Source organism: Rattus norvegicus, chromosome 5 (assembly GCF_036323735.1).
Source record: "Rattus norvegicus strain BN/NHsdMcwi chromosome 5, GRCr8, whole genome shotgun sequence".
In the NCBI taxonomy this organism is placed as follows: Eukaryota; Metazoa; Chordata; class Mammalia; order Rodentia; family Muridae; genus Rattus; species Rattus norvegicus.
Genome location: NC_086023.1, coordinates 49852670 through 49996848, shown reverse-complemented (window position 1 = coordinate 49996848; position 144179 = coordinate 49852670).

Genomic DNA, 144179 nt, shown 5'->3' with positions numbered 1-144179 from the left:
TGATTTGTTTGTTTGTTTTTATTGCTATCACACAGTGATTTGAATAAGAATGGGTCTAGTCAACTATCAACAGGCAAGGGCACTATTTAAAAGGATTAGAAGTTGTGACCTTCTCAGAGCAAGTGTGTCAAGGAGGGTCCAAAAGTCCAAGCCAGGTCCTAGTTTCTCCCTTCTCCTATTGTCTGTGGATCTAGATGTAGAAATTCCAGTGACTACTCCAGCACCATGTGTGCCTGAATGCAGCTATTCTTCCTACCTAATGATAATAGACTAAACCTCTTAAATTCTAAGCCATTCCCATTTAAATGCTTTCCTTTATTAAAGTTGCTTTGGTCATGGTGTCTAGTTAAAGTAATATAACACTGACTAAGACAGACACAGTCTCTGATAATAAAGGCGAAATGTTTCAGATGTTCAAGTCCACAACTAGCAGGCTCTTGTGGGTTTAGATCATAGCAGAACATAAACATGACAAGAGGAAGAACACAGTAGAGCAAAGCTGTTTTACTTCTGCAGCTTGAAACTAAAAAAGACAGAAAGGGACTAAGGGTCAAAACGTCATCTCAAAGACGCTTGTCTGAAGACCAATTTTCTGTAATCCCCACTTCCTGATACCCTATTCAACTAATGATTAGCTACCTGATGAGGCTGTCATCCTGATGTTTTAATCACATCTCAATACCACTAAGAACTGGAGATTAATCAATCATTCAGTGTATGAGCCTTTAACGTTTGTTTGCAACTTCAGATTACTCACAGGAGAATAAAACTAAAATACATACTTTTGTCTTTTACAAAATATCTGAAGACAAAAAAATGTAACAAATTTTTCTGGAAATTTTGAATTTTACATAGTATGTATGCAAATATGAATTAAAGAACCTCCCCCCCCCCCGAGAAAAGAAAATAGACTGCTGTTTTCACTACAAGGATAGCCATGTTTAATGATACTCTCAGATGTTTCTTTAAATAAATTCAAGAGGGATCATTCACTGTGCAGGTAATGGTAAGAATGTAGTTGAGAGTACATATTGCTATACCTCACAAGAACATAAAAAAAAATATGTGTAACCTGGGTATATCAAACTAATTTCAGGACAGGCCCCAAGCTCAGAAGCAGTGAACCAGCCCTAATAATGATTTTAGATCCCTTCCTTTCTTCTTTCTTTGTTTCTCTGTTTCTTTTTTTTTTTTTTTTGTTTCTTGCTTGCTTTCCTTCTTTATTTTCTTCTTGCTAACTTTGGATATAAGAACATGATGTTGGGTGGGGGAGAGGAATTGGGAAGGTTATCGTAAAAATGTACAATGTAAAATTATCAAAGAATGAATAAATAAAGGAAGGAAGGAAGGAAGGAAAGAAGAAAGGAAGGAAGGAAACTAAATGGGCCATGGGAAGGCAGCCAGTAGACAGTGCTCCTCCATGGCCTCTGCTTCAATTCCTGCCTCCATGTTAATACCTTGAGTTCATGCCTTCGTAATGGGTTTTAAACTATCTTCTAAAATTAATACTTTCATCTTCAAGTTGCTTTTTCTCAGGTCTTTATGAAGTAAAACACAAGCCATCAGTTTGGCTATTCGTACACGATAGGGCAATCTTCTTACAATTAATCTCCATAAATTGTCTTATGTGCTGAGTTTTCATAACAAAATGTTCCACTCATGAAATACCAGATATTTTGTTGTCAATTACATTGTACATTGACCAACCTTTGATTAAGAATGGTCTTGCAGTAAGGGTAGATATCCATAGTCTTAGAAAAATGAGACAGGATGATTCCTGGAACCTAGGAATTCAAGACCAGCTGAAATAAGACACAGTCATGAATAATAACCATAGGCCATCAGAACTGCAGTTTGCCCCTTTGAAACCACAGACTGACTGCCTGGCTTCAACACTACTGTTAGCAATATTTCCAAACTGTATTCACCACTGAGTTTTACAATTTTCCTATTCTCCAAAAATAGTTCTTTTTTTGGAATTCTGTATGTATAATCTTTGCCTTATTGTAGCTTCTGTAGAAAGAGTAGAGCATGTTTTGCCAAACATAAACTAGCAGAAGTTTTATTCAGTTCACTTTATAATGAAGAAATTATATGTCTTGATGCTTTGGATTGAACTAGACAGTCCCAAATTTTGGACCTCTCACAACCAATCATTTTACTTGGAGGTAGAGGGTCTTATGGAAGCAAAAAAGAATTCCCTGAGGTGCTTGGGACTGACTCCCAGAAAGGTTAAGTTTTCTACCACTGAATTAAGTCCCATGTCTTGGAGTACAAGTGAGGCCATGTGAGCAGATCCCTGATCTACAGGAATTAGAATCTTTATACAAAAAAGCAGAGATGAAGCACTACTGTCCTCTCTTTTTGATACCCAGGGACACAAAAAGAAGGTGGGCTTCCACAAACCAGAGGGCAAGCCTTCGATAGACTCAGAATCTGCTGGCATCTTTAAGAATTGGGACTTTTAGCTTCCAGAACTTTACAAAAATAAGTATCAGATGTTTAAACCACTCAGTGTATAGCCAAAGCTATTACACCTGGATCTATTATAAAACAAACAGCCAAAAGAGTAAATAAGAGAATATTATAGATAAATATAGATTCAACTGTTACATAAGTCAAATAATGTTTGGTACAAAAATTCATACAATTTTATGTCACATTTGTAATCAGGTATTTTACCTCATATTAGGACAACTGAGAATTTTCATTTACCTCTCATTTTGAATGAAACTGGAGTCATCTGAAGATTGAGTATCATTGAAATGGCTGAACGTGTTAGTTGTGAGAACAATTCACCATGTGACCACATCTAACACGTTCTGGCTTCTGGATGCTTGGCAAGTCTATAAAAATTTTATGTAGGAACTTTCTTCAACTGTCATATTTTTACTGCCAGATATATTAATTTTCAATAGTCTTTCAATGGAGTATTAGTGATAACCAGTTAAATAAATCTGAGGTCCAAGTGGATATAAAACTTCATACTTCAAGGTAATGCAAAGTCTGTGCTTATTGTTCAGGAATTCACTTATTTTCTTACTTTATGGATGCTGTGATGCCTCATAAAATTTCATATTAGCAGTGTCTCCTGCTAGGAAGATAATGTGACAGTTTAGTTAATTTGCATTTCTCTACGGTCTATATTCAACTTCATATATTTGTGTCACTATGTATATTTTCATTTGTTTTATAGAACATCCTCATGGACAGTAATGAGTTGGAGTGGAGAATCAGGTTGTGACCTGATATTTAAATATGATTTGCATAATGTTACAGAAAGTGAAGGGAATTTAGGACTCTTTTAGAAGTATTAAGAACAGAGCTGTGGTACAAGGCATGGCAGTTACATAGAGGAACTTGAACTGCTATTTTTCTTTCTGGCCTCCATGACCAGAGCTACCAAGGAGCCTGAACTCAGTGCTCAGGAGAGAGCATTATAGGAACCTGACCTTGTGTGTGCTTGGATCTGTAAGATGTATGAGAGAAAAATATCTTGTTGGTTTTATTTAACTCAGTATCTAACACACATTTTAACAATCATAAAAAGTATTTGTTAACTCATTAACTAGAATAAAATGCAATGCTTTTTCTACTGTTTTAGGAAACAGAGAGAATGGGAATAAATTGCCTTTTTTTTTTTTGAGAATTTTGCCTTCCCTAGTTCAGCTCTGTTCATACTTGGAAAAATCCTCAAAAAGGTATCATACATGACAGCCACCCTTGGTGGGCTTAGATACGTAAAAGATCATGTGCATTTGTGCCACACCATGGCACTGTGTGGCAAAGAGAAGGGCTGGAGAGGAAAGTCTATATGGATATGACATTTAGACACTCTTCGAAGGGATGCAGTGAGGCTTAGAACTAGAGAACAGACTGTGTCTGTGGGCTGCATGTCCAGGTAGTGACAACAATTTCAGGAATATGAAAAATTTAAAAAGGGGCAATTTACATGGCATGCTAGATTTGGTCATTCCATTGTCCTCTTGTCAGAGATGTCATAGCGATGATAATAAGAATCCCTATGGTATTGTCAGAATTTTCATGTTGGATGGGTTTTAGGTCCATCAATCTGAACAGATGGGGAACTTAAAGCTATATTTAAATAGTAGTAATAATAAAATAATAATAAACAATGCTGACTCGCATTTTACTAGTGTAGTTTATACTCATTAGCATGTGGGTATATGTTATGTAGAATTTCCCTTGATATAAAACCTCAGTCTTGAAGGGAAGCCTATTTAGACACAGGATATTCTAAAAGGAAATAAAATACCCCATCCTTCTGAAGAGATCTTAAGCTGCTGAAGTAAACTCAAAGTTTTCAGTCAAAGTGACAAGATATACTATGTATCGCATTCTAAAAGTTTATATAATCTGGAAGTATTGCTCAGACACATAGACCAGCCAAGTGATTAGATCATCTGAGAAACTTAAAAGTCTCAGACCAGCAAAGTTGACTGGAAAGAGCTCAGACCACCAGACACCCCCCAACCTACATAGATTATTTCAGGGTGCTTAATGCTTTCACGACCTATTACCCCTGGGGTAGACTTTTGGCACTGCAGCTCTCTTTTAGCTATTTCTTCTCCTTTAAGCAACCCTTTGCTCATACTTTTATAAATTACCCCAATAAAATTCAATTCGTTAGACTTCAGTGATATTCTAAGTCTGGCATGTTTCTGGTTTCCCATATGCAATGAAAATGGTTGTTTGAATCTCCTCAAGAACAGAGTGACAGAACAATGTGTGTGACCATAATGTGTCCATATGGATGTCAGAGCAGAATGGCTGGGAGTTTTCTCTGTCACTTTCCATGTTATTGCCTGGTGAAGTAGTCTCTTACTGAAATAGCAGCTTGCCATGTCAGCTAGTCTGACTGTCCAACAAGATTTTGGGATTTTTGCCTGCCCCTGTCCACCATTGCTATAGTATAGGCACATGCAGCTATGCTTAGCTTTGTTAATGCATGCTGGAGTACGAACTTTGATAGTCTTGAAGAGCAAATGTTATTGCTCGCTGACCTATCTCCCTACCAATTATGGTATAGAAAATTTTTCCTTAAAGATAACTTTAGAACCTACTTTGTTATGACTATTTATTTCTTTGCCATGGATTGAGAAGGCACTGCTGCTGATCCTGTAATTGAAAATGGTGACTCCCCCTGCATCAGGAGATTAATGACAATTATGGAAAGACTTGAGGCTGGAAGCCCAACTTTCTTTTCCTTCTCTCTATGCAGTACCTTTTTTTCAGTGTTATGAGGCATTGAGAAGAAGTCCAGCAGGTATAACTCTATCCTCATGGGCACCCTGGTCTCCAAAATTAAAATAAATGCATCTCTCTTCTTTGTGAACTGATTCCACAGTGAGTGATATCATACTATAGAAGCCCAAGGTGAACAAGACAATGTCATAAACGCCAGGGGTGAATATGAGAAAGTCATTTAGATTGCACACAGCTTCCCCAGGAATTGTTCACTGGGTGTACTAAGTTATAAAGACAAAAATATAATTTTACAATGCCACTCTCTTTGGATACTTTATAAATTGTGTCTTGTTGGTGGCCAATGTGTATATATTTGTTGATTTCAATCATTCCCCTCTCTCCTTAAAACATACTGATCATATCTGTCTATCAGCATTTTTAAGAAAGGAATTTTCTCCTTGAAAACCTTTATTTCTCTTCTTTGACACGGAGCAAATACGTTTTTGGAATTTTAGACAAAAATCAATGTTAATATACTTAGAGAAATTTATTTTTACCTAAATTTATCTAGACCGATGGAGATATGAAGGTATATATTTCAATCATCATTCTTTTGCCAGTTAACGTTATTCTAAAGTACTAATATTATTGATTACATTTAGCTAAATGTTTAAAATCTGAATTCTGAACTTGTGCCAACATTTCTTAATGATCCTTAATGATATTACTGTGACTCTTGTGTATCATGATCTTAAAAAGCTCTACTAAATGATAAAATCAAGGACTTATCTTAGATTGCCTGATCTTTGTGCAGCTACTAAAATAGCAAATGGAAACATACCTCTGGCTCTCACATTCCGTTCTATTTTGGACTGGCAACAATTTTAAATTCTGCAAGGGCAGGCTAAGTTTAGGAGAAAGAGGGTGTTGTAATCAGAAGAGACTTACTGCATGAGAAAGCACTGAATATTTATAGTGTTGTAAAGCATGATGCTGCTGGAACACAGAGGGCAGTAACAGCACCCTGTTGTTGGCTAGACGCTAGAGATCTGGGTTATACAGAATAAAGAAACCAGGGTCTTACTCTATGGCAAAAGTATTCTTATTGTAGGGGTGCTGTGAGACTTGCATGTTAGTGAGGTCAGTCTCTGCCAGAATAGATCCCAAGCTGGTATACGAAAGCAAATCCTGTAAGTAATTATGACAAAGTGGTTGTGTCTGACTAGGCAACGCATAAGACTAAGTGATGAACAAGAAAGGAAATTTGAAAACTGTTTACTGAACAACAAAGAAAAGCCCCTATGGATCTAACTGGGGAGATCAGCAGTCATATGTTGTATTCAGAAAGCTGGGAATTCAAAGAGAATAGCTGTCTTTCCAGAGGGAGAATGGAAAAATTATGAGTTCAATGCCATGTTGACTTTTGTAGTACAAGTGGAGCGCTCTATTGCAGAGGATGCATGTCCATTTGGTGGCATACTAAAGGGATTTGTGGTCTAGAAATAGTGGACCATTCAAATATTAAAGAGAATTTTAAACTGCAGTAGGAAGAGGGATGGTGAAATGGATTAACATAAAAGACAATAAAGTTAGAGTTAGTAATATAATCCCTAATCAACTTCATATAAAGTCATTATTCTTAATAAGCTCAAAAGTAACTGCTTCTAAAACTGTGTGTAAGTGTGTGTGTGTGTGTGTGTGTGTGTGTGTGTGTGTGTGTGCTCTAACTTTTAAATGGAATGTAATTAAAATTTAATATTATGGAGTATATTTCTCTATTGGGCAGTTTACTGTAAATTACAGATGAAGGCATTAGTTATTTTTATTATTCAAAGTACTGAATATTATGTATGTGTCAGCACTTGTTCCTTATGTTGGAATATCTGTGTTGCAACTGTCATGTTATCACATATGTCTTCATCAAACATTTGCTTATTATGACTGTTGAAGATATGTATATTTTCAAATATCCACAGCATTCTTTTCTGTTATAAAGACAAAGATGAATAAGATGACACTTGCTAAGGAAGAGGAAACATAAGGTAAAATAGAACCACAGACGAGGAATATATTACCCACATGAATGTTTAGGGTTGAGTTCCAATAGATGATGACTTTGAAAATTCAAAGGTTAAGCAAAGGCTATGAAGCCAAAAACACTGCTGAACAGTGGAGATCAGCATCATGCCATGTTGACTTCATACAAGTAAGACAGAAGTCCTGGGGTAACTGGAAATTTGAAGAGATGGTGAAAATTGGTTAGGTACGGAAAAGAGAACAAGTGGGAGCAACATGTCTCTATGCCATATTTTGAGATGTGAGGAGAAATATAGGAGGAAATGTCAGGTTTCAGTAGCCTATGAATTCACCAAGAGGAATATTATGATGGAGATGTGTAATAGGATGTATCAACTAATGTGAAACCTAAGCCATTCACATTGCTTAACAGATTGCAAGTTTGAGTTTCCATTGACACCAGAAATCAATAATTAACATGTGATGAAGACCTATGTTTAATGCAAACATTCAAGGACCATAGGTCTATCTGTTACATGTCTCTTTCTTCTGAATTATTTTAAGATTCCCCCTCCCCTGGGCGTGGTGGATAAGCAAAGAGAGGGAGGATAGAGCTAATAGATCTATCTAATGAGAGGATGAAGAGACAGTGTATGTATAGGGCAGACCTAATAGAAGTTTATATTACAGCACCTTACTTCCTGCTGGACACATGGCAGGCATGACTCTGAAGCAACATGGAAATTTAGAATTCCTAAGTGTCCCTCGAGGAAAAGGGAAAGGGAGTTAGTAAACAACTTTCTGTCTGCAAAATAAAGAAGTACACATAAATGCAAAGTGCTATGTTTGCAAAGCATCAAAAGTCTTAAGTGTTATGAATGAATATATTTAAAAATTTAAATAAAGGAAATCTCTAAAATGATGAATGACAATTCTGAACTTCAGAATTTCAAGGCAATAATAATAATAATAATAATAATAATAATAATAATAATAATTGATGTAGAGTGGGTGCCAGATGCACACTTCAATAATCATTTAATAGAAATGGCCAGAAAAGAAGAAGGGAGACAATGAAAGACTATGTCATAGACAAGAAATAAAATAGTGGACAAACTCAGTATATACTCCAAAGGAATGGTCTGGGAAAGAAATCACTATCTGATTTCTAAGGCTTTACTTTGTAACTCATTCATCTGGCTGTGTCCCTGTAGCAAGGGACTGTGATTGTATCTAGAATGATAAATTGGCCTTATTCAAGTTTTAAGATTCATTTTAACTGATTTTAGACTTTAATATTATAAGATCTATATAACCTAATTGCCAGATTTCAAATTAGCTTTATCAAAATTCTTTTAATGTATATTGGGAGTTACTTTTGTTAGATAAATTTTGTGGGCAATATTTTACCCCAAAGATAAAAAAATCAATAAAAAGCATTCTAATTCAGCTTGACTTTCATGTTTACACTCTCTGTTAAATACATTATTCAAATAGCAGCTCCCTTGTGTCTCTAGAATGTATTGTAAAATACATTTGCATATGTACTTTATATATGCCTAACTACATCTCTCCTTGTGGAGTTGTATAATTAACTTCAAGATAGTGACAATAAATGCATCTTGTAAAAATGTTTTGGGGAATCCCTCAAAACTGTATTTACAATAATGAAAATCATTGGGTGTCACCAAGTAGAAATTTTGTTATTTAAGAGAGTGAAAAAATATAGACAGAAGATGGATTCATTGTATGTTTTGATGCAATACATATTGAAAGCTTAGCAGTAAGCTACTTGACATTAAAAATACTGGATCAAATTAGTTCTGAGAAATTGTTAGTCCTTGATCTTTTTCAGCAAAAGAAAAAAAGTATGATGGTAAGAAAAACAAAACAGAAAAAATAAACAACAAAAAATATCCATGGTGCCAGGAAACCCACGGGTGTGAAGGAGGAAAGGCCGAAAGTAAAAAATAAGACATTGAAGAGAGCTGAAATGTCGCAAACAATGCAGCTGGTGTAGGCAGGTGCTTTATGTAGCCGTGGTGCACCAGGCATTCCCAAGACCTGGAAACAGCTTGAGTGAAAACCTTCGGCATAGGCATGGGTTCCAATGCAAGAGTATTCATTCAAAATACCTTAGTTACCTGAGAGCTGGATCACTGCTGGGCACTACTTACAGTGTGTGTGTGTGTGTGTGTGTGTGTGTGTGTGTGTGTGTGTGTGTGTGTGTGTGTGCGTGTATACATGTATGTACACACATATACATATATATATGTCTATATAAAATCTTATAAAATGTCTTCTAGAAAGAAAATTTGATCCTCATAGAAGACCTGTGAGTACATGAAAAGAATGGCAAAGACACATTGCATTGGTCAGAGTTCTCTAGAGGAACAGAACTGATAATACACACACCCAGGCACACAGACACACATTTGGAATTTATACAGCTAGTCTAAACAATGGCTGTCTATGAATGGAAAGTACAAGAACCCAGTGGTGCTTCAGTGCAGAAGGCTGGATACCTCAGTTGGTCTTCAGCATATGCCAGAAACCTGAGGAAGTAGGCACTAACTTCTGTAAAGGGATGGGCTTTCCAGCAAGACTGACTCCAAGCAAGCATAGAGTAAAAACTTTCTTCTTCTATGTACTTTATTTAGGATACCATCAAAACTTGTGCCTCAGGTAAAAGGTGGGTCTTTCAACTTCAAAAGATCTAGATTAAAAGTGGGTCTTCCTACTTCAAATGATTTGATTAAGAAAAAAAGAAAAGAAAATCTTCATGGGTATACCCAGATGCTTGGGTTGCAGTTAATTCCAGAGGAAGTCAGGTTGACACCAAGACTAGCCATCCCACATGTCATTCTTAAGCAGTGGTTCTCAATCTTCCTAATGCCATGGCTCTTTAATTCAGTCTCTCATGCTGTGGTGATTCCAGTCATAAAATCGTTTTCATTGCTATTTCATAACTGTAAATTTGTTAGTGTTATGAATTATAATGTATATATTTTTGAAGATAGAGGTTTGCTAAAAGGGTCACAACCTACAGGTTGAGAACTGCTGTCCTAATGCAACACAGAAATGGATTTCTAAGCCTGACTGAGAGGCCAAGACCTTTCCTGTCTGAAAGGTACTTTAGCTAGCTTAGTGCTATGCCATCAATGCATATGTAGGCAGATTAAACTTCTACAATAGTCATCAGAAATGACATACAATTAACAAAGTAAGCAAACCTAAAATTGCATACACTAATCTTTCAGTGTATATAAGATATTCCACTACATGGCTCACTTAGAGTTTAAGATATATATATATCTTAAACTCTATAAAATATATATATATATATATTTTACTTTTTTTTTTGGTTCTTTTTTTCGGAGCTGGGGTCCGAACCCAGGGCCTTGCGCTTCCTAGGTAAGCGCTCTACCACTGAGCTAAATCCCCAGCCCCAACACATATATATATTTTAAATATATATATATATATTATACATATATAATATACATATATATTTTAAATATATATATACATATATATATACACCTTGATTTCTAACCTTGACACCTTAACCATACTTTATAAGAAGTATAGAAGGAGATTAAACCTGTTAAGCATCTTGTCCAATTCCGTAAATCTACTATTGTGGTAAAGCAAGAGCATAGGCTTTGAAAGCTATTTTGCAGTAATTTCCTCCAAAATAAACTATTTCATCCAGCAGGGAATTTCCTTAAGCACAAAATCCTCAGAAAGACTCTGAAACTTAGCAGATTACACCAGTCTCCTCCTTCCACAAGACAATATAAAGAGTAAAAATGTCTGGGGGGACACTTTAAGACAAGGTGAGCTGCCTAGAAGAGGGTCATACCAACTGCCTACCAGAAAAAGACACTCACTCACCAACCTGCTGAGCTGCCTGCACTATGTGAAGTTTGCCTTAGGTTTCCAGAAGAGACCCTCGACCCCTATTTGCCTCACTAAACTAGGTACAAAAATAATTGCAGGCTATTCAATTTCTAGAAAGGTCTGTCTTTTTTCAGTACCCTTGAATACATCTCCTCTTGTCCACTAAAGAAAGTTTCCATAATGGCCTTCTTAACATTACAACTGTCACGGAGGGTTTTTTTTTAAATTTTTTTCTCTTTTGAATCATTGCTAGATTATAGATGCCTTTTCCATTCATAAATTTTTATCTCATTATGATATTTTCTGACAACTGCATGATCATATTATCTGTCTCATTGTTTTCCTTGGTTACTCCTTCTCTCATTGATACCCATCCTCCCCCTAAGCAGTCTTCAATTTTTTCAGGGCATATATGTGTACATATGTGTATGTGTGTATATACAGCATTTCCATATATGAGAGATAACATACTATATTAATATTCTGTTCATTATCCTTTTTTATTTCTTCTTCCTTCCTTTATTAAACCTATTTCTCCTTCACATAGTGTTCATATAGTTTAATATATTCTAGATCTTCAAAAGTCAAATATATATATATATGTATGTATATAGTCTTTAAAATGTTTTATATTACAACTAGAAAAAGGCATACAATTGATAGGTATTTATGCTCATACACATATTTAAAAACTTAATATGCATAATGAAATATGGTCCTATAACTTATTTCTTGTGAAACTTCTCCCACATACCCCAACACTTCCCACTTGTATATGTTTTTCCATCTCTTCTTTTTCCTTCCTCTTTCCCCCATTCCTCTACCTTCTTCTTTTTCCTCCCCCTTCTGCCTACCACCTACTCCCTTCTTCCCTTTTTTCATCTTCTTCTATATTTCATTATGTAATTAATTCTGTCTATATATGCATAAATGTCTAACTAGCTCCAGGAATATGTGAAACCTACAAGAAGGCATATCCTCAGAGAAGAATGATTCTTCCTTCCTCAGAGGTGTCGACTTCTAATGCTCCCTCAATACAGGCTCCTCCTCCCACTGATATTTTTCCCCTAAGTGGTCCCCATTTTTCATAGCATATATATGTACATATGATATGAATATATACATATGTAAATATAAATTACATATGAAAGATAACATGTTACATTAATCTTTCCTTCATTCTCTTCTCCTACTTTTCCTTATTTCTTTTTAAATATACTCATCTGTCATATACTCTTACTATGTTTTAGAACATCATTTTTTTAAAGTCAAGAATAAAATAGTTTCTAAATTGTTTTTAATATTTTTTATATATTTTTATAAAGTTTTATAAACATTTTATAAAATGTTGTAGAGAAATTTTAACCAGTAACATGGCTGCTCTGGCAAGAGATTCAAACACCTTCTAGGTCTATATCATTCTGGCTGAAATACAAACATACCCTTAATTCATATCTTTATTTCCAAACAATATAGGTAAAGTTACTTTGTAGAATTAAGTAGCCATGTTAGATAGCCTGTAGCACAAGACAGGACCAGCCAGAGAATGAGAAGCAGCCAGAAGTTTAGAAAAAATTGCCAGAGTTAATTTGAGATCAAGCAAATCAATTCATTAAGAAGGTGATAGAAGCCAGATTGAATCATTCAGCTTAGAGAGGACTATGAGTCAGAGAGCAGAGTTGAACCAGCCAGTCACAGTTCAGAAAAAGCTAGAAAGAATGAACTTATTCAGTAGAAAGCCTCCAAGATGGCATTTACTTCAGGCAAATAAAAGTTACTTTTACACAATGTATATTTTGATATTTTTATAATATAACAATAAATATATTTACTTATACATAATTATATATTTATAACATTGAAAACATTTTTAATGCCACTTGGTGGCCATCTTGCCCAACTATGTTGGAATTTTGGCTAGCTTATTTGTATAGCACTTGTGTCGATATAACAGCCAGTTTATGTCCTGAAGACAAGAGTTGTCAAAATGTCTCCTCAGCCTCTGGCTCTTGTATCATTTCTGCATCCTTCAGTGAAATGTTTCCTATTCGTATGATAACTAAAATTACTAAAAATTATAAAAAAATAATTAATACATCTCAGAATCTTAAAATAATGTAAACTCAAAGTAAAAAATATGTAGTAGTGATATTTATATTAATGTTGAAATGAAGCATAGATTTATTAACATCAAACAATATATCAATTGTTATTTTGAACACCAAAGGAATTAATGCTGTTGTAGAAGAATAAAGAGAATTGCAATAGGAGCAGAAAGAAAACTGTTTCACAATCAACTTAAGTGAAGCAGGGTAATGGGCACTCACCTCTGAGTTAGATGACATTGTGTTATGTCCTATATATTTGGATATCCATAAAATATCCCTTAATGCAAAAGTAATGTTAAAAATAAAAATAAGAAACCCTATGTTGACTTCATAATTCTCTTTTTAAAATAAATTATACTTTATTTAATTATTTTATTTATTAATTTGTAAATAGAAGATAAAGAATAAACTTTGAAGGTCAAGCCTAAATTACTACCATCGGGCTCTAGGAAACAACAGGCTCTAGCAGGTCTTTTGGCCTAATTTCTTTTCACATGAAGATATCTTGTTGTGTTCTCTCTCTTGCATTTTAAATACCAAACCAATTCTTACATTCATATCACCACAAAACACTCCAGAAACAATCAATACTCTTTTATTCCTCTTGATTGGAGAGAATTTTCTTTAATTCTACTTGAGAAACAACTTGTCAAAGTCCTTAAAATTCTTTCCTTGATAGAACCAATCCTGAAACTTGAGTATATATGCCACTGCTTCTTCAAGCTCTACTCAACAGGGATGATCACTTTATTTTGGATACATCTCTTCTTGGCTACTAAAACTACGAACCTACTGGCTGTCTTCAATATCTGCAACTCCCATGACTTTGTCTCCTTTCTGCCTTCTGTTATCACTGAAGGCTTTGGAGATTCACATAAAGCATCATCTCTTCTCTCTCTATTACCCTTTATGGATTTTGTTGAGTATTATGCCTTCTGAATGCTACTTTATGTGTTTAACCAGAGTTTGCCCTAACTTTTGTGTCTAATTGCCCTCTTCTATCTCAAAAAAAAAACTCTAATAAAGGTTTCTTATATGCAAAGCTGTTTATTAATTTCCATTTTGCTATATTACAAACTCAGTTTTCTTTCAATAAAGGTCATTATTACATTTATTGACTCCAGAACAGCTCGAAAGAAAACTAAATGAAAAAATAATCTTCAAAAGCATGTTCTTGATATCTTGTATTACTTCCTTTACTCCAACAAGCTCCTCAGTAAATTCTACAATCTAGTTTTAAACTACATAGAATCAGTCCTTCTCAGCACCTCTAGGGCCAGTGCTCTTCCTCCAAATCACCATCTTTATCTCATCTGAGCTGTTTAGTCATCTCTCAGTCAGCCTTACTGTATCCTTTAAGTGACAGACAAAAATAAATTATCTCAAAAAGCATAATCAGACCATCTCTTGCTCTCTGACACAGCATTTTTATCTATTTTCCAATGTTTCTTATCTACTACTCAAAGCATGGTCTGGGAGACTGTATAGCCATCTCCAATTCCACTTTACCAGAATCTGTTCTTTAGCAGAAGGCAGGAGTCACCAGGATATTAAAGAACCGTGATGGACAAGCACTTATAGAGTTCCTCTCCAACATTCACACTGAGTGCACACTCAACGGGTATACACACTTATGCTCTCCCCTAGAGTCTGAGGTAGAGCAGCTGTTCCTCTTGTTCATAATCCCTACTTGCTCTTTCTTCAGCCCGGCAGCTCTTTCTAGACATATGTTTGCTTGGTCACTTTCTCAGTGTTTCTTGACTCTACTCTCTCATCTTCCTCAGCTTTTCCACTTTTTGACAACTTGGCCCTCTCATAACTATGGTATTAAGCATTCCTTTTCACAGTACATATTCTATTTAGGTACCATTTTTTTGCCACACCTTTTATATATAATCTATTCCTCCAAGATCTGACATTAAAATGAAACTTTCAAAACCTTTATAAATTCAAATACATGAATAGTTCACTCTGTTTTAAATAGCCCATCTCATTTATATATCCCAAATCTCTTCAAAATGTTCAAAATCTTTCAGTTGTAGACTAGTGTAAAAAATGAAAACTAAGTTAATTTTATTTTTTGAAAAAGTAGAACAAGAGCACAATCATGTGTGGAACAAAGTAAAACCAAGTGTCTTTATTCTCCAAGAAAAAAATTCTGTAGTCATTCTGAAAAGAAAGCAGGGAAGAAAATCAGCAGTGGGAATTTAGAATTTTGCAGTTCTCTACATAATATAAAATTTTAGTTTCTTAGTTTATAAAGTAACAACATTATGATGAATAATTCATGTTCTAAGATAAATCTTTAAGATCCTCAATGCTTGAGAAATATATATTTTAAAAGAATATTGAACTTCTTGGATGTATATGATTGACACATTCCATTATTTTAAAGAATAGTAAAAGTTCATGCTCAAGGTATGATTTAAATTAACATTATGCCATTCATAAGTTAGGCTAAGAATATATATTTGAGCTTTAAAATGTTGTAATTCCTTCCCTTTCAAGTCAAAACTCTATAAAACTTTTTATTTAAGTACATTGATTGTAAATAATTCACTAAACATTAATCACTATTATAACAATACAAATAAGGTAAAATCACATTTTTAATGGTAATGGGACTTCACGTACAGAAGCACCATGAGGCACCATGAAGAAACTGATTATTTCATTGGTATAGTTACTCCGTTACTAATGACACAGCTAGCCCACATGCAAGCTGAGATTTAGTGAACTATTCCATGACCAGGATAGTTCTCCCTCCACTAACAGAGAAGCCTCTTCAAGCACCTCCAGCCAGGTAAAGCAAGGGTAAAATAACCATACAAAGCTAAAGAGTTCCCACTTAATGTTGTTTCTAACTACTTGTGTTAAGTTCTCTCAGACCAACCAAGAAAAATGCTATTGTGCCTCTTTGCATTTAAATCCACAAAGTCTAGGGCAAGAGAGGTGATGCAGTGGTTAAGAACACTGGCTTTTCTTCCAGAGCGCCAGGGTTTGATTCCCAGTTCCCAGACATCTGTGGCTCCAGTTCCAGGGTATGTAACTACTGCTTCTGACATCCTCAGGCACTGCGCATATGTGGTACACACATAGAATCCATATAAAACACTGAAAATGTAAATTTATAAAATAATTTTTAAATATGTAAAACTAAATTCCCTAATGTCTGAACCCAAAGGAATCGTGAGTCACTTCACATTTCTGCAAGATCACTAGTCCAAGGAATGGATTCTTACTGCTTCAGGTGGAGTCATATACTGACTCCTTTGAGAATAATCACCATGGGCCTCTCCTCCTATTGATGTCTGACAAGGCCATCCTCTGCTACATATGCAGCTGGAGCCATGGGTCCCTCCATATGTATTCTTTGGTCGGTGGTTTAGTCCCTGGGAGCTCTTGGGCTGTCTGGTTGGTTGATATTGTCGTTCTTCCTATGGGTTGCAAACCCCTTCAGCTCTTTCAGTCCTTTCTTTAACTCCTCCATTGTGGAGAGCCCTTGGACTGAAGGCTCAATGCCCAATATAAGGGAATGCCAGGGCTGGGAGGCAGGAATGGGTGGGTTGTTGGGAGAGCACCCTCAAAGAAGCAGGGGGAGGGGTATAGGTTAGGGGGTTTCCAGAGAGGAAACTTGGAAAGGGTATAACATCTGAAATGTAAATAAACAAAATATCAATAAAAAAGGGGGTTTGGAAAGAAAAAGAATGAATTAGTTCCAAGGAATAAATTTGTTGCAATAATAATAATAATCACCATGAATAGAACATCCAAATGGACAGAGTTTCCAAAAAGAGAGAAAATTCGCCTCTACTCATACGGCTAATATTGAAGCAAGGAAACTGTTAGGATAAATTTGGTGAAATATAGACCACAACAGATGTTCAAATAATTTTTTTTAAGATATACCTAACTGGAGACTATTGCCCTAGGAGTTTCATTGTACTTTATTTCTTTAGCAAAAGGTAACCATAATTTTATGGTGATAAATAAAACAGTTGATTACTAAAAGGTCATGGAAAGAAAAATAATACTTGATTAGGCTCTTAGAGCATGCCATTTCTTGAAGTGACTTAATAAGGTTATAAATCTTTCTAAAGACATATACATTTGTGATGGTGTGTGGTAGAATTAACATGCATACATTTCTGTTGGGATGTTCTTATTCACTTTAAGAAAAATTCTGCCATGCAATGTACTGTAAGTAAGTAAGTAGACAAGTCTCTAAAGTTGTTTCCAGGAAGCTGTGTACTCTCCTTTCTGCCAGGAAGATAGGGAAAGCGCTCACTTTTCAACAATTAAGATTCTGTGAATGAGGTCTGCAGAGTCCTTGATGTCCAGGTAGGAATGTCCAGAAATAATAAACCAAATTATGAAACCGACGAATTTAATTAACAAATCAGAAGACTCCTGTTTCCTGACAAAGTTTTGAAAATTGTTCTGCCCCTTGCTCATTTAGCATAGATTCTTCTAATCATGTCATTAATAATTAATTTTGTTCAAAGGACACGTGTGCAGAGTGGTGCAGGTGCTGCCACTGATGTGTATGTAGCCAGTGACCACTAAGGGGACCCATGACATTGTAAGCTGCACAGCAGGAAGACTTTATATTGGTTCGGGTCACTACTTGTCCTTGACAGTAAAGGGAAGCTTTGTTCACAAATAAAAAACAGTGGATATTTTAAAATAAATGACCTAATTATTGACATATTGCAATTATGGAGTATTATCTTTTGACCAGTATTAAAATATGCCCATTATCCCTCCATTTAAATGTGGTTGAATCCAGCTCACACTAACATATGATAATGAAAGTGAAAGGAGTTGAGACACGGTCTCTTTTGATCTTACTTCCATGTACTATTTCTAAAAAATCATGGTACAAAACTAGCCACAATGTGATTTTTAAAAATGGGGAGAATTTTGTATTTTTCTATCATCAAAACAGCAAGTTATACAGGTAAAAATCTCATAGAAAATTCTTAATGTTTAGTGTTGGAGAGTTTGTATTTCTTCCTTAGAGAAACAATAAACCAGATCATCACAAAAGTGTGCTGATTTAATTCCCAAGCAGGATGAGGCTCCATGTCGGGGGAATTGTTGGGAAGCAGGCATCATTGTACACAGTCTTTGCAGGTAATCATAAAAAACTGCTTTTGGCCATGATTGCTGCTCCTTCCTGAGTCCTGACATTTAAGCACATCTCCAGAGACTGCATGGCCAAGTCATGAGCATTCTGAATGCAGCTGGTTAAACACCTAGATGACCCTGAGTGAAGATGACACCCTTTTAATTCTGTGTGTGTGTGTCTGTGTGTGTGTGTATCTGTGTGTGTGTGTATGTGTGTGTGTATCTGTGTGTGTGTATCTGTGTGTGTGTATCTGTGTGTGTGTGTATGTGTCTGTGTGTGTGTGTATCTCTGTGTGTATGTGTGTGTGTATGTGTGTGTATCTGTGTGTGTGTATCTGTGTGTATCTGTGTGTGTGTATCTGTGTGTGTGTGTCTATGTGTGTATGTGTGTCTGTGTGTGTGTGTATCTGTGTGTGTGTGTATGTGTGTGTGTATCTGTGTGTGTGTATCTGTGTGTGTGTATCTGTGTGTGTGTGTATGTGTCTGTGTGTGTGTGTATCTCTGTGTGTATGTGTGTGTGTATGTGTGTGTATCTGTGTGTGTGTATCTGTGTGTATCTGTGTGTGTGTATCTGTGTGTGTGTGTCTATGTGTGTATGTGTCTCTGTGTGTGTATCTGTGTGTGTCTGTGTGTGTGTGTCTGTGTGTGTGTCTGTGTGTGTGTCTGTGTGTGTGTCTGTGTGTGTGACTGTGTGTGTGTCTGTGTGTGTGTCTGTGTGTGTGTGTGTTGCTTACATCTAAGAAGCCGTATGAGGCTATTTTGGAGTACAGAAAGGATGGCACCATATTAAAAATGGGCTGGTGTCCTTGCCAGAGAGAACTTCCACGGGAAGACAATCTCGGAGCACCTGTGAGGCTTGGCAGCACATCTGTTTGGCTGCTTTCTTGTAAAGAGGCTCCACGTGTCATTATGACTCATTGCTTTGATGCAGGAGTACAATGTCAGAAGACTCAGTGCCAGCATTTCTGAATGGAGCTTTACCTAACAGCAGGGAACAGGAAGCTATGAGAGCCAAAGATGGAAATCATTCTTCAATGTTGAAACAGAATATGGTCTCCTTTAGCAAACATTACACAAGCAAAATCTAAGTGTTTGATAGCTTAATTTGGGGGAAGCAGTTTTACCTTTTATCCTTTCTTTTCTTTCCTCTTTCCAAGATGTATACTTTGGAAATACAGGTCAATAAAAATCCCCCCAAAGACTACCTGATAAATATGTACGCTAGGGGAAATAAGAGTCACAATTAAGAAAATTCCTTGAATTTCAAACACTGCTAAAAACAAAACAAACAACCCATTGCTCCAACTGTCAAGACAGTAACTCACAAATACCACAGTCACTTTACCAATACAATAAACTCTGAACACTAGCTCCAAATCCAAGCACAGTAAGCCATGAGCATCACAACCTACAATGATATCCCAGTTACCAGCATAGTATATCACAACCCACTTACCAACACAACTAGCCATGATTATTATAACGTGATTACCAGCACAATGAGCCACGTGCTATTAACACAACCTAGCTTTAGACAATAAACCATGAATACCACAATCAAGTTACCAGTTTTGAACTCTGACAACTACAGGAAATACACAAATAACACCAAGAATCTTGTCTCCAAGTTTGTTCTGAGTACACACTGATGGGTATACAAAACCTCCTGTGCAGAACAACCCACAAACTAGTGTGAAGCAAGTCTATGCTGAACATTAATTCTGCTCAGTTTAAACATAAAATCAGGATTTGAATCATTTCTTGAATGTTATCATTGCTGTCACCAAAAGCATCACTGTGGGAGACTTTGGCATAAGTGAAGTCAGGACAGTAGATTTGGACTGGGAAAATCTTGTGGCAAGGCATTTGCAGAGCGTTACTTGACAGTGCAGATATACCTGTGTGGTTGCTAATCTTAGCTATCAGCTGCTAAAAACAAAACCAAAACAAAACAAAAAACCAGACAACTAGCTAAGTGTTCTTTCTGTGGCTGTCCCTCTCTAACTCCTCCTGAAATTGGGATGCCCTTTACCTTTTACCCTTGGACACCACAGCTTTAAGCTTATGACTTTTGTTTCTGTCTTAAATCAAATTTAGACCTGAGGTTGAGGGTTACAGTATCTTCTTCCCTGCTTTGGTTAGATTTGAATTCGTCTGTGTGACAATCATTCTTGGGTTTCTGCATTTTTGAAGATACATTACTGAACGCCTCACCATTCATAATTACATAAAAGCCAATTGTCCTATACAATTCCCTTTTTATTTATAATCAATCTACTTTTTTCTGTCATCTATCAAGTATATATTTATTATCTATCTACCTCCAATGCCATGATGCAGTTTGCCTGATCTATGAAGTAAAATTTTTTTCTCCCTTATGTTGATTTTTAAACAATATTTTATCAAAGTAATAATAAAACAGAACAACAGAAAATTTGTAACTTCCCTTCTTGGCTGACTACTTTCAAATGACTATCTTTCCAGACCTTTGGCTTCTTCCAGAAATCTAATTTTTCATTTCCACAGAGACAAGCAAGATTTCTCTTCACATGTGAGATATATATATATTTCTGTACCTCTGTAGATTGCAGGTGGCCTTGATTTCTCCTTTGCAGATGAAAGTTACATTAAGTTTTACTACAAACCTCCAAAGTAACTCTTATCTGTAGACCTAGTCCTTCTTCTTTCCCTTCAATTGATTGACAGTAAAAATGACTGAAGTCTCATGGAGGTAGACATACACAATCTTCTATAGTAATGATAACAGCAAAGGGAGACCACATCACTCACACACCAGTATCCTGAGGAGCCTGAGGATATGTGTACCACATTAGTCTCATCATACTGGGATGGGTATAGTAAAAAAAGTCCTGAACATTGTCTTTATATTCTAAATATTTGATGTAGGCATTTACTGGTGCCCTAATTAATCCACTGACCTTCTCTCAGTCTTTCTGAATATTCTCATCTATTGCTAAAGCTCCAAAATTATGTTTGATACATTTCTTGAATCTATCTCCCACAGCCCATAGCTGCATATTTAATGTCATGTTGGAAACGTGGGTTGTCCACAGAAATGAAAGTTTAATGAGCCTAAAGCTTAATCTCTTGTTACTCAAACATTTCTTTCTCTTCTGGCATGAGGATGAATGGCTGACAGACAACTTTGTGTAACCCCTCAAATTCAAGCAAAAGGTTATGGGTCTCCTATGCCTTACAAAAATTCCACAACCCACCACATTTCCCTTTATACTTTTTAGCCAAATTTTAGGTACTATCTTTGTCCTTGGTATTGATCTATTCTGCACAACTGGCATGCACTTTTTGGGACATACTTATGAGGACTTAAAGGTTTCCCCCCCCCCCCTCTAGTGTTCCTCAGCAGAACTGAGCTATCTTAACAGTGCTCTGGAAGGTGTGTCCTTGACTTCCTTGCCAGTGCCACTTGTTCTTGTTCACATTGCAACTCTGCAACCTTCTAAGATTCAACAGTTTTAAGACTTTTCTTTTTTGTAAGCACACTTTTAAATGATGCTTTCTTTTCTTAAAAAAATGAAAAAGATGGTTCCTTCATCAATCAGCTAAGGCCTCCTCTGTCGAGTCCTAATATAGGAGCCATTTCTCCTAGGGATTCTTCATTAACTTTTGCTAATAAGGGCTGGCTATTCCTCTTACCTGAGAAATGCTCCCGGGATTATGAACTACACTATTCCTTGACTGTTCCATCTCATTGGATAGGAGCAGGTTTTTCCTGGTTTGCCCTCATGTGCCTTGTAATAAGCAATTTAATGTTTGGTATCATTACAACACAAAACAGGAGTTCAAGGAAGCCATATATAGTCAAAAGAAATTGTACAAATAATTTTTCTTGAATTAGTTGTAACCCATTTCGTTTGTAATTTCTCACAATATTCAGTAATTATCATAAGTATCTTTGGACCCCCAAATATAAAATGATGTCTTTTCTCATGGATCTGTATGAATTTCCAATTGTATTTGTATTTGCTTATAATCTCTACCCCAATAATGAATAATAGTATGCTCACGGCTTACCTCACTTTGCTTTTAGGGACTGGTTTTATTTCTATGAATGTAGAAATTAGCAAGAAAGTACTGAAGGCTTTCAAATGCCTATGCTTAAAGAGCAAAAATAAAAAATAAATAGGAAATATAAAGACAGCAAGGAAAATTTTAAGAAGTTGATATTTTATCTTAAAGGTGTATTAATTTGAAATCCTTTCATTTTTCAATGGATCCATAAAATATTATGAAAATACTACAGTTTCATTTACACATCACTCAGCTTCCCAACTGTTAGCATTTTGTAAAAATAAAGCATATGACCAAAGCAAGAATGAATTACCTTTTATTCATTTCACTCATGGAAATTGTTCATGTCTATAAATGAGTCTGAAACTTTTAGTATGTGAAACTGCCTGAACTCAAAAGTTAACTGAATTCCATTATTTGGAAGAGCTGCTAATATCTGTCATAGAGTGTGGTCAGTATGTAAACGTTTTCGGATCAAACCACTGCAGGTTGACAGACAGTGAAACTGAGGCACCATATATAATCTGATCTTTTTACTAAAGACCGCATAGAAATACCAGGTTCTGGCTTAAGGCCGACGACCTCAGCCACACCAGTCAGATGCTGGCTGGAATGCCTCCAAAGTGCCTTCATCTCTGGAAGAGTTAAGAATTGATTGACTGTCTCCCAGGAATTAGATTAAATTGCCTGCACGCTTCCTTGCATTCTTTTAAAACCTATCATCTAAAATCAACTCCCCTGAGGAAGAGAGACAAGTCAAGAAAGAAAGATGATTCTGTTTAACAAGCTGAGTGGAAGGTCAAGAACATCAAGCAGAAAAGGCAGTACAAGTTGAGATGTTTTTCTATGGTGCCTAAGAATGATCCCAAGTGGAGACAAGACAGTGGTAGGGTTCCAATGGCTAACAACAAATGATTCAAAATATTTTGCCAGGCAGGTTTAGGATCCAGGTGAGATCCCGAGATTGTCACCGTGCTTTTATGAATTGTAATGTTACCTAATCATAGGATCCAGACTCAAAGCATCTGGGAGCATCTAGTCAGCAACTTCGGGTTTCACGTATCAATTGTAATTCTGCTTAAACAGAAAATATAAACATTCTGGAGAGTTCTGTGTTATACAACTTATTGTCACATCTTAGTTTTTACATAGGGTTATTTCATAGGGAATCTAACCAACTCTTTATCTGTCTATCTGTCTGTTTATCTATCTATCTATCTATCTATCTATCTATCTATCTATCTATCTATCTATCTATCTATCATCGATCTATCTAGTTACCTAAAGGCCAGATTGTTTAGTCTAAGTTGATATTTTTTCTAAACCTAGCAATAACTTAACAATATTTTTTTTCTGCAAAAACAAATCAAACAAATACCCTTGAAAGGCTAAAACTGGTTTCTGTACTAGGATTCAAATTGTCAAACAGGTGAGATTTCCTCAAATACCTTCTCTCCAGAGCACTTTTATGGCAAAGAGAAAGACGTTGCTTCCTTTCTAGGATGGGGCATAGTACACACAAGACACTCTTGCTTCATGGCTTTTTGGCTGATGTTTTAATAACTCTTTCCCTCACATTAATGAAAGGCTAGACTACACCCAACTCTGTAAAACATCCTCACGAAAGTTAAGCACCTCTAGGCAGTTGCAAAGCTGGAATGGCATTTACCAAACAAAGCAGGAAGGAGCCATAGGCGTGCCTAATAAAGACATTAATTCTATCTGCTGAATGCTTTCTCTTATACAGCTTTATGTTCAGTCTTTGTCTTAAGGGTACTAAACCCACTCAAATGCTCTATTTTCTTCAAATTGGTTTTCTGCCACTGGCTTACTATCAGGCTTTACACACACACACACACACACACACACACACACACACACACACACACCACTTCCCCCTCCCCCTGCTTTTGGTATTTACCTTTTTCCCAGAATGTCCATCTGTTTCAGGATGGAGGAAAGTCAGGATCCCTAAAAATGCTGGCAGAAATATGCTTATCTGAACCCTCTTGAAATATTTATAAGCCCTGTCAGTTTTGCCTTCTCTTTTCTTTGTGTTCCGCGATATTCAGCACTTTCTACAAAGAATGTAATGAGAAAATGGGCAGGGGGAGAGGGAAGAAGATCAAAGGAGGTGCTTATCTCCAGTGACATGTCCAAACAGGCACTTGCCCCTCTCTAATATGTTCATCTCATTTGCTCAGGAGCCCCAGCCTGGAAGAAAAGCATCTTGAGGAAGTTTCTTTCCATGGGCTGAGCCATCTGCTAATGCAAGCCTGTACCAGTAATTTACAAGTAATGGTTTACAGCTGTGAACCTTGGCTTCTGCTCTGTTTTGGTCATTTAGTAATTACAACAGTTTCATTAACATTTAAAGGGAATAGTCTGTTCAATATCAATTAGGGGCTATCTGCAACTGCGTAGCTCCGTTTTCATATTTGCATGTGACATTTAATATTCTGTACATAAATTCTTGGTCCTGGAAATGCATTGCCACAGAAGGTCAAAATTAATCCAGAGCTGATTTCTACCTGACTGTACTAAGCTTTGGGAAATATTTCTGCAGAGAACAGGAATGTAAAAGGTTATTTTGGGGCATTTTTACACATCTGAACATTTAAGGACTTTTTCTTAGCACTAAAGTTAAGGTTAAAGAGTTTTCCCAGTGCTCCCGTGTTCTGTTCTTGTGCTGTGTTCCAGGGCAGTCTTGATCTTGTCTCATTCAGATCTGCATATCTTAAGTAGAAAGATGACATACATTACTTGCAAATGTTACACACCCACAGTGTGTAATATTAACTTTAATATTTAAGAGTGCAAGTGAGCTGTGGATTTCAACAATTAAATAAAAATAGCATGGTGGGTAAAGGCATTCTAGAACAGTTTGCATCTGAAAGTAAAGCTGGTTCTCAACTTAAATGTTTGGGCAAAAGTTAGTATCCCTGTTTTAACAAAGTCTTTGCTGTTCACCTGAACTTCATGGTATGAGAATTTTTCAAGCATTGCTGGGAAACTTTGGTAAAGAACAAAGAAAGGTGCGGTCAGTTGCATTATCATGGGGTTAGGAATTCACAAGCTCTTCTCAGGAGGGAAGACAGATTCAGTATTAGTGGGGCAAGTTGTCAATATGCCAGTAAGTGACTTGAGGACAATGATCTGAATCAGAAGAGAGAGAGCAACTTCTCACTACTGATCCTCAGGAACTGGCTGTGCTCGGTGCTGAGTTATATACCATGCATCCTTATCCTGAAGGGGCAAGGACACGAAGTGAAGAAAGAGTGAAGAGGATGATAAAAGGGATAACCTTAGGCCAGTATAACTGGATTGAATGAAGATAATGAAGCCCTGGTGTGCCTGCTGTGGCAGAGTCCACACAGTGAGTTGTTTTCACTGGTATTTTGTTTGAAACCAGGCACAACGGTGTGCTGTTAAAGCAGTTGGGAACTTGACTTGTACAGATAAAGTAAAAATTAGAGAGAAATTCTGCTTGTCTTAGGACTTCAATATCTGAAATATATATATATATATATATATATATGCATGTACACATACACACACACACACATACATGTTCATACACACACCCATAGGTGAGGGGAGGGGAGGGGAGGGAAATGTTATCTATAAGGGAACAAGTGGTACCATGGCACATAGAACTCTATATAGCTGTATGTCTGTAGGTTTGGTGTACCCGGTACATTCGAAAAGAACGCCTGTCTGAAAACTAGCTCCTGAAACATGCACAGTGTCTAGCTTTTGAGTTATTCTGTCTGATAAGCTATCCAATAAAGGAATGTTCTGAGCAGATCAATCTTATTTTATTTGATAATGTATATGTCATCTATTAGAAACAGTTGTGCTTTATAAAAAAATCTTTCAAGATTAGTTTCCTTCGGTAAGCATAAATGACATTATAGCAAAGTTTTTGGCCCATCCAAAACTTGCAATCATTTTCTTTTTTTTCCATTTTATTTATTTATTTTTTTATTAACTTGAGTATTTCTTATATACATTTCTAGTGTTATTCCCTTTCCCGGTATCTGGGCAAACATCCCCCTCACCCCTCCTCTTCCTTATGGGTGTTCCCCTCCCAAACCTCCCCCCAATGCCGCCCTCCCCCCACCAGTCTAGTTCACTGGGGGTTCAGTTTTAGCAGGACCAAGGGCTTCCCCTTCCACTGGTGCTCTTACTAGGATATTCATTGCTACCTATGAGGTCAGAGTCCAGGGTCAGTCCATGTATAGTCTTTAGGTAGTGGCTTAGTCCCTGGAAGATCTGGTTGCTTGGCATTGTTGTACATATGGGGTCATGAGCCCCTTCAAGCTCTTCCAGTTCTTTCTCTGATTCCTTCAACGGGGGTCCTATTCTCAGTTCAGTGGTTTGCTGCTGGCATTCGCCTCTGTATTTGCTGTATTCTGGCTGTGTCTCTCAGGAGCAATCTACATCCGGCTCCTGTCGGTCTGCACTTCTTTGCATCATCCATCTTGTCTAATTGGGTGGCTGTATATGTATGGGCCACATGTGGGGCAGGCTCTGAATGGGTGTTCCTTCAGTCTCTGTTTTAATCTTTGCCTCTCTCTTCCCTGCCAAGGGTATTCTTGTTCCCCTTTTAAAGAAGGAGTGAAGCATTCACATTTTGATCATCCGTCTTAATTTTCATTTGTTCTAGGGATCTAGGGTAATTCAAGCATTTGGGCTAATAGCCACTTATCAATGAGTGCATACCATGTATGTCTTTCTGTGATTAGGTTAGCTCACTCAGGATGATGTTTTCCAGTTCCAACCATTTGCCTACGAATTTCATAAAGTCATTGTTTTTGATAGCTGAGTAATATTCCATTGTGTTGATGTACCACATTTTCTGTATCCATTCCTCTGTTGAAGGGCATCTGGGTTCTTTCCAGCTTCTGGCTATTATAAATAAGGCTGCAATGAACATAGTGGAGCACGTGTCTTTTTTATATGTTGGGGCATCTTTTGGGTATATGCCCAAGAGAGGTATAGCTGGATCCTCAGGCAGTTCAATGTCCAATTTTCTGAGGATCCTCCAGACTGATTTCCAGAATGGTTGTACCAGTCTGCAATCCCACCAATAATGGAGGAGTGTTCCTCTTTCTCCCCATCCTCGCCAGCATCTGCTGTCACCTGAGTTTTTGATCTTAGCCATTCTCACTGGTGTGAGGTGAAATCTCAGGGTTGTTTTGATTTGCATTTCCCTTATGACTAAAGATGTTGAACATTTCTTTAGGTGTTTCTCAGCCATTCGGCATTCCTCAGCTGTGAATTGTTTGTTTAGCTCTGAACCCCATTTTTTAATAGGGTTATTTGTCTCCCTGCGGTCTAACTTCTTGAGTTCTTTGTATATTTTGGATATAAGGCCTCTATCTGTTGTAGGATTGGTAAAGATCTTTTCCCAATCTGTTGGTTGCCGTTTTGTTTTAACCACAGTGTCTTTGCCTTACAGAAGCTTTGCAGTTTTATGAGATCCCATTTGTCGATTCTTGATCTTAGAGCATAAGCCATTGGTGTTTTGTTTAGGAAGTTTTTTCCAGTGCCCATGTGTTCCAGATGCTTCCCTAGTTTTTCTTCTATTAGTTTGAGTGTGTCTGGCTTGATGTGGTGGTCCTTGATCCACTTGGACTTAAGCTTTGTACAGGGTGATAAGCATGGATCGATCTGCATTCTTCTACATGTTGACCTCCAGTTGAACCAGCACCATTTGCTGAAAATGCTACCTTTTTTCCATTGGGTGGTTTTGGCTCCTTTGTCAAAAATCAAGTGACCATAGGTATGTGGGTTCCTTTCTGGGTCTTCGATTCTATTCCATTGGTCTATCTGTCTGTCTCTGTACCAATACCATGCCGTTTTTATCATTATTGCTCTGTAATACTGCTTGAGTTCAGGGATAGTGATTCCCCCTGAAGTCCTTTTATTGTTGAGGATAGCTTTAGCTATCCTGGGTTTTTTGTTATACCAGATGAATTTGTAAATTGTTCTGTCTAACTCTTTGAAGAATTGGATTGGTATTTTGATGGGGATTGCATTGAATCTGTAGATTGCTTTTGGTAAAATGGCCATTTTTACTATATTAATCCTGCCAATCCATGAGCATGGGAGATCTTTCCATCTTCTGAGGTCTTCTTCAATTTCCTTCTTCAGTGTCTTGAAGTTGTTATTGTACAGATCTTTTACTTGCTTGGTTGAAGTCACACCGAGGTACTTTATATTATTTGGGTCTATTATGAAGGGTGTCGTTTCCCTAATTTCTTTCTCAGCTTGTTTCTCTTTTGTATAGAGGAAGGCAACTGATTTATTTGAGTTAATTTTATACCCAGCCACTTTGCTGAAGTTGTTTATCAGCTTTAGTAGTTCTCTGGTGGAACTTTTGGGATCACTTAAATATTCTATCATATCATGGGCAAATAGTGATATTTTGACTTCTTCTTTTCCGATCTGTATCCCCTTGACCTCCTTTTGTTGTCTGATTGCTCTTGCTAGAACTTCAAGAACTATATTGAATAAGTAGGGAGAGAGTGGGCAGCCTTGTCTAGTCCCTGATTTTAGTGGGATTGCTTCAAGTTTCTCTCCATTTAGTTTAATGTTAGCAACTGGTTTGCTGTATATGGCTTTTACTATGTTCAGGTATGGGCCTTGAATTCCTATTCTTTCCAGGACTTTTATCATGAAGGGGTGTTGAATTTTGTCAAATGCTTTCTCAGCATCTAATGAAATGATCATGTGGTTTTGTTCTTTCAGTTTGTTTATATAATGGATCACGTTGATGGTTTTCCGTATATTAAACCATCCCTGCATGCCTGGGATGAAGCCTACTTGGTCATGGTGGATGATTGTTTTGATGTGCTCTTGGATTCAGTTTGCCAGAATTTTGTTGAGTATTTTTGCGTCGATATTCATAAGGGAAATTGGTCTGAAGTTCTCTTTCTTTGTTGTATCTTTGTGTGGTTTAGGTATAAGTGTAATTGTGGCTTCATAGAAGGTATTCGGTAGTGATCCATCTGTTTCAATTTTGTGGAATAGTTTGGATAATATTGGTACGAGGTCTTCTATGAAGGTCTGGTAGAATTCTGCACTAAACCCGTCTGGACCTGGGCTCTTTTTGGTTGGGAGACCTTTAATGACTGCTTCTATTTCCTTAGGAGTTATGGGGTTGTTTAACTGGTTTATCTGTTCCTGATTTAACTTCGGTACCTGGTATCTGTCTAGGAAATTGTCCATTTCCTGTAGATTTTCAAGTTTTGTTGAATATAGGTTTTTATAGTAAGATCTGATGATTTTTTGAATTTCCTCTGAATCTGTTGTTATGTCTCCCTTTTCATTTCTGATTTTGTTAATTTGGACGCACTCTCTGTGTCCTCTCCTTAGTCTGGCTAAGGGTTTATCTATCTTGTTGATTTTCACAAAGAACCAACTTTTGGTTCTGTTGATTCTTTCTATGGTCCTTTTTGTTTCTACTTGGTTGATTTCAGCTCTGAGTTTGATTATTTCCTGCCTTCTACTACTCCTGGGTGTATTTGCTTCTTTTTGTTCTAGAGCTTTTAGGTGTGCTGTCAAGCTGCTGACATATGCTCTTTCCTGTTTCTTTCTGCAGGCACTCAGCGCTATGAGTTTTCCTCTTAGCACAGCTTTCATTGTGTCCCATAATTTTGGGTATGTTGTACCTTCATTTTCATTAAATTCTAAAAAGTTTTTAATTTCTTTCTTTATTTCTTCCTTGACCAGGTTATCATTGAGTAGAGCATTGTTCAATTTCCAAGTATATGTGGGCATTCTTCCTTGATTGTTATTGAAGACCAGTTTTAGGCCGTGGTGGTCCGATAGCACGCATGGGATTATTTCTATTTTTCTGTACCTGTTGAGGCCCGTTTTTTGACCAATTATATGGTCAATTTTGGAGAAAGTACCATGAGGAGCTGAGAAGAAGGAATATCCTTTTGCTTTAGGATAGAATGTTCTATAAATATCCGTTAAGTCCATTTGGCTCATGACTTCTCTTAGTCTGTCTACATCTCTGTTTAATTTCTGTTTCCATGATCTGTCCATTGATGAGAGTGGGGTGTTGAAATCTCCCACTATTATTGTGTGAGGTGCAATGTGTGTTTTGAGCTTTAGTAAGGTTTCTTTTACATATGTAGGTGCCCTTGTATTTGGGGCATAGATATTTAGGATTGAGAGTTCATCTTGGTGGATTTTTCCTTTGATGAATATGAAGTGTCCTTCCCTATCTTTTTTGATGACTTTTAGTTGAAAATTGATTTTATTTGATATTAGAATGGCTACTCCAGCTTGCTTCTTCTGACCATTTGCTTGGAAAGTTGTTTTCCAGTCTTTCACTCAGAGGTTATGTCTGTCTTTGTCTCTGAGGTGTGTTTCCTGTAGGCAGCAGAATGCAGGGTCCTCGTTGCGTATCCAGTTTGTTAATCTATTTCTTTTTATTGGGGAGTTGAGGTCATTGATGTTGAGAGATATTAAGGAATAGTGATTATTGCTTCCCGTTATATTCATATTTGGATGTGAGGTTATGTTTGTGTGCTTTCATTCTCTTTCTTTTGTTGCCAAGACGATTAGTTTCTTGCTTCTTCTAGGGTATAGCTTGCCTCCTTATGTTGGGCTTTACCATTTATTATCTTTGTAGTGCTGGATTTGTAGAAAGATATTGTGTAAATTTGGTTTTGTCATGGAATATCTTGGTTTCTCCATCTATGTTAATTGAGAGTTTTGCAGGATACAGTAACCTGGGCTGGCATTTGTGTTCTCTTAGGGTCTGTATGACATCTGTCCAGGATCTTCTGGCCTTCATAGTTTCTGGCGAGAAGTCTGGTGTGATTCTGATAGGTCTGCCTTTATATGTTACTTGACCTTTTTCCCTTACTGCTTTTAATATTCTTTCTTTATTTTGTGCGTTTGGTGTTTTGACTATTATGTGACGGGAGGTGTTTCTTTTCTGGTCTAATCTATTTGGAGTTCTGTAGGGTTCTTGTATGCCTATGGGTATCTCATTTTTTAGGTTAGGGAAGTTTTCTTCTATGATTTTGTTGAAGATATTTACTGGTCCTTTGAGCTGGGAGTCTTCACTCTCTTCTATACCTATTATCTTTAGGTTTGATCTTCTCATTGAGTCCTGGATTTCCTGTATGTTTTGGACCAGTAGCTTTTTCCGCTTTACATTATCTTTGACAGTTGAGTCAATGATTTCTATGGAATCTTCTGCTCCTGAGATTCTCTCTTCCATCTCTTGTATTCTGTTGGTGAAGCTTGTATCTACAGCTCCTTGTCTCTTCTTTTGGTTGTCTATATCCAGGGTTGTTTCCATGTGTTCTTTCTTGATTGCTTCTATTTCCATTTTGATTGTGTTTTCCTGGAATTCTTTCAGGGATTTTTGCAATTCCTCTCTGTAGGCTTCTACTTGTTTATTAATGTTTTCCTGTGTTTCTCTAAGGGAGTACTTCACATCTTTCTTGAAGTCCTCCAGCATCATGATCAAATATGATTTTGAAACTAGATCTTGCTTTTCTGGTGTCTTTGGATATTCCATGTTTGTTTTGGTGGGAGAATTGGGCTCCGATGATGCCATGTAGTCTTGGATTCTGTTGCTTGGATTCCTGTGCTTGCCTCTCGCCATCAGATTATCTCTAGTGTTACTTTGTTCTGCTATTCTGACAGTGGCTAGACTGTCCTATAAGCTTGTGTGTCAGGAGTGCTGTAGACCTGTTTTCCTCTCTTTCAGTCAGTTATGGGGACAGAGTGTTCTGCTTTCGGGCATGTAGTTTTTCCTCTCTACAGGTCTTCAGCTGTTCCTGTGGGCCTGTGTCTTGAGTTCACCAGGCAGCTTTCTTGCAGCAGAAAAGTTGGTCTTACCTGTGGTCCCGAGGCTCAAGTTCGCTCGTGGGGTGCTGCCCACGGGCTCTCTGCAGCGGCAGCAACCTTGAAGATATGCGCCGCCCCTTCCGGGAGCTTCAGTGCACCAGGGTTCCAGATGGCCTTTGGTGTTTTCCTCTGGCGTCCGAGATGTGTGTGCAGAGAGCAGTCTCTTCTGGTTTCCCAGGCTTGTCTGCCTCTCTGAAGTTTTAGCTCTCCCTCCCATGGATATTGGGTGCAGAAAACTGTTTATCCGGTCTGTTTCCTTCAGGTTCCGGCGGTGTCTCAGGCAGGGGTCCTGCCGCTCCTGGGCCCTCCCCCACGGGAGCCCAGAGGCCTTATACAGTTTCCTCTTGGGCCAGGGATGTGTGCAGGGGTGGGCAGTGTTGGTGGTCTCTTCCGCTCTGCAGCCTCAGGAGTGCCCACCTGTCCAGGCGGTGAGGTCTCTTTCCCACGGGGTCTGGGAGCACAGAGCTGCTGCGGGCCGGGATCCGCGGGTGTGGGACTTCCGGTAAACACAGTATGTGCCGGTCCTAGAGGAATTCTGCCTCTGTGTGTCCCGATTTCACCAGGCAGCTTTCTTGCAGCAGACAAGTTGGTCTTACCTGTGGTCCCGAGGCTCAAGTTTGCTCTCGGGGTGCTGCCCACGGGCTCTCTGCGGCGGCAGCAACCAGGAAGCGCAATCATTTTCAATTTGCTTAGCAGACCTATATGAAGGCCTTTGCTGGTTCTTGCTTCTGGAACGTGTTCTGTGTGTCCATTTGGACTCTAAGCATTTGTGTGTTCAGTTGGTAGTAGGAACAGAACTATGGCCTGTAGAACATGATATTTCTAAGTCATGAGATTCAAAGGCAAGTGGGTAAGCAAAATCACATAGAAGTATTTGATCCTTGATATAATGCAGGCTATCAATAAACGCTGTAATTTTGCCAGTAAAGAAAGTACAGGAAACAGGCTAATTTTTAGTGGGAGTTTATTGTGAAATGTCCTTAGTGGTTACTTAGGGTATAACTCAGAATCTTGAGTACTGATTGGCACTTTTGCTCCTTAAAGAAGCAGAAAACTAGGAGGAATTCTGTGATAAATGGAAGATCTCCCCTAGGAAGACAGTGGCTACTGTTCCTCCTGATCTAAGTTCCCATTGTTGCAGTTTGTCAAATGGTCATGAGCAAAGAGCAAAGAGGACAAAGTTGGAGATATCCTGAAGGTGAAGACTGGATTTATATCAAAGAGCCCACTATCTCTAACCAGCAGGAAGTGCTACTCTACTTTGTTGGCTTAATGAAATCAATGCCCCTCACCTTCTTCTTTCCTACCTAGTATCAGGAAGTCGGAAGAAATTGGGGTAGAAAAAGGGTTGGAAGAGGGAGTGGGATATAAGAACCAAATAAAATAGTAAAACAAACATACCCACATAGGTTTGGGCTCTCCTTATCCTGTCACTAAATAAATGGTCATAGCTCTCAACTGTGCTTCAGTGGGGACAAATTCTTTACTATACGAACATTTGGTGACATATTAGGTAAAGAAAAAAAGAAAGAAAGAGAGAGAGAGAGAGAAAGAGAGAGAAAATGAACAATGGTGATACTTTCTTTTATAGTTTATTTTCTAACATACAGTAACTCTGATTCACTATATTCTTGCCTAATAGCCCAACTCCAGTTTACCCAATAATAATTTACTCCACAGAAAGAGCAATGTTTGATTCTCCTCTGGGAAGATACAAATGTAATACCTTTATTGGTTTGAGAAGTGATTTATTTGGTTTTAGTTGCAAATTCCATAATACTTCAGAATAGGCAAGTTTTAAAGAAAGGATTGCTTATGCTTTGCAGTTCTGGTGGTCAAGGTCAAGGTACCCTGTGGTGATAGCATCATCTGGCAAGAGGCAAGGTGTGTGCATGTGGCTCCTCTGCTCTTTCATGAAATATAACTCACATTACTTACATGACATATATTAGTTTATTCTGAGAATAATGCTCTAAATGACCTAAGACCCAGACAGCTGGCTATAGCTTTTAAAGAATCATACTATTACAAGACACTAGAAACCTCGGTCCCAGCACATCAAACCCTAGTGGACAAAGCACATCTAAACTGTAGCAAAGTATTTGCTGTTTTTATATTGTATGGAATCAATTATAACAAATGACTAACTAGTAATATGTAATATTTGTGCTATTAATAAATTGGGTAAGATGGGTTTGTTGTAGTTGTGACAATTCTACAAATATCAGGGACATAAGAAATGAAGCTGCTTTGTTTGCTCATAAGCCCTCTGTGAGTCCTGGGCAGCCACTTTCGATTGTTACTGGAGAATCAGTAATGACTTTCTCCCTATATCTCAACTTAGGGTCTTTCCATAGTCAACAAAGAGGGGAAAGAAATAGCCAGAGTTTCAACACTTACTGCTAAATACTTTAGATCCAAGTATTATCTTTTGTTAATATCATAACCAGAGACCACCAATGACCAAGCTTGAGAGGTGTTGCATTAAATACTAAAAAAGGGAATACCATCCCATGCTAGCACAGGCTACTCTCTGGCCTCTCTGCCTCCATGGCTAGCCGCAAGTAGAGACTGCCCATCTCCTGACTCTCTTGCTGCAGACTCTGCTCACATTCCCAGCCATCCACCCCCTGTTGTTAGAGTCATAATTCCCAGTCACCCAGTAAAATCAAAACTCTCAATCAGATTTATATCAGTAAATTCTCACCTCACATAATGTCCAAACATTAAAGTCAGAGCCAATTGATATTGGTATAAACTGCCCTTCTAGATAAGCCAAATTGTCCCGTAATTATCCATGCCTTATAAGATATATTCGTAGGTACCTGTGGTTATTTAAAGCCACACAGATCTGGATCATCCTTTTCTTCCTCCATCTTCCTTTCTTCTCACCTCCTATCTCTCCTGCCTCTCAACAGCTCTGAGCCTGCCCTCCTTTTCTACCGTCCAATCACATGCTCTAGCCTTGTCTTTCACCTGCCCTCAACTGTTTGCAGACAGCAGTCTACAGAGATGTACTGTATCTCCAAATGGATTGTTCACTTTCAAATTCACCTCAAGAATTTCAGAGCTCTGCAAATATTAGCAAGTAGTTGCAATGCTGACTGAAGCTTGCTGTCCATGTTTGTGTATATGAACTGTCAGACAAGCCGTACAGTAAGACCCCACCACAGAGATGTCTATTCAACTCCACGTGTCTTACTTTTCTTTTTTTTACTAAAGTCTAGAAATTCTCATGGAAACAGGAAGTTTTGATTTTACTATTTCAACCTAGAAGACACAGGCATTTTTTTTTAAACAGAAGGAATTTTAGAATGAAATGAATACTTGATCTAGTTCTCACAATACTGATGAGGGTTCTGAGTACTCACTTGATATGATAATAGGTAGCCGTCACTTTTGTCTTGATGCAAATCAATTTTGATTGCACTTGAAGCAAATGTTTCATTAAATAGAGTCAATAAGAATGATACAGATCTATATAAAAAGAGGAAGAGAAGACAAGTACTGTTGTATATTGTTTTGAGTCTATAATACTGATAAACATTACTTATAATTGTTAATTACTTATAATTATAATTATACTTATAATTATAAATTACTTATAATTTATAATTATAAATACAATAATTGTGAGAAAACAGGTAATCAAAATGGCAAGAAATAGCAACAACTTTAAAAAAGTTCCTTCAAGGGTGAAAGCTATTCTTACTGAATCTTCTGCTTACAGTTCCTTATTGTCCTTGGGTTCTCAGAGTCTTTGAGGACAGCATCTTCTGATGATTTATCCAGCTCAGCCCTGACTTGTCCCTCGAGTTGTTGAATGAGCTGAACTCAACCAGAATGTCTTGAAAATATAAACACAGTGTGGCACTTGGATTTGAAAGTCTGGTAAAGCATCCCAGATGGGAGGAATGCAGCAGATGTGTAATGGGATCAACAAGAGGACGTGGTTAGAAGACTGAGGAGAAAGAAGAAAATGCCAGTGATTGAAGCAAGCCACAGTGTAGGCACAGCTCACTAATCCAGAGCATCTCCTTGGGGGTGGAGGGTAACTTTTCACTCTTTACAGATCAAGATACATTCAATACCTCATGCTGTAAATACTTTGTGGACAGGCATGCCTTTGTCTAAAAGAAACATAATAATAAGTTTGTTTAGACATGTATTGGGCCCTAGTGATGTAATATGTGAGCAATCAGTAAAATAAATAAATAGATACATAAACAAATAAATCTTGTGCACCATCTCTTGAATTACATCTCTTAAAATTATGGGATGTGGGCTGGAGAGATGGCTCAATGGTTAAGAGTACTGACCATTCTTCCAAATAGTCCTGAGTTCATTTCGCAGCAACCACATGGTGTCTCACAAACTTCTGTAATGGGATCTGATGCCTTCTCCTGGTGTGTCTGAAGACAGCAACACTATACTCATATAAATAAAAATAAATCTTAAAAAGTAAAATATTTTTAAAAGTTATGGGATGTATAGCTCTATCATGCACAGATCATTTAAAGTTATGTAACAACCCGTTATCACTTAGGCTAACTCTACCTCACGCCCACCCCTGAGAATCAACTTCTTCCCTGTATGAACTCCGGATTCCACATTCACATGTTGCCTCCTGCCTGCGCATATTCTGGGGAATTTACTCTGCATTCCTCTTACTTTTAATAGATCCATACTTTTATTTCTGTTCTAGAAATCGTGTCACAGAGGAACCCCAACAGCAGCTAACGGAGGGACGTGGGCACGATAGTCCCTGCAGTGTGTGTAATGGTTGAATTTACTAAGCCATGGAAATATGTTTCATGGTAATTTTGGGTTTCAATACTTGTGAGAATTACAAAAATGCCTTTTATTTAACTAATATTAATGGATTTCTACTGTATCGTTATTAGATTTTAGTGATTTGTTGCACATCATGTGACACCATGTTCAAATTGAAGATCAGTTAGCATACACCATCTTATGGCAACTGTGCTAAAACCTGCTTATAAAAACATCATTATTAATAGCCTTATATTTACACACGTCTTGTTGAAATATAGTCACTCTTGGGTGACTGGAAGGTACCATGTGCCTAATGACAACTGTATTAATGATAACAGACAAAGATGTATTAAGCACTTACTGTAAGAGCTTGAGGGCTGGAGAGATGGCTCAGTGGTTAAGAGCACTGACTGTTGTTCCAGAGGCCCTGAGTTCAATTCCCAGCAACCACATGGTGGCTCATAATCATCTATGACAGATTCTGGTGTATCTGAAGACAGCTACAATGTACTCATATATACTAAATAAATGAAATATTTTTAAAAAAGAGCTTGAAGTGTTATTTGAACTATCTCATTTGATGTTTTCCCAAATTTGAGAAGAAACTAGTTTCAGTATCATCTTTGACGACAGAATTGCGGCACAGAGAGAATGCAAGCATGCATATGCTCCTGCAGTTTCCATGTCGTGGGAGTAAGAATTGAAAACATAAACTGAGGCACAGCTGAATCATTAGACAAGAAGAACTCGCTCTGAAGTGGTAGCCTGCAAATCGCTTCTGCTTTTTCAGCTTCATGCTATTTCTGGAGCTGTACTGGAAAACACTGTGTGTGTGTGTGTGTGTGTGTGTGTGTGTGTGAATTATATTATTTGTCTGCCACTGAATTATGACATTCATTCTTATATTTTATTACTGTAACTGACTTGTGAAAAGAAGATTTCAACAATGACCATATAATAGCTTTCTAATTAAGCAATTCAATGTGGATTGGCTGCATACCATATAGTTTTATGCGCACAACTTTGAATTGTGCTTATTATATGGAGAAATAACAAATTGTATTATCTAGTAAATATTTTAAACTATCAATTAAGAATGAATTCTTTAAGTATCACCTTTAAACATATGCTTGGGTGTCACACCTCCTAAGAATACTATCAAGAAAGGACAACTCCCTTAGAATGAAGATCAGGGCATGGATAAGGCTTGCCTGCTTCTCCTCTAGGCTAATTAGGCTTGAAAGTTACAAAAAAACAATGGAAGCAGGAAAAAGGATGGGGTTGAAAGGCATTTCCATAAAGTTCCTTTTTATTTCTTTGATATTTTGTTCACAACAATCCTTTCTGTAATATTGAGAGTGTGTTGTTAGGATTAAAGCTTTGTGATTTAAAGGCTCCCATCTCTAAAGAGACGCTGTGATCAGACTCATCCTATTCGATGAAGCAGCTGTAAGTGTGAGTTACCTTCTCACTGCTACCATGAACTATTCGATGTAGTTACGTTATGGAAAGACACATTGATCATTGGCACAGGGAACAGGGATTTCTAGTCAAAGACCATAGGCTTCTTGATACAAGCAGCTGGGCAGAGTGGGAAGGTGTGATACAGCAAATGCTTCACCCTTTGCTGGGAAACAGAGGCTGAGGGGAGAAGGCTAGGCTTCATGATATGTGTGAAGAGAATTCCTCGGGTAACTAAGGACTTCACATAAGGACAAACAGTAAAGGCTCTCACTGTCTCCAAAGTGCCTTCTGCCCCATAAACTGTGGCTGTCCAAGTATCTGTGTGGGACACGGCCTATTTTCAAACCAAATCACTCTGCCATGACTTCTAAAGCTTACTCATATTTCTTAATGCAGAAAACATTCATTCTTTCCCTGAAAGTCTCCAAAAACTTTACTGTTCCAACATGTCTCAAATATCCAAGTCCGACATCTCCTCTGACACTAGCATGCAACTCATAAAGCCCTGAGAAGAAAGTGAGAAAGAAGTAAGCTATTTCCTAGATACAATGCCAATGAAGGCATGAGATGTACATTCCTACCCCAAGACAAAGAGATAAGAAAATAGAAAAGAAGTTAAGCACAAAGCAAGACAAAAAATTGGGACGACCCAGAAATACTAAAGTTTCTTGTAGCACATGAGGGACACTGTGACAGAAGCCTGTGACTTCCATGTAATTCAAGTACAGCCCACCACTGTCTGGGCAGTCTTTGTTACATAATATGTTACAGATCTTAATTTTTTCACTGTAGCTTTGGCTAAACACCCAGAGCTCTGGTGTGTTTAACACTCTGGAAAACAACTTGCACAGACTTATGTCTGTACAACATATGTCAAACCTACTAGGTTTTTATTTGTCTAGGTTTTTTTTTTTCATTTGTTTGTTTTTGAAATTACAGTGAATGGTGCTAGGGCCCTGTGGTTTTTGTATTCTGCATTACTGTACAACAATCATCACATGGAATCCAAAATCTACCATTGATGTGAGACACTTGGATTTGGCTGGAAACATCTTTACAGAGGCCTCGGAATGCCCTGTTGCTCACAAGGAGGAACAAAGTAACACCATCCTGAATACAGGGCATTGCTTTTTTGAACAAACTATTCATTTCCTGAAAAGTTTAGCAACAAATTTATGTTCTTTTACCTTTGATCAAATAATGGGGGTGGGATGACCGTAAAAGTTTCCAAGATGCCCATGCGATATCTTTACTATTTTCACAATTGCAAAGCTTTTTGTCTGCATTGTATTGGCAAACGCCAGCCACATTTTCTAGCCAAGATGCAGTTTTCCCAAATAATTTATTCCACTGTCCAGTGAATTTTTATGGAAGTATGGCTAACAGAAGCCCATGGTACCCAAACTGCATCCTGTGTGTTCTATAGCTTTTAAAGTCTCCTCTGAGAGATAAGCGTCTACCCATTTATTCTTTGCTTCCTGCATGGAGTATCAAGGCACATAAGGCACATGCATTCTTTACGGTGACTGAAAGAAGATGATCATTCTTCAGTTCCTATTAAAATTTTAATAAAATCCTTTGCTGCCCCTATTTCTAGGAACTTGCTTGTCTTCTTACCTCCCACCAGAGTGATCTATTTATCTTCCTGGTAACACTTTAGGCTACCTTCAGTTTGTTCCTCCAAACACCCCAAGTCCTTCTGTAAACTAACTTTAAAGGCCCCTCCATACTCTCAGGAACACGTCTATATAATAACCCTCTTTGGTGGCAAGCTTGCCTGTTTGTTTTCTTTCCCTACAATAACTACATGAAACCGTTCACATATAAGCAAAAAAGATTTATTTTCGTTCCTGCTTCTGGGAATTTCAGTCTACGATTGAGTCATCTTACTGCTCTTGGGGTCTGCTCAGGGTGACACGTCATGGCAGGAACATTTAAGAGAGGAAATCTGTTACCTGCTGGAGTGAATGGAAGAGACAGGATTCACAATTTCCAATTCACAAGGACGCATTCCCAGGGAGGAGTGCCCAGAAGGCCCCATCCACCTCCTAAGACCCGCAACACTTCTCAATAGTACTGCCCTGGCCAACAGATCTTTAATGACCAGCCTTTGGGGGACACTGTCCACATTTAAGCCATATCCCTGTGAGGAATGAAGCTGCTCTCACCTGTTTCCCACTTGGATAGGAGGAAATATATAAAACTGGGTTGAAAGGAATTAACTTCAGGATGTGCTGTTTGCTCTGTATACCCAGGTGTTTCTGTACAATTCAATAGACTAGAGAGCACCGGGCACTGAGCTCCTCCGCCTAGCACAGATCATTATTTGAATCAACCTAAGAAGTATAGTACGTCAGAGTCCGATATGAGTTACAGATGAACACAAAGCCATGACTGTATGTTTCAGAATGGATTCCATGGCATGGTGTGAGGTAGCAGAGGAAGCTAGTCTTGAGAGCGTTAAGGATGCGGCGGGGGAGACTATCTGTCTCCGCTTACGTAGAGCTGTCTGTGGCTGAGTGCCTTGGGATGCCTAAGAACGCTTCCCTGGACAAAATGACACAAAGAAGTGAGAATGATCTGCTGAACCTAGAGACAGTTGTGTTACTTACCTGTTGACTGAGAACCAAGGACAAATAGATCGCAGGCAGTAAGAAAAGACATGCACTTGGGAGCACCAGCGAAATTTCGAGAGTTGAAACAGAGTCTCTGAAGCTCTATCACGCGACCTGGAATTAGAGACCCAGTGACTCTCATCTTTAACTTGGGAAGCTATCAGGCATCAGTCATTTTTCAGGGCTCCTGTAAGGTGGAGAAATAACATTTGGACAGTCCTTGTGGTTAATAGGTATTATATTCACACAGCTGACATGCTACAAAAGACAGGTTGCTTCCGTAGTTCTGTTGTGGTCTAATTCGAAGTAATCTCCGCTCCTCCCCGTCTCAGTTGTCTTTTCATAACCAACTGCTATTCCCTTTACAAGCGCTCAAAGTGAGTTTTAAAAAGACTGCCTGGTACGATGCTCTACATAACGCTCACGAGATAGTTCTGCTAATTCTCTTTGTAAGGCTGAAACCCTGTAGTACTTTCTCTTCGGTTATATTAATGCCGTGTAGCCACGTGGCAGATACTTTAGCCAAGAATAATACCTGGATTCCAAAATTTGAGCAGCAATTATCAGGAGGTTCCAAGCACTGATTTATCTGAGTCCCTGCTCTCCCCCAAGCTGTACACAGGGCCCTAATGATGAGCAATTGAGCAGCAGCGTCTTTCTTGTGTTCATTACTCTCCAACAAGATCTTAACTTGATAAGGCCACCGTGAAAAGGCTAGATCAGCTTCAGACAGGGTAGCAGGTGCATTTATCAACTGCTTCTGTCTGCTGAGTCAGGGGCTTCTGTTCCTTTTAACTTCTTTTTCTTCTAGTAAAGGAATTACTTTTTATTTATCTATTTTTTTTAATATTTAGGGGTGGCTCTGTGTTCCTGAAGAGTGTTTTCCATTACGGTTCCTGAAGAAAGGGTTCAACATTGTCTCCCATTCTAGTATCATGCCTTTTCAAAGAATTGTGGTGTGTGATACAACAAAATGCTGGAGACTTGTGGTATCATTTCTCCCTTCGAAATACAAGCATTTGCCTAGTTAATACGGGGATATTTCACGAATCTTAGGTACCAAGGAAAAACCATGCAACTGGGGACAACTATAGAAATATCAGTCAGATGCTGGTGCCTGTCATTTAAGTAGAACACAATTCTCTCAAGAATTACATCAGCTGCTGCCTTCAGAAACATTAACTCTTTGTGCCTGCAATTCTCAGAATAAATGAATTCTAGTTCATACAGATTGTTGTTGTTCCTAGCCTGAGGGAGGGTGGTTTTATTCTCATAATGTCTTGCAAGTCAAAAGAGTAACATAAAGGAAAGGAAATACTAGGGGGGAAAAATCAATGCAAAGTCCTGATTTGGCAGCACTCATTTTGGCTAATTATAGGGCACAGGTAGGAAATATGGCTAATGGGGTTTAGGAACAGATGTGGAGCCAGCACAAAGCTCTAGATTCTTCCTCTGCCTCAGCTGTGACTTCCTGCAGTGTTGAACAAGTCATTCAAACCTGTTTTTGATTCAGTTCTTTCACTAAATTATGGATACTAATGCCTACTAGCTATGTCATACATTGTTGAGAAGAATGCCTCATAGGAAGATCACAATACCCGTTCAAAGAGTTGAACAGCTCTCTGGGCACAGTCTCTGCTGAATCAAACTGAACAGGAGGAGAGGCCCTTTCAGTCGGGGCTTCTGTTCTCCATTTAAAACCGAAATGAATGCAAATCTGAAAGTGACTTTGCACTTGCCATGCTCTCCTCTGCCTCTCAGGCATTCTCTCACTAGCTGATCTATGCAAATGATAGCTAGCCTATGTGAGGCACACACCCGGGCCATTTGTATTGCAACACTAACAATAAAAAGCTTGGTGAATCCAAGGCTGATTGGCAGTTCCAAACTTATTGGTGACCTAATTTGTGGTCAGGAAGCATAGGCAGATTTGGATAAGAGTAAAGCCAGTAACAGTGGCAGGCTTTGCATGAGATTTTAAAAGGCAAGAAAGTTTGTTGTTAAGGTTTATAACAACAACATCATCATCAACGACAACAAAGGTCTGCACACGGAATCTCAATTGGAAGGATATAGTCACCAAGAATTTTGAAATTCCACAGTTTCATAGAGCAACAGTAATCCCAGATATAGAATGGGGACAATTTCTGCAGTGAAGAGCAGGAATGGAACGGTTTCTCAATAGACAGAAATGACCGCATACAGCAGGATGGGGTGTGTGTGTGTGTGTGTTTGTGTGTGTGTGTGTCTGTGTGTGCTTTTCCATTGTTAACAAGAAAGGGAGCTAGCTGGTTTCTATGGCAAAAAGAAGCAATAGATTTCCCAGGGCTTCAGGCACTTATCCTGATACTCTACACCAGCATATAAATGAACCAAAAGCTGGATAAGCCAGGAATGAGAAAGTGTTCCGAGAAGGAAACTAGCATGGGTTGCTTGGTTGGTTGGCAACACAATACAAAGTGTACTTTTGAGAGACAGAGGTCAAGTGCCTTGCCCAAGTTCACTGACCTGGTAGGTGGTAGAGCCTTGTGAATAAACACACAGCCCTGGCCTTTTTTATTTTTTTCTTTTACACTTCTAGTTGCCTTTAGGACATGTCTGAATCTATATACCAACTGCAGAGAGAGAGAGAGGACTGCCGGACTTGTGGAGTACCCCAGGCCATAGTACAAGGGGAAATCCTTCAGTTGACTTGCCCAGCTTCCTGCTGTTTGTAACTCAGCCAATTTGCCTCGTGGAAAGCTCTGTTGTCTCCCTACCTCTGAGAGGCCTCTCCTCTGACTGGCTCCTGCAGGCCCTGCCTGTTTGCTGTTCCCACTTCCTAGTGATCAACAGCTGTTTTATGCTTTCCCATTGTGCTTCACTGCACCTTTGTAGCCCTTCTGCCCACCTACACGCCGCTCACCTTCATGTATTGAAGGGCAGTTGTGTTTGTGGCCTGTTATTATGTTCCCGCGCAGCCCTATGAAGTGGAACTTAAAGGGGCTGAGTTGGAGCGGAACTTCCGTTACTACCACTTCTCTTCATTTCTCACTGTCACTAGGGCCTTTATGATTGTCGCAGATAGGGAAGCTCAAAACTGAACCGGACTTTACTCTGTTTTGATTTTTTTCCCCCTCAGGTCACATTAATCATTTACCATGAACAAAGAGCTGTAGCAAATAAGTTATAAGAGAATTAGGTCGTTTAAATAATAAAACAATTACATGGTTTAAGCCTCACAATGGTTCGGTGAGGTCAGTTTTGGAGCTTGATGCCCTTCTATGGGTCAAGACAATGAGCTTTGTGATTGGAGACTTGTCTGCTGAGCTCGCCATGCTAGTAACCTATAGAGCCAATGATGAGTCTCTGGCTTATAGCAAAGTCCAAGTTCATCCGGATCCTTAGCCCAGAAGACTCTTACCTCCATACATTTAAAATGTGTCTTTGTATTAATATAATTCCTAGACCCTGGCCTGTATCATCTCTACACCTATTCTGCAGTATAATATTCGCTATGGATTTGGCTTAAATTAGCATATTCATATTATAATAAAATGAAAATCAAGATGAAAAGTATGCACTCACCATAGCAAATCTGATATTCCTCTGTTAGACTCATAAAATATGGATCAAATTCTATTTATTCTCTGTTGGAATATTACTAAGTTTTTTTTTTGTTTGTAATTAGAACTAAGTTCTATTACACGATAGAGTCAAATTCTTGCTTTACAAACATAGTTCTGATTCACACAGTGGTATCTTGCGTCTACAAAGGAATACTGCACTGAAACTAACATGTGAATCAGACTGTTTTTGCGAGGCTGAGCCTTCAGATTACAAAAAAAAAAATGCATCCAGATGCATGATTTGGACAGCTTCAAAGTTGCTCCCACGGGTTGCCTAGTATTATATTAGAGCCCCTCACAATGACATTTATATCAGCTGGAAGACACTTGAATGTTTTATACAGTAAGACCTGTGAGTTTCTACTCAGGACTGACTGTGTTCAAGACAAACCTTCCTTGCCTAATTATTCAGTATTAACATTTATTATTATTATTATTATTATAATTATTATTTTATAAGCTCAACATCTAAAAATGTGTTATTACCTTTGAGTAAAATCTTTCTTGGTAATTACATAAATGTAGTGAGCAGTTTTTCACTGACTTTGATAATTTAAATAAAGTTGGATCTTATAGGAACATCTAAGTTCAAGCAACTATCTATGCATTGCTGTGAACATTGCTGAATAATGTTCTGTATCTTCCCAACATATCTTATTGTCTTGAGTCATTAAATGCTGATGTACTAGTTGCCTGCAGCATGCTTAAGCAATAAGCCATGGCAAGGGACTCTACCATTCTGTTATGCCTGGGGAATGTTGTTTGAAAGATTTTTTCTATTTATTCTAAAAGGAGAAATCCCCTCCATACATTGCACAAACTTGGTGTTCAGTTTCTACATTATAATAATCACATAGGTTATCCATTGTATATCTGTTTAAAATTTCACTATGTATCTTAAGGCAAGCAAAACCACATCAAATATTTGCAGCCCTGAACAATTAATACCAAGCATAAGGACTGTGATGTCTGTGTTCTGCTTTGAGTATTTCAAGCCTTTCTCCTTTCTTGCCCCATTATTTCATAGTGTGAGATCCGTCCCTCCGGGGATGGTGCCCATCCTGTATGAAGTTTTTTTTTCTCTTGTGTAATAGCACTCTCTTCTTTTATTTTAGATTCTTAAAAAGCTATCTCAGGAATTCTGGTGCACCTCCTGATTCAGCGGTATTGATGGTAATTGAGAGGGGAATACAGACTGAGCTGAAGTGCAACTCTACTTAAATTTACTTCCCCTGAGAGAAGAATTTCCAACACAGAGAGTCCAAAGATTCTGTAAAATTTGTGTTTGTAAGAGCAGCCCTTCATTATATTTTATTCTTTTTGAAATGATCTAGAGAGCTATGAAAATTATCACAGCTTCCAAGGGGGGTAGGAGAAGTTTGTCTGTGTTTAAAGGAAACCCATGGGTGTAGACAATTTCTATTTTATTTAAAAAATAAATCCAGATATATCAGAATGAAATACTGTGACAACCGTGAATAGACTTTCTCACGGGAACAGTTTTCTGTCCTGAGACTTGTCTGAAGGTCATTGCTTTTGGATTTCAAGATGAGGGATAGTTCCTGTTACTTTTATATCTTTATCTTAAGATCCAGATGTATCTATTTTGGTTCTGTAAATAATGCAACATGTTTACATCACCATGTATAGGTGTGAGTAAGTTCAGCAAAACATGAGGTGGGGTTATCTAGCTAGCATCTTATGTCATCTTTTGGATAGGGTTTATTCATCATCACATTGAAAGTACATGTCCTTTTAAATAATAAACTGAATGATTCCTACCAGTTTCTATTCTTATTAGACCACAGCAATCAAGTAGCTGTAGCTGAACACTTGGCTAATTTTTTGGTTCATTTTCCTTCCACCTTTTCAACCCTTGACACTAGATAGGAGATTTAAAAGAATCGAGGAGAAAGGGGGCATCGGTATCACTAGATTCCTGCTGATTGGAGCAGTGACTTCCTTGGGCCCAGTTTGATCTTTGCCAGCAGGATATCTGATTTCTTCTTGCTGTATGCAACTATTTAACAAAGCATCCAAGGAACAGTCAACAAACCACGAAACACAAACTCTCAGTTTTCTAGCATGTGTACACTCTGAACATTTCCCAGAATTCGAAACATCAAACACATAGAGAAACTATCTGCAGCTGGCAAAATCGTACCTCTGCTAGAGCGTGAGCAGATTCTCGTCAGCTGTTAGGGACAATCTAAAGCAGCCCTGTATCCCACACCTGGGATTAAAGTGAAAAAAAATCCTCATAATATTTCTGGTATTTTAAAAATACAAACCAAAATTCTCACTGCAGCCTGCAAACATTGTAGAGTTGGTAGCTGGGTGAGATGTGGGGCATAAGTTTGATATAAACCAGGACATATAATTCAATAAGACTTGTGTATAGAACAATGGCGGCAGAACAGAGTGAGTTGTGTTTGCATGTTTAGATTAGTTTGAAAGAAAGGGAGACATCATGCTGGAAGTGACATTTGAGTAATGATTCAGATAGAAGGGAGAATGTAGTTGAAAACTGCTGGGCTATTCGCATATGTGATTGCCTAAAGGCCAAAATTTAAAAAAAACATTATGTAGAAATTTAATAGACATATGTACGTCTTAAAATGCTAAGTTTTTAGTGAAAATATTAGTTACAATCTTAATTGGCTTCCTGATGTCATTGATGATGAATAACATCAATGTGAAGCAAGGTAAATTGTGGGGGATTGGAATTCTCTTTGAGGTAAATGGTATGTACTATTATTACTGAGCCCCAAGTAGCAAAGTTAAATCAATCTGTCTCTGTGTATGCATGCCTATATGTGTGTTACACCCATTTGAGTGTGCAAACGGGCATGCCAAAGCTTACAGGGAGAGCGAACGGGATATTCAGTTTTTTTCTATTGTTCTCCACCACCTTGTCATGAGACTGCATTGTTTGCCAAAGCGGAAGAGTACCATTTCAGCTTGGGATCTTTGCTAGATACAAGCATATCTAGACTTGCAAGTTTTTTACTTGTGTGCCAAACACTTACAACCAGATTCTCATGCTTGCAGAGCAAGTATTCTCACCCACTGAGCCATTTCCATAGTCCCTTTTCCATGTTTAATAAAAATAGCTTGATCCTTCTTGTCTCTGCTTTCTGAGAATGGTCTGTCTAAATGACTTAGCACTTATTGAACATTTGTTCCAACACTGTTTTCTCTTCATTTTAGTAAAGCATAAACCTCTTCATTATAGATTATTGTTTGACTTTTTCTTCAATCATTACTTTATTAGGTCATCTTCCCTCACTTACAACCCATATCCGAGATTTTTAACAGCCCACAAATTCTAGAAGAAATACTATTAAGTGATATAGAATTTTTACCTACAAAATACTCTTCTTATATTTTAAAATGTTTATAAAATAGTAGGGTTCCATGTTGTTTCCATCTTCTTTCTTTTTTCACAAAGTAAATTTAATGTTAAAATTCTTTATTGTAAACAAAGTAATTAAAAGTCTATTAATAAAGTATCATTTTTTATATGGTTAAAAAGTATTGGATTTACCTCTGCCCTTTAGAAATTTGTTTGTTTTGAAATTATATCTCCTCATTTTTATTGTAGAAAGTAGAGGTTATAAAAACAATTTCTGTTCCTAGACAATAGTATTTCTTCCTTCTTTATATTTCCTGTACTTAGTTAGGGATATGAATAGTTTAGATTGATTTTTTGGAGGGGTCAGGACAAAAGAGACCCTTATTCTCTTACTAGGTGATATTTCCCAATGTTCATGATATTTGTGAGGAGAGGTGAGTAAGCCCAGCAAATTAGGATATCACAGAAAAGAATTAAGAAGAAACTTAAGACAGAGTCAACACCAGATCAAAGAGATACAAGAGAGTGATGTTTCAAGTAGTCCAACCAAGGAATGAAATGAGGTGGTGGTGCGATATGACCCCTTGATCCACTTTAAGACTATGACAGTCATTCCTCAGGTGTCTGAAAGGGCTGGCTGCCAATAACAAGACACTAAACTCTTCTCTTATATATTAAGACATCAAACTCTTTTCTTTGGTAAAATACATGTAAATAAATAATGTCCTTGCCTCAGTTTATGCTCTTATTGGAACAAGCATCTCTCATTCAATTTCTAGTGTCTCAGAGTTTATTTTCTATGCTCGTGAACCTTGCCTGACATGTATGTTACTAAAGGAGGAAGTGATAATACATTACATGTGTGAAACAGAATTTAAAGAGTAGACCCATACAATATATTAGTCTTCAAGATATTGAACCTGAACCTGAAACAGCTATGTTCCTGACTATTATTATATTGGAAAGCACTATTATCATATCAACCCTGATTAACACCATATCTTTAATGTTCAGATAAGGCAAAGGATGTCTTTTTTAAGTCATAGCCCAAATCCAAACACAGTTCTCCTGGACCAAATTTGTTGCCATCTTTCCAGAGTGCAAGCCAAACTCATTGAAAGCAACATATTCCAGAGAAGGTAACAAAAAGTTCTTGGTCTAGAGTAGTGAATTAATGACTTCAGAAAGCCACTCATCATAGTTAGTCTTACTGGAGGAAGAAGCATCCTCTTTAAAGATTCCTGAGTAATTACCTCACAAAACCTTGAGATAAGCTCAAAACAATAACAATACTTAGCAGAACTGTTAGGTGGTAATGTAGCTCCTTCTGAATTAGGTTTTAAAGGATTAGATTAGCTTTTACTATTCATAGAAATGTATATTAATCATCTCTCCTCTGTCTCTTATCTTTGTAGACGCCATTGCTATATTAATCTGCAACAGTGACTTGAGACAGACATGATATTATTCCAGTGAACAAGGTCTGGACACAGAAATAGAAAATGTTAACTAGTACTTTTAAGGGTATGACTCAAAGGTTTGCCTATAAAAAAACATGAATTATTTCTGAAATCATTAACACAATCTATACCTGAATAGCAATGATTTTTACTAGTGAAGACAAATTCCTAAAAGAAGCATTGTGTCAAACCTTAACTTTTCCAATAAAAATACATTTTCAAAAATGCTATAAACTAAATATCAAAGTCTCTGTGTTAATGAAATTTATGAATTGTCAAAGCTCTGATTTTAATTCAGGACATAGGATAATGTTGATATCTGGCTTTGTTTGGCATCTGGGAGACTATCTTTTGTATTTAGATATTTGCTGATCATGGAAGTAATTTTATAATTGGAGCAAATGACCACTGAGACAGCAGCTATCAGCTGCTGTCTGTGTTGAGCTACTTTAAATAAATTCAAGTCATCCTATGAAATGATAAAAAGGAGTTTAGAACAAAGAAAACATTCTTTGTCTTAGTCAATTTTAATGAGATGTAATAAAATAGTATATAATTTGGGAAATCTGTTTGGTTGCAGGTGAGGAAAGATGGCCCAGGATAGTCTAAGAACAAGTTCTGAACACAAAGGAGATTTATTTACCCCAGAGGGAGGAACAGAGGAACGTCAGGGAAAAAGAAAAAAGACAGGAGATACAGGATGAGGGAGAAAGGGAAAGGGAAGAGGTAGAGGGAGGAGGGGTACTTGCTCCAAGAATAACAGATGATTGCCTCTGGATAGCGCCCAGATAGTCTTGTCTCATAGGTAAATGACAGTTTCTAAATAGAAGGGGGAAACCTTGCATTAGGATGAGTTGATTAATTTTGATTGGGCATGTTAATTAGGGTAAAAAAGAGGGCTTTTGATTGCTGGACCTCAATTCTTTGAGAGTTGGATTTTGGTAGTCAGCCTCAGGAGGAGGAAGTGGTCAAATGAGGGAAATAAGCCTTGTTTGCTAACTATTGGAATATAATCTAACCATTTAGCAAGGTGGAGAGAATGGGGCAGTAAGGTAAAAGATAAATCCTGTTGGCAACTTGTTTGCCATGACTAGTCATGCTTAGAACACTTCAGTAGGTACAAAAGTTGAATATAATTATATCAAAGGCCTAACAATTCCCTATAGCAATGCCTAAGTCCATGCAGAAAATGATGCGAGGGAACATGTTTAAATTGGCATTATTTGTAGTGACCTAAAACCTTAAAAAACCCTCATGTCCTCGTAACTTTCATAAATAAATTAACAACAGTGATGAAGCACAATTCAGTAATAAAAATGAATGAAAAATGTTGCTACACAGTAAACTTGGGCAAATTTTACAAAAAAAAAAATAGTGGTACATAAGAAACCCAGAAATGGACATAATTAACCCAGATGGAATTGAATTCCAATGAGTAAGTCACTTGGACAGAAGTTTGGAAGTTATAAGACAAAGAGAAAAACAGTGTTCTGCGTTGCAATTAACAAAGGATGTATTTTTAATACTTTCCTGAGGAAGAAGAAGAAATTTGGAGAAGTAGAAGAGGAACAATGAAACCCACTGCCCTTTCTTTCCCAAGTTGATCACAACACTGATGGCTCCCTGAACAGTGTTAAAAAAAAAAGTCTGTTAAAAAAGAGCACCAGCCCTTTATGCTTTATTGTAGGTAGGCGTGGTTCTCATTACATGATATAAATAAATAATCATCAATAAAACCTTTGGCTTACTTTTGCATCATAAAGATTTGAGTATGGGAAACATATTAAGCAGCTCACACGAGTCTAAACACACCGGGATGATTCCTGGAGTAAGCCTTCACTGTAGACCCTGTACCTTAGAGGAAGCTGTGTAACTGGGAATCATTTATTTTTGCTTTTTGACATGGAATGTGATGAACTTTAAGGTAATAGAAAAATGGATAAAGTCAAGACTCAAAGACTTAAGAGAATACAAATTGTACTTCTGGGTTGCCATTATAGTTATGATGAAAATCAGTCAATAAATCAGATATATCAAGTCCTATTAGATCATCACACATTGATTTAGAAACATTGTCGTATGCTTGATGTATATTTTGTCAGCAAATATTTCTGATTCAAGAAAGTATTGAAGGATGGAGAAATACTAGATCAATCTTGAGGATAGTGACATTTGCACAGAGTGATTGGCCTTTGAACATTATTTTATATACCAGAAGAAACATTTTACTTATAACTAAGAGTTGGACAGAAATAAATTTATATAAAAACAATTCTCATGAAAGAAAATCCACAAAAATTTCAGACAAGATCCCAAGAGCATATGAAACGAATAGAAAACTGGGGAAGTGCAATTACACCAATCTAAAAAAGTTATTATGTTCCAAAATAAGTAATAACCAGAGTGAAGACAACAGTGTAGAAGAAAATATTTGCAAGTTGAACATTTGGCATGAAGTTAATATCTAGAATATAAAGAATGCAGTAGTGAAAGAAAAAAATTCAAATAAAAAGTGGGCAATGGACTTGAACATACGTTTCCTAAATGAACACATACTTGTAGCAAACAGATCTTTAAAAATTCTCAGCATCACTCAAGAAAATCATCATAAAATAGTGTGTCACTCAAGTAAAAATGACTTATGTTTGAAAAGTGGCATATTATGTATAATATGTGCATGCTAGCTATTATTTTCTTTTTATAAACATTAATTCGAAATGCATGGTTCATTGGAAATCAATTTGGCAAAAGTCACATGAACCCTAGAACTCTCATATTGAAAACTATTTGTTTGATTTCAAGTTCATTCCTTTCCATTGATTAAAAGTTTCCCTTGCAAATAAATAACAATAATACCTATACGGTTCATGAATGCGAACATGTTATTTCTGTTTCTTTTCTCCTGAAAGAAATGGCAATACCTAGCATGACATGAATCTATTAGAATGGTTGAGTCCTCTGTTCAGATGTTTTAATAAAAGAATCCGGGGCTGGGGATTTAACTCAGTGGTAGAGCGCTTACCTAGAAAGTGCAAGGCCCTGGGTTCGGTCCCCAGCTCTGAAAAGAAAGAACCAAAAAAAAAAAAAAGAAAAAAGAAAAAGAATCCAGGAATCTCACTGAGTAAATTTTAAGAGACGTGGAGTAGTTGTGTAGCTTTTGCTTAATCAAAAGGAAACTAATCTAGAGTAAAGGGTATCAGAAAATAATGCCTACAATATTATGTCATAATTGATTTTAATTTTGAACATCACTGAGTAGTCATATCTTTGAAAATAAAGTTAAGCATAAAATTCTCTTGCCATTTTCAATGTCAAATTTAGAGTTGATTTTAAGAATATATGGGGATATATAATTCTCCTAGTGATTAAAGATCTTTCCAAACAAATATACAGTTGTTGGCTTGAACCACAGTTCAGACTCATACATTGATGCTGATTTAATACAATGTTACTTTCCATCATAGAAGAAAAATTTCAGCAATTCATTACTAATTTCCAAAGTCAATGCTTAGAAGTTTCAATACACATAAAGTCAACACAATATCTTATATATTTTCTTCTATCTACTGCTTAGATGATTATTGTCTAATTACTTTTGCCTAACAGATGTGAATGAACGCCTTCAAAGGAGAAATTCGCAGAAAATGAGTACTTGAGAGAAAATTCTACATTGTCACATTTGCCCTGGTCTTCCCATAGAGCATATCTTGATTTTTCCCTGCTTGTATTCAGAGACTTCCTCTTTGAGGTGGCCATGAGATAACAGCATAGGTAAGTTGAGCAGGTAGTCACATGTGATTCTAGAACATTGCAGAGTAGTTGACACTAGTCCGGAGGGTCGATTCAGTTCTCCTCTATTAGTTCTACAGGTAGACCGCCACAGCTGGGCCACATTGCTGCCAGTTTAATTCACGTGTTGTTGAGCTCATCATGAGGGCACCTTTGGATTGCTTTGATCTCTATTCCTTGTGGCCAACTTTGCATTTTTTTCCTAACTTTAATTTTGTTCTTTTCCCTTTTGAATGGGGTAAGTGGTAAACTCTTTTGTTCTGTTTTCCTTTCTTTCTCCTTTCTTTATTTTGACTCCAAACTTAGCCACTTAGCATTTCTAATTCAAGACTACAATTTTCAATTTAAATTAATTATATTTTGTTTTTATATTCCAGACATGTTTGGAATACCTCTGCAGACCTACGAATGGTTGGCATTCACTGTGTTACAGCTCCTGCCACATTCCCAAGTGATACACCATGGTCCCTCCAATCTCCTCTCCCTTGCCTCCTCTAGAAGATGTAAGTCTCAGGATAGACAAAATCGCTTTCAAAACAGTGTTGTTATTATAAAAATGAATGCTTGGATCTTTTAGTAATTAGCACATTTCATTTAAAATATACATATTAACCAAGGAGATGATTTGTTGTACATTTCTAAATAACAATTTTCATTTAAAAGTGAAGATTCACTATCTCTTTTCTGATACAGTTGGAAACTGTAGAAGACAAAAAATTATTCTGTTTCTTTTGACTTAAACCTCATCCTGTTTATAGATGACACTCTTTGACAGTCCTTTTTATATCATTTGTTCCTTATCTTTTTCTTTGTCTTTCTATACTGTCCTCTTTTTCTTTCTCTTCTTATTCCATGCTTCTCATTATTAAGATCTTTCTATGTAGGCCATTTGTGCCTTAAATTCACATGCCTCTTGTTTCAGCCCCTCTACTTCTAATTACTGGCTTGTGCCTCAGTGCTAGTGTAATTCACCCACCTTATCAGCCCATCTTGTTGTAGCTTTTACAGTTTCCCAGGAATTAACAGTTAAGATTTACAGATTCCATTTTCAAAGGATTGATTGACTCTAATCTTTTAACTTTTAATTATAAAATAATTTCCTTAACGTTAATTTTGAAGCTTTCCTGTTGTCTATGCTGTCTGAATTCTATTATTTTGTTTTTCAATTTTCAACACAAGCCAGGAATTGTGATATCTTTGGGAGGACTTTCAAAATTTAAATTTAGTCTTGTTTCAAACAAACTGCCCATCTCCTGGCCACTTGAGCGCTATTGGAGATCAATCAGAAGCTTTTGACTCATCTTAACCATTAGTTGGGATGCTGCGATGCTGCTTGTTGCTGCTCTGAAGCCTTTCCTGTTGGAAAGTAAGCACCAGGGAGCAGGTGTTTTATTTCTTATTATACTACTTCTTCAATACCTGCTTTAATTACTATTGGTTGGAAGAAATGAGTCTCAACACCTGAAAATAGCATTTGAATACACACACACACACACACACACACACACACAGAGAGAGAGAGAGAGAGAGAGAGAGAGAGAGAGAGAGAGAAAGTCAGAGACAGAGACACAGAGACAGACAGAGACACAGAGAACATATATACCTTTCCTCATGCTCAATTTGCTATTGAGAAAAATAACAAATATAAAAAAATTGTAGTATATATATTTCTGGTTACTTGGTGGGTTACAGTTTTAAAATTTCCATATTACAGTAAACTCTCCTTTCTTGTAAATGCTCAAGAACCAAGCTTACCTGTTACAGAAAGCTTTCAATTTTGGTTGAATACTTTGTAACACCATTCTATGCATCTTTTCACTACTCACTTGCGATGGAATGTTTTCAAAAGCAATACTCACTTATGTTTAATAGTTACTATTTTAAAAATGTTTTATGTGCATAAATGTGCCCTACTAGGTGAGGAGATTTAAAAGAGCTAGATTCATGGTCTATAAATATGTGTGTTGTGGGAATAGACTAGGTCAAATGTTTGGGTGCAGTGTTAAATGTGATTTTTGAAACAGCCTGATCACCTTTTAAGTCTGAGTTCAGGCTGCTAGACGGAAATTTGGCTATTGTACCAGCTCTGCAATAACTGTGCAAACAATATACATTCCAACATCTTCATTTTAAAACATAAAGAATTTTAGCTGAAATACACAAGAAAGGGGAGAGAGAACCTGTAGAGATCAGATCCACGGGCTGGGCACAGCCCCTGGTTGAGGGATGGAGCAACCCACACTTCACAGAATTTTAACCCAGAAATGCTCCTGTCTAAAGGAAATACAAGGACAAAGATTGGAGCAGAGACTGAAGGAAAGGCCATCCAGAGACTGCCGTACCTGGGGATCTATCTTATATGTGACCACCAAACCCAGTCATTTGCTGATGCCAGTCATTTGCTGACAGGAGCCTGATGTGGATGCCTCCTGAGAGGCATCCTGTATCAGAGCCTTATTGCTACGGATGAGGATGCTTGTAGGTAACCATTAAATTGAGCAGAGGAACCCCAATCGAGGAGTTAGGGGAAGGACTGAAGGAGCTGAAGGGGTTTGCAACCCCATAGGAAGAACAACCAGTATCAACCAACCAGAAGCCCCAGAGATCCCAGGGTCTAAACCACCAACCAAAGAATACACATGGAGGGACCCATGGCTCCAGCAGCATATGTAGCAGAGGATGGCCTTGTCTGGCATCAATTGGGAAGAGAGGCCCTGGGTCCGGTGAAGGTTTGATGTCCCAGTGTAGGAGAATTCCAGGGTGTAGAAATGATAGAGTGGGTGGGAGAGCATCCTCATAGAGGCAGGGGGGGGAGGGAGTGGAATGGGGGGTATTTTGGAGGGGAAACAAGGAAGGGGGATAACATTTGAAATATAAGTAAACAAAATAATCAATTTTTAAAAAAAGACATAATGATTTAAAATTAATTTTATCTGAAAAAACACACATTCATTCTAATGACACACATACATACAAAATATACACAAGAGAAAACAGGAGTTGACAAGAATTTAGAGATAGAAACCAAAACCTGTCCTGTAGGAAGGATGTAACTGCAGTGTTAATGTGAAAACAATATAGTGTTCTCTTAGTTTTCTTTTTGTTGGCTTTTCATTTGCTTTGTTTTTTTTTTTTTTTTTAGAGTTATATGCTACAGACATTCCCTTAAAGAATCCTTAAAGAAATAAAATGGAGGTCTCAAAGGGATACTTGTAGTTTCTTCCCTCATCAAAGATAGAAACAATCCAAGTGCCTAGCACCAGCTAAACTTTCGTATATTTATTATATACCTCAACAAGAAAGGGCACTGTGACTCTAGCCACACTGCGAATGAATGTTCAGTACATCTTATCAAGAAACATAAGGTAACCAAACAGGAAGGAACAAAAAGGTAGTATAATTCATAGTCAGAGAATAGAGTGGTGGCTACTCAGCCCTTGACAAAGGGGGAAGGAAAGACTGCAAGATAAAGGAGATCACAAGAGAAATGTGACTCTTGTACATGGATGCATAGTAACTCAGAACTGTATACTTAGCGATGGGTAATATCACACATTTTGGAAACAGTTTAGAAATCTGTTGTGAAGATCTCATTTTTCTAGAATATTTTTGCAAGTCTAAAAGCCACTAGTTTCCTTCAGGATCTTGCTCAGCCGAGTAATCTTTCTCCTGTGGGGACAGTTTAGCTCTCGGCAGTTTCTCACCCTTCATTATCTATGTCCTCTACTTCGTAGATCCAATGGATACAAGTGATTAAAATTGTTCATGAATGAACGGTTACTTCCGCTTTTGCGGTTGAGTCTTGGTTTCCTTTTTCCACTTTGACACATTTCCTGCCCCTCAGCCTGATTACCAACTGTAGCTACGGTCCTGGCAGTTAAGGCATTGTATAGCATGAGACTAGTGTGTTCTTTTGTTCCTCTCGCACATACAGTTCCCCTGCGCTGTGTTCGGCTGTCAGCCTCAGCACTGAGCAGCAGCTATTCCCCATGCTATTAGGAAGCCCCTGGAGCATCTGTCCAGCACTCACATTGACAGTTGAACTCACAGGAGCAGCTGGCTCAGTGGGGGAAAGAGACCTCAGGGAGAGCAATTCACTGCAGTGTGTTTATAACTTGGCCCCTGAAAGCAGGGGTGGCAGTATTCAAATAGGAGAGGGTGAAAAGACACTTTATCCTAATTAAAAAGGTAATTAAGCAGCACACCAAAGAATTTAAATCAGCGCTCTTAGCTTTTATGACAGGTATGATGATTTAACTACCCAAAAACCTTTATGGAACAACAAATACTGCTTCTTTGCTCTGAGAATGGCCATGACAATTGTCAGGGGGCTCTTTAAAAAGAGTGCCTGCCACTAGTAAAGATCTCATTCAAAGGAAAAATATACATAGGCATACAGTCTTGACCATCCAGGTTCAAACTGTGTCAGAACACTGGTGCCAATATTCCTCATGTGTAGTCTTGATACAGACTGACCATTCTGACCTGAGCCTCACCTGGACTCCAATTGTGAATTTTAACTTCTAATCTATCTTGGTTTTCAGTAGTCCTTTTTCTCCAAATTTATTGTAATTTTATTAAAATTTATGTATGTAATATTTTTTTCCACAGGTGGATATAAAAATATAGAGGCAACATGTATGTAAATTGTTAGCTCATGGATGTAATGTGTTAAGAACAGACCTCATCCCAATAAAATAAATAAAATAAGGAATCTGAATAAACCAATCCATCTCTGTCTCAATGTCTCACTATCTCTCTGTGTGTTTCTTCCTGAATCTTCCTCTCCCTCTCTTTCTTCTTCTTCTTCTTCTTCTTCTTCTTCTTCTTCTTCTTCTTCTTCTTCTTCTTCTTCTTCTTCTTCTTTTTTTTCTTTTCTTTTTTTTTTTTGGTTCTTTTTTTTCGGAGCTGGGGACCGAACCCAGGGCCTTGCGCTTCCTAGGTAAGCACTCTAACCACTGAGCTAAATCCCCAGCCCCCACTTCTTCTTCTTCTTCTTCTTCTTCTTCTTCTTCTTCTTCTTCTTCTTCTTCTTCTTCTTCTTCTTCTTCCTCTTCTTCCCCCTCTTCTTCTTCTTCCTCCCCCTCCTTCTCCTCTCTCTCTCTCTCTCTCTCTCTCTCTCTCTCTCTCTCCCTCGTCCTTTTTCTCTCTCCCACAGCTCAAGGTCCTGTCAAGCTGCTTTTGGTGTGATCATTTCTATTATAAAACAATGACTTCATTAAATTCATAAGAAAATGGGTGGAACTAGAAAATACCATCCTGGGTGAGATAATCCAATCACAAAAAAACACACATGGTGTGCACTCACTGATAAGTGGATATTAGCCCCAAAGCTCAGATTACCCAAGATACAAACCACAGACCACATGAAGCTCAAGAAGAAGGACCTCAAAAGTGCAGATGCTTCAGTCCTTCTTAGAAGGGGGAACAAAAATATTCATAGGAGGAAATATAGAGACACAGTTTGGAGCAGAGACTGAAGGAAAGGCCATTCAGAGCCTGCCCGACCTGGGGACCCAGCCCACATATACGCAGCCCCCAAACCCCAACAATATTGCTGATGCCAAGAAGTACATGCTGACTGGAGCCTGTCTCCTGAGAGACTCTGCAAAAGCCTGGCAAATACAGAGGTGGATGCTCACAGGCAACCATTGGACTGACCACAGAGCCCACAATGGAGCAGTTAGAGAAAGGATTGAAGGATCTGAAGAGGCTTGCAACCCAATAAGAACAACAATATCAACTAACTAGAACTCCCAGGGACTTAACTACTACCCAAAGAGTAAACATGGACAAACCCATGGCTCCAGCTACATATACAGCAGAGTATGGCCTTCCTGGGCACCAATGGAAGAAGATGCCCTTGCTCCTGCCAAGGCTGGAAACCCCAGTGTAGAAGAATGTCAGGGTGGGGATGCAGGAAGGGGTAGGTTTTTGTGGAGGAGGAACACCCTTATAGAAGAAGGAGGAGCGGGGATGGAATAGGGGAAATGGACAGGAAACCAGCAAATGGGATAATATTTGAAATGTAAATAAATAAAATATCCAATAAATGCAAAACAAAACGAACAAAAAACAAACAAAAAGAATACTTGATGATTTTAGTACCATTTAATAAGCTGTTTGGAGTTGGAAACTCACTAGAAACAAAAATTTACATAAATTATTCTATTAAATGAATAAATGAGAGGATAAAAGTTGTTAGGACTTTTAATTTCCAACTTGACACAATGTAGAATTATCTGGGAATAGAATCTCAATGAAGGATTTTCTAGAACCAGGGTGTGCTAGTACAAATATATCTTGATACTTTGTGGTAGAAAGACAGTTCTATTGTGGATGGAACAATTCTCTATGCAGAGGATACTATACATGGCTGAGGATATCAACTTGTTTCAAATTCCTGCCACAATGACTTTCCTTATCTAATAGACTATAATCTGGGATGGTGAGCTAAAATCAATCTTTTTATTCTCAAATTGCTTTGTTTAGTGTATTTTATCTCAGGGAGAATAAACTAAGACTTTTGTGTTTAATGTGACAATTCAAATCAGAGGCCAGTTAGTTGCCCTGATCAACTTCCTTTGGGATCATATTCATAGAGTATTTTTTTTTATTTGTTGCTTTGTATATAGAGAAAAATAACAGTAAACATGACATGAGCTAATTCTGAAGCTAAAAATAAACTGTAGAATTTGAATGTGTGGATCCTATTAAATGTGGAGGTCATCAATACATTCTATCCAGTTCCTAGAAAACTTAAAAAATTACCATAGTAATCATGGTTTTGTTAGTGTAGTAGCTTCTTTTGCTGATCTGTTTACAATTGTTTTGACTTTATTATGACATAATTAACATGATAAAAGATAGAGAGTAATAGTGTTTAATAAAGATTATTCATCTTTCTAAGAATGGAGGTTTCTTGATATGAAACAATGAATTAATTCCCGGTTATTTGCAAAAGATTTTATTGTGTTTCATTTTAATGTTAGTTAAAAGTTCTGAAAAATGCAAATTGGTCTCCTTTTTTTACTTTTTAAAACATTTTACAATCTTTTGTTTGTTGTTTGTGTGTATTTATTTCTAGAGCTGGGTTTAAAAGTTTGCACCACCACCCCTGAACTTTACAAGTGTGCTGTGACAACAGTTTGGTCATCATGTTTGTACAGTAGAAGTTTGGACCTAGCTTCTCTTCCTAGACCAAAAATTCTCATTTTTGCTATAGAAGTAAGTGTCTGAGTGGTGTCAGTTGCTGCCACCCCATAACCACTTTGTCCTTTGCGTAGCCAGACCCATTGTACACCAAGCCGGACTGGAAGGAGGGAAACGTAACCTAGTTCAGTGGTGCAGTGTGGGATCTCAGTAGGTGATGAGCAAAGAGCACACATGGAAACAGTTTTGGAGAACAGGTTTGTTTATTGGAAGATGGAAGAAAAAGGTGAATTTATGACCCTGTGAAAGTGGCCAGTGGCTCTTGGGCAAAGTAGGTATGGTCAGGTACCATTGTCCATGAAAGGAGATTGGAAGATATTTTATCTACAGGCTCAAGAGTTCGAGGGTCGTGGGAGGAAACCTTATAAGGTCAAACAAGGCGTGACTCCTGATAATGGTCAAGGTAAGAAATTCCTGCTAGGGTAGATGGTAGGAAAAGCCAAATTTCTAACATAATTGGAACGGGAGAGGTAGCCAACTCCTGCCATCCTCACGTTTGAGAAGGGTTGAAACTTTCTTTATCCTTCTTCCATTATTCTGGGCCATTTTAGTCCCACAGTGACACTATTGGATATGGCGTTCATATAGAGTCGGAAGGAAGAAGTTCTTCAGATCTTTAAAATGAGCAACCTTACCAAATGGTCACACTTAATAGTAAATCTCTTATATTTGCAAAGAGAAATTAACAATATTTTGTCAAATGCTTCGAGAAATTGGAATAAATCTGAAATTATAGGAGATGGATAATTTGAATGATGGTGTTAATGATTGGTGATTGTTATAGAGTTTCTATGTAAGTAGACATCACAGGAAAAGATTTAAATATTTCATACATACAAGATTGAACCATGTATCTAACTGCATTCAAAATGTATGTTTCTATAGAAAATTTGTATCATGAAATATACTTCTGATTTTTCCCAAACCTAGCAGCAGTTAAATCAGTTTTTATACCCACTGTAGGATGCCCAGCCTCATTTGACACATCCACAAACTCTATACTTGGGGAAGAGGAAACACTCCTGAAGCGGAGTTGTTTGAATAATTTGGCCCCCGTAAGCCTATAGCAAATGGCACTATTAGGAGGTATGGACTTGGAGTAGATACGGCTTCGTGAGGAGAAATTGTGCCTCTAGACTTTGAGATCTCAGACCAAGCCTGACCAGTAACTCTCACCTACTTCTCCAGCACCATGTCTGTCTGCTTGATGCAGTGGTTCCCACAATAGTGATAATGAACTAAACTAGTGAGTGTGTAAGCGGACGTGAAATAAATGCTTCTTTTTTATAAGAATTGCCATGGTCATTGTGTCTCTTCACAGCAATAGAAACGCTAAATAAGACACAAGTTGACACTTGTGGAAACTTGTGGTCTTTCTGTGACAAGCCTGTCCATATTTTGTTTAGAGGAATGTAAACTTTTTACTTTGGATTAGAAAATCAGTTAACTGTTGTAAATGGGGCTTTATGAGCCATCCATGTGGCTTTGTTCAAGGAATTGTGTCACTAGGGGTTGGGCTTTGAGGTCTTAGAAATGCTGCCTGCTGATGTTGTTCTTCCTATGGGGTTGTAATCCCCTTCAGTCCCTCCAGTTTTCCTGCCAGCTCCCCACCAGCAACCCTGAGCTCGGTCTGAAGGTTTCCTCCAAGCATTCACATCTGCATTGGTCAGTTGTTGGCTGAACCTCCCAGGGAGCAGCCACACCAGTTTCCTGTCAGTAAGTGCCTCTTGGCAACAGCAACAGTGTCGGTATAGTGTCTGCAGACAGGATGTGTCCCCACCCACTGCTCCCAGTGGAGTGTACAGGGAGGAACTCATAGCTCCAGATACATAAGTAGCAGAGGATGGCCTTGTCTGACATCAATGGGAGCAGAGGCCCTTGGTCCTGTTGAGGTTTGATGCCCCAGTGTAGGGGGCTGCTGAAGGGGTGGGACAGAACAGAGTGGGTCAGGGAGCACCCTCATAGAGGCAACGGGAGAAAGGAGAGAGATGTTGTGGGATGGAGGATTGTGGAGGGTTCTGGGACGTGGGATATTATTTGAGATGTAAATGAATGGAATGATTAACAAAAAAAAGTGCAGTCTGACCAGTAACTCTCAGCTACCTCTCCAACAACATGGGTGCCTATTTGATGCCGTTTCATGCCATGCTTCCCACCGTGATAATAACGGAGTAAACCCCAGAAACAGTAATCCCATCCCAATAAAATGTTCTCCTTTATTCTTGTTGCTGTGGTCCTGGTGTCTCTTCACAGAAATAAAACTCCAACTAAGATAGGCTGTTAGAGGCAGAGTACCACCATCCATGGTGCTGCCTCAAGAAAGTAAGTTTATTTATGTCTATTCAAGGAAACTGACTCCAGAAAAATCTCACAATATGCGGACCTAAACAATACATGAAAAACAGCAACATCAGATGACATGCTAATATGAATGGAGGACATCTCACAAGCTCTGCCCCAGATGAACAGTTACCGACAACTAATGGTGTCTGAGAGAGGGAGAGTTAGCTTTTTCCACATAATGAACACCCTAATAACTTATCCGGCACCAGATGGTTATTTCTAAACAAATACATACATGGAAATCACTAAAGGGACAGATTTTATATATATATATATATATATATATATATATATATATATATATATATACACACATACACACACACTATATATACGTGTGCAGATCTGTGTATGTGTAATAAAGAGTAAAAGGCCATGCATTTCAGAGCAAGTAAGGAGAATTAGAGGATTGGGAGGGAGGAGAGATACTGGGGAAACTATTTGAATACTATAGGCATATATAAAGTTCTAAAGAATTAAGTAAAATAAAAATTTACTTTAGTTAGAAGATTCTTGTTAAATTGTTCAGTTGCCTATTTTCACTTAAAATTGTTTAAATTTTCTTGAAACTTAGTTCACAAATGACATTAATAGTTTAACAGAAACAAAGAGCTGTACTTCCATTTGGAATATTTCTCCCTTTTGTGTACTAGATTTCATAACAAAGAGCAGAGGGGAGGGGAGGCATACACAGAGGGGGGAGAGAGAGAGAGAGAGAGAGAGAGAGAGAGAGAGAGAGAGAGAGAGAGAGAGAGAGAGAGAAGGGGGAGAGGGTCTTGAGGGCTTTGCTGTTGTTCTTTCTTTCTTTCTTCCTCTCTCTCTCATGAGTTCTTCTAATTGAGCATGTCCAAGGGAGGCTGGTGAGCTGTTCTCAGATGCTCGGGCGTTCTGTGCATTGGGCAGATGGAAAATCATCATTAATAAAGAACCTGAAATCCTCGAAGCAGAGCGATCAAACAAATACGATGCTTCAACGACCTGTATAATGTAGAATGCCAGAGACTTCCAACTGCTAACAGATCCAAGTTTTCAGATGCAACATTAGTGAGTGCTTAAATACAGCAAAATGTCAAGCTGGTCTATGGACGTACCCTCGCCTTCCCACTGTGGATTTTGGAGACGAATAAATGATGAGCAAAGCCGCACAGCATGCAGCATCGCACAGTCAGGAAACACACAGCACCAGTGTTACCAGAGACTTAATAGGGAGAAAGGAACAAATTTAGACACAGATGTGCAGGAGGACTCAAGCAGAGATTGTGGAGAGGGGTAAAAATGTATCACACCATAGTCTTCCATAGGAAAGAAAATAAAATCCTCAACAGTCTCAAAAGAGTCAGCCCGGGACCATAATTGGAATGCTATTGTCCAGTCCAACTCGCAGCTGACCTCCTTATAGCCGAGCACTGTCCTGGGACTGCCTGGCTGCCAGAGATTCACTTTCTTCATCCGCACACCCAGGGACTCTGGGTCTGTCTGTCCCTTCCTCATGAAGAAAAAGAAAGTGCATTCAACTTTTCCAAGGATCTCTGTGGAATTCACAGGCAGCTTTCATATTCTGGAGCCAATGCTTCTATATATCAGTTGAATGTGTTTTTTTTCTTTTTTATTAAGAAATCAGAATGATATTTATTAGAATTTACATCTATTTCTATTTTTGCTTCATGCTCCACTTTCAGCATAAAAATACTGAACACTTACAAACGTTATTTGTGCTTTCCTTTGATACACCTTTCTTGTGAAAAATTTTCTGAACTGTGAGACAGGCACAATGATTAATAAAGCCTCTGGCAAGTTTTATAATATTATACTGCTCTATTATCCTCTTTGAAGAAAAACCTATGTTTACCTGTTATTTATCATTGGATAAATATTTACCAAGTGCCTATTTGACATTAGATGATATGAATGTGATTTGTAAATTATTCATAGTAAACATTTTTATAGGCTATAAAAAGCCATAAAATAACTACTGTTCACACAAACGTTTATCTTCTTTTGGAAAATCAAATTACTACCCAGCAAAGTCAGTGAGGCTTTCGCATATAATTGCTGTGTGTAATGCTTCCTAAAGTGGGATGGTATGTTTTCTAGAAACATGATCTTTTTTTTTCCGCTTTTCTTTCTCTCCTTACTTTTCTTTGTGATCTGTAGTGACTTTTCATGCTAATGTAAACACGTATTTATAAACACATTTCTATGTTTTCCTGAGATTATAAGGATTTGCTTTGTATTTGTAATTTGATTTGTTTTTTATTTTTACTTTTATCCATATGTATATTTCAATGTACTCATTATTCAAATTCAACTAAATGAACATTGAAAAGCCATACAGTTCAAAGTCCACAATAAACTCTACATAGACTTTGCTAAATTAGGACACTGTATCTTATTATACCATGTGTAGTCACTGAAACCATTAAATATCCACTTTATATTTACAGAGAATAATTAATTGGCTAAGTAACATATAGATTGTTCCATACACTTAAATCTTAAAGGCAGCTTAAAATGACTAATAGCTAAAATAAATGGTCCTATTTTGTGTTTGATGAGTAAAAATAAGTTCATATTTTCCTCATCATTTTTAGTAAACAATTACAAGCAAGAACATTTTTATTGGATATTTTACTTATTTATATTTCAAGTGTTATCTCCTTTCCTGGTTTCCCCTACCCAAACCTCCTTTCCCATTTCTCCTCCCCCTGCTTCTAAAAAGGTGCTCTCCCACCCACCCACAACAATGTTGTTTTTTTTAGTTAGTGAAGCACACCTACTTAGATTATGGTTTGGGGAGACTTCAGGATGAATTGTCATGGATTACGTTTTTCTTCTCCTTGTTATCTTATCTCTAAATGGAATCTAAACTTATTAAAATAAGATTTTACTTTCATAATCTCTAAAGAAATAGAAACAGTCATTAAAAATCTCTCAAAATACCAAATGCACAAAACAAAGAAAAAATATTTAAAACAGTAAGGGAAAAAGGTCAAGTAACATATAACGTCAGACTTCTCACCAGAGACTATGAAAGCCAGAAGATCCTGGGCAGATGTCATAAGACACTAAGAGAACACAAATGTCAGCCCAGGTTACTGTATCCAGCAAAACTCTCAATTAACATAGATGGAGAAAACAAGATATTCCATGACAAAACCACATTTACACATTATCTCTACAAAGCCAGCCCTACAAAGTATAATACATGGAAAATTCCAACACAAGGGAGGAAACTACACCCAAGAAAAAGCAAGAAAGTAATCTCTTTGCAACAAAACCAAAAGAAGAAAGACACACAGACATAATTCTACCTCTAACAACAAAAATAACAGGAAATATCAATCAATATTCCTTAATACCTCTGAACATCAATATAATCAATTCCCCAATAAAAAGACACAAACTAACAGACTGGATATGTAAGAGGATCCAGCCTTTTGCTGCATGCAGGACCTCAGAGACAAAGACAAATGCTACCTTACAGTAAAAGGCTGAAACAACTTCCCAAGCAGTCTGAAGAAACAAGCTTGAGTAGCCATTCTAATATCGAATAAAATCTACTTCAACCAAGTTATCAAAAAGGGATAAGGAAGGACACTTCATATTCACCAAAGGAAAAATCCACCAAGATGAACTCCCAATCCTAAATATCTATACTCCAAATGCAAGGGCACCTACATACATAAAGAAACCTTACTAAAGCTCAAAGCACACATTACACCTCACACAAAAAATAGTAGTATATTTTGACACCCCACTCTCATCAATGGACAGATCATAGAAATAGAAATTAAACAGAGATGTAGAGAAACTAGCAGAAGTAATGAACCAAAGGAATTTAACAGATACTTATAGGACATTTCATGCTAAAACCAAAGAATATACCTTCTTCTCAGCACCTCACAATACCTTCTCCAAAATTGACCAGATAATCAGTGACAAAACAGGCCCTCAACATATACAAGGAGTTTGAAATAATCCCATGCATTATATATCACTTTTGTTTTCCAATGAACATGGACAAATTGAGTTAGTACCCAAATAGAATTGATTAGCATTGATTAACATTGATGGTGCTGGAGGAGAGAAGTAATTGTTAATATCAGCAAGCTATGAACTTTGTGATATACACTGGAGACCTGCTCACAGAGTGTACTACTGTATTATTGGCACAGATAATATGGGAGTTACCAAGCACTTCTAAATGGATTTAATGATTATTACATGAAATGGAACACATGCTGGTACTGTACAAGACTCTAGAATTAGAAAATACACGTATATTATTCCCCTGTACAAACATAAAAATAACACAATCCCTAATGACATATTGCTAACATATAGACCAATGCATCACACAATCCTTAAACAAGTTGCTTCTTCTTGGAGTAGATGATAGTTAAAACAGATGCACACAGCTGAATAATGTTTGGAAAGTGAACGACTTTAGACAATTCACCTCTAAATAGAATTCCTTTTATCATACATATTGTCTCAAGGTTCAGAGATCTACTCAGAACATGAGTGGGAACTAATTTAAGAAATAGAGGTTATGGATAATTTCCTGGAAACAATGTCTTCCATACAGATGAGAGCTGATGCACACAAGTGTTCACAGAGTCTGTTGAATCCTTCATGAAATCTAAATAGGTTTAAAGCACACACAATCCCAGCATGAAGAAGTAGAAGCAAACAGAATAAAACAAAAAACAAAAACAAACACCCAAACAAACAATAACTTTAACCAGGAAACTACTTGCAATCCAAACTTGCTGGAAAATCAAATAGCATGCGTTTTTTTTCTCAATGGAGTGAATGACAGTGGATATACAGATCACATTTCAGAACAGGCTCATGCCCAGTAGCAGTTGGCTATCAGAAAATGAACTCCATAGTTTTATATTCTTTGTTTCTTTGTTTCTTTTTGCTATCTTTTGTTTATTTTCATGTTTGCTTTCTGAGAGGGGGTGCAGATCATGAAGTGGATTGGGTAGGCAGGTTAGGAGGATATCTGATATTTTGGTGGAGAGGAAAAATATAGTAAAAAAAAACTGTGAAATATTAAGCCCGTAATGCAAAAAAAAAATGTATCAGAGGCATAGCATCTTATAGTGAAAAGAAACTGTTTTATTGTCTTTGTTGGCATAGCTATGCTATTTGCTAAAAGAAACGTGAACCACTGTGTATGCCAGGGTTTTTTTGTTTACATTTGGTAATGACATGGACAATTATTCTTCATGCCTATCTCCTGTGGACTACATCTGCTTTTTTGATCCCAAAGACCAAGACAGTGTTACTTCTTTTTTTCTTACATTGTCCTGCTTATATATTGATAAGTCTAATGATATCATTTTATTTTATAACTTAGACATTTCCGTATCTGCCCCCTTGAAATCTCTATTGCCCTATTTTACAGTGATGAGTGCAACTGTCCAGTCATGTCCAGAAGAGATTGTTTTACTCTGGTAATTCCTCAGATTTGGCTATTATATTCTTCTCACACCCCTACAGTTATGACTTTGGACCTTCAAGAAGGGGTTGTAGTCTCTTTGGTGGCTGCATATCTCACAATTACTTAATCATTGTATAAATATTTACCAAGTGCCTATCTGACATAAGTAAAGAGTTTCTGCATTAACAACTATTTACTATTGAAACAAATGCTCTTATGACTTGTAAGAGCTATACTAAGTTATGGGTAGAAGGATACAAATTTAAAGGCTAGTTTGATATTTTGTTCATTGAGCAAAATAGTCATACTCTCAGCTACTATTGTGGGGCTATCATCTCTTCAACCATGCTCTATTGGGCAGACGTAGTATGAAGGATGTGTTTCCTTTTATATATCTAGTTTTTAATCTAGCCAGAAAGAATTTGCTACTCTCACAACATCTGTGTCACAATTATACTCAAGGACATATCTTGCCATACTATTCATTACTATGTGTTCACAAAAGTGAAAGCTGTTGGTGACCTTTTTACTTGTGTTTTCAGTTCTTTGGTATCTAGGTAGAAGAGGGAAGGTTTCTGGTCATTACCAATGTGATATCTTCATATTCTGTGCCCAATACATGTGTGTTCTCCATAAATAAGGTCTTATCCTCACATTCTGGTGGGCAACTAAGAACGATAGAAAGAGGAGATACGATTTTGGGGACATCCAGAAAGCTTATTAACAACAACTCAAAGGAAAGGCTTGGTTTGAATGAGAATGGCTGCTATAGTAATATATATGTATATATGTATATGTATATGTATATGTATATGTATATGTATATGTATATATATATATATATATATATATATCCAGTCCTCAATTAGTGCAAGTGTTTTGGAAGGACTTGGAGGTATAGTCTTGTTGGAGAATGTATGCTAATTGAGGAAGACTTTGGAGTGCCAAAACACACATCATTCTTTCTCTGCCTCACGGTTGTGTCTCAAGACGTGAGCTCTCAGTTACTGCTCTAGTACCATGTTTGCTTGTCTTCTTGTTGTAAAGGTACCTTTCAAAATTTCCATGAATTATAACCCTCTGAAATTGTAAATCACAAACAATCCCTCCTTCTCCATTATGGTATCTTAAATAGTAATAGAAAAGTAACTAAGACAGAAGTTAGTCCTATGAGTGGGCCATGACAGTGTCAGACTTGGCCATACTGTTTTTCAAAGTAATGTGAAAGTGGGGCTGTAAAGTGTAGAAAAGTGGTTGAATTGTGTAAGCAAGAGTTAAAAGAGCATCTGAATTGAAACTTGGAATATAATTATTCTAAAAAGAACATGGACTCTAGAGAGCACAGCTTAATACATTTCAAAAAGAAATAGTATTAACAACAGGGCTAGAAAAAATTCTTGGGATATTTTGACAAAGACTGTGGCTGCCTTTTGTCCATGTTTAAGGAATCTGCCTGAAGCTGCATTGAAAAGTAATGAATTAATTTCATTGGCAGAGGAGATTTCAAGATACCATAATATTGAATTTGTCATATAGTTATTAGTAATCACTTTTATGCAGGTCCAAAATGTAAAAGGACAGTAGGGCACATATAAATAGGGAATATACCATTTGAAATAAAATTACTACGAGAAAATTTAATATTTGAGTCAAGGGTTGTACTGAAAGACATGAGATTTTTAAAAAGACCTGTTATGAAGGGAGGGAGAGATGCTTTCACTGGAAGAACCCACGGTGCTGAACTTCCCACTTAATAAATTAAAGACTCAAAGGACTTTCTGCTTCTACAAGACAACAAAGGAAAACATATACAAGTATAATTTAATGGAACCAGTGTATAGCACTATACATAACTAGGAGAATGGAGTCAACCAAACCTTCTCACATGAGTCAAACACAAAGTTTGAATTGCCCTACTGGCCTTCAGTCTTGATTTAGTCCAGCATTTTCTCAGTATGTACCCATTTATTGCTTTTGTGATGGTAACGTGTATTCTGGGAGGATATAGACTGGAAGTATGCATTCAAGTTTACAGAAAGTACAGCTAAAAGATGATCTCAAGTCTCAGGTGAAACTTTGAACTCATAAACTGTGCTGAAACGGAAATTCTGTGAGGACATTTTCTTTCTTTTTTTTTTCTGAGTTTATAGTTTACAACTTTTTTCATTTCTCCTCCTCTCTTCAAACCCTCTCATATAGGCATCCCTATATAATTCCTGTGCATATGTATATATAATTTATAAATACAACTTATTCCATTCCTATAATTCAACTGTATGTATGTTTTCAGGACTGACAATTCGGCAACAGACAACCTACTAGCCTACTCATATGCTCTTTTCCGGGGAAGGCTACTTCGCCCACTATTAGTTTTTTAACCCTATCCATATAGATCTTTATGTAGGTTTACAGCCTACTGGTTTTTTTCTGGATCCAGTTTATCATATTCATTTGTATCACCTTCATTCAGTTCATATTTAGGCAATCAGATTAGCAAAAGTGAAGCTCTGATATTCCTAGGATACGTCACAGGAAATTTTCCGATCCCCTTGCTCTTACAATTTTCCATCACTTCTTCCACAAATTTTCATTAATCTTATGTACAACAATGTTTTGTAGCTATAAATACTTGTATTAGTCTTCACAAGTCTGCATCAGAAATCATACTATTTACTAGAAAAAACTATAGTAGATATACTTCTGTACATTTTTTTTAATGATTTTTCTCATCTGGGTTGATGGTACTCTCTCCAATAGCCAAAAACCACCTAAAAAATCCCAATACCAGAGAGAAGAAACCTTCTTTTGAGTTTTTGTACAGGACTGTCCAAGATATTCCTAAAACATGCAGCTCTTTGAAGTTGCTCTTGGTTATCCCAGAGGTGAAGAGTCAATCCAGTTGCTAATGACACAATATACTTCAAAAACAGGGCCCAAAGTCCTCTGAGCTGGAACTAAATGTCTTCTCCAAGAAAATTAAGTGTAATGGTATCAGAATGTACCATGCGAGCTTATGAAATCTCCCTATCAGCTATGAAGCCTTTGAACCACATCATTAATAAGCATGTCATGAGCAATCTAAGGGTACATTAGTGTCACAAATACCTTGCTAGTGACCAACAACTCTCTATTCAGACTTAAGGCCAGTTCAAACAGAGAGATTCCATGTTGCTAGGAAAACACCAAACTATTCAATGCCAATGAAATCACAGTTATTAAAAGAGAATCTATTACTACTAATTACTAAACCAGCATTATCCCTACAACAATGGAGGAACATTTGTTCTTATACCCACCAATTAGTATAGTCTTAAACATTTATCAAGGAAACTTCTCTTTACAAGACATTAGGGAATTTTGAAGTTGGACTAAATGTAGCTTGAATTATGATATGGCTACAAGCCTCTAATCCATGAGTCAGAATGTGGTGATTTGAACGTGAATGAGCCCATAGTCTCCTATGTTTGATGGCTTGGTTCCTGTTTGGTGGAACTATTTGAGAAGTACTAAGAAGTGTAGATTTGTTGAATGAGGTATGTCTTGTAGGGTGCACCTTAATGTTTTAAAAGACTCAGGCCATTCTTTCTGTCTCTGTCTCTGTCTCTCTGTCTTTGTCTCTTTCTATCTCTCTCTCTGTCTTTCTCTGTCTCTCTCTCTCTGTGTCTGTCTCTGTCTCTGTCTCTGTCTCTGTCTCTCTCTCTCTCTCTCTCTCTCTCCTGCTCCCCCTCTCTCTCTGTCTTTGTCCCTTTGTCTTTCTGTCCAATCTCTGTGCCTCTTTGTGTCTTTCTGTGTCTCTGCATCTCTGTCTCTTTGACCCACCTATCTCTCTTTTCCCTCTCTCTGTCTTTTTCTCTCTCTCTCTGTCCCTGTCTCTCTCTACATCTCTCTGTCTCTCTTTCTGTCTCTCTGTGTCTCTGTCTCTGTCTCTGTCTCTCTCTCTCCCTCCCTCGTACTTTTATCTAAAGGGATGGTAATGTTAGCCATAGACACTAATGTGTTTCAACAATAAGCCCCACATTAACCCATTCTTTTAAAAGTTGCCTTGATAATTTTATCTTATCACCAAGATAGAAAACTATGATCCTGATGTATCTAATACCAATATTAAAATGTAGTAGGCTTCCCCACCTTCTTTCCATGCATCATTCGAATTATTCTTCCTCAGTCTTCTCTATCCTACATTCCCATACTTTCTCTCTTTGAGCCTCTGTCCCCAATGTTTTTCTTTCCCTGTTTTGAAATCTTCCCCACTTCCCTCAGTGATCCCTTTATAGTTTCCTGAGTTATACAGGTACTCTAAATGTAATAGACAACTCTGATAGTTGAGGATAAAGCTCACATACAAGTGCATACAAATGCTACATCAGTCTTTCTAAGCCTGTGTCACTGCCTACCTTCCTGTTCTATCCACTTCCTTCAAAATAACATTTTGATTTACAACTAAATAAAATTCCACTGTAAAAGGTATCACATTTTCATTATCCATTCAGAACTGATGGAAATATAGGCTCTTACCATGTTCTACCTAGTGGGAGTAGTGGAGCTATGAAAGCAGATGAGCATGGGTAGTAAGTTACAGGTTTCTTTTAGGAATATGTCCAAGAGAGGTATGGTTGGAGAATATGGTAGATTTATTTCTAGTATTTTGAGGAACCATCACATCTAATTCCAAAGTGATGGAATCAATTGGCACTCCTATCAACAGTGCTTGAGTGTTCCCCACAGCCAATCCTCCCACCAGCATTTGTCTTTGTTTAATCTTACCTTTTCTGATCAGAACTGAACAGAGCATTCTCCGAAGAAGAAATACAAATGACTAAGAAAATCATTTTGAAATTTGATCACTATGCTTAGCCATCATGGGAATGCAAATTGAAATTATTTTGAAAATTTATTCTACCTTCTGTTTTTTTCAAATTCATTAGAGAAAAAATGAGTTTAACATTTCTATGGGTCAGGGGTTTAGCTATGTGTAATGTCAGTTTAGAAATCATGAAAACATGGTGCACTCTACTTTAATTCTATAGCAAGGAACTTAGGTCTGGTTTGCAAATAGCTTTATATTGTGCTTCATTTCTTTATTTATTTTATTTATTTAATTTTTTATTTTTGCTGAATCTATTTTCTTGGGATATATATATATATATATATATATATATATATATATATATATCAAGATTTTGGCTTTTGAGAGGTTTGAAAAAAAAGTAGCCAACATAAAGTAGTATTTGCCGACAATGAGACAAATAGGATGCGGGTGATAGCATGGGCTGAGCACCAGTCAGGGATGAGCAGATGTCTGTGAAGCCTCATTTCTAACATTTGTAAACACCCAGCAGGCAGATACATCTTTTGTATTGTTCAAAGTCTGTTAATTTACACAGGATCAAAAAAAATGCAATGTTTCTTCTAAATTCTACTAAGGTGGTGTGGATGACTTTAATGAAATGAAGGGTCTCTTATGTCTAATTTGGGGTACAGTCCCTTTAGTATGTGAACCATTTGCCATCTTTTAAGCAAGACATTACCTGGCTACACTAGAAAGAGGGGCAAGGCTTCTGGTAACAAAATCATTCTGGAAAATTTGAGATTTAACAGCACATTAACTCGACATTAAAGACCACTGATGGAGTTTCTTAGAGAAATGAGTTCATACTGTATGAGGCATTAGAAATGACACCTCAAAGGGTGCTAGGCAATGGGAGGTGGGTTAAAAAAAGGAGCTTAGCAGCCTTTATGCTATTAAAGCAATGGCAATGTGCAGCCCTGCACTTCTGATGTGATTACATGTAATGATGCAGAGGCAAGTTCCATCAATGCAGGTTTCCAGAGAGTTCCCTTCTGCTTTACCTGTATTGATAGAAAATCAAGCCACTGTCAGCTTCTACTTGAATGCTGTTGATCACAGCAGCATTGACTGTCAAACTGAGAGTTAAAAGGAGACAGACACAGGCACGTCTTGTAGGCAGGACAAATTTTGGTTTGAAGGTTTTGTGGGTGTGTTGAAGTACCTCTCCTTCCACTGGCTACGGGAGGTGGCCACTTCACCTGCTGATAGGAATCTCACCTGGAGTTGCCTTCAAAGACTCCCTAGAATCTTCCCTGTCATATGTCTCCAATTATTCCCAAAGATGCCCCCCCATCAATTTCTCTTCCGACCCCAACCCTCTCTCACACCACTCCTTCCCAGGTTTCCCATTCTAGTTCCCCTCCTGACCTCCTTTTCCACTCAGTTCCCTCCCTCCATCCACCTCAGATGAATGCTTTGTTTCTACTTCTGAGTGAGATTTACACATTCTTTCCTGTGCCCTCATTCTTTTGTTTACTTGTGCCTGTTGCACCGTAGCGTGGCTATGCTATCTGTTATGGTTATTGATGGGGCAGAGATTGAGGGAACTGCCAACCAATGATTGGTCCAACTTGAGACTCATCCCATGTAAGACAGCTAATCATTAATTGATACTATACTATTTTTTGCAGGTAGGAGTGTAGCATAACTGTCCCTGACAGGCTTCATCCAGCAGCAGATGGAAATTGAAACAGAGACCCACAGCAAAACATCAGACAGTGCTCCTTGGGTAGTCTTGTGGAGTTGAGCGAACTAGAGAGGTCAAGGACACCACAAGAAGACCTACAAAGTCAACTAACCTGGGCCCATGAGGACTCACAGAGACTGAATCACCAACGAAAGAACATGCAGGGGTTGGACCTACACCTCCTACACATTTGTAGCAGATATAAAGCTTGGACTTGGGTCCTTTAACAACTGGAGCAGAGCATTTTTTTTTTTTTGACTCTGTTGCCTGCCCTTGGATCTCCTTCCTGTAACTGGACTTCCTAGTTGGGCCTCAGTGGGAAAAAATGCACTAAGTCCTACTGCAACTGTATGTTCCAGGGTGTGGTGGCACACATGAGGTGGGAAGGAATTTTCAAGGGTAGGACTAGGAAAAGAGGACGAAAAGGGTCTGTGATTGAGATGTAAAGTGAATGTCTTACTTAGGGTTTTACTGCTGTGAACAGACACTATGACCAAGGCAAGTCTTATACAGACATTATTTAATTGGGGATGGCTTACAGGTTCAGAGATTGAGTCCATTATTATCAAAGTGAGAGTATGGCAGCATCCCGACAGGCATGGCAGGCAGAACTGAGTGTTCTACATCTGCATCTGAAGGCTGCTAGTGGAAGACTAACTTTCAGGCAGCTAGGGTGAGAGTCTTAAGCCCATGCCCACAGTGACACACCTGTTGCAACAAGGCCATACATCCTAATAGTTCCACTCCCTGGGCCAAACATATATAAACTATCACAGTGAATATAATAATAGTAATAGTAATAATAGAAGAAGAGAGAAAGAAAGAAAGAAAGAAGGAGAGAAAGAAAGAAAGAAAGAAAGGAAGAAAGAAAGAAAGAAAGAAAGAAAGAAAGAAAGAAAGAAAGAAGGAAAGAAAAGAGGCAACAACGGGTCCTGCCCCAGCTGGACTTTAATTAATTCTTATTAGGTATACTAGCATAGCTGAATATTCCATGTTCTTTTCTTTTCTATTTTAAAAAATTATTCCATTTATTATTTGATTCAATTATATTCAGGGTGCCATCTGTTCATAGGATGACAATGAAAGAGTTAGGCTGCCACATTACCAATGCAGGTTTGCTTAAAGAAAATTTCCTGCCATATACTTCATGTGAAGCCAGTGCACAGCCCTGTGCTCTTTGTGCTGCCTAATGTCCCATCAGTGCTCATGAAGTGTGGCTTGATAAGGATGTATCAGGTGATGTGTCTGAGTTAATCGTATTCCCTCACAACCGGAGCAATAAACATTAAGGGGCTTTAATTGTATTTTTTGCAGTGGGAGCAATAAACATTAGGGGTCCTATTGTATCCTTTCCCAAAATGTCCCATATGCCCAATTTGGGGAGTGTCTTGATGGCCAGCTCTAATTTTAAATCTTTTCTCCCATTCTATGGGTTTTGAAATTCAGAGTCTGGACAAAAGCAACAGAACTGAATCACTAACATGCAATTCCTCTTTCCATGTAACCTATTTCTAGAAAGCTACAGTGACTCCTGGTGTTTGCCTGACTATCAGAACTCCAACAGAACAAAGTAGAGCATGCCAAGAAATCAGAAGTATGTTGCTATGGTGAAAACTTGAGGAACTGCAGCTACTAGTTGTACATGCTCAGGGCTAAATCCTCTATCTGTCATATGGAGAGAGTCTGTGGGAATAGACAATTAAGTTCTTTTGAATGTTTAAAAGGCAGTCTGATGTAGACTGAGGGATTAAATAGTAGATCAAACATGGGGTGAACGACTGTTCATGTAGATGCTATTGCATTTACATATATCTGTATTGTTTTCAATGAAATTATATGCTACAATAACAAATTTTACATGAAACTGCATTAACTTTATGTTATCACTCATGTCAGATGATCAAAATGCTTTCGACAAAGAATGATAATTTTGAAATTATACTTGAAGTTTACTTTCTTTTTTCTAATTTTGTTCTCATATCTTTGTTACTTTTCTTTTTCCCTTTTCTTCCTTTTAACCTCAGATTTAGACCTATGGCTTTATTCCCTAGCATCTAAAGACATAATACTATTCATTATTCTACCTTACATTTTTATCAAGGTTTTCCAAAATTAACATTGCCTTAGGTGAATTACACATGGAAATGTTATAGAGTCCTCAGCATCCTGGCCTCATATTATGCAGTATGAGAAAGCTTTCTAGTTTTTAAATCAAAATAAGCAAGATAAAACGAACATAAATAAGACTGGATAATACATTACAAGGATCTTAATACTGTGGTGTTTAAATTCTATCTTTTAATCCCAGTTGAAAAATTCTGGCTTGCTTTTGTGTTAACAGATCTTTAATTTCCTACCAAAGCAAAGAATGAATATGAGAACAGATTGTAAAAAATAAAGTCTAAATAAATTCTTGTTGATTATTTTATTTAACACTGTGGTTTCTCACACAAAGACATTTAATTTCAAAGTACTTTGACTTGGCCACAGCCGTGGCTGTGTATAATATCCATTATCTTCTAATTGGAATTATCTTTTATCTTTGGCTACATTTATCTGAGGATCCCTTCAGAAACCTCACCAGAAACTCAAACTCCAATTTGTTTTCTCAGCTTGACTAATGATGAAAAGTATCAAAAACAGCTATTATGTGTTTATCCACCCCTCTCTCATCTTGATGTGGCAGTGGGATTTATGCGGCTCAGTCAGTCCTCTGTGGAATGTGAATGCAAATGACAACAAGTTCAGCATAAGTGATAACTCCAAATAGAAAGCAACAAAGAGCCTTTAAGGAGACATCAGGAAAGCAATGTTCAAAAAGAGAACAGCACAAAATATTGATAAAACCATTTTACTCAAATGAAAAAGAAAGCGGGAGTCAGAAATAGGTTTAATTTCTTCAAAAGATATAGATTGCACCTAAATAATAATAATAATAATAATAATAATAATATAAAGAGTAGAAATTAAGGCATTGAAGCAAATCTATACTAATTGTGTCATATTCATTTACCTGTCACATTTCCATTTTAATCACATTGAGTTAGTCTAACAACACTGGTTTATATCCCATGCCATCACATTAGAATTTATTTTATTTTATAAAGCAATATGGCCTGTTTAAATTATTACACATCCCCAAGAAATATTGTCAGCTTGAGTCCCCCCAATATACTATACTTCTCATTGTAAAATTTACTCTTAGGACATGACACACTATGAAACATACTCAATTAACTGAATCATGTCTGCACAATTATTCACTGAGCCCGTGCTGTGTGCCAGATGATCTGCTGGGAAGTACAAATAAGAAGCACAATGGGCTGTGGCAGCTCCAACGATTCCTAGTATTTTCCCAGGATTGCCTCTTCTGGATTCTTCCTTCTCTGACTTTCTACCACTGATGCTTATATCTTTGACTGAGCATGGAGGTTATATAAACCAGAAAATATTCTCTCTGTGTTTCCGTGTCTCTCTATCTCCCTGTCTCCCTGTCTCTCTTCTCTCTCTCTCTTTTTCTCTCTCTCCCTCTCTCTAACACACACACACACACACACACACACACGCATACACGCACACATACACACATACAAACACATAGACAGAGTCAATGGCATGCATGTCAAAACTTGAGAACTTGAATATTAAATCACATATTTATTTATAGTTATGGGGTTCTAGTATTATTTCCTGTACCCCTTTATTGTTAACTAGACACAATGCCTTCTGGTGACCGTAGAACATGGATGCAGATATTCTCAGATATAGGTGACACACACAGAATACAGTAGACAACTGTTCATCATTTGAGCTCTTAGTTCCCAAGTAAGGTTTTCATTATATAACCAAAGGCTCTTCAATGACTTATAGGCCACAGAGAAAATGTTTTCAATAAATAGATGTTGTTAGGCTCCTGGTGACGTCATTCGCTTTAGAGCTTGATCTCCCACTTTGAAGGGACCGCAAATCAACGTATTGTTATAAGGAGAATGTTGTGTGCTGCTACAGAAATGAGATCAAGTCCAGGACTGGGTCATCACTTCTAATCTAACAACCTCAATGGGTTTGGTATTATCAAATAAAGACTCACTATCCATAATTTTAATTGAAATATCTTTCATGTTCAGCACAGCATGGTTTATTTCTGAATCATGTCCTAGGTAAATTATATTTCCACACATTTTGTCCATTTTTAATCCTATAATTTATTCAGAATATCTGTAATATCTTGTCATGCAAATATTTTTATCATTGTAACAGTATTATATGAGGCAGATTAACTGTAAAGCAAGATATATACTTAGTTTGTGATGAAAATTTAATTTCAAGGCACAGGTCTTACAAGGACACACATGCTCTACATCACGACACTGTGGATTGCTATTTGAACCCCACAGAAAGGAGGTAGCATAGCATCTTGAATAGGAAGCAAAGAGAAAATGCATGTCAGAATTGCTTTGTTTATAATTGCACTCTCACAAATACTAATACTATCAAGCGCTTATGTAAGAACCAACCCAGTCATCTCAAAGAATCAAGGAATTCCTACTAGTCTCCCATTTCTTAAAAATAAAAAGGTCCCAGTAGACAACTGCCTACTTCCTTCTAGGTGTGTGACATACATCTGAAAACATCCTAAGGTCTTCGAATTCTTTCTGTAAACCATTGTGTAACTGAGGAAAACCTGGTGGTAAACAGACTCAAGTTTGTCTGTTCTATGAATGCAGTTCAACCCTACCTCCATGACACTTCCTAGTTTGTCTGCTAACTTCCTTCTTAAAATTCTTATTCTTACTACCAACTACTTACGTATTCATACTTTTTTGACAAAAGAATACCCATATATCTATATTATAAGATATGCATTTTTGAACTGCAAAATATTTATTATATTCTTTATTTACAGTTGGATCTCTTAGGATGTTTTCTTAAGAAAGTAGCATACCTTTACTTAGCCACCTTACATGGGAAAAAAAAGTGTTATTCCATGTGATATCAGTCTAGAGGTAAAATAACTGGAAGTTTGGTAATCAGTTTATTCATCAGCAATGCCAAAATAGGATAGACTTCCCCCTTCATCTTTACATGTATTCCTGTCTTCATGGGCTGTTTGCTTATGTTTGTAAATTTGTTTCAATCTTCATGCATCACAATAGAATCAAAAATATAAATATTGCATGTTGCCACCATTGCATATACTTATATAAACTCTTGTTTGAGAGTTTTCCACATTCTTTTTTTTTTTTATTAACTTGAGTATTTCTTATATACATTTCGAGTGTTATTCCCTTTCCCGGTGTCCGGGCAAACATCCCCCTCCCCCCTCCCCTTCCTTATGGGTGTTCCCCTCCCAACCCTCCCCCCATTGCCGCCCTCCCCCCAACAGTCTAGTTCACTGGGGGTTCAGTCTTAGCAGGACCCAGGGCTTCCCCTTCCACTGGTGCTCTTACTAGGATATTCATTGCTACCTATGAGGTCAGAGTCCAGGGTCAGTCCATGTATAGTCTTTAGGTAGTGGCTTAGTCCCTGGAAGCTCTGGTTGCTTGGCATTGTTGTACATATGGGGTCTCGAGCCCCTTCAAGCTCTTCCAGTTCTTTCTCTGATTCCTTCAATGGGGGTCCTATTCTCAGTTCAGTGGTTTGCTGCTGGCATTCGCCTCTGTATTTGCTGTATTCTGGCTGTGTCTCTCAGGAGCAATCTACATCCGGCTCCTGTCTGTCTGCACTTCTTTGCTTCATCCATCTTGTCTAATTGGGTGGCTGTATATGTATGGGCCACATGTGGGGCAGGCTCTGAATGAGTGTTACTTCAGTCTCTGTTTTAATCTTTGCCTCTGTCTTCCCTGCCAAGGGTATTCTTGTTCCCCTTTTAAAGAAGGAGTGAAGCATTCACATTTTGATCATCCATCTTGAGTTTCATTTGTTCTAGGCATCTAGGGGAATTCAAGCATTTGGGCTAATAGACACTTATCAATGAGTGCATACCATGTATGTCTTTCTGTGATTGGGTTAGCTCACTCAGGATGATGTTTTCCAGTTCCAACCATTTGCCTACGAATTTCATAGAGTCGTTGTTTTTGATAGCTGAGTAATATTCCATTGGGTTGGGGATTTAGCTCAGTGGTAAAGCGCTTGCCTAGGAAGCACAAGGCCCTGGGTTCGGTCCCCAGCTCCGAGAAAAAAAAAGTTTTCCACATTCTTACAGTATAATGTGTTTTCATAAAACTTTCCCCACTGTTTGCTCTCCAATTACTCCCCTTTCATCACCACTGTTATTCACTCCAGAGTTCACAGTTTGTTTGCTTTTTTGTGGCTTTTGTTTGTTTGTTTAATTTCCTGAGTCTATCTCATGCTGTTCGTATGTGTGTGTAAGAAGGTCTCTTGCAAGACTTTCAATCACTGCCTACCCAAAGACAAATGACTTTTGTTCTTCTAAGATATAACACTAACCTAAAGCTTCCCAGATAGTGGTGTGACTTTATGATCATATCCTATTATCATGCTGGACTTCTGTACAACTTGAATTTGTGTCGGCAGTCATAGCTACTGTGAGTTTATATATGATTCTTCCCTGTTGTGTTTGGAAAGCACTGTTTCACTGTAATGATCCACTAACCTTGGCTATTAAAATCTTTCTCCCCTCACCTCTTCCACAATTACCCTTAAAACTTTAAGAAGAGAACATGATAGAGATGTCCCACTTTGGGTTTATACTTTTCAGTCCTCTGCACATGGTCTAGTTGTGGATCTATTAATAACATCTACTGCAAAGAAATAAAAGTTTCTTTGATAAAATTTGAGAGACATGGTATTGTGTTTATGTGGATTTATGTTAGGAGATGGTTTAATATTATGTCAATCCAGGAGATTAATAGTAGGTTCTCCTCTAGGGATTATGAACACCATAAACAGGAGTCCTTGGCCCCATTAACAGTGCCAGCTATGTGTTTTACTATATGTATGGGACTTTATATCCAATGAGTTCCATTTGTACTATTGTTAGACCAGTGTACATAATTTTGCCAGGCCTGTTTTTACTGTAAGTCTGCAAGGTTTACAACTGACTAAGGTTGATACTTACTTTTCTATTTTGGTAGTGAGCATTTTCCCTTCCAGGAAGATGATAGCTAGTTAGTCCAGATTAATCTTCCAGGTCAGTGCCATTTTGATTTTTTTTCATGTTCTACAACTCACGTACTTGCAATATTAAGCACCATAGTTCTGAAAACAAGTTCTAAATGTAACCAGAAACAGTGGCAATAACCTGAAGTGTTTGGGAGTTTGCAGAGAAAATTTAGTCCAGCAGCATGGCTACTCTAGTCACATCCAAAGATCTTCTAGGTTTGTGTTATTTTAGCTGGCTGGAATGCAGACATGCCTTTAGTATACAACTTTAATTCCTCTGGACGGAACACTTTAGTACACACTTTTAATAAACAATGACATCTAATTGTGAGGCGAACAAAGTGATGAATCAGAAAAGATCTTGCAGAATGAGTCGGAGATAGGATACTCCCTACTCTCAGGAGACAATCTATTTAAGAGTATCAAAGGGGGAGAGAGAGCCAGGGCAGTCAGTTCATCAATGAATTTGGGGAAAGTCAGTTGTGGATCAGTGCACCAAGTGGAGAGCAATGGAGTTCACTGCAGATCAGCACAGTCTGTTGAAGGCAGAGAATAAAAAGGAGCCAAAAGATTAGAACAAATTGCCAGAGTTAGTTTGATACCAAGCACAGCAATTCAGTGAGAAGCTGAGTGAAGCCGAATTGAATCAATCTGTTTGGACAGGAGTTTGAGTCAAAACAGTGGAATTGAACTAGGCAGCCAAAGTTCAGAAAGAACTAGAAAGGGTGAGGTAATACAGCAGTAAGCTTGTGAGAATGAGACATTCTAGGCCTGTGTTAGCAGATAGAGGCTGAAAGCTAAAGCCTTCAATGTTAGGGTAAAAGGAAGATTAAATTGTTCACAGGCTAGAAGCTTCCAGGCCTAGCCCTACAGAAAGTAAGAACAGAAAGAAATACCCTGGGCTCAGCCAAGTCATGCATTTGCAAAGCTTAGATTAGCCTCTCATCTCATCCCTTCCTCTGAGGAAAAAAATGTGACATTTACATTTATAGGAGTCTAAAGGACACCATTTACAAACAGCCATACTTGGCAGTAGGCATTTTATTTAGTAGACTTTGATTTCTGGCCAAGTGTTATATTCCTGTTTTAGGACAATTTCATTACCTATATTTTAATCTATGAGGAAAACTTTTCTCAGAGAATTCTCAAAAGACTACTGTCATTGAATTGATCATCATGCCTTTGCCTAAGTCTGTTGTTAACAAAGAAAATGGAATTGTAGTGGTTGTATTTGGTAGATCATATCCCAGTCAGGAAGTAGATCTACAGAGGAAACTAGCCCCCTGCAAGCATTCATGAGCTAAATTTTTATTACTAAAAAGGCAGAGAAGTCATGGTTGTTGAGTATGCTGTCAATCAGTCTTCCACATATACTAGGAATATGAATGCTATGGAGAAGGCAAATTTTTCTGATTCAAGCATGTTTTTAAAACAAACATTTGATTTGTGAGGTAAAAACTCTGGAGCCAGATGCTATGGTGAAACCTTGCTAGCTGAGAGAGGCAGAGAAAGCACGCAGCTGACCTTCCTACTCCACTGACATCAGAAGGAAAAAATCTCAATCTCCACTCTGTCTTAAATACCCTTATACTCAATGTCCTTCCTTTTCTATTTCCTTATGTTCACTCACTCATTACTAGCTGCTTACTCTACTTCTTGACTTATCATTGACTTTATTTAATCCTGTTTATAGAAAGAGTTTGGGTTAACAGTATTTGCTAGGGTTGAGCCACACCACAGCAAGGTTTTCTAGTTCCAAACCTTGGGGTTCACAATGTGATCACTTACCCTGCCACACATGCTGAGAATTCACAGCCACAGTTACTCCATCTGAAGCTCACTTACATGGATATCATTTGACATCACTCAGTGCCACAGCAGTGGCTTTGCATTCCTAGAACCTTTCAGAGAGAAAGTTAGGCTAACTCCATGACAGGTTTCAAATTGGCATTTTAGGAGACTAGGCCTAAGAACTGGGCAAGTCCAGGAAAGCCCAGGCAAGTCAGTTACTAGGAAAAACAAACAAACAAACAAACAAACAAACAAAAACAATAGGCTTCAGAAACTGCCCTGCCAACAGAAGATGCCCCACCACCTGGCCTGAGGCAAGAAAAATGGGTCAGTGACAGTTTCCAGACTTCCTCAGCTACTTCCTCAGCAACAGTTTCCAGACCTCAGTTTCCAGCCTCCACAACCTGGTAAGGGAATGTCTTTTAGAGATGGAGCAAGATACAGGCCACCTACCCTGGAATTCCCTAATGTGCTTAAATTTGACCTGCAAGCTCACTTGGTTGTCTATTTATTTTGGTAACAGGAGACCCCAGCATGCTAAACTTCTGCAGAATAAAACAATCTTTGGGCTATATACCATTTGAGTCTAGGATATCATTCATCAGTGAATCAGGGATTCTTACATCAGAACTTGAGAAGTAAAAGAGCCTCTTATTCTTTGTTGGAACGGAAAGGGTTCTTGATATATTAATTTTATTAGCATTGGACTTTATTAGCATTGAGAGAAGTTGCTTTACTTCTAAAAGCATTTCATTTCTATAATAGTAGTAAAGGAAGAAAAAGATTTAAATTTTTGCTAAAGAAGCGTCTGACTAAGATAGCTGAAAGGATCATCTGAGAAGTAAAGTAGAAAAGATAAAGGTAAAGCAAAGATTGTGCTTCCACTTTTTTCTGCTTCATCTCGTGTGGTATCCAGACTCTGCTGTACACTGAATAGGGAAGGATGGAGTAGAACTGCGTTCTGAAGACACATCTTCCCCTGCTCTGTTTGGATAAAGAAAAGTCTGGAACAGGTAGGTTAGCATGATTCTGACATGAAATGATGGGGAGCAGGAGGTATGTGGTGGGATGGGAGAGGTGGGGGTTGTGTTGTTAGATAACTTTCAGTGAAGCATGAAGCAGCTTTCTTAGATGATATTCAATAAAAACTTTATTTGGGGGCTGGAGAGATGGCTCAGCGGTTAAGAGCACTGACTGCTCTTCCTGAGGTCCTGAGTTCAATTCCCAGCAACCACATGGTGGCTCACAACCATCTGTAATGGGATCTGACTCTTCTGGCTGTGTCTGAAGACAGTTACAGTGTACTTATATATAATACATAGATTTAAAAAAAAAACTTTATTTGGGGTGAACCAGGGATATGTATGGACCCTGAAGAGTGGGTGTGAATGCCTCCTTTGCATGGACAAATTCTTTGCATCCAGAAATCCCAGGTACTTCTTGGTCTGGTTCTTATTGGCAAATGAGGAAGGAAAAAAGAGGAACTTGAACTTGTAATCTCACCGAGGCTATGCAACATTCCACAGGTGGAGGGTGAGGGATTCTGACTGCCCAGACAAGGTCGGAGAAAGCGAAGCCCTGTTGGTAAAGGGAGATTTTGACCTTAATTAGCAGGGGTCAACAGTAGATAATGAATATATTGCTTAATAGCTTGGTTTGTTATTCAGCTCAGTGCAAATTGTTATGCATATAAGTAACTGTTCAATACATGTTTGGTGAAGAAAGAAGGGGAAAATAAAAATATATTAAATACGTTATTGAATAAATTTAAGTAATTCAGCTTTGAAAGAGTTCTACAGAGAGTATGTTTAGCTGTGTGGTTTTAATTCTGAGTACTCTATCCCATTGGTCTCCGTGTTTGTTTCTGTGCTTATTTGCATATAGCGTTTATTACTGTGCCTTTGTAGTATAATTTGAGATCCAAGATTTTGATATTTCTAACATTGTTTTTTTCTTCTTTGGATTGCATTGGCTCTTCAGGATCCTTTGTGATTCTCTATGAAGTCCAGTATTGCTTGTTTGAAAAGAACCTTATAATTTTGATTATGATTACATTGAATATTTATATCACATTGTTTTATTTAGCAATATAATTATTTTCATTTACTCTGATAATCATGATTGTGGGAAATATATTCTTTAATTTCTTTTGTTTCAAACTTTTTATTGAAGATGTCTTCTGATTTTTTGATTATGTTTATGCCTACATTTCAAAAAAAAGCAAATATAAGTGAAATTTTTTCTTATTTTGAGGAACTATTTTTCAGCATGTAGGAGCATACACTGATGTTTTATGTTGTAGAAAGATTTTCTCATGAAATCTTCTGATCTATTTTAAGTTTATGTCTTCTGCAAGCTGGGATGCTTTGAGTGTGCCTTCTTTATTTTTATTACTTTTCTTTCCTTCCTTCATTTGTATCATTTTTACTTCTTTTTCTCATGTGATTACCATTGTTAAAGCATTGAGCTGTGTATGAAATAAGAGCAGCTAGAGTATGTGTTCTTCTCTCATTCTTCTTTTAGTTAACTATGTTTCTTTCTTTCTTTCTTTTTTTTTGATCAACCTAACATTCAAGGTTCAATTCCAAATCCTATCCAAGGAGGAGAAAACAAACTCCTATAACAGCAACATTATGAAACTATACAAATCATCAGCATATGTGACAGAGTAAATGCTTGCTGTCACATCCAGAGAAAGGGAGGAGATGAAAATAGAAAATGAAAAATCGTAGATTCTCCAACAATAAAAAATTATATTCTTGAAGTTCTTGCCTTATAGATCTTTTACTTGCTTGGTTAGAGGTATACCAAAATATTTTATATTATTTGTAGCTATTGCGAAGAGTATTGTCTCTCTAACGTCTTCCTTAGCCCATTTATTATTTGTACACAAAAGAGAGCTACTGGTTTCTTTGAGTTAATTTTGTATCCCGTTAATTTGCTAAAGGTGTTTATCAGTTGTAGAAGTTCTCAGGTCTCTGAAAAAGAATTTGAGGGAAATATCAGAAGATGTAGAAATTGTCAATGCTCATAAACCAATCGGATTAACATTGTGAAAGTGAATCTTATTAAGAGCCATGTGCAGATTCAAATAATCCTACACAAAATTCCAATACAGTTCTTTAAAATTCTTGAAAGAGCAATTCTCAACTTCACATGGTAAAGCAAGACAAAACAAAATAAAACAGGTTAGCTAAAACAATCTTAAAAAAAAACAATCTTGAACTATAAAAAACTTCTGGAAGCATCACTTTAAGGGATACTATAGAACAATAATAATAAAAAAGTGTAGTATTGATTAGAGAATCAGAAAGGTTAATCAATGGAATCCAATTGAAGACACAGAAATGAACCCATCTGACTGTAGATAGCTAATATTTGGCAAAGGAGCCAAAATCATACAATGGAAAAGGGAGAGCATCTTCAACAAATATTGCTGGTCTAAGTTGATGCATGAAGAGTGCAAATAGATCCATATTTGTCACCTTTCAAAATACTAAAGTCCAAATGAATAAAAGACCTCAACATAAAACTGGACATAGAACAGAAAGTAGGGAATAGCCTTGACCTTATTGGTGTAGAAGACAAGTTCTGAACAGAACATCAATGGCTCAGGCAATTAGAACAACAGTCATACATGGCACCTCCTGAAACTGAAAAGCTTTTTTTTTAACTCAAAGCACACAGTCAATAGGACAAAACATCAGAATGTAATTGGAAAAAAAAAACTTCACCAACCCTACATCTGACAGAAGACTATTATCCAAAATATGAAAAGAACTCAGGAAGTTAGACACCAACAAATAAAATCAACCAATTAACACATTACAGAGCTAAACAGTATTTTCAACAGAGGAATTTCAAATGGCCCAAGAAACACTTAAAGAAATGTTCAACAGTCTTAGTCATCAGGGAACAGAAAATCAAAATGATTCTGAGATTCTATCTTATACCCATCAGAATGGTTAAGATCAAAAACTCAAGGGACATAGTGACAAGGATATGGGACAAACGGAACATTCCTCCATTGCTGGTGGGAGTTCAAATAATCCTATCTGGGATAGGAATTAGTTCAACTAATTCCTCTCTGGGAATTAGTCTGTCAGTTTCTCAGAAAATTGGGAATAGTTCTACCTCCAGACCCAGCTATATCACTCCTGTGCATATACTGAAAAAAAAAAAATTCCACAATCCCACAAGGACATCTCATCAACTATGTTCAGAGCAGGTTTATTCATAATAGTCAGAAACTGGAAACAACCTACATGTCTCTCAACTAAAGAATGGACAAAGAAAATATTTTTCATTTGCATAATGCAATACTACTCAAATATTAAAAGCAATGACATCATGAATTTTGCAGACAAATGGATGGAACTAGAAAATATCATTCATCCTGAGTGAGATAACGCAGGCCCAAAAGGGTAAGCATGGTATGTACATACTCGCTCATAAGTGGATATTAGCCATAAAATATAGAATAACCATACTACATCCAACAGTCCCAAAGAAGTTAAATAAGGAGATCCCAAAAGAGGATGGTTAAATCTTTCTCAGAAGTGGATAGAAGGTAGTTAGAAGAGAGGATAAGAAGGGATGGTGGTAGGGTCAGGCAATCAGACCTACACAGAGCAGGGAAGAGAAAATGAAAATCTGTGGTGATGGTGGTAGAGCACTCTCTAGTATGTGCCAGAGAACTGGGATTGGGGTGAGGGGATTTTAGCTGAGACTTCCAATTGTGTAAACTATGGATCTTGAAGTGGCTACATCCAGACAGGAATATCATAAAACCTTCCACTCAAAATATGTCCTTCTTACAAGATGTGCAGAGATAATCTAGGGCAGAGATGGAGGTAATGGACAACCAAGGCTTCCAATTAGGACCATTCATGGGCAAGAACCCATCTCTGACGTCATTAATGATGCTCTGCAATGCTTGCAGACAACAGCCTAGCTTAACTGTCCTTTCAGAGACTCCAATGAGCAGTCAATGGAAAGGGATGTAGAGACTCACCCACGTATTAGATAGAGCATGGGGAGTCTCACAGAAGAGTTGGGAAAGGGATTGAAAGACACAAAAGAGGACAGGAATGTGATAAGAAGACCAACAGAGCCAAATAATCAGAGATGCCTTGTTTGGCCTCAGTGGGAGAGAATGTTCTTACTCCTGCAATGATTTGATACAGGAACTGGGTTTGGGGATTGGGCATAGGGCTAATGAGGGGATCATACCTAGAGGGGAGCTCCCACTTATCAAAGGAGAAGGTGAAGGAAGAATTGGAGGATGATCTGTGTGAGGGAATTCTGGGAGGAGGAAGGTGATATTGTGATGTAAAGTGAATGAATAAATAAATAAATATAATTAAACATTCTATTCTATTGGCTTATGCTGTAAGATCAACAATCGAATTGGAGCTCATAAAATTTCAAGGCATTTGTAAAGCAAAAGACACTGACAATAGGACAAAACAGTAACAAAAAATTGGGAAAAGATCTTTACCAATCCTACATCCAATACCGGGCTAATATCCAGTATATACAAAGGACTCAAGAAATTAGCCTCCAGAGAACCAAATAACCCTATGAAAAATGGGTACAGAGCTAAACAAAGAATTCTCAGCTGATGAATTTTGAAGGGCTGAGAAGCACCTAAAGAAATGTTCAACATCTTTAGTCATAAGGGAAATGCAAATCAAAACAACCCTGAGATTCCACCTCACACCAGTGAGAATGGCTAAGATCAAAAACTCAGGTAAGATGCTGGCGAGAATGTGGAGAAAGAGGAACACTCCTCCATTGTTGGTGGGGTTGCAAGCTGGTACAACTACTCTGAAATCAGTCTGGTGGTTCTTCAGAAAGTTGGACATAGTACTACCTGAGCACCCAGCTTTATCACTCCTGGGCATATACCCAAAAGATGCTCCAACATATAACAAGGACACATGCTCCACTATGTTCATAGCAGCCTTATTTATTATAGCCAGAAGCTGGAAAGAGCTCACATGACCTTCAGCAGAGAAATGGATACAGAAAATGTGGTACATTTACACAATGGAGTACTACTCAGCTATTGATAACTTCATGAAAGTCTTAGGCAAATGGATAGAACTAGAAAATATCATTCTGAGTGATTACCTCACTCATTACACCCAGTCATGAAAGAACATACACGGTATGCACTCACAGATAAATGGATATTTAGTCCCAAATTTCAGAATACCCAAGATACAATTGACAGACTACATGAAGTTCAAGTACAAGGAAGACCAAAGTGTTGATGTTTCAGTCCTTCTTAGAATGGCAAACAAAATACTTATGGGAGGATATATGGAGACAAAGTGTGAAGCTGCCACATCTGGGGACCCATCCCATATACAGACACGAAACCCAGACACTATTGTGGATGCCAAGAAGTGCTTGCTGACAGGAACCTAATATAACTGTCTCCTGAGAGACTGCCAGAGCCTTACAAATACAGAAGTGGATGCTCACAGCCAACCATTGGACTGAGCAGGAGTGTCCAATGGAGGAGTTTGAGAAAGGAGTAAAGGAGATGAAGTTTGCAGCCCCAAAGGAAGAAGAAACAACATCATCCAACCTGACCCCCCAGATCTCCCAGGGGCTAAACTACCAACCAAAGAGTATACATGGAAGAACCCATGGCTCCAGCTGCATATGTAGCAGAGGATGACCTTGGGACAAATGGGAGGAGAGGCCCTTGGTCCTGTGAAGGCTACATGCTCCAGTGTGGAGATGCCAGGGTGGATGGGGCAGCACCCTCATAGAATCAGGGGGAGGGAGGATGGGATAAGGCATTTCCAGATGGGAAACTGGAAAAGGGTGTAACATTTGAAATGTAAATAAATTAAATATCCAGTAAAAAAAGAAAAAAAACACATTTATTGTGAGTGCATGAAGGGGACTAAAATATAAAAAAAATCTTTTAAAATACAAATAGAATGAAAATACTGGTAAAACAAGAATAAAAAACAAGTGAGACACACGAGCAAAGGAAGTGGCGGGGGGGAGAAAAGAGAGAGAGAGAGAGGGAGAGAGAGAGAGAGAAAGAGAGAGAGAGAGAGAGAGAGAGAGAGAGATTTTTGCTGATGTTTGCATTCCAAATGTTTGAGATTGTGAGAAACAGCCACAGCACTGCACTCAGTACCAGAGCCAGGCTATCTCCTTCACAGTTTTGAAAGATCATTTGTTTTAATCGCCCTGTAGGAGGAATGAGCTTCTGAGCTCTTTATATTTCACTGTAGTGGAGATACCTGGCCCCGGGCTCAGAGACTGATCTCCCTGATGACCTCAGACTCAGGGCCATATAGTTCTGTTACTCTTTATTGATAGTTTCTACTCAAAATAATCAGTTGTGGGGTTTGTTAACTCTTCCTATTCTTTTCACATCCTAAGCTGAGCCTGCTGCATCCTGCATAGTTCAACATGCAATTGTCTGATCACACCATTTCAACAGCAGGCTCACAGGTTTTTCTCTTGGCCTGCCTTCCCCTTTCTCGCTTGACTCCCTGTCCTCACTATTCAGCACTTGCATTAATTTTCATTAGCTGTCTTTGCTTCTCCAAGTTTACATACCATGCTGATAGAGTAAAGTGAGAATATATGAGTTGGAAATTTGTCCTCATAGCTATGTACAGAGAATTCAAAAGTTCTCAGGTTATCTTTCTTTTTGTTGTTTTTCATAGTGTGTGCGTGTGTGCATGTGTGTGTGTTTGTGTGTGTGTGTGTGCATGTGATGTGTGTGTCTGTGTGCATGTGTATTTTCCATAAACCTTGTAAGATGTGAATATGATTGTTCAGTTGCAATAAGGAACTCATGTTTGATGTAGTTCATTGTTAGATATGATAGCTATTCTTGTATTTGTTGTAGTTGATATGAACTTGTGATTATAAACCCTCATTAGCTGATTTAGTTTTTCCCATGAAATTTTCTGAAGTTTTAATCCAACTTTGTAATGTATTAGCTCTTAGCTGTAGGTTTTGTTAAATGAATCTTCACTTTTGAAAAGTAATGCTAATGATTATATTTGATATATATTTTCCTTTCCACTTAAGAAAAAATGAAAATTGTAGAAATCATTTAGCAAAAAGGTAAGTAATTAATTTGAAAGTGCTAATTAAGTGCTATCTAAGACAATTTGTAAATTCATTTTGTCAGCCAGCAGCTGGCCAAAAATCTTAAATAGGTTATCTACTAGATTATTATTCACATTGTTATTATTATGAGTGATGGCCCAGCAAAATCTTCAGCACTTGAAACATTCTTTGAATTTCTTTGTTGGCACATTCTTCACTGTTTATCTTACATTGAAGAACTTGAGATTATTGAATTTAGAGAAAGGAGACTCATGTTAATGTTGATATTTACAACTGTTTTAAAGACTTTAGAACATACACTGAGTTCCATAATTTACAAAAAGCTTCAATATTTATAAATAACTTGAAAAGTATTACAGTTGAGTAGGCCTAGATTGAATTAATAGGCTAAAGAGAAGCAGGTAATACTGTTTTAATGGAACTCATCTTGGTATTTATTATGCATGAAAAACATATTTAGCATATAAAATGGGTAAAGTAATATGGTGGTTTCAGTAGGTTTAGCTCCAATAGACCCATGTGCTTGAATACTTGACCAACAGAGAATTGCTCTTTATAGGTCTGGCCTTGTTGAAGGAAATATGCCACTGTAGAAGTGGGCTTTGAGCTCTCCTATTGCTCAAGCTCTGCTCAGAGCCCCCTCCTGGCTGCCTATAGATGCCAGTTTCCTCCTAGCTGCCTTTAGATAAAAATGTAGAACTCCCAGCTGTTTCAGCACCAAGTCTGCTTGCATAATGCCATGCTTATCAGTATGGTGATAATGGACTGAACTCTGAAACTGTAATCCAGCCCCAATTAAATGTTTTATATATAACAGTTGCCTTGGTCATAGTACCTATTCACATTTTATTATTCAATAAAATTTTAACTGAGGCAAGTATCAGACCTTAAATAAAACAAATGAATAAAAATGAAGACATTGGAGCAGCATGTATTGTATTGAGGTTACATTGTAGACATGTTAATAGGACTTGGGTACCACATACCACTTATTTTCTTCATTTTGATTGGTAGTTGATTTCTGTGCTTGTCTTCATCTAAAAAAAACCTTCTTATCAGAGGAGTAAAAGTTTATAATAAACAATTCACAGGCCACATGAAGATCAAGAATAAGGAAGACCAAAATGTGAATGCTTCAGTCCTTCTTAGAAGGGAGAATAAAATTCTCATGGGAGGAAATACAGGAACAAAGAGTAAAGCAGGGATTGAAGATATTAGTTAGCCTCAAGATAAAAGTGCCACTACTATACTATTAGGGTTATTTTATCTAGATATTCTTATGCTTCATAGATGTCATAGTAATGTATAACTGTTCATTGTTTTTCTCTATGGATGTTTGACTAGCATCTTCTAGTTCCATGAGAGTCCTCAGAGAGGAAGCTCACAGATTGGTTCATGCTTCATTCTATGTTTAGTGTGCGATGTCTACTACAGCATTGTGGCTTCACTAAAGAGAAGGCAGAACTCATAAAAGAACCAATGAACCCAGGTGCTATGTAATACTTTCTAAACATGACACGGAAGTTGAAATCATGAAATTTCAACAATGGTCACACCTAAACAAGACCTGCAAAATGATAACACTCCTTGGCATGCTAATATAGACAGGAGTAATTTCACAAGGGATCACTTACAGAAAAAGAGTTAGAGGCAATCAGTGGTAGATGAAAGAGGGAGGTATAGTTTTTTTTATTATCTTTTTTCTTTTTTGATGAATGGAGAAGAACCCTAACAAGTGATTTTATCCCAAATGGTCAACCCCAAACATATGAACATCTGAGCAACACTAAACGAATTTGGTTGTATATACATGTGTGTTTATATATGTAACAATAATAAAAAAAATAATTAAGGAAGGCATGCATTTGAAAAAAACATGAAGGGCATGTGAGGAGTAGTAGGGGCAAAACAACAGGTGAGAATGATATAAAGCACTTACGTATAAAATTTTAAAATTATTAAAATATAAAAGTGGACATACCAGTTCTTAGTGAATTACATGACTGATAGGGCTATGTATTGGCAATAAAGAAGAGAATAATCTGGTGGTATTTATCGATGTTAGAGTATTCTCAAACCTATGGACATAGACAGATGCTGGAAGGGAACCACATTTACATGACTGCAAGCTTCACTTGGTCCTTTTTTGTAGCGCCTCCTATCATCCAGAAGGCTGAATGAGAGAGCATAGAAAGCCCTACCTCAAGAGAATGATAGCTTGGCATGACACAATGCAGAGCCCATGTAGTTTCAATGAATACAGGAAAGACATTACCTTTTAATGGGATGGATTTTAAAGAATTTATATTATTTTGCAACTCATTATATGTGGAGACTTGGGGGAATTTTAAATAATATGTACCCCAATACACAGCAGCACAGATTTTCTTAAAAGACATAATTCTAGATCAAACATATATCAACACACAGATATGGTATTTGTGAAAGATATAAATATTCTACGCTCAAAGCTTGACAGGTCACCCAGACAAAAATAAGATAGGAAATTATGAAGTTAAATAACAACATAAATCGAATGGATTTAACTAACATCTACAAAATATTCATGCAAACACCAAAAAATACACATTCTATTCAAAGCTTATAGAATGGGAAAGAGAGCTGAACACCCAGAAGTGCAGACATACTGAGATTGCAGGACAGACTGCCACTTCTGCACACCTCTGCCCACATCCCTGGTCCAAGGGGAAACTGCACAGTGCCTCTCGACACAGAAATACAGGAACAGTCAGTCGCCAGTACCTGCGGTTATGGTCTGTACCCAGGACTGAACTGAACAGGTCAAATGGCTCCCTGCACCCAAATCCCATGGTGGAGAGCTGGATCATCAGAAGTACCTACATTCCAGACGCAAGAAGGAATCACCTAGTGTCAATTGTGCGCGCTGGGTGCAAGGACCTAGGTTCCATCAAGGGCAGGACCCTCCTGATTCCTGCTCACTCCTAGAACTGAAAGACAGTTTCCAGGAGCGCCTACACACCTGAAATCAGAGCACCTGTTCTCGAAAAGACTGAAAGAAAAGAGTAAAACAGTTCTTCAGGAGTGCTGACAGACAGGTGTACATGAGGGGCAAGTCACTCTCAGGAAAAGGAAGACAAGAAAATACCAGAGACAGCCCAATGGCAAGAGGCAAGCACAGGAAATTCATCAACAGAAACCAAGACTACTTGGCACCATCAGAGCCCAGTTCTCCCACCAAAGAAAATACTGAATATCGGAACACACCAGAAAAGCAAGATTTAGATTTAAAATCACATTTTATGATAATGATTGAGGACTTTAAGAAGGACATAAAGAATTCCCTTGAAGAAAAGCAGGAAAATATAAGTAAGCAAGTAGAAGCCCTTAGAAAGGAAACACAAAAATCTCTGAAAGAATTACAAGAAAACACAACCAAACAGGTGAAGGAATTGAATAAAACCGTCCAGGGTTTAACAATGGAAATAGAAAAAATAAAGAAAACACAAAGGGAGACAACCCTGGATACAGAAAACCTAAGGAAGTAAAAAGGAGTCATAGACACAAGCATCACCAACAGAATACAAGAGATAGAAGAGAGAATCTCAGGGGCAGAAGATACCATAGAAATCATTAACAGCACTGTCAAAGATAATGTAAAATGCAAAAAGCTCCTAGTCCAAAACATCCAGAAAATCCAGGACACAATGAGAAGATCAAACCTAAGGATAATAGGTATAGAAGAAAGTGAAGACTCCCAACTTGAAGGGCCAGTAAATATCTTCAACAAAATTATAGAAGAATACGTCCCTATCCTAAAGAAAGAAATGCCCATAAATATACACGAAGCCTACAGAACTCCAAATAGATTGGACCAGAAGAGAAATTCCTCCCATCACATAATAGTTAAAACAACATGCACGAAACAAAGAAAGAATATTAAAAGCAGTAAGGGAAACAGGTCAAGTGACATATGAAGGCAGACCTATAAGAATTAAACCAGACTTCTCAATAGAGACTATGAAAGCTAGAAGATCTTGGACAGATGTCATACAGACCCTAAGAGAACACAAATGCTAGGCCAAGCTACTGTTCCAGCAAAACTCTCAATTAACATAGATGGAGATATTAACAAGATATTCCATGACAAAACAAAATTTACACAATATCTTTATACAAATCCAGCCCTACAAAGGTGAATAGATGGAAAACTACAACACAAGGAGAGAAACTACACCATAGAGAAAGCAAGAATATTATCTCCTTGCAATGAAACCAAAAGGGAGACACAAACATAATTCCACCTCTAACTATGAAAATGAGAAGAAACAACAATCACTATTCCTTAATATCTCTCAACATCAATAGACTCAATTCCCCAATAAAAAGACATAGACTAGCAGACTGGATATATAAAGAGGTCCCAGCATTTTGCTGCATGCAGGAAATACACCTCAGAGACAAAGACAGACACTAAAACAACTTTCCAAGCAAATGGCCTGAAAAAACAAGCTGGAGTTGCCATTCTAATATCAAATAAAATTGACTTTCAACCAAAAGTCTTTACAAAGATAAGGAATGACACTTCATATTCATCAAAGGAAAAGTCCACCAAGATGAACTCTCAATCCTAAATATCTATGCTCCAAATACAAGGGCACCCACATTCATAAAAGAAAACTTAATAAAGCTCAAAGCACACATTGCGCCTCACACAATAATAGGAGGAGGTTTCAACACCACACTCTCATCATTGGACAGTCATGGAAACAGAAATTAAACAGAGACATAGAGAAACTAAAAGAAGTTATGAACCAAGTGGATTTAACAGATATTTATAGAACATTCCAACCTAAAACAAAAGGATATACCTTCTTCTCAGCACATCATGGAACCTTCTCCAAAATTGGACACAAATTCTCTAAAATTGTTCGGTCCCAAAACAGGCCTCAATAATACAGGAAGATAGAAATAATCCCATGCATCCTATCAGATCACCAAGGACTAAGACTGGGCTTTAATAACAACAATAATGACAGAAAGCCCACATGTACATGGAAGTTGGACAATGCTCTACTCAATGACAACTTGGTCAATGAAGAAATAAAGAAAGAAATTAATGACTTCTTAGAATTTAATGACAATGGAGATACAATATACCAAATTGTACGGGACACAATATATATATATATATATATATATATATATATATATATATACATACATATATATAGAAATAATGAAAATCAGGACTGAAATTAATGAAAGAAAAATGTAAAAAACAATTCAAAAAATAAATAAGTAAGCCGAATGAAATGAATTATAGATTAACACATTATCACATTTAAAGATAACAAAACAAACACAAATTTAAAGCAAAATTCCAGATTAATAAATTTAGAAATGACATGGAAGCTATGATAACAATGTAATAATAAGGACATTTAGAGAAACACCAGGACATACATAAAAATGGATGCTCTATTACATGGTAAATTTTAAGAATGAAATTTTAGAGATATATGACTGGTCAAAATTCAATAAAAATGAATTAAATCATATAAAAAGCACCAAACCAACCAGTGAGATAATAACACTCACTAAATTCTAAAATTCCCCTCCCTTTAATAATTCCAGGGACAGCTGGGTATAGCACGGAATATAAACTTTGAAGAAGTGCTCTCACCAATGTACCTCAAACCCTCAAACCGTCACTTAAAATAGAGAAAAGAAGGAACATTTCTTAACTCTGTTTATAAAGCCAGTGCTAACCTGGCACCAAGAATCAGGTAAAAAAACCAACAAGAAGATTCTGGTTATTCTCCTGGAAGTCACACAGATGTAAACTTCTCAATGATACACTTGCAAAGTAAAAGTGCTGGGAAGTTATTTCCATGCTACTGGAGGAGAAAGTAACCATCAATAGCATCCCACTGTGAATGCTGCAAGCTACAATAAGCATTTAAGTTTATATTATGATATCTTTCTTCCCTGGGTTTTAACAAATTATAATAAAAGGACAGAAAACAACACATTAAAAAGATTATATACTAGGTCTTTTTTTTTAAGATTTTTTAATTGGATATTCTTTTAATTACATTTCAAAAGTTATCCCCTTTCCTGGTTTCCTGTTCATAAACCCTCTATCCCAACCCCTCTCCTTCTTCTTTTACAAGGGTGTTTCCCCACCCATCCACCGACCCCTTCCCACCTCCCCGCCCTGATATTCCCTTACACTGGCAGGAGGGTTGTTGAGTCTTGGCAGGACCAAGGGATTCTCCTCCCATTGGTGCCCAACAAGGCCATCCTCTGCTACATATGCAGCTGGAACCATGGGTCTGTCCATATATACTTTTTGGATAGTGGTTTAGTCCCTGGGAGCTCTGGTTGGTTGTTATTGTTCTTATGGAGTTGCAAACCTCTTCAGCTCCTTCAATCCTTTCTCTAACTCTTCCAATGGGGACCCAGTTCTTGGTTCAATGGTTGGTGGCGAGCTTCCACCTCTGTATTTGTCATGCTTTTGCAAAGCCTCTCTGGAGACAGCTATATCAGGCTCCTGTCAACTTGCACTTCTTGGCATCAGCAATATTGTCTGGGTTTGGTGGCTGTATGTGTATGGGCTGGATCCCCAGGTGGGGCAGTCTCTAAGTAGCCTATCCTTCAGTCTCTGCCACAAACTTTGTCTCCATATTTCCTATTAATATTTTTATTCCTCCTTCTAATAAGGACTGAAGCAGCTGCACTTCGGTCGTCCTTTTTCTTGAGTCCCATGTGATCAGTGGATTGCATTATTGGGTAATCCGAGCTTTTGGGCTAATATCCACTTATCATTGAGTGCATACCATATATATGTGTGTGCATATGTGTGTTTGTGTGTGTGTGTGTGTGTGTGTGTGTGTTTTGTGACTGGGTTACCTCACTCAGAATTATATTTTCTACTTCCATCCATTTGCCTATGAATTTCATGAAGTCATTGTTTTTCATAGCTGAGTAGTATTCCCTTGGGTAGATATACCACATTTGCTGTATCCATTCCTCTGTTGAAGGACATCTGGGTTCTTACCAGCTTCTGGCTATCATAAGTAAGTGTCCTATGAACATAGTGGTGCATGTGCCCTTGTTATGGGTTGGAGCAACTTTTGGGTATATGCTCAGGAATGGTATAGCTGGATCCTCTGATATTACTATGTCTCATTTTCATCCCAGATATGTAGACAAGTTTCCACATGCATAAGTAAGTACTTGCAATAGTCAACAGAAATAGAATCAAGTCCATAGAAATCATATGATAATCTAATCTAATTGGATGCATAAAAAGGCTTTGAGAAAACTCAACATACATTTATAATAAAAGTCCCGGAAAAATCTAGGGATAAGAGAGACATATCTCTAGAAAATAAGGCAAGAGTCAATAGATTTGAAGGACTTTCACTAAAATCAGGAAGGGGACAAGGATGTCCGCTGTTTCCACTCCTGCAGAACCTAGTGCTTTACGTTTTAACTAGAGCAGTAGGACTGAAACAGAAGATGTTGTACTCAAAAAGGAAAGGAAAAAGTCAAAGTATTTTTATTTGTAGATGGTAAGTGTCACTAAAGATTATTTAGAATACTTATAGAGTTAAAAATCATTTTCAACAAAGTAGCACAATACATCTTTAAAACAAAATCAGTAGTTTTCATACATTTTTACAGCAAATGTATTTGAGAAAAATAACCAGGAATATAATACTGTTCATATTGGCCTCAAAAAATCTTGTAATAAGCCTGAATAAGGAACCAAAAACATGTACAATGCAGATTAGATGAGTTGAAAAAAATATTAAAAAGGAGGAGGGAAGGCTAACCCATAAAAGAATTTCAAGCTTATAAACCACAATGTATATCAAACTAAATCCAGTAAATTGTTTTTTGAAAACCTGATATTAAAGACCAATTGCTTTATTGGAATATTTGTTTTCTTAACTGTTGAAAGCTTTGCCTCAGTTTGTCATTCAAAATCTGTACCACTATTTTATAAACATGTCTTATAACATCAGCTTTAAAAAGTCTGTATCATTAGGATATGTCTATAGAATATGTTTCTACTATAGTTTGAATAAAATTGAAGTGGTTGTTAAACTTACGGAAATATGCTGTACACATGGAATATAGTTTCCAAAACATTTATAATTTACTTCATGAAGATTTACTATGCTAAGAACATACATTTGTTTACAAGAGAAAACCATAATGTACAACTAGTTATACATATTGGAATTTATTTTGGACATGTTTTAGAAAGATGCAAATAAAATGTTATTAAGTATTATAAAACTGTGGGTATTATTTTCATATGAATGTATATAAAATGTTTTAATCAATGTGCTTTAAATTCAGCAACATAGTAGTTAAAAATGTGTCAGTATATGTACTGTTAGAAACAGCACTACTCATTTTGATTTTGTTGTAATAATTCCAATATCCTTCGTTTATGTACAGCATCTGAAAGACTCATAGGGGTCTGAATTACACTGTTATTTTCTATGCAAAATGAATAATAGAATCACCATATCAACTATTTTATTGTTGTAGTTAGAACAAGAGATTTCCTTCAACTTCTCCCTTTTATTGAAAATAGTTTTCCTTACATGATATATGCTCATTACATATTTCCCTCCCTCTACTATTTCCAATTCCTCCCCACCTTCCCACCCATCCAGATACACTACCGGTTGCCATTTGTATATAAGAAGGCTACAGATTTTTGTGACTTTATTTTTTATCCAGATACTGTGCTGAATATGCTTATCAGCTGTAGGAGTTTCCTAGCCCACAGTTCTCCACACCCTATTACTAAAGTCAACAATGCACAACTCATTAAACATGGAGATGTTGAGCTGTTGCCCACATAGAACCTCCAGCCCTACAGTCTAGTGTACAGGAAGGTATTCTGTACACTTTAAAAGGACAAATGTCCACACCAAGCCAGACACACACTCCTGTAATATGGTCTGCTCTCTGCATGATATGCTAGAGCAGTGATGCCTCAAAGCTTGTGGGAGTAACCAATCAATAAATGATCTGAATTCAGGACCACTTTCCAAGATGGAACCCAAATCTGACACTGCTTAGATGACCACGAGCCTCAGATTAGCAGTGACCTCGGGTAAAGACAAATAATACTGATTCTGCTGGATAGTTTCGTGCCAATCTGACAAAAGCTAAAGCTATCTTAGAGGCGGGAACTGCAATTTAGAAAATAGCTCAATGAGGTAGGATGGTAGGCAGATTGTAGGGTTTTTTTTTAATTAGTCATTAATGGGAGAGGGTCAAACCAGTTGTGGGTGGTCCCATACATGGCCTGGCAGTCCAAGATTCTATAAGACAATAGGCTGAGCAAGACATGAGACGCAAGCCAGTTAAACCACCCTTTCATGGCTTCTGCATCAGCTCCTGCTACCAAGTTCTTCCCTCCTTGTGTTTCTTTCCTGATTCCCTTATATGATAAACAATAAATGGAGGTGTATGCCAAAACCCTTTCCTCCTTAACTTGTTGGTCATGATGTTTCATCACAGCCATACACACCCTAACTAAGTCACTGGTCTAAAAATAAAATGTAGTGATAAAAGGACTCCTAATGACATTTTAGTTCAGTGCCATGTGGATCCACTATCAGTTCCTCCTGCTGATATGGGAACAAATACAGAGACAACATGTAATGTGTCTTTATTTCAAAAAAAATAGTCTTGCTATAATGGAGAATTTACAAAACTGCATTTCAGTTGTATTAATGATCTAAATATTCTTAAGGGTGTGTGGGTTTCTGTGAGTTTAATGCTACTATTTGGTCATGGCATATTCTAAAACATATAGAGACTGTATGTATCAAAACGGTAAACGAGTCTGTATTTGAAATGTGCACAGTTAACTCTTCATGTGCATAAAACATTATAATAACTAAAATATATTTAATTTTGAGTTACATTTAATCATGTCAGGTTTATAAAGTAACAAACTATAGGACTTATATGATCCTCCATACAAAATGCATATATTTTCAGTATACTGCTCTTAAGTATAAAGCAGATGTAATAAATATATATTGTTTCTGTTTTCATATTTTATCTATGGAAATGTAACTTTTTTCAACATCAAATTTTGCAAGTAATGTTTCATTAATTTTGTTTATAAGATAAAGCTATTTACAGTTCTAGAATACCCACAGTGTTGGTAACGCGGAATTGTTCTTAGTTGGCTTTGGAATTTTCTCAAAAATGTTTTACTTTATAGCTTGGGGCTATGAACACCTTTCCTCCCTGGGAGGCAGAGGCAGGCAGATCTGAGTTGAAGGCCAGATTGGTGTACAAGGAAAGTGCTAGGACAGCCAGGGCTCTATGACACACACATACACACACACACACACACACACACACACACACACACACACCTGCTCTCAAGATATATAAGGGATTACTGTGATACTATCGTGTTCATTACAGTTTGCTTGGAATCATATAAAGGGATCCGTTTTAGAGACAATGCTTCAGGAGACTTATATTCTGTATCTGCTTGACTGAACATTTGGAAAAGTCTGATGTATTTCAGCTCTGACATTTCATTTTTTAGGTTTTTAGTTTGGGATGTCTATTGTAGATAAGAGTGGGGTTTTCAACCTTCTATTATGGTGTCAGAACCTCAGAATTTATGACTGTTTTCCTTGCCTTTTGCTGTTTCTTGTCTCAAACTGGGAGCTCCAACATTTGGTTCATAAATATTTATTACTGTATGCCTTCTTGGTACATTTTCTCCTTGTGCGTGGTACTCTTTAACTCTTCTGATTAGGATTTCTTTCATTTTCGCTTTGTCATATATCAGAATAGCTGCACCAGCCTATGTGAGATTTCTATACTAAGACTTTCGGTTTCTGGGCCACCTTTTCACTGAGATGTGATTCTTAGAGACAGAAGATAATCAGATTTTTAAAATCCATTAGCCAGCCTACATCATTTAATTGGGGGTTTAAGGTCAATTGGGGTTAAGGTTTTATTGAAAGTGGTTTGTTGTTTCCTGTGTTTTGCTTGTGGTTTTACTTGTTGAATCCATTATTGACAGTTTCTTCTTTCCACCAATATTAGTGTGCGAGGGTGGCAGAATTACACAATGGACACAATAGATGCTTTTTCAGTCATTATTTATTCATCAGGGTCTCTCATAAAATGTAACCTTTCCTGTCCAGTCTTGTTTTTCTCTTGTTTTAATTATTCACTTAATTGTTTTCTATAATACTGGGCTAGTTGTCATGAATTTAATATGCATATATGAAAATGTTATTTTTTAAAATTTTTACCTTATTACATTTTAAAAAATTCTTACAGTATGTATTTTTTATAATATTCTCTTTTTAAAGACACTTTCTGCCTTTCTATCTATCCAATTTCCTCTCTCTCTCTCTCTCTCTCTCTCTCTCTCTCTCTCTCTCTCCCATAACAATTAAAAGAACATCTAAGCTGATCCCAACCCACAGCTCCCTGCTCCCAAACCCTGCGGGAGAGATAGCTGATCACCCAGAAGTGTGGGCACTCCTGAGAAGGCAGGGCAGGAGAGACCACCACTTCTGCCCATCTTTGCCCACATCCTTAGCCCAAGAGGAAACTGTTTAGTGTCTCTGGACACAGGAAGATAGGAGCAGTCAAGCTGCAGGAGCCCTGCGATTCAAATTGTGCCAGTATCTGAACTGACCCAGTCAAACAGCTCCCTGCACCCAAATACTGTGGGGAGGGAGAGCTAGACATACAGAGGGGCAGACATGCCTGTGAAGCCAGAGGAAACTACTCTCTGCATACATTTCTGTCTCTAGAGGAAAACACCTAGCGCCATCAGGGCCCCCTGCACACAGGGAACCAGAAGTAGGGGCAGGCACTTCTGGTTACTGACCTCACAGAAAGCTGAAACCTAGCCTTGAGGAGCGACTTCATGCCCAATACCAGAGGTAAGACCAACTTTTCTGCTCCAAGTGAACTGCCTGGTGGACTCAGGACACATGCCCACAAGAAGAGCTTTCAGCCAGTGGACAGGAATGACCACATGCCTGAAAGCAGAACAAACTGTTCCCATAACTGGCTGAAAGAAAACAGGAAAACAGATCTACAACACTCCTGACACATAGACATATAGGACCGTCAAGCCACTATTAGAAATAGCAGAACAAGGTGACATCAGAGACAACCTGATGGCAAGAGGCAAGCACAGGAACCCAAGCAACAGAAACCAAGACTACATGGCACCATCAGAGCCCAATTCTCCCACCAAAGCAAACACTGAATATCCAAACAAACCAGAAAAGCAAGATCTAGATTTAAAATCACATTTGATCATGACGATGGAGGACTTTAAGAAATACATAAAAAAAAACTCCCTTATAGAAATGCAGGAAAACACAAGAAACAAGTAGAAGCCCTTAGAGAGGAAACACAAAAATCCCTGAAAAATTATAGGAAAACACAATCAAACAGGTGAAGGAATTGATAAAGGAAATAGAAACAATAAAGAAGCAAAAAGGGAGACAACCCTGGATATAGAAAACCAAAGGAAGAGACAAGGAGCCGTAGATACAAGCATCACCAACAGAATACAAGAGATAGAAGAGAGAATCTCAGGAGCAGAAGATTCCATAGAAATCATCAACAAATCTGTCAAAGATAATGGAAAATGGAAAAAGCTACTGACCCAAAACATACAGGAAATCCAGGACACAATGAGAAGATCAAACCTAAGGATAATAGGTATAGAAGAAAGGGAAGACTCCCAGTTCAAAGGACCATTAAACGTCTTCAACAAAATCATAGAAGAAAACCTCCCTAGCCTAAAGAAAGAGATGCCCATAAGCATACAAGAAGCCTACAGAACTCCAAATAGATTGGACCAGAAAAGAAACTCCTCCTGTCACATAATAGTCAAAACACCAAATGCACAAAACAAAGAAAGAATATTAAAAGCAGTAAGGGAAAAAGGTCAAGTAACGTATAAAGGCGGACCTATCAGAATTAAAACAGACTTCTCACTAGAGACTGTGAAAGTGGGGTGATCCTGGACAGATGTCATACAGACCCTAAGAGAACACAAATGCCAGCCCAGCTTACTGTATCCAGCAAACCTCTCAATTAACATAGATGGAGAAGCCAAGATATTCCATGACAAAATCAAATTTACACAATATCTTTCTACAAATCCAGTCCTACAAAGGATAACAAATGGTAAAGCCCAACACAAGTAGGCAAGCTACACCCTATAAAAAGCAAGAAACTAATCATTTTGCAACAAAACAAAGAGAAGACAAGCACACAAACATAATGCCACTTCCAAATACAAAGATAACAGGAAGCAACAATCACTATTCCTTAATATCTCTCAACATCAATGGACTAAATTCACCAATAAAAAGACACAGACTAACAAATTGGATACGTAATGAGGACCCAGCATTTTGCTGCCTACAGGAAATACACCTTAGAGACAAAGACAGATGCTACCTCAGAGTAAAAGCCTGGAAAACAACCTTCCAAGCAAATGGTCTGAAGAAGCAAGCTGGAGTGGCCATTCTAATATCGAATAAAGTCGATTTTTAACCAAAAGTCATCAAAACATGTAAGGAAGGACACTTCATATTCATCAAAGGAAAAATCCACCAAGATGAACTCTCAATCCTAAATATCTATGTTCCAAATACAAGGACACCTACATACATAAAAGAAACCTTACTAAAGCTCAAAGCATACATTACACTTCAAACAAAAATAGTAGGAGATTTCAACACCCCACTCTCATCAATGGATATATCATGGAAAGAAAAATTAAACAGATACATAGACAGATTAATAGAAGTTATTAACCAAATGTACTTAACATATATTTATAGAACATTCTATCCTAAAATGAAATGATATACCTTCTTCTCACCACCTCATGGAACTTTCTCCAAAATTGACAATATAATTGGTCATAAAACAGGGCTCAATAGATACAGAAAGATAGAATTAATCCCATGTGTCCTATCAGAACACCATGGGCTAAGCTGGTCTTCAACAACAATAAGGGTAGAACGCCCACATATCCATGGAAATTTAACAATGCTCTACTCAATGATAACCTGGTCAAAGAAGAAATAAAGAAAGAAATTAAAGACTTCTTAGAATTTAATGAAAATAAATGTACAACTTACCCAAACTTATGGGACACAATGAAAGTCGTGCTAAGAGGAAAACTCAAAGCTCTGAGTGGCTGCAGAAAGAAACAGAAGAGAGCTTATATCAGCAGCTTGACAGGACACCTAAAAGCTATAGAAGAAAAAGAAGTAAATACACCCAGGAAGAATAGAAGGCAGGAAATAATCAAACTCAGAGCCGAAATCAACCAAGTAGAAACAAGAAGGAATATACAAAGAAACAACAGAACCAAAAGTTGGTTCTTTGAGAAAGTCAACAAGATAGATAAACCCATAGCCAGACTAACGAGAGGACACAGAGAGTGTGTCCAAATTAACAAAATCAGAAATGAAAAGGGAGACATAACTACAGAATCAGAGGAAGTTCAAAAAATCATCAGATCCTACTACAAAAGCCTATATTCAACAAAACTTGAAAATCTGCAGGAAATGGACAATTTCCTAGACAGATACCAGGTACTGAAGTTAAATCAGGAAGAGATAAACCATTTAAACAACCCCATAACTCCTAAGGAAATAGAAGCAGTCATTAAAGGTCTCCCAACCAAAAAGAGTCCAGGTCCAGACGGGTTTAGTGCAGAATTCTATCAAACCTTCATAGAAGACCTCATACCAATATTATCCAAACTATTCCACAAAATTGAAACAGATGGAGCGATACTTAATTCCTTCTCTGAAGCCACAGTTACTTTTCTACCTAAACCACACAAAGACCTAACAAAGAAAGAGAACTTCAGACCAATTTCCCTTATGAATATTGACGCAAAAATACTCAATAAAATTCTGGAAAACCGAATCCAAGAGCACATCAAAACAATCATCCACCATGATCAAGTAGGCTTCATCCCAGGCATGCAGAGATGGTTTAATATATGGAAAACCATCAACGTGATCCATTATATAAACAAACTGAAAGAACAAAACCACATGATCATTTCATTAGATGCCGAGAAAGCATTTGACAAAATTCAACACCCCTTCATGATAAAAGTTCAGGAAAGAATAGGAATTCAAGGCCCATACCTAAACATAGTAAAAGCCATATACAGCCAACCAGTAGCTAACATTAAACTAAATGGAGAGAAACTTGAAGCAATCCCACTAAAATCAAGTACTAGACAAGGCTGCCCACTCTGTCCCTACTTATTCAATATAGTTCTTCAAGTTTTAGCCGGAGCAATCAGACAACAAAAGGAGATCAAAGGGATACAGATTGGAACAGAAGAAGTCAAATATCACTATTTGCAGATGATATGATAGTATATTTAAGTGATCCCAAAAGTTCCACCAGAGAACTACTAAACCTGATAAACACCTTCAGCAAAGGGGCTGGGTATAAAATTAACTCAAAGAAATCAATAGCCTTCCTCTACACAAAAGAGAAGCAAGCCGAGAAAGAAATTAGGGAAACGACACCATTCATAATAGTCCCAAATAATATAAAAGGCCTCAGAGTGACTTTAACCAAGAAAGTTAAAGATCTGTATGATAAGAACTTCAAGCCTCTGAAAAAAGCAATTGAAGAAGATCTCAGAAGATGGAAAGATCTCCCATGCTCATAGATTGTCAAGATTAATATAGTAAAAATGGACATTTTACCAAAAGTGATCTACAGATTTAATGCAATCCCCATCAAAATACCAATCCAATTCTTCAGAGGGTTACAAAGAAAAATTTGCAAATTCATCTGGAATAACAAAAAACCCAGGATAGCTAAAACTAACCCCAACAATAAATGGGCTTCCAGAGGAATCACTATCCCCGAACTCAAGCAGTATTACAGAGCAATAGTGACAAAAACTGCATGGTATTGATACAGAGACAGACAGATAGACCAGGAGAATAGAATTGAAGACCCAGAAATGAACCCATTTACATATAGTCACTTGATTTTTGACAAAGGAGTCAAAACCATTCAATGGAAAAAAATAGCATTTCAGCAAATGGTGCTGGTTCAACTGGAGGTCAACATGTAGAAGAATGCAGATCGATCCACCCTTATCACCCTGTACAAAGCTTAAGTCCAAGTGAATCCAGGGCCTTCTCATCAAACCAGATACACTCAAACTGATAGAAGAAAACCTGGGGAAGCATCTCGAACACATGGGCACTGGAGAAAATTTTCTGAACAAAACACCAATGGCTTATGCTCTAAGATCAAGAATTGACAAATGGTATCTCATAAAATTGCAAAGCTTATGTAATGCAAAGGACACTGTTGTTTGGACAAAACAACAAATTGGGAAAAGATCTTTTCCAATCCTACAACTGATAGAGGGCTTATATCCAAAATATACAAATAACTCAAGAAGTTAGACCACAGGGAGACTAATAACCCTATTAAAAAATGGGGTTCAGAGCTAAACAAAGAATTCACAGCTGATGAATGCTGGATGGCTGAGAAACACCTAAAGAAATGTTCAACATCTTTAGTAATAAGGGAAATGCAAATCAAAACAACCGTGAGATTTCACCTCACAGCAGTGAGAATGGCTCTGGTTACAGCAAATGCTGGCAAGGATGTGGAGAAAGAGGATCACTCCTCCATTGTTGGTGGGATTGCAGACTGGTACAACCATTCTGGAAATCAGTCTAGAGATTCCTCAGAAAATTGAACATTGAACTACCTGAGGACCCAGGTATACCACTCTTGGGTATATACCCAAAAAATGCCCCAACATATAAAAAAGACACATTCTCCACTATGTTCATAGCAGCCTTATTTATAATAGCCAGAAGCTGGAAAGAACCCAGATGCCCTTCAACAAAGGAATGGATACAAAAATGTGGTAGGTCTACACAATTGAATATTACTCAGCTATCAAAAACAATGCCTTTATGAAATTCATAGGCAAGTGGATGGAACTGGAAAATATCATCCTGAGGTAACCCAATCACAGAAAAACACACATGGAATGCATTCATTGAAAAGTGGATATTAGCCTTAATGCTCGAATTACCCTAGATGTACAGAACACATGAAACTCAAGAAGGATGACCAAAATGCGAATGCTTCACTCCTTCTTTAAAAGGGAACAGGGGATAGGTAAGCAGAGTTTAGAACAGAGGCAGAAGGAACACCCATTCACAGCCTGCCCCACATGTGGCCCATACATATACAGCCACCAAACTAGATAAGATGGATGAAGCAAAGAAGTGCAGGCCGACAGGAACCAGACGTAGATCTCTCCTGAGAGACACAGCAAGAATACAGCAAGTACATAGGCGAATGCCATCATTAAACCACTGAACTGAGAACCGGACCTTCGTTGAAGGAATATTAGAAAGGACTGAAAGAGCTTGAAGGGGCTGGAGACCCCATATGAACAACAATGCCAACCAACCAGAGCTTCCAGGGACTAAGTCACTACCCAAAGACTATACATGGACTAACCCTGGACTCCAACCTCATAGGTAGCAATGAATAGCCTAGTAAGAGCACCAGTGGAAGGGGAAGCCCTTGGTCCTGCCAAGACTGAACCCCAAGTGAACGTGACTTTTGGGGGAGGGAGGTAATGCTGGGAGGATGGGGAGGGGAACACCCATAGAGAAGGGGACAGGGAGGGGTTAGGGGGATGTTGGCCCGGAAACCGGGAAGGGGAATAACAATCAAACGTAAATAAGAAATACTCAAGTTAATAAAGATAAAAAAGAAATACCCAGTTTAATAAAAGTGGAAGAAAAAAAAGCCCATCTAAAATAAAAAACCAAGATGCATATACTCAATGCCCCCACCAAAACAACAACAAAAACAAACAATACAAAACATGCAGTTTTGTGTGTTGGCCAAACACTGCTAAGCTTGAGGCCTGCCTTGTAGTGGGTTTTGAGGTGCCCCTCCTTTAGAAAAATCTGATTTTCCTTTTCCCCGCATCTATTAATTCAAAAAAAGCTTCTTCATATTAGGGATAAAAGTTCGTGTTTACTTTCCCTTCTCCAAGCTGGGATATTGTCTGATTTGAAGCTGTGTAAGACAGTTGTCTTGGTGTTGTCCACCACATGTCTCTCTTAGAACATTTCTGGCTCACCTTCTGCATAGATCTCTTAGGCTGGAAGGGAAGGGCGATAAAGATAACCCATTTAGAGCAGAGTGCGCCAACATCTCTCATTCTAGATGTTGTTGACTTGTGGCACTGTGTTACTTACCAGCTATTAACACAGTCAGGTCATTTATTGGGTTTATTTTAAAAAGTAGTTTTATTTCTATGTCCATTTAGCAGAGTAATAGTAGTAGGTTTTCTTTATGTCGTTACAGGTTCATAGTCCCACTAAGAGTGCCAGATATGGGCTCCATCAGATAGAGTACATGTAAATTAAATTAAAATACTGTTACCCCTATATCATATGCACCACTAATACATCCACATGTATTCTATGCAGGTCATAATTGTAGGTCTTAATGTTTGTAACTGAGTGAAATTGACAAAATATATTCTCCATGTATTTATGAGGTAAGTTTGGCAGATATAGAAAAGTTGTCTTGCAATGATTACTTTCAGGGCTTGAGACAACTCAAACTTCACTTTCCAACTTTAGAGTAGCTTAGAAAAAGTCAGATGTTGTTCTGACCTATTTGCCTTTATTGTTTACTGGAAACTTTTACAGTACAGATTTTAATATTGTTCCTTTGGTTTGTTATTTTGGCATTTTGACTTTGATATGTCATGGAGATTTTTCATTATTTATTTGGAATTTTTAAATATATCTTGTGTTTAGATTATATTTGAATGCACATTTCAGTATGTTTGGGAAATAGTCTGCTTTTCTGTTCTTTAAGTATATCATCAATGTTTTTGGATTCTTTTCTCAGATCATTCTATTACATGCTGGATCCTTAGATTTAGTCTCTGGATTACATATGTCCCAGAGTTTTGGAAAGGTTTGCATATTGTCATTAATATTTTTCACTATACATACTGACTCTATTATTTTCATAACTTTGTTTTCAAACTCCAAAATATTCTATTCTGAATTTTCATGTTTGGCACCGATTGTTTACACTGAATTTTTTGTTAGACTGGTTGGCTCTTCTATGTCAAGTCTTTTTCTTGGTTGTTTATCAGCTTTAATTTACTTGCTTTATTTCTCTTCATGCTGTTTAATTTTTCTCCAATTTACTTGACTGTATGGTTCATCTTGGCAAATTTCCTATTCTGAATTTATTTTTTTCTTTCATAGTTTATTTTAGCTTTATATGTAGTCAGTAATGCTTGGAAAAATATGGATTTTAACCTTTTTACTTCTGTCATTCTAACTATCCTATTGCTTTGATTTTCATTATTATAGAGATTTGAGTTTATATCTGTTTGAGGAGCTTATAATTGTGTTAGACAGTTGGCAGTTTTGTCTCATGAGGTTTCCTGCTGAGTTATATAAGCTGGATTTATGTTTCCCACTATTATTTATCAGGGCGAAGCCAAATGTAAGACCCTATACAACTATTTATAATTTCTATAGTGCTAATGTGCACTGGAAGTCATCCTTATATTTCACATGCACCCTTGGCATGTTTCAGAGTCAGCAACTTTAAGGCACTGGTGGGGAACATATAGTCGATACATTGTTGGAGATAAAGATATCAAAAGGTAAATATTGAAATAAGGTGATACTGAGAGAGAAGAGAAGGAGTATGAATGAATGAAAAGAAAAGTACAACATTTAACAATGAGGAAATAGTAGCGATATATTATGGAGTAAGTGCTGAAAAAAGATAAGTACTAATGATTATTCAAAAGAAATAGGATATAAAGGAAAACTAATGAACAATTAACATACAATAATATACATTAAATTAAATTAAATTAAATATATTACAACTTTGGTCACTATTGATTCTTAATTGTAATGAAATGGAATATCTTTTCATATTGATAGCCTTTTGTAGTAGTGTCTGTTATTTTGGAGAACATTCTTTAGTGTCTGTAGTCAGAAAACTGGAGTCATTGTCCTTTCTGGAGAGGACAATGGAGAACTCTCGGAGAACTCTCCTTTCAACAGTGTCTATCAGAGGCCAGCATCAAGTTTTTTTCTGGTGTTCAGAATATGTTATTTCCTGCAGACAGGGTGTTCTGAAATGGAGGCTAAACAGAGGTGTGGAAAACCTATCTGTCCTTGATTCTCTTTCAACTAGATGTTTTCTTCTTGACTGGGCGATGTGTGTAGAATACTCAAAGATCATCATCACTGTAACTGTAACCTTCCAATGCTATTCACAGAGGCAGTGGTTGGGAAAATCCCTTCTCAGAATATTTTTAGGGAACACATGTGAAAGTCTCATTTCAAGAATAACCTCGGGGCTGGGGATTTAGCTCAGTGGTAGAACGCTTACCTAGGAAGCGCAAGGCCCTGGGTTCGGTCCCCAGCTCCAAAAAAAAAGAACCAAAAAAAAAAAAAAAAAGAATAACCTCGCTTTGCCTTGATATCTAAAGCCTGTTTTCCTTGCCATTCGGTATCTGGAACCACTGTTTAAAACTGCACAGCCTGATCATATAACCCTCCAGCTTCTTGCTGTTTCAACACCAGTGTCCAGGATAAAACACCTCCTTGACAGCTGCCAGTCTCCCTGGCATGGAAGGAATATCATGGTGCAGCTGACTCTGGTTGGCAGCCTTTACTGTCTTTGAAGAAAAATCACTTATATTTTCCTTGATTCTTTGTACTTATAAAATAGAATCTGTATTTTAAAACATTTCTCTATGTAACTTATCTGTGGCTCTTATAGAATGTGTTTCTGCTTAAAGAATAATCATTTTAAGATCAAGAGGAAAAAAATGCCTGGAAAAATATATGGCAAAGTTATCTTTCTTGAAAAGCATGGTACGAGTAAAAAAATAGAAACTAGAAGAAGCAAGTGTTTCTTAATAACTTTGTATGCTAATGTAAAGTCTTTATAAAATGTATTTGAATGCTGGGTTTAGAGATAATATTATTTTTCTTAGTATATTTGAACACATATGAAGCGGTCATATGTAGAAGCCTGATCAACAGATTTTCCCTTTGTTTCTATTCATGGTCAGGGTATTTATTATGTGTTTTGAGATATACATTTATACTCATATGCACACACATGCACACACAAATATACAGACATACATACACAGAGATACACAAACACTGCAAATTACAGAGAAAGACTAACATTGCATACATTTATAGAAGAATATACAGGTCCAGTGCATGAGAAATGATTAACTGATTCTTAGAAACTACTACTATAGCTTTAAGGGAGAAAGCAGACTATGAGAGCAGCTTGGAGTTATTAAAGAGAAGGTTAAAGGCATGAGAGGTGACAGCTATAAACGACTTAATAAATTTAACCTGGAGTTAATATCTTTAAAAGTTCCCTAATCCACACTATAGTTTCTTCTTATTTTTTCTTTTTGTAAGTAAGTCTATTAAATCTGAGAGCATCCCAGGTTCTTCAGGGGAATGGCACTTTTGCCAATATTTGCATGTTCGTGTAACATCACAAATGGAAAGTAATAGTTAATATTATACTGGAAAGGCTAGGCATTCCAATAGGTGAGCAGGGATTAGCTGCCTTCTGATTATAAAGAGGGCTCTTAGAGTTTAGTCCCCAGGAGCACTATGCTCCCGTGTTTTTAATGACCCTTAATAGCTTAAGTCTGCACAGAGCACACATGCATGTATTTATATTTATATTGATATATATTTCATGTATCAATTTCTATTCCCTAGCTGAAATTTATGTTGTGAATTACTATGCAACTCTTTTGTCTAAAATGTAATTATCTAATTATGTGTTCAGGGATATGACGTAGCTAGACTCATAGAGCACCAATTCACAGGCATTTAATTTTTGTTTTTAATAAGAGACGATGAGAAAAGGGATCTTTTCCCTCTGGCTGGGGATGCAGTACTCATGCTTAAGAGGTACTTTTAGAATTGGAATTTTCTTTGCTGGTTCCTTTGGGCATGTCATTAAGTGGTTGTAGCACTACAGGGCAGTTTTGTTCTCCAACATGACCCTTAAGGAAATCCTGTTAGTAAATCACAGGCTAAGAAGTCATGTAATGTTTTCCTAAAGTAACTATGTAATATCAAACAGTGCCAACGCATACAGTCTCCGTTTTTATTAGAGCTGATAAACCCTGCATGAGGTATAATTTTTTCAGACTCTGAATTAGAAATTCCTAATGCTAGCTGTGGTTCATCCAAATAGATTGGCTGAGTTGAAGATACTTTGGAACTTTAGAGCAGCTGTCCTGTAAACATCAAAATGGACTTTCATGGAGACCTGCTATATCCTCTGTCCTGTGTGCCTAGACTTCAGCAACTATGCAAAGTCACTAGTTCTAAGGAGAAATGGAGAAGAGAATGTTGACTGCCTCTCTGATGATGCTGGCCCTGTTAAAATGCCTTGGACCTCTAGTAGATGAATGAAAATCTGGTTAAAATTGGTATATCCAATACTATGTCTCATATATCAGTAGTTGTACGCACGCATCACTTCATTTCCTGGTACAGTAAACAACTCATAACTCATAACTTAATTTGATTGACAGATGCCTTGGGCATTTCTTAGCACCTAGCTAATAATAGTGTGCACAATCAAACTTTCCTGGGTGTTTAATTGGCTTCAACAATAACAACAACAGCAGCAGCAACAACAACAACAACAACAACAACATTAAGAAAAATTACATTTCTAGAGTTAATTTAGAAGGAAGAGCCAAAAATCAGGACAATAAATTATGGGTATTTTTCGCATGAGTAGCAGGTTTAATACTTTTCTCAAGTACTGAGATCATTGAGTTGAACATCTGCTTTCCAGCTGTGCATATTGATATATTACCAAGTTTTTATTCCATTCTATTCTAAATATATCCATAAGGTTGTAGGAGTTTAAATACCTGGATTTTGACAATGCCTTGATTGTGAAAGATATAAAAATGTCAAAAATTTTGAAGACCAAATTATGCACAGAATATTATATTTCCTTTGACTCCAAAGCCATTGCCTCTGGACAATTAAGCCACTTTTCACTCACACCTTGTTCCAGATGGGATCAGAGGATTAAAAGAAAATAAGTCCTCATAATTTGCTTATTTCTGGAATTCTAATAGTTTTCCTGATTTTCAACTAAATTGCCATTAAATTATGCTATCAATTTTGTATTTGCTTAAACTTTTGAAATTGGCTCTTAGCAATTCAATTCAGTTTATGTCTTCTTGTATAATAATTTTATATACATTATAATTGCTTTCAGAACAATTCCATGAGGTGGAGATTTGGTTAAGATTTTTAAATCTGAAGTCAAATCTTGGAGCTTGAAATTGAAAGTAGCATACTGCAGCAACGTGTACAGGGAAAGGAAGTCATACTATTCAAAATTTATGTAACACAGTACCTTGTCTAATAGGGCAATATGGAATGTTCTTTACCATTTCAACAACAACGACAAAAAATCCCCAATAAGATGTTATATCTTTCCAATCTGCCCTTATTGTTACTGTCACCATAGCAACTAAATAGCTCAGAGTTGCAATCTAAACAAGGGACCAAATAAGATGAGCTTATGAGCTATTGCATTATCCCTGTTCATAAGCTGGCAATTCAAAACCGCTCAAGTCAGACCCACAAAGGAAAGTCTTTTATTCTCTCTTTCCCTGACCAAAATGATGGTTAATAAAAGCATTCCACCATGTTCTAGGCGTTATGGATTAAACTGCTTAAGAAGTGGGATGCTGTAACCTGAAGGGACCATGCACTCAGCGCTGTCCCAGGACTCACTTCATGTAGCAATCTGCTGGCTGGCAAGGTAATATACAACAGAAGATGAAATTTATTGATTGATCGGTTTAATTTCATTAAATGACAGTGGAGAAATATGGCTTGCTTTCCCCCCTTAACAATGTATGTAATTAGGAGAATATCATATATGAGATTTTTAAGTAGGACAGATTAAGGCTGCTTAGGAAAATGAGATCTATAAATAATAGACATTGAGCTCCTGCAGCCTTTCGGATTCCTTAAAGAATATTGCAGTTCATGAGATGTTTTCATAATGCCCAAATATATAACAATTCAGAAAGCAGCATGTTCCTGGTTATCAATATACTTTAGCTACATATGAAAGGCAATGATAGGAATAAAGCTAATGACAACTATTCTGATGCACCTTGTAGGGTTCCATTTGCATTACGTCTTTTAACTCATGATCGTTTTCCTTGTTGCATGGATAGCCATGTCTGTTCACATGTGAATAAGTCACTTTACAAGTTTAGGAACAGAAAGAGCTGTGGTTTGAGACCAAGAAATCTAATGCCATAATCCAATATCAAGCATTACATACTGTTTGAAACTTTTATCTTTTTGATTTGGCCATATGGCAAAAAAAATACAGGTTAATTCCCATGCATTGCCTTTCATCTCTATGTATCAAATGTACTGTATTTTTCTACTCTACCCGGCTTCTTTATTTCAATCCTATCTGACTGAAGCTCTATGTCTTTACACTGCATTTTGTTCACGTTTTATAAAGTGTATTTTTAATGACAGCCTTTACATGCTTATAGTTTATATTACCTTTACTATGTATCCAATGATATATGCTACCAAATATTATTCTTTGCACTTCCAAGACAGCTAAAGTTTCTGTCCCGTCTGCAGGAGATTTCAGGCTGTAGTGAACCCATAAGTCTTCTTGGTCAGAGGCTATATCAAGGATGACACTTTTGGTGATGAGCACATTGCAGAGTTGAGGACAACACGTTTTTGGGGAAATGAGTAGTCAGGTGTGACAGGAACAAACAGACCCACATCAGCTCTATCTTTGTTTACAGTAGTAAGAAGAAATATTGCAGATTCATAGATGAATACACAGTCATCCAGCAGATAACAGACCCGTCCTTAAGACAGGTTGGGGCCAGCCTCCCTCAGAATTACTGCCAACTGCAAGAAAACAAAAGGCTCCCTCTGTAGAAAGAAATATTAAAAAGAAAAATGAAGATTTTGCTGACAGTTATAGGTTTGTTACCATGAAATTAAATTAAGCTAAATTACTTCTCTAGAAAAGTCATACAAACTTCTAGACAGCTCAGAAAAGTTAGACACAAATTGTTTTACTCTTGAGCATCAACTAAGATGCTATTCATAAATAGTAAAGTAGATTATAAAAGTATGTGTATCTGAAAATGGGTTAACTGAAATGGGTTAACTTTTTCCTGATACCATTTTTGAAGATTATGGAAGATGATAGGCCAGGAAATATAACTCTAAACGGTCAGAAGAGACAGCAACTTCCAAGACCAACATCAGAGCCTGGTATGCTTCTGATGGACAATGAGAAAAATGCATGTCTATAACCCTTCGAAGTTTGAAAACAGTAAGTGAAACATGGACAGTTCACAGAGCATGAACATATAACTATACGTTGACGTTACTAATTATAGGCTAATATGTTCAGAGTTTGCAGAACTGCTCCTGAAGTCACAATGAAGAGAGGAACCAGAAATAACAAGGAAAATAATGACTCATTTGTATACAACCATTTTGTTGCTTTTCACGGTCCTAGCGGGGTGTCATTTGGCATTGGCTTCAAATATACCATGCTTTGGGGGATCACTCTCCTTTACCTCCGGTTAGCCCTACCACATCCAGATTACGTAGGGTGGGTGAAGAGCTCCGATCTTCATGTACACTAGGCAAGAGTTTAGGCAACTGAGCTACAGCCCTAGTTCTCAGTTTTATTTTGAATCGTGAAAAATAAATTAGAGTGCATGGGCTGGATATGTGGTAACATGTTCTGCATGAACATGGCCGAGCTGAGCATGGCACTATCAAGCATGGTCCTAGGAAAGCTTGGCTGGACATAGAAATCCATGAATCGAAGATGGGATGCACAGAGAGACAACAGATCATGAGCAAGCTTCGATATGCTTTGGGGTTTGAATTTTATCCTTATGGCTATGGGGAGAGGAAAAAAAAGAGTTGAACGCAATAGAAAACAGCATGCCAGCTCTCCCTAATCCATACCATAAGGACAAGCTCTACATCACTACCCCAGCTAGACAATCCAATGACACCATTGACAGGAGGGTCCAGGTGAAGTGCAGGGACCACTTTGCTAGGGAGATACAAGTCTAATTCATTCACTCTCATGAACTCTTCCAGCTGCCACATACCCATGCCACCTCATAGTGGATGCAACAAATATTAAACATATCCTGCTCTCCCATACTCTCACCTACGACCCCTTGCCCTAATGTGCTGCCTAGGTGAGGTACAGGGCCCTTTATCCCAAATACTACAGCTGATGAGGGGCACGGACTACTTATCCTCTCTCATGACCCTGGGGCCAGCTGTCCCACCTGCTACAAATGGTGGGGAGCAAGAGGAATGAAGGCATTACCCTTCACCCACACCACCTCATGACAGAGGAGTGTCAGAACAAGTTCTCCCATGCTTTCCCCAAGATACTGATTTACCTGTGGTCCCCCCACTAGGGACCGTTCTGCTGTACTGTACAGGCACATCTCTCCCAAGTGCTGCAGTTGGTGAGGGGTAGTATTAGCTCTCTTGCCCTCTAGACCCTGTGTTCAGTATCGAGATTCTTAGAGGTTACAAGGGAACAGGGTTGAAAGGATGAGAGGCAACTCTTTTGCTCCCATGCTACCACCCAGGAGAAGTGTGACAGGGTCATCTTTCCCATACTCATGCCTTCTGGGTTAGCCCCCACCCCCAAAACACCAATGTCATCAGGGACAGTTCCATAGTGCTGCCAGGGTGAGGGCAAGATTTGCTCTCCTGAGTGCTGCTGCTATTGAGACATTGGATCAGCTATCCAGAGTACCACAACCAGTGAGGGGCGGGGGCAGCTCTGCAGAGCCCCCGGACACCCACGTGGTACCCAGCAGCTGACCTAGGGCATGACCCATATTCTCTAGTGTTGGTATGAGCGATGGATGTTGACACTGCTACCTGGCCCAGACACGGCCCTCATTGGCAACTTGGGTTGGAATCTCATCATGTCACCAGGTGGCTGGGTTGGCTGCTCACAGCAGGCTATTCCTCTCTACCCTCAAGTCTCCAGCTTTACCTCTCTTCATAATGCTCAAACTGCTTTGCTTCTTTCTCCCTCATTTATCTACCACATCTTGGTGGCTTCTACTGCAAGCTGTCCAAGCAGCTATTGAGCCTATGTTTGGCATCCTCTGTCTATGCTGTGTGGTATGGTGGCAAGGAGGTGTCCATGGCCTGCTGGTGTAGTGTACTGGAGGGCAGGCCTACGGGTGACCACCTTCCTCTTCCATCCCAGCATTTCCGGTTGGTAGGTGGGCCTTTGTGTGTTTATGTCCTATATATGCATAGGACAGGTTCGTGGGTGGCATGATGATCTGTGGGTCTTTGTCTTCCTCCTCCTGCACTACATTGCCTGGATGTGATGTGATTTGATTTTTATAAGTTTTAGGCATAAAACAGCTTGGGCCATCAAGTCAGGCATCAAGCTAGGCTGACTGCTAGAAGGGCAACACCACCACCAACCTCTCTCTTTGCCCATTGCCAGGGTTGTTGTTGTTGTTGTTTATTTTCCTTGTTTTGATTCTTAATAAAATTTTATATCTACCTGTTTTTCCAGGAAAAGGGAAAATATGAATTTAGACAATCTTAGTGGCTCATGAATTCAACTAATGAATTGCGTGCTATAAACAGCATTGTTCCCTTGTATTTATCTGCAAAGTAAGTTTTCACGGCATATCCACAATATGTTGGATTGTTATTGGAGCTGAGGACAGAACACTGAAATAAGTATTTGCTCTTATGGGTGTTGCATGTCAGAACACGAACATCAAGTTAAAAAAAAGGCGAAGCATTTTTCCTTATGATATTTTTATCAGTTATTTGAGAACGTCCTATCAGGAACCCTGAGCACACTGATCAGCCACTTTAGGTCTGTGCAGCCCCTTGTGACCACCCTCCCAGAAAAAAAAAAGGAAGAAAAAAATGCAAGTCTAATTTGTGTTCCCCACATACTCATTGCAGCATGGTCAAACTCCCGGTGGCCAACCCCTTAGAGAAAACCGTGTCTCCTCTCCCCACTCTTGTCAGAAGTCATCAGTTGTGGAGAGTTACACTTCAGCATCCTTTTCACAATTTCTAAGAAATGCTTTGATGGCTTTCACTCTCAGCTTTTGAGGGTGGAGGTGGATTTGGTGGTTGTCACAAGGGAGTTTTTTTTTTTTAACCACTGAAGATTTTATTCTGCCCCTGGTCTCTACCCTCCAACTGTTCCACATCCCATACCCAACCCCCCATCTCCACAAGAATGTCCCCACCCCACCCACCACCCCACCTGACTTCTAAATTCCTTGGGTCCTCAAGTCTTTTGAGAGTTAGGTGCATAGAACCTCTTACAGAACCCAGACCTCAGGACCCTGGCAGTCTTTTGCTGTGTATGTGTTGGGGGCCTCATACTAGATGGTGTATGCTGCCGGATTAGTGAGCCTATGTCTGAGAGATCTCAAGGGTCCAGATTAAATTAAGACTGCTGGTCCCCCTACAGGGTTGCCCTCCTCCTCAGCTTCTTCTCACTTTTCCCTAATTCAACCACAGGGGTCAGCAGCTTCTGTTCATTGCTTGGGCACAAATATCTGCATCTAACTCTTTCAGCTGCTTGTTGTGACTTTTGGAGGGCAGTCATGATAGGTCCCCTTTCATGAGTGTTCCATAGCCTCAGTAAGTGTCAGGCCTTGGGGCCTCCCCTTGAACTGGATCCTACTTTGGACCTGTCACTGGACCATCTTTTCCTCAGGCTCTTCTCCATTTCCATTCCTTCAGTCCTTTCAGACAGGAACAATCTTCGGTCAGAGCTTTGGCTGTGGGATAGCAACCCCTTCCCATACTTGATGCCCTGCCTTTCTGCTGGAGGTGGATTCAGTAAGTTCCCTCTTCACACTCTAGGTCATTTCATCTAATGTCATTCCTTTTTGAGTCCTGAGAGTATCTCACCTCATAGGTCTCCAGTACATTTTGGAGGGTCCTCCCAATCTCCTACCTCCTGAAGTTGCCTGTTTCCAATCTTTCTGCTGGCCCTTAGAAATTTAGTCTTTTTCCCTCACCCAATACCAGATCATGTCCCCCCTCCCCACCCCTGTTGCCTTTCCCTCCCATGTCCCTTCTTCCCTCCCCCCTTCTGGTTGCTTTCTTCTCTCTCCCAAGTGGGATTAAGGCATCCTCACTTGGGCCCTTCAGCTTGTTGACCTTTTTGAGTTCTGTGGAACTTATCTTATTTGTGAGAGTCAGAAGCTGGAAACAACCCAGATGTCCCTTGCCAGAAGAATGGATACAGAAAATGTGGTTTTTTTACACAATAGAATACTACTCAGCTATTAAGAACGAGGACATCCTGAGTTTTGCAGGCAAATGAGTGAGGTAACTCAAACCCCAAAATACATGCAAGGTGTGTACTCACTAATAAGTGTATATTAGCCAAAAAAGTACAGAATATGCAAGATACAGTCCACAAGGGACTTCTATGTTCCTCTGTCTCAATTTTGAGCTGTAGTCAATATCATGGCAAAAGAAGCTTCCTTGCCCTTTGCAGTCAGCAGTTGCATGGCTCTCAGACTATATAGTTTCTGGATCAGTGAGTTTAAGAGAACATAGGGCAGAAGGATAACAGGAATGGAGAGTGAAGGGAAAAAAGAAAGAATAAGAGCTTCTAAGAAACATCATATAAACTTAAACCTGTATCTGAAAACCTCAATTTTATTCTAAATGGCGGGGGGATAATTGGTTGATCTTTAGCTAAAGAATGAATAATTTGACTTACCTTTTAAAGTGATAATTCTAGATGTTGGGTATAAAATAAACTGTAGAGTTTGAGAGTGAATGAAGCACGGGTGAAAGTTCTGTGAATATCAAGGCAAACTAAGCTAACAACTCTGAATGTAACCAAGTGTTCAGAATGGAGGCATAACAGCAAACGTGTCATCTGAGGGACAGACACACAGTTCATTCAACTTATGGTGATAGTGTTTGCTATGCATTTGTTTGTCTTCTAAACTGGGCGTGCTATTAGTAGTTGTCTCAAGAAAGAGAATATATGTATACTCAAACAAAATACTCATATATGTATATTTTAATGATAAATATATGTGGTATGTAAAGTCAGTACAGGTCATCTCAAATTATTATGGGACTGAGAAATCTGACTGGATGTTAGCAAGACCCAGGAAAGAAAATAGTCTAAATTCTACCCATACATAAAAAGCAAGAGAAATGAAAGTTTTGTTCTGAGTCCATAGGCCAGGATTAGTTAATGACAGGTAATGGCAGATGGATCAGGGCTACTCCCCATTTTCATATGTTTTGTCCTCCTTAGGTGTTCAGCTCACTACAAACAAGATACAAGATTGAGTTTCTTCCTTAAAATTCACTCAGTGAAAATAGAAATCATTGTTTCAATGGTGCTAGCATACAGGGCCTAATGGGTGATTAGAGTCTGTGAGTGGGCCAGGGGTAGGTGTTCCTCTACTATTGAATAAAGTGACGTTGCTCTGTCGGGAGCTGATGAATTGCTGCAGAAGTTGGCTTTGTTACAGAAGTAAGTTCATTCCCTTCCTGTGTAGTGATTCTCTTTGGCTTTGGATTGTGGGATGATACTGTAGGAGGACCTTGCCATATGACTGCTCGTCCTTAATATTGGGCTTCCCACAATCCTGGCCTCAGAGAAATCATTTTCTCATAGATTTATTTGTACTATAGTGTTTAGGAAATTCAAACTAACTTTTAAAAAACAGACTTTTATTAGTTATAAAACTCATCCAGAAACATGGTCACTGGTGCTCTAAGATAAACCCTTGGTGAAATATCTGGGTGAACTTGACAGATTACAAATTCATCCACTGTCAGCTGATTCACATATATCTTACTATACTGTATGCCAACCTGGATAACAAATGGTTTTAGATCATAATTTTTCAAGTATGATTTTTTAATGTATATAGAACAGAATTATGCTTATGTTATCCCAAGAAGAGAAGGTCAATATCAATATCTTTAAGTGGTGCGTTTTTATATGATAAGATATAATTAAAATTATGATATGAGTAGTACTTATATGTGATGATAGTGGTTAAAATTATTATGTATTGTGTCACTTGACTAGAAATTCAGGGAACCAGTAATACTGGCTGTATATACTTAACAAAACATGTATAATCATAGGAAATACCCATTTTAGTTCTGTAACATATCAGTTGATTAAAACTGATGTCCGTCTGTCTATCTGTGGTTTTTTTGCTGGTGTGGTGGCACATGTTTCTCTTAACTCATGAGAAACTGAGGCAGAAGCATTGTCACATTTTCTGGGTTAGCCTGGCCTACACAGTGAGTTCCAGAGTAACTATCAAGGGCTGGAAAATTAGACTCTCATTTTGAGAGCAAGGAGAGACAGACAGACAGACAGACAGACAGACAGACAGACAGACAGACAGACAGACAGATGAGCAATGGATGGATGGATGGATGGATGGATGGATGGATGGATGGATGGACTGAAGAGAAAAGAAACCGCCTCTCCTACTCACTAAGTCTTGCCTGTGTTCAATGACAGTATTCTGCTGACCTTGCTCTTCAGATACAATATAGCAAATGAGTGTTTCTAAGATCCCTCTGAATTCCCAGACATATGCTTTCTCCTTCTGTTGTGGATTAGCAGACTCATTCCCTTTGGTTGCATAAGATCACTCATCCCAGCCAGCACAGTAACATGCTTCTTTGCCTGTTCATATAGAGATCTCAAAATTCCTTAGCCTCAGGGCAAAGAAATCTGAAATCTCTACAATTCCTCCTACTAGAGTTGCACCTTTCTTTTGAACCCACATTTATATGATAACAGCACCATAAGGCTGATGGAATAGAGAATACATATTTTCCTATCGAGACACCAGTGACATTTATGAGTTTTACTATTCCTACCTCTATAATTACTGGACATATGAATTTTCTGACTCCTCTTTCTCTAATCTCTCTCTCTCTCTCTCTCTCTCTCTCTCTCTCTCTCTCTCTGTCTCTGTCTCTCTTCCTCTCTCCCTCTCCCCCCCATTTCTTTCTTTCAGTCTCCTCCAGCTACCACAAATCTGAGTGTGTTAATATGTTTTTATATAATATACACATCTGTAGGTCAGAGACTACAGACCTGGGCATCTTCTTTAATCACTCTCTTTACCTGTTTAAACATACTACAAACTATTGATAGAGATTGGTCCTCCTCTCTGCCTCCCAAGTACTATTATTACAGGTATGCAAGTATACCAAGGCTTCTCTACACATGGTGGATGAGCTCAGGTTCCCATGCTCACACAGCAAGCCTTTTACCATTTGAATTGTCTCCCTAGCTGAGGACCATGAATTCTGACTGTAGAAACAGTATGATTGTGTTCAGAGCATAGCCATCCAATGGAAAATTTTACTTATTTTTTGTAGTGATACATGTCAGTGTGCAGGTCAACATGTCCTTTAGAAGGATATTCTACCATCCTACTGAAATAACTTTTGAAGAGTGTTGGGTAAAATGAAAAAATTAATATGTCCCATAAGCAAGAGTCCATCGATGCATTAGTTTTGCTATGGACAGAGATGCCCGGTGAGATATGATATAACACAGTTTGGAAAGAGTGAACTTAGAGAAGACATTTCATTAATCTATGCATATCAGGATAATCTCTATTCAGATTAAGGGTTATTTTCAGAAACTATGAAACATTTATTTTTTTGAACTTCTCAGAGAGATGAATTGAGTCTTAAATGAGCATTTTACTCTCTAATTCTCCAGTCTTGCAATCATTCAGATCAGTTCCTTTACTGTAAAATATAATTTGCTGTTACGGTGCAGATTTCCTGCTCAGTCTGTGAATTCCACCTTAAAGTCATCCAGAAATATCCTTATTTGCATACCCAGAATAATACTTTGCTAACTCTTTGTGCATCTGTTTACTAGTCAAATTGATAATTGGATTCTTCTTTCTTTAAGTTTAATCTTAGAACTGGCAGACCTCAAAGTCCATCCTTTTTAACACCTTTAACACTGGATAGAGATTGAGTTCACCGCAGAGCTCTTTCGGACCTTGAGCTAATCATTGTATTCAGCTCACAGTTGACATTTGGGAGAGGATCTCAACCTTTTAGAGCATCCTATTCTGTAAGCGTAACTCCTAGGTAGGGAAGAGTGAAGGGATTAGAAAACCAGGAAGATGATGTCAGCTTATTCTGTGGGAGGAAAGACAATAAAACTACCTATGAGCAGAGGCCACCTTTTCTATATTTAATATTAATGCATTATGCAAAATACTGTTAAAAGCTTTATTTTATCCCAGGAATAAATATCCCAGGAAGGATATTTCAATATGAAACTACATAGTGGTTCTTAAAAATACAGCACTATAACCTTTTAGAAACTGACCCTGCTGCTATATTTATTGTCCTATTGGCATCAACCTCTACTCAATAATCTACTGACAGACCGAAGAGATATTCTGGTATGTTGTGTATTCCCTTGCCTATTTGTGCACCATTTGACGGGATACTTCTGAGACAGCAAAATTTAGCTGGAGTGCTTTGGTTCATTGTCTCTAGCAATTGTTCTATGCTTTATTTTGACTTTGTTGATTCGAACTGACAAAGGACCCCAATCTTACTCAATCTGATTATTAGTAATGCTACAAAAGCCGTGAAGTTTCAAGGTCTTTTTTCTTCTATAAACGTACTCTACTGTGTCTAGTAAACAAGAATATGTTGAAGGTTAAGCTAATTCAAAACTGCTTCAAATTTCAACTACCTTTTAAATTGAATTTATATGGCAGAATGGTATTTTAATACTGGAACACTGTATTCACAACCAATAAGAGATTATTATCAATGTATAATTATTTATTTACAGATGAATGGTAGCACACAGATTTTATCACATTTTGATGCTGGAAAATTACACCCTTTGTATTTGGAGTCATTCCATGGTAACATAAAAAAATGATAGAGAAATTCAAAGCCAAACCAAATTTGGGACTAGTATACTATAATAAAATATTTGGCAGATTTTTGTTGAGTTCTTTTATTCATGTATGAGTCTAGTATCTTTGCAAAGAAAAACCATGAAGTAATTTGGCAATATGAATCAAAGAGTTGGAAGTTAGTATCATTTTTCTGGAAATTCTACTGCTATTTTACAATAATTATATGACAGAAATGTGGGCCAAATTTTTTCATAGTAATGATCATCGAATATTACACATAAAGCCAAAAGTACATAATGGCCTACTATAATGACAGACATTATAAGAAATTTACATATTTTCCAAAGCATTAATAAATGACTCTATGTTTATAAGTCTCTCTCTCTCTTTCTCTCTCTCTCTCTCTCTCTCTCTCTCTCTCTCTCTCTCTCTCTCTCTCTCCGTGTTTGTGTCTGTGTGTATGTGTGTCTGTGTGTGTGATCTCAATTATAGGCATGCATATGAGGAAATACAAGATGGATTTTGATGGCAAAATGGCATGCTGTTTTTCAATTATATCGACTTTTTATTGTTTTCTGTAATGCAATACTATTTTAAATACCTATAACAGTCTGAAAAGTTGTAGCTTGGAGAATATTTAACACTGCCATTGTATATTATTAATAGAATTCCAAATCTATAGGTAGACTTATAGACCTCAAAGATGCTGAGAGTTTCATTTAATCAGAAATGCCTTACTATTTTATTCAAATCATCAATAAAGATATCCTAATATGTAGTTACTAGAGATTTAAAATTTAAAGGAGCAAATATTTTTCTTTTGAAGTTTTTATAAAAATTAAACAATACTTCTAGTTATTTAGTCGGTTGACAGTCTCAGTCACTTCTTAATTTGAATGTCATGTGCAGCTGAATGACAGGAAAGAAAACAAAGATAATATTATGTGAATTAATAAAAGACCCACAGAGGAAATCACTATGTTCCAAAAAGTACCAGCTATGATAACAAGGAAAACTACCTGTTAACAACAGAAAAACTAAATGTTTTCTTTTGTATGAAGTTTATTTTCTGTCTTACATATATATATATATATATATATATATATATATATATATATATATATGCATGTGTGTACATGTCTGTTTGATAGGATTTTTTTCAGTTATACAATTATAGGAGTTTAAGGTATGAGATCATTAAATTTCATAAAGGCAATGGTAACTTAAAATACAAAATGAAAGTATTTTAACACTTCATGTACATCAAACTTTGGGATAAGAGTTATCTACTGAGGGACCTGGAGTTAGCCCAGTGATCTTTGCTTTAATGACTTATTTAGACTGTTCATTGCTACTGAAATCTACCATATTCTGTATTTATTAGATCTGTATGCATAAATAACTTGATGAATTTTTTTCATGAGTGGTTCTGTTCCAAAATCACATGAAAAGAGCATTGGACTCATATTTGGAAGGAAATTTCTTTTGCTTCTTTCCACTACCAAGGTCATAAAGCACATTGTTGAGGACCTTATTTTATTTGGTCCTTCACTAACCTGATTAGTTCTCTGCTTGAAGTCTATAACCGTCCTTATGTTAGCGAAGGCTAAACATAAGCAGTAGCATGTACCATCACAAAGTAAGATTCTCAATATCGAGACATGGGTATACTATGAAATATTTGGTTCTGTGCAAGCAGGAAATATTAAGAATGCCGTTAGGGAACTGTGATGAAAATTGGAAGGTGCATCATGCAAAATATTGGCGATCCATTAAGAAGAGGATAGTGGAAAGAGTATGCTGACCTGAAAGCAAGGAAGGACAGGTGAGTCAGTGGCGGGGTTTTGATGGTGTGTGCTAACGTGTCTCCTATTAGACACCAGAGGCTGACTAAATACAAAGTTGAAAATCTCAGGAAACATTTATGAATGGAAATGTTGACTATAGATTTAAAGGAGGTGAAGAGATTCTAACTGGAGAAATGACACTGTCATTGGCATGCAGAGAGCCTGGAAATTTCCTTGCAAATGTGTGTTACAGTAACAAGGAGATAAGCTCTTAGTCCATAGCCCCATCATGTTTTGAAACTTACAATTATTATAAATAAGACAGGAAAGCCATGTGAAATTACAGTTATAAATCATGAATCATAATATTTGTGTTGAGGAAGTGAGCAGAGTAGTTGATTTTGAAGTTTCTTTATCTTCTGAATATAATAGCATTCATCTGATTTCACACATAATCATGAGGTATATTTAAAATTTATTATTGCAATTGGGCAGAACAATAGCCTGTACACATGTAAACTGGAGGTCATGATTCAGCTTGTAAATTCTAACATCCTAGATAAAATTGGGAAGGACAGCCATGGGGTAAAATAAGTTACAACTTTCTTACATTAATATTTCATATAATGATGATGAAAATGACTTTTCTGTAGATATTATCACAGGTTTACATGATCCATTCCTTTTAACTTTATGATACATAGTGCAATGCTCTTTTTTATGTACTTTTTTATTTTTTACAGAAACTGCTAATTTTCTTTCTAGGATAAATTGGATTTTCTGAATTGATGCAGACATAGTTCTTAATTTGCGATGGGATGGTGACAAAGTCTTCATTCAATGATCCTGTATGGGTTTATGTAAGCTGATTCTGAGGAAAATGGTTGAGTTTAGGGAGTGTGAGAGGCATAAACTCGGGACCTGAGAGCTACAGAGCATTGCATGATATTTGTGCTGTGGCTGAACTCTGGGGGTTCCACACACTGGAGGATGTCCTAGGGAATCTCGTGGAGCTTTAGGTAAGAATCAGAGAGGGAATTAAATCAAAAATCCCAAGGAGTTATTGTGATTCTTTTAGCTAGGAGTTTTAAACTCCTGGTATATCTAGGTTTCACTCTTAAATGTAGCTGATTCTCATTATGCACAATAAAACTTGAAACAATAGAGATATATAAGAAACAAGGGTGAGCATTTTATACAGAAAGTTTTCTTTGTCTATTACTCATCTCAAGGACTATCAGAACAAGTATGTAATATATTAATATTTAACCTATTTACCTTTCAAAAAAAGAAGTTCCTTTTAAAAATGTAGCTTTTGAGTCTGAAAAAAATAGATACCAATCCTAATCCTGCCAAAAGTAGTTGTACCATCCTTGTGCATACTCGTTATCCATCACTTTGTTTATTAATAAAGTAGGACAATGTAAAATGGCTTTCAGTCTTTCAGTTTTGTTTAAAATATTAAACAAAAATTCCCCTCTCAGGTATTGGTTTATGAAAGGTGCATGTATATAAGGTGCACATAAATCTCCAGTTACTTCACTGAAGTTTCAAGCTCAAAGGTGGCAGAGTTGTGCTTGGAGTGGGACTTCTGAGTATTTACAAAGATTGACTGAATCTTAGAATCTTAAGGAATAGGCCCTGGCCAAGTGGATAGTATGTTCTCATAGAAAGAGTAAGTGGTATAGAGTCTTGAGTCCTCCCTCTCCCTGTCCCTCTCTCTCCTCCTCTCCCTCCCCCTCTTCCTTTCCTTCCCCCTCCCCCTCTTCCTCTCCCTCTCCCTCTTCCTCTCCTTCTCCTTCTCCATGTGTAAGGAAGGTATATAACAGAAAAAAGACCCTTATAACAAATCAAATCAGTTAAGATGTACACATTATGAAATTCTATATGTCTGTAAAGAAAAGTGAAGTCATGAACTTTTCAGTTAAATGAACACAGATAGAAAAGATAATTATATTGGGTGAGGTAACCTGGGCCTAGAGAAACAAAAATCATATCTTCTCTCTGATTGGATTCTCCTAGCTACGAATCTTTTGATGTGAATACATAGATTATAGTAGCTACAGAAGCTAGGGAAATGCAATGGAAACATGGCCATGATTAGGAGGTCAGGAACAGTAGTGGGACAAACAGCAGAAAACATGTGATCTGAAGACCATAATGGGAAAATGGAGCCATCTAACACAGGGGGACATGAGTAATGAAGAAGAGATGAAGGTAGAGGGAATTACCAGGGTACAAATGATCTGACAGGGGAAATAGGAAAAGCAGGCTCCTCAGGGAAGGGGCAGTGAAGTAAATACATGAGAAGGAGGGGGATGCAGGGAAAAACATCAGTCTCAATGACTGGAAAAAACCCACAAGGAATCATACTATTTTCTATTTGCCTAAGAACACTATATAATGTATGAAATTCCATGTACAAATATACAGTTAATTTTAATGCGCCCTTTTTCCCACCGGGTTAATGGTAATTCATCGAAGAACCAAAGGCTACCTAACAAAACCCCAATATCAGATATCAGGAATGCATTTTGTGCTGTTAGCCAGCACTATCTAAGAGCCTCCTGAAACAAGGTATTGCTGCGAAGGGATTATAGATTTCTATGAAGAAAAATAAAAACACGAATTTTCCAGTAAATGAATGGAACTGAAAAAATTATACTCAGCAAAAAAACAGTTCCATGAAGGTAAAAGCTGCATGTTCTTTCTCACATGGATCCTAGCTTCAAGTCTTTATATTTTTTGTATAGACTTTGGAGTCTTTCCTGAGACTAGGCAGAATCCATTCAGAGGAAGAGGTCATAAGGAGAACAAAGTTGGTATGAAAGCCAAAAGAAGAACAAGAAGAGGGGGAAAGTTGGAAAAAGATGACTTGGGAGTAGGGCGGAGGATTTATGGTTGGCGTAACTAATGTAAATATATTTGAAGAAGTAATGTGGAAATAAACTATTATATATATACATATATTAATCATTTTATTCATTTAATAATAATGATTTCAAATGATATCTGTGATAGCTCCCTTCCCGATTACTCCTCCACATCCATCAACCTTCCTCCTTTAACTCTATGAGGTTTCTCCTCCACCCACTTACCCACTTCAACCTCACCCATCTAGCATCCCTCTGTTCAAGGACATCAAGCCTCCCTCTCCTCCCATTGATGTCAGATAAGGTCATCCTCTGCTACATATGTATTGGCTTCCTCCATGTATACTCTTTGGTTGGGTTTTGGTCCCTGGGAGCTCTAGGGGGTCCAGTTTGTTGATATTGTTCTTCTTATAGGGTTGTAATCCCCTTCAGTTCCTTCAGTTCTTCCCCTAAGTCTTCCACTGGGGTTTCTAGGACTAGTCTGATGGTTGACTGTGAGTCTATACATCTGTATTCATCAGGTCCTGGTAGAACCTCTCACCGAAAAGCCATATCAGACTCCTGTCAGCAAGTAATTCTTGGCACCAGAAATAATGTGGGGATTTGGTTTCTGCAAATGGGATGGATCCGTAAGTGGAGCGGTTTCTGAATGGCCTTTGCTTCAGTCTCTGTTCCATTTTTTGACCCTGTCTTTCCTTTGGACAGGAACATTTCTTGGTTCTATTTTTAGAAGCATCCTAAATGATATCTATTAATTGATTTAATTACATTTCTTGTACAAGAGACAAATAATGATCTTCTCAGGAAATAGTTTATCAAAATAAGATAACATTCAGATGAGCACCTCCTCCTCCATATTTGTCATTAGAGGTTCAGAGACTTCTAAAACAACATTGAATGTCTTCATTGCACTCTGTTTGCCCCTGAGTTTTCATAGTCACTTCTTTTTCTGATGCTACCACACTTATGTCCCAAGACATGGAGACATGAAGGCTTTGCTTCGTTCTATCTAGCTCAGTTTATTTTTAATTAACTTAACTGAAATAAAATTACACTGCTTCTTCCCTTTCTTTCCTTCCCCCAACACCTTCCTGCTAACATCTCTTGATCCCTTCCTACCCCACCCACTTTCCTCTGAGGAACCACACAAAACACTCATTCCTTAAAAAAAAAATAAAGACAAAGTTTAAGGGCATTCTTGGGTACATAGAATATTTCAGAACAGCTTGTTCAACATGCAACATGGGTCAACAATAAAATAAAATAAAGTAACTTTTTAAATATCTGTGCATTTGGGATGGGAATTGGTTTTGCCTTCAAGTTAGAGACATGGGTGTACTGAATATGATAGTTTTATAGGCTCCTTAACAAAACACTGGCCTGTTATAAAATTCAGTGTAGCAAACTGATTCACTTGCTGTTTTTATTTTTGTTTGCTTGCTTGTTATTATGACGAGAATTTTCAACGTAATGATTTAATTATCTTCTTCTGTGGGGTAGGGTCTCATGCAGCCTAAATTGGCTGTACACTCTTTTCCCTCCTTGGTTTCCCAAGCACAGAGATGCCAGACAAGTCCATTGTACCTGGCTGGTTTCATCATATTTTTAGTTAATTTTCAATTCTAGCCCACAAACTCTTTTAGAGTGCAAATATAATTTTTTAAATCTTAGGTACTAAAATCCTAAGAATTCATCAGAAATTTTATATTTCACATGTAGCATGTTGCTAATTAGAAATAAACACAGAGTTCTTAAATCCAAAATTATGAGATATCTATTCTTACCAACAGAAACTTCTTCATATACCCCTGCAGCTCATTGTGCAAAAATGTACTACAGAATTTTCCTGTGCTATATACTCTTAGAGGTTTAGGACCATAATATTCCCAACCCACAACTGCCACCCTCTGTGAGACACTGTTCCAGGTAGCACATAAATGATAAAAGCACAGACATCTTGCAATTTTAAATAAAATGCATCTGGGCAAGACTAAACCTCTTCAGGGAAAATTCCAGAAAGTGTGACACTGGCCTTATTTTCTCATGCTGAGCACTGAAATCATGATTCTCGTTAGATAGAGTCAAGTCTGATTATAGAGGTTAGAAGGTTTTTGTTTGTTTGTGTGAACATTTGTTGTTTACCTTAGGGCTTTGTAAAGATGACAAAATGATTTGTTGACAAGGAACAAGCACTCGCTCTGTGGTGACAACTATTTTACAGCTCCTCTATGTATACTCACGGACGACAAGCTGCAGAGGATACACGGTGGCTTCTGGTATCACTCTCTCAGTTCTCTCAGTAAGGAACACATAATAACTCCTAACCATGGTGGTTACAGGAATAAAAATTGCCCTTCAGTTCATCTCCTCTGACCTGTGGCCCTTACCATTGACCTAGCATTTAAAATAGTACTGAGACGTGACTTTGACAGCTCTAAGACACAGATTTGCTTTGATTCTCTCCTCCTCCTGCTATTCAAACACTACAGAAATCAAAATGTAAATGATACGGATTCCTAAAAGAAGAGTTAGAAAACTCTGACATGATTTCCCTCCTTTCATAATTACTATGACAGCTCTGCCGGGGTATAATTAACATATCATCAAATGCCCCATTGAAAGCATACTACTCAAGGATTTATTTATTTATTTATTTTTGTAAATTAGTGGAGTTATACAAACTACGTTCATATTCCAGTTGTAGGTCATTCCATCTCTTCCTGAAGGTCTTTTGGCTTTGACAATCAACCCCCTTTGCCCTGCCTCCTCCCTTGTCCTCGTCACTGATAATTTTCACTTTTATTGATTTTGGTGTTCCAGAATATGATACAGACAGTGGTTTGAGATATGCAATCCTTTGTATCTGTAAATGGAATTTGTCTTTATATTTCAGATGATCATAAATGAACAGAAAGTTGTAAAAAATTGTGCAGTGAAGATTAAATCACCTTTAACTCTTTCTTTATTAATGCTGACACACATATAGTTCCACACCCAGCTATTTGTGTTAGAGTGATGTGTATATGCAGTTCTATAGTAGTTTAGGGTATGCAGTAGAAAATATGGTTAATGTATCACATGTACATATTTTCTTACCTTAAGAAGGTTAATGTGGAATAGTACAGCATGTCTTATTTTAGAGTTTATATACAGTGTACTAGAAATCTCTATCTCAAATTGAAGCTAAATGAGAACACACAATGCCCTGTCCATTCAAATAGGAAACACCTAGCTACACCTTTAGGTTAGGAGTGAGCACTTTGATTTTTAAATCGTCTTTTCACAGCTTCTCTTGGAGTAAGTTTGGCATACAACTGCCTGGCTCAATGCAATATATAGCCAGACTGAGGAAAGAAAACCATAAAACGTGATAAATACTGTGATAATAATCCTGCAAGCTGAGTTGTGCTTAGATGTTACACCTCATATAATGCAGCATTCAGCTCCTCACGGGAGGTACCTACCCTATGGGCAATGCCAATCGACCACAGATAACAGTAAAAAGGACTTGGTTGATACTTGCAAATACAGAACTCATGGTGAGGTCATGAGACTAAATCCTTTCATTCCACTTTCATGGAAGGTGTGACTTTATTATCTTTTCATAGAGAGAGCTCATAGATGTGTGGTGGTGCTGCGTTACAAAATGCTTCCTAGTTAACTAGGATTGTCATTTAACAGCTTAAATGAAATATAGAGGCATTGTCCTCTGCTGTGCTTTAAATGTACCCTACAACACTCATGTAGAAATTTAAGTTCAAATATAAGAGAATTTACAGATGAGAACTTAAAGAGGTGGTTAGAATAGATTAAGGCTACGATTGCAGAAATAGCTTCTTGGTCTCAGCAAGGGCTGAGCCTGGATCTCCTCTTGGTGTTGAATGTTCATTTTCCTCATTACCACGCAGCTGCACAGCTCTGTCTAAATGCAGACACCATGCTTCTGAACTTCCACTCTCTCTCTCTCTCTCTCTCTCTCTCTCTCTCTCTCTCTCTCTCTCTCTCTCTCCAGCTCAGCCATTCGTCCATATCTATGAAAATCCATTCACAACTTCCTACTAGTGCCATTATTTCTCTCTCTCTTTCTCTCTTTCTCTCTCTCTCTCTCTCTCTCTCTCTCTCTCTCTCTCTCTCTCTCTCTCTCTTGCAATGTGACTAACTGACATACTACCTCTTAATGAATTGGGTAGGAATCACATTATATGCTGTTATTAGGTTTTGAAAATTTGACTATTTTACTATCCAGTCTAATATATGAACAAAATCCCAGAAGAGTTTTCACTAATTCCTTACTTTCTGATGTCCCTATAGTGCCTTCTTATACTTTGAAATAGAGAGGTAGAGATAGAGATCTTACATATAAAAATTAAGCATTGCCTACACATGCATACACAGACATGCATGCAGTTTTAGTCCGTACTATGTGAATAGGAAGAAGTGGTTCACACCCCGTCTGGTTTTCTTCATTGATTTTGTTGCAAGTATTAGTATTTTTATCTTTATTATCAGGATGCTGTATAAGCATGGGATTTGAAAACAAGGGATAGCATGCTCACTAACATAGTCTATCAATGCAGTAGAGCCTTATAAAATATAATTCATGTATCATTTGTCAGTATCCAGAGTGCTATTATGTCTACTCTTTAAACGCACAGTAACTCTCCTTGTTTTGTGTGAAATTAGGCTTTCGTCTGGGCACATGCTTTACCTCCAGTCTTAAATACTGAGGCTCCAGCTTTATTAATGCAGAAATCTCTACACTCTTGCCTATATTCTTAAAGTTTCTATGTGTGATAATGTAAATCTACACCTCTAGTAATGTTTAATTAATATTTTCACTCTTTCTCTTTGTGGACAGTAGTATATAGGATAATTCTTTGGACTCTGTGATCTCAAATTATATCTTCATCATAAATATACTTCGTGCATTTCCTTAAATCCTGTCTAGTGAGATTCATCACCTATGCAGCCTTCTCGTGCCATCATGTCTAGTTTCTCCTGTTTTCCCAATATTTGACACTTTCTCTGTCTGACATTTGCCAAGAACAATGTTGATTCAACTCTGACTTAGTGTTAATGAACACTCCTGCTTTCAACTTTCATACCACACTTACAGTTAACGTTTTCCCCTCTTCTTTCAGTTCTCTGATTCACTTTCCCCACTTGATATTTTCCATTCCTGTCAGATGAAGGATGCTATTAACAAGTATTTGTCCTTGAAGAATCTAAGCATTCCTCAATGCTTGGTTTTATGCAAAATATTCACTGGAATACTTAAGTGGGACCAGTAATGACCTTTATTTCAACTAAAATTTTGAAATGGACTTTGCATAGAGGTACTATTATTCTCACACTTTTTTAGATGTAATATTCTTTGCATTCTTATATCAAGGAATTTTTCCTAGTATTTTTCTTTCTTAATTAGTTTTGCAACAGTTAGTTTCAAAACTTAATTGCTATTGATGTTATTTCTATAAAATGATCCTTTGAGTTTTGAAATTTTGACTTTAAAAGATTATTATAGACTAATTAATTTTTAAGGTTCAGATAATCCAGTTAATGATTCAGTTGATTATTTGATTATTCAAACCAAATATTGATGATAGTAAATTACAGCTTTTCTCAGAATACAAGTCAGGAATGAACAAGTTCAGATACATGTTGTAGAAGGGTATTTTACCATCCCAGTGGGAATTACTATTGTTTGACTGTCATAACTGCGATAGGGTTAAGTTCATTGTAAAATTCTTAATATCATGGATGGTTTTTAAATTTCTTATGAATACCATCATGCAAATAAACCTTTTACTGAATTTATAAGCATAGACTATTACTAAGAATTGTAAAGTATTTATTTCACATCTCGTAAAACAGAATGTCTATTACTTCATGTAATTGTTTATACCAAAAGTAAACACTTGCCCCTACAAACAAGTATTTTAACAAAACCTGTTATGACTAGATTTGGCATTTTATCACTATTTATTCTGTCACACAATGTGACTGTTAAAAAAAGTTTCTACTGTGTGTTTCAGTTCAGGATAACCTTCTAAAAGCCTATCACAAAATAAAGGCACTTTGGCATTAGGTCTTTGTTTTCCATTTATTCTTTTTATATGATGCCCATGGTCTTCGGTGATAGAATTGTGATTTTCTTATTTGACATGCACCATCTCACATGCTGCTTCAAGTAATTACATAGTACAACTCCTGAAGTCTCTTGACCCCCTTATTAGAATGTACATTCCCGTTTACCCATCCATCACCAAGTGCTCACTACCTGTGGAGTTGATGAAACAGTTCAGCTCTGCATGTCAAATAGTCACTTCAGTCCAATTAAATTCTCATCGCATGGCATTTTGGACTGTTGACAGAGGCAGGAGGAAGTAGTATTTCCACTAGAAGCTTTGTGGCATAAGTGAGGGTAAGTATCCCAAAGTAGTGTTGCATGGCTATTTTTTTTAAAGTAACCATTAGACGGTGCAATATTTTCCCATCCCAAACACTGTGATGGATAATAACTTGACCATAGTGCTCAATATAGTCACTCCACGAGCTAAGATACTGAAGTTTTATTTTTGACTTCTCACTGGGACTTATCCCCACCAGGCTACTCCACTGATTAAACTCTTGATTTATAACCTGTTAACATGGCAGATTTTTCTCACCGTGCCAAGGATGCCGTTCATGAAGAACAGGTGAGAAAAGGGTGAAGAAAATTCCATTTGCAGCCATGCAGACTCAGAGCCAGCTCTTGCACGTGAACCTTCATGACCTCAGATTCTCACCATATGCCTTAAACTACCCCTAAGTATTTTAACTCTTGGTTTTTCATCTCCCCCATCAAACCCCAAGAACATTTCTTTGAATAGACATTAATGCTAAATAATAACATTCTTCCAACAATATATTTTTATTGATTTTGGAATTTTGTACAACGCACCCAATCACATCCACACTTCCACCCTTCTAACCTCCCTCTTTGAACCCCTACAATATACCAAGTACAATTTGCGACGCCCATATACTCAATGGACCATGGTCAAAGTCTTAGTGGGTCTGCCTCTTAAAGGTAATTGAGCCTTTTGCATTCCCCCAGTGAGAATCCATTAACTGTGTAAAGTTATACTTCAGTATTTTTATCTTAAGTCTTCATTGGTTTCCTTTCTAGATTCTTTGTTTGGGATTGGGTGTTGTTGCTGAACCCTTCAATGTCCCTCATTCTCATGTCAATTATGAGTCTGCAGTCATCAATACCACTGTGACAGAGTGTTTCCTGTTCATAACAGCCAGAAGCAACACACATCATGAACTTCCACATGGTTTACTGTGGCCACATGAACCATGTACATCATCCACAAAGTCTATAGCAGCCATGGGTAAGATGATGTCATTATGCAGCAAGGCAGGTCCAGGATGGGTCCAGGAAAAGGTATAGCCTATCCTTGGATGAGAAGGAAGGATAGGTGGGGAAAAAATCTAAGACGGAGAGGATTCAAGATGGAGACAATGAAAGAAGATGATTCCAATCCAGATGGTCCAGATCAATTTTATCTTGTCTAGGTGGGCAGTTTCCATATTTATTAATTGGCAGTGAATTTATTCTGTTGATATATTGTGGATTGAGTATTTAACATGTAAATCTGATCATTGGGTTACAATTTGTTGAGTCCTGATTTTACTGGGTAGCTGGAACCAGAGAGTTCCTGGCTCACCAGGGTTGGTCAGGGTGACTAGCAATGGGACCAGAGAGACCACTTGGGCTAGAGGAAAGCTAGGCTAACATGGTGTGGTGCCACACTGAAGCCAGATGCCACCGAGATAAATTAAGTTTACTTCTATATAGCCTCAAGATGCCAGAACTAAACCAGGGAGCAACCGTCCGGGTCCTACAGTACCAGGGCCCATCGTGGAGTGGTGACTCCCAGGAACCGGTTGTACCCTTCTTTAATAATACTGCAACAACCATATAAGTTTTTGCTGGCCTCCAGCTGCAGCAAAGACCACTGACATCACTGTAGACCCAGAAGAGATCATGGACCTCAACATGGTCCCTTATGGCAGTATGGACCACAGACCTCATCATCGATCATGCTCCACAATAAGGATCACAGACATCAACATGGCCTCTGGTGGCAGCATGGACCACAAACATCAACACAGCCTCTGGCAGCAACACAGACACCACAGAGACCGACATGGTCTCCCTTGGCAGCTCAGGCCATTTTGACGTCTTCTGGTGGGAGTATGGACCAATAACATCAACACAGCTCTGGCTGGAGCATGGACTACAGATCAAAGTCATTAATATGATCTCCAGAGGTAGCATTTTCATGGACATATGTATGGTCTTTAAGCAACCCTCTCCACAGCCTGCAGACCATGGATACCAACATGGGTCATAATTGTAGCACAGATCACAAATAGCAACATGACCTCTAGCAGCACCAAGGGCTATGAAGATTTTTGAAGAGGCCCAATTGAAAAAATGAGACATTCTTTTTTGAACATCCCCCATTGCTCAGAGTCAGGGTGAGAGTGATGCTGGGCAGTATATTCAGGAACAAAGCCTGTCAATCAGGCTGTTCCTCATCATACTGCTGGCCCTATTTGGCAACAACATGCCCCTACCCCTTCCTCAGTTGTTCTTCCACACTTGATGCTACCCCTCTGTCTTTACTTTTGTCTGTCTGGGCAGCATACAATGCATCCTGTCCACCTCCTTTGCAGTGTTTTTACATTAAGGTACCTTTGTTCGTTCTCTCTCTCTCTCTCTCTCTCTCTCTCTCTCTCTCTCTCTCTCTCTCTCCCTGAGAAACATCTTTACATGCAACTAAATACTGAACAGCGTTATTGCTCTGGTTCAAGGTCTCTGGAATGATTTGTGTTGGGCAGGTGAGCAGGGTGTCCTGGAGCAGAATCTGCAGGAGCTCCATGAATTGCACACCTCTTTGCTTTAGGTGAAGGCAGACCTTGTCCTGCTTGCTCACTCGCATGGTATGATCATCGTTCCTGAATCTTACGGGTGGCTCCAAGTCGCTGACACTCTCATCTCTCTGTAGGGCAAGCATCAGGATCTGCCGCAGTGCAGGTTCCATGCTGAGGGCCCAGTACATTGGCCCCTTCTTAAGATCTTCTCTGTGTTTCTGCTGGTGCCAGCAGCTGCCAACTTGAATCTATGTTCAAATATTTTTTAAAGCTGCGCAGAGTCCTATTTACTGGAGATACAGCGGTTCTCTCTTCTACTCCGCTCTTGAGGTTTGCCCAGCAGGGTAGTGCTCTGACTAGGACTTGAGTTCAGGGACTGCTGCAGCGGCAACTGGGGCTCGTCAATGGCAACTGCAGGGGTGATGGTGAGAGCAGTAGTGGGCACTGGCTTAGCAGCAGAGTTCTTCACTCCTGCACCAAATCCCTCATCTCCTCTGCAGCTTCTCAAATGTTACCTGGTGCAGGACACCGGGATCCTAAGGGTAGGCAGGGTAGGAAGGGATCTTTGACTTGATCTTTCCAAATAACATTTTTTATACACTGGCAGTATCATTCAACAACGATGTCTCCCATTTAAGTAGCTTCATTTTATGACTATTTCTCTTTGTTAAACAGTTTCTAATTTGGTATCTCAACTCGGTCTCTAGTCACATTGGCCCTTCCTTAATCTGAAGTCACATTCTGTTCTTCTCCCAAGAACCTGACTTTGTAGTAACCACATAAACCAACAATACTCATTTAAAATATCAATGCAAAGATGCAGACCATGTCAGTTATGATGCTGGTTTATAGTGTTATAGATGACAGTCGATTCCAGAAGCAAACACTCTTTTGATAGTTCCGTTCTGATTATGCTGTCTCAGCATTATTCCACATGTGTTTCCAAAGGTTAGCACTTCAGCGCTGATTTCAGCTTTTAATTTCTCAAGTGTATGAACTGCGTGTACACACTTTCACTCTACGCTGCCTTTAAAAAATGCGCACCACGTGCAGATGAAGATGCAGATAGGATGACAGATTTCTTAGAGTTCACATCCGTTCAATGAGCAATCAGGAGAGTGTGTGTACAGAAGCGAGGACTAAGAATGTATGTTAGATCACTGCAAGCCCAGCGATGATAGGAGGAAGAGTTCTGCTATCATCCGGCCCTAGTGGACAAAGTAGCTGATACTTTCTGCCTCTAAAATCATAATGTTATCTTAGAAGCCTGGTCAGCTGACACCAGATTTATCTGGTATTTCCACCCTTACACCATCCCTTTAGAGGGTCTTCAGGCATCTTTAGATCACTAAAACAGTAATTCTGACTCAACTTTTAGGCTTTGATTATCTGTTAAATGAATCCTAAAAATGGAAAGCCTTTTAAATACACACCTAAAATATTTTCTAGAATTTCATGGACATGGATTTTCACTATTATAGAGTAGTTACCAGATCAAGTGAATTAAAAACCAAACCAAACCAAAACAACCTATCAAACAAACAGAAAAAGAGCTTTACATTTTGGTTAATTCTTTTATATCCAGTCATTGCTCAATAGTTTCACTATAAATACTAGGCCATTCCATTTCTCAGACCACTAATACAATGATGTTCTGTTGCTCGCACAAGGCAAGAAAGAAAGGACCAAACCCTATTAGCAAAAGACAGGCAAAAACATAAGAAAGAAAAGCTCTGCTGCCTGCATGCTTTTGAACACTGAGTTTGCTGTATTCCCTGGGTGCTAAGCCAAGCAAGTCATAAAGAGACTGCAATAGAAAAAGGGTATTTCCTGTTGGGTTTCAGAGCAAGTAAGATCTGTCAGGAGTTAGACACTCTGCTAGAAGTTATTTGCAAGAGATTTGTTTCTTATGGTGCTTGGTTATGATTCTAGCTAACAGTGTTGTCTGCCTTGTGTTTTATAGAACTAGTAGAAATTTGTCATTAACAGCAATAACAGTAAACAATCAGTGAGTGGTGCAGTATTACGCTAAATGCGACATTTGTAAAGAGAGAAACAAAGATGGTTTTCAAAGATACATTTGCCAGTCGACTCAAAACAAAACAGAAATCAGAGAAAACAGGTATGGCCAAGTCAAAGATTGCAATGATTCATTTTGCTCAACCTGGGAGCCTCTGGTTTGGTGAAGCATTTGCCTCTGATTAGAAAGACAAGTTGAAAAGGGACTTTCTGTCGACTTTGGTCTACTTACAATGTAAAATAATCTATTTTAGTGTTTGATTGCCTTTTTTATCATATTCAGAATTGTTAGTTTGATCCAGATTTCAGCTGAGTAACATAAAAGGGAGAGGAGAACTTACAATAAAGGTCATTCACTAGCTTTGTGTATGACAGTATATCTACTTCTTCAGAAACTTAAATCTGTGACAATTAGGGACATTTGTACCCTCTTGAAACTGCTGCAATGAGCCCTCTTGATGCAACCCAATATTAGAAGTTCATGTGTGGTTTTAGCATCATCTGAATAACTAGTTTACGATAAGAGACAAGTTAGTAGGGAGAAGCCATTAAGAAATGCCGGGCTGTGCTTGCCTAGCAAGCGCAAGGCCCTGGGTTCGGTCCCCAGCTCCAAATAAATAAATAAATAAATGAATGAATGAATGAATGAATAAATAAATAAATAAATAAATAAATAAATAAATAAATAAATGAAATGCCCCGGGACTAAGAACAATCTTCTCTGAAGCTTTTCCTTTTTCAGACATAAATATTAATAGTTAAGGGGCTGGGTTAGTAGATTCTTCCATGAAATTTAGACAAAATGATTTATTAATTAATACTCAGTAGCATACTAAACTGATTGAAGGATCCCGTTTGAGCTGAGTGATCAGGAACTGGCACTCAGCAACTTACGCACAGGTATGTACTGACAGTATCACCTTAGAAGGCCATTTGGCCAGCAGCAGCATCATTGTGGTCAATCATTCACTGTGTCCTCAGCATGGCCCTGTCTGCAAAATACATGCCACTTTTCATATCTTCAAAAAGTACTTAGCAAAATGTGTTTTTATGTACTTGGTTATTTTAGAGAAGCATATGAGTTAGAAATGGGGTAAATTTTACTTTCGTCATGTGCAGCTCAAAACATTTCAAAGAAGAAATGTCACAAAATTTTAGATCATAAACCTACTAAACATGCATCGTTTTAAAACTGAACAAAAGAAATGAAATTCAGACTGCTAGTTGGAGTAGATATTACCAATATTTTGAGGTAGAAACATCATTACAGACAGGTGAGAGGAAACTGTTCTGATGTTGATGGTATTACTTGTTTGATGTCTGAACACTTAGATTGTTTAAATGATTATTGTGAAGATGTCGAGTTTAAAGAGTTTGGTAATGCTGCTCTCAATTTTTTAAAGCATTTGACATTAACTTGTGAGTGAAATATTTTCAGCTTCCACACAGACACACTGTTTCCGGCACACTTTGACGTCCTGTTTATACATTGAACTAACACTTTCACCAAAGCATTGAAACAGATGATAATATAACATGAGAACTTTAGGTTCATTAGAAGTGTTTAAGACTAGTGCTGAAACTGGAAGGATGCCACTAAGAGGTTTCTTATCCGACTTCTGTTAACATACATAGGCCTATAAGCACAGCACAGTACATAGTATGCTAGAACGACTTCCAAGTAGGTAAATCCTACTCAACAGAATGGAGACTGACGCTACTGTTCTGCAGTTCTGTATTAACTTTAAGAAGTAAAATAAAAACACTTTCCTGGTCTTTGGTGGGAGAAACAGCCTCACTGGCTGCTAATAACAGAAGTTGTCATTAACTGCATGCAGGTCAATTATATACTCATGTCTCTGTGGATCAGGGAAGTTCTTTATTTCACATATCTAATTTAAGAGATAAGGAAATATAAGCCTCTAGGGAGCATGTTGGCTCATGGCTGACCTTATATCCTGACCAGGTCACTGTCTCATGCCAGAGTGCAATTAAGTCAGTCCCCAAATGCTGGTACAGTGACATTTCATTCAATATTGTCTTACTTAGTGTTCTGTTGCTGTGGAAAGACACTATGACAAAGGTAATTCATATAAAAGAAAACATTTGACAGGGACATGCTTATGATTTCAGAGAATTAATCTGTCAACATCAAAGTGGAAAACTTGGCTGCCTTCAGGCAGACATAGTGCTGGAGGTAGTAAAGAGGTTAACATTATAGTCTGCTGTAGAAAGGGGACAGCAGTCAGAGAAAGAGAGGCATTGGGACTGGCATGGGACTTGGAAACCTCCAGCCCTACCGCTGACACATGCCTCTGCAACAATGCCTCTCCTAGTCACTGTTTCATTTTTGCGAAGATACACCATGACCAAGACAACTTCTAGAAAGTAAAGCATTTGATTGAGGACTTGCTTATGGTTTCCAAAGCTTAGTCCATCGTCATCATCATGGTGGGGAACATGGTGGCAGGCAGT